The following is a 116,939-nucleotide window of genomic DNA, read 5'->3' on the forward strand; positions in this document are numbered from 1 at the left end:
ATAGAGTCAACAACATCTTCAGATTTGCTTTGTTATAAAGATGGGTAATAGCTGAATGCCAGAGAGTATCTAAAGATAGCCTAGATTCAAAGATGACTATTAAAAGTAGAAGTAAATGTAAAAAAAAAGATATATTGCTGTATCTTGAAGTATATTAGTAACCACAGAATAGTTAAGCAAATTTTATCAGTTAAATTAGTAGGATTTATTATTTTAAAAAATAATCTAAAAATTAATTTTCAGAAAGACAGATAGGTTTGTAAGCACATAATATTCAAAATTATTAATGTTTATCTTTTCTTACTTTATCAGAAACAGGCCTCCAGCCATTGTTCTCTGTACGATGATACCAGCCACTATAATCCTCTTCCTGAAGATTATCACTTTTAATATGAGATGTATGTTTTGCTGGAAGTTTTGTGTAATCTCTAGGACTATTAGCACACAGATCTTCAATATGTCTGTGAGTGAAAATTTTATAGTATATTTCAGGTGGAAATTTAACCTATAGTTGGAAAAGTTCAAAGGACCATTTCAATTTAATTAGAAAAATGGTTTATGTTTTTTAAAATTACATCTTTTAAATTTCATGTAAATGTGCTTTAAAAGTACTAAATAAGAATTTATCCATACTTACACCACCTAATCTGAATCGTACATTAATGCCAGCAGCAGCATCTAGAAGTTCTGCCTATAAAAAAAAATTAGTCTTCAACATTCTGTATGTATCAGTTCACAACTTCTTACTCTATTATGTTAAACAGTTGTTTAATATTAATTATTTATGAAATAGATGAAGTGAATAAACCTCAAATAGCTAATTTTAAATCAGAAAGTATCTTAGGATTTATTTTCTTATAGACACTCAATAAGTAAAACAGCTTACATTATAACTGGGAAAATGATACCAAACTACGTTTCCTTTCTATGTAATGTAAAAGTGTAAAAGTCAGGTGATTTGTTAGTCATAAAACAGAAGTTTTTAAAAAATTCCTCAAATATATGGTTTTCATATTAAATATCTTCCAGGTAAATTCAGAGAAAAAAATGTGACTGGTGAATCTGAGTTAAACAACAGATGACCTTTCCTAGCTAGCTTTTATTAAATCAAAAATCCATGTTTAAATTTTGTAAGAATTGTATATAATTGGTCTTCTAAATTTTAGTACCCCACACCAAATGAAAAGTAGAGAAAAAAATTATTGGTCCCCAACCTGTCTCCTGATTATACTAAGTTAGATGAGAAAACAGATGTTACCCTAAATTGTTCAGCCTGAAAGACAACATTAGTTTTGCATAATTTTCTCCTGGCTAAAAATTACACACACACACACACACACACGCACACACACACACACACACACACACGGTTCCTGACTTATGATGGTTTGACTTACAATTTTTCATCTTTATGATGGTGCAAAAGTGGTACACATTCAGTAGAAACCATACTACTAATTTTGAATTTTGATCTTTCCCCAGGCTAGTGATACACTGTATGATATTCACTCTGTCCTGTGATGCTGGGCAGCAGCAATGAGAGAGATAGAGAACACAAAATACTAATATCAGAAATGAAAGACGGGTCATCACTACTGATTCCGTGGACACTAAAATGATAATGAACAAATATTATGAATAACGCTATGCTCACAAATATGATAACCTAAACAAAATGGATTGATTCCTTGAAAGACACAACCTACCAAACCTCACATAAGGAGAAATAGACAATATGAATAGATCGATAGCTATTAAAGAAATTTAATGAATAATTCACCTTTCAAAGTAGAAAACACCAGGCCCAGATTGGTTCACTGGTTAATTCTACCAAACGTTTAAGGAAGACAGCATAGTGGAAATCACCCAAGCTGAATAGAGAAAAGAAAAAAGAATTTTAAAAATGAGGATAGCTTAGGAGACTTCTAGGACAACATGAAGCATACTAACATTTGCATTATAGGGGGTCTCAGAGGAGAAAAAAGAGAGAAACCAGCAAAGAATTTATTTAAGGAAGTAATATTTGAAAATTTCCCTAACCTGGGGGAGGAAACAGTCATCCAGGTCCAGGAAGCATAGAGAGTCCAAAACAAGATAAACCCCAAGAGGTCCACAACAAGACACATTATAACTAAAATAGAAAAAATTAAGGATAAAAGAGAATCTTAAAAACAGCAAGGGAAAAACCACTAGTTACATGCAAGGGAACTCCCATAAGACTATCAGCTGACTTTTCAGCAGAAACTTTGCAGGCCAGAAGGGTGTGGCAGAATATATTCAAAGTAATAAATGGAAAAAAACCTACAACCAAAATTACTCCACCTGGCAAGGCTATCATTCAGATTTGAAGTAGGTATAGAGGTTTACAGACAAGCAAAGGTAAAAGAGCTCAGCACCACTAAACCAACTTTACAAGAAATGTTAGAGGGACTTCTCTAAGTGGAAAAGAAAAGACCACAACCAGAAATATAAAAATTATGAAAGGAAAAGTCCAAACACACAGTAAAGCTAGTAGATCAACCATGTATATAAGACAAAAGTAGTAAAATATCTAAATTCACAATAAGGAGTTAAGGGATTCAAAAAGCAAACAGATGTAAAATATATCAAAACCATTAAACATGAAAGGGTGGCAGAAGTACAAATGCAGGTTTGTTAGAATGCTTTCAAACTTAAGAGATATTCAAATTAAAAAAATATATATGTAGAGACACACAACTCATGGTAATCACAAACCAAAAACCTATAATAGATACACACACAAAAAAGGAGAAAGAAACCAAAAAAAACATAAAGATAACCATCAAATCACAAAGGAGGAGGGCAAAAGAAGAAAGGAAAAAAAAAGAACTTCAAAAACTACCAGAAAACAGTGAACAAATGGTAATAAATACATATTTATCAATAATTACTTTAGGGACTTCCCTGGTGGTCCAGTGGTAAACAATCTGCCTTACAATGCAGGGGACTCGGGTTTGATCCCTGGTCAGGGAACTAAGATCCCACATGCCATGGGGCAACTGAGCATGCATGCCAAAACTACTGAGCTCATGCACCTCAACTAGAGAGCCTGTGTGCCACAAACTACAGAGCCCATGTACTCTGGAGCCCATGCATCACAGCTAGATAAGAGAAAACTCTCACGCCACAACTAGAGAGAAGCCCACATGCCTCAATGAAGATCCCACATGCTGCAACTAAGACGTGACTCAGCCAAAAAATAAAATTTTTAAAAATTTAAAAAATAATTACTTTAAATGTAAATGGGCTAAATGTAAATGGAATATTTCTCATCCATAAAAAGAATGAAATTGGGTCATTTGTAGAGATGTGGTTGGGCCTAGAGTCTGTCATACAGAGTGAAGTAAGTCAGAAAGAGAAAAACAAATGTTGTATATTAACACATATATGTGGAATCTAAAAAAATGGTACAGATGAACCTATTTGTAGGGCAGCAATAGAGATGCAGACGTAGAGAATGGGCAGGTGGACATGGTGGGGAAGGGAAGGGTGGAATGAATTGGGAGATTAGGATTGACGTATATACACTACTATGTGTAAAATAGCTAGCTAGTGGGAACCTGCTATCTTTACCTGTTATAGCATGAGGAGGTCAGCTTGGTGCTCTGTGATGACCTAGATGGGTTGGATGGGGGATGGGTGGGAAGGAGGTCCAAGAGGGAGGGCTATACATATAGCTGATTCACCTCGGTGTACAGCAGAAAATAACGCAACATTGTAAAGCAATTATACTTCAATTAAAAAAAATCTGTATATGAAAGGAGATTTCCACCTCAAAGGTGGTGTAGTCCACAAACATAGGAAGATGCACAGAAGTTGGTCAGCAAAAAGTGGGAAAATAAAATGCCCACTGTGAGAAAAAAAAAAAATATGGACACAGATATACACAACTCATGGTAATCACAAACCAAAAATAATATATACACACACAAAAAAAGGAGAAAGGAACCCAAAATAACATAAAGATAGCCATCAAGTCACAAGGGAAGAGAGCAAAAGAAGAAAGGAGCGAAAAAGAACTACAAAAGCAACCAGAAAACAATGAACAAATGGTAATAAATACATATTTATTAATAATTACTTTAAATGTAAATAGACTAAATGCTCCAATTGAAAGATATATGGTGGCTGAATGGATACAAAAACAAGACTCTACAAGAGACCCACTTCAGATCTAGGGACACATACAGACTGAAAGTGAGGAGATGGAAAAGGTATTCCATTCAAATGGAAATCAAAAGAAAGCCAGGTAGCAATACTTAGACTAAATAGACTTTAAAACAAGGACTGTAACAAGAGACAAGGAAGGACAGTGCATAATGATCCATCCAAAAGAAGATCCATCCAAAAAGAAGATAAAACAATTGTAAGAACACTTAAATATATAAAGCAAATAATAACAGACATAAAGGGAGAAATTGACAGTAACACAATAACAGTAGAGGACTTTAACACCCCATTTACATCAAAGACAGATCATCCAGACAGAAGATCAATACGAAAACACTGACCTTAAATGACACATTAAACCAGATGGAGTTAATAGATACACAGAGTACATTTCATCCCAAAGTAGCTGAATACACATTCTTTTCAAGTGCATGTGGAACATTCTCCAGGATAGATCACATGCTAGGCCACAAAACAATAAATTTAATAAGATTGAAATCATATCAAACATCTTTCCAATCACAACATTATGAGAAAAAACTGCAAAAAACACAAACATGGGAAGGCTAAAGAATATGCTATTAAACAACTAATGGATCACTGAAGAAATCAAAGAGGAAATCAAAAAAATACCTAGAGACAAATGAGAATGAAAACACAATGACCCAAAACCTATGGGACACAGCAAAAGCAGCTCTAAGAGGGAAATTTATGGAGGTACAATCCTTCCCTAGAACATGAGAAAAATCTCAAACAATCTAACCTTACATCTAAAAGAACTAGAAAAAGAAGAACAAAACCCCAAGTTAATAGAAGGAAAAAAATCATAAATATCAGAGAAGAAATTAATGAAATAAAGACCAAAAAATAAAAACATGAAAGATTAATGAAACTAAGAGGTGGTTCTTTGAAAAGATAAACAAAATTGATAAAACTTTATCCAGATTCATCAAGAAAAAAAGAGAGAGGGCTCAAATATATAAAATCAGAAATGAAAGAAAAGAAGTTACAACTGACACCACTGAAACACAATGGCTTATAAGAGATTACTACAAACAACTATGCACCAATAATATGGACAACTTAGAAGAAATAAATTCCCAGAAACATACAGTATCCCAAGAATGAATCATGAAGAAATAGAAAATATGTACAGACCAATTACCAGTGATGGAATTGAATCAGTAATTTAAAAACCCCCAACAAACAAAAGTTCAGGGCCAGACAGCTTCACAGGTGAATTCTGCCAAACAGTTAGAGAAAGGTTATCTTTGATCATTCTCAAACTGCTCCAAAAAAAAAAAAAAAAAGAAGAGGACAGAATGCTTCCAAACTCATTCTATGAAGCCAATATCATTCTGATACTTAAACCAAACAAAGACACCACATAAAAAGAAAATTACAGGCCAATATCACTGATGAATACAGATGCAAAAATCCTCAACAAAATATTAGCAAACTGAATTCAACAATACATTAAAAGTATCATATATAATAGCTGTGTGACTTTGGGAAAATCATATAAGCTCTTTATGTCTCAGTTTTATCAGCTGGAAAATAGTAATATCTAGCCCATAGATATTGCTTGGTGATAAATAAATGAGATAATGTCTGTGTGAAGCAATGGCACATAGTAGATACTCAGTAAAAAAAACAAAATAGTATCATATACATTGATCAAGTGGGATTTATCCCAGGGATTCAAGAATAATTCAATACCTATAAATCAATCAATGTGGTACACCACATTGATATATTGGAGAATAAAATTCACATGATTATCTCAATAGATGCAGAAAAAACTTTTGAAAAATTCAAATCAATTTATGATAGAAAAAATCTCAACAGAGTGGGTATAGAGGGAACATACCTCTACATAATAAAGGCCATATATGAAAAACTTACAGCCAATATCATACTCAACGGTGAAAAGCTGAAAGCATTTCCTCTAAGATCAGGAACAGGATAAGTATGTCCACTCTAACCACTTTCATTCAACATAGTATTGGAAGTCCTAGACACAGCAATCAGATGAGAAAAAGAAATAAAAGGAATCCAAATTGGAGAGGAAGAAGTAAAACTTTCACTGTTTGTGGATTACATGATACTATACATAAAAAATCCTAAAGACACCACCAAAAAACTATGAAAGCTAATTAAGGAATTAAGTAAATTTTCAGGATATAAAAATAATGTACAGAAATCTGTTGGGTTTCTATACACTAACAATGAATTATCAGAAAGAAAAATTAAGGAAACAATCCTACTTACAATTACACCAAAAAGCATAAAATATGTAGGATAAAATCTAACCAAGGAAGTAAAAGACCTGTACTTGGAAAACAATAAGACACTGATTTAAGAAACTGAATATGACACACATAAAAAATAGAAAGATATATTCTGCTCATGGAATTAATATTTCTAAAATGGTTGGGGAATTCCCTGGTGGTCCAGTAGTTAGGACTCAGTGCTTTCACTGCCAAGGGCACAGGTTCAATCCCTGGTAATGGAACAAAGATCCCACAAGCCATGCTCCGCCCCCCCCCAAAATGGCCATATTACCCAAAGCAATCTACAGATTCAGTGCAATCCCTATCAAAATACCAATGGCATTTTTCACAGAACAAGCACAAATAATTTAAAAATGTGTATGGAAACACAAATGACCTTGAACAGTCAAAGCAATCTTGAGAAAAAAGAACAAAGCTGGGGGAATCACCCTCCCTGACTTCAGACTATACTACAAAGCTACAGTAATCAAAATAGTATGGTAGAGGCACAAAAACAGAGACATGGATCAATGGAACAGAATAGAGATCCCAGAAATAAATCCATGCACCTTTGGCCAATTACTGTATGACAAAGGAGGCAAGAACAAACAATGGAGAAAAGACAGTCTCTTCAATAAGTGGTGCTGGGAAAACTGGACAGCCACATGTAAAATAATGAAATAAGAACATTCTCTAACACCATATATAAAAATAAAATGGATTAAAGACCTAAATGTAAGACCAAATACTATAAAACACCTAGAGGAAAACATAGGCAGAACACTCTTTGACATAAATTGTAGCAGTATTTTTTTTTGATCTGTCTCCTACAGCAAAGGAAACAAAAGCAAAAATAAATGGGACCTAATTAAACTTAAAAGCTTTTGCACAGCAAAAGAAACCATCAACAAAACAAAAAGACAATCTATGGAATAAAATATTTGCAAATGATATGACTGAAAAAGGATAATATCCAAAATATACAGAGCTCATAAAACTCAAACAAACAACCTAATTAAAAATTGGGTATTTTTCCCACTTTTGGAAAATGAATAGACATTTTTCCAAAGACATACAGGTGGCTAACAGGCACATGAAAAGATGCTCAACATTGCTAGTCATTAGAGAAATGCAAATCAAATCCACAGTGAGATATCATCTCACACCTTCAGAATGGTTATCATCAAAAAGAACACAAATAACAAATGCTGGCAAGGCTGTGGAGAGAAGCAAACCCTTGTTCACTGTTGGTGGAATGTAAATTGGTACAGCTAATGTGGAAAACAAGATGGAAGTTTCTCAAAAAATTAAAAATAGAACTGCCATATGACCCAGCAATTCCACTCCTGAGTACATATCCAAAAAAACTAAAAACACTAGATTGAAAATATACATGCACCCCAATGTTCACAGCAGGATTATTTACAATAGCCAAGATATGGAAGCAACATGTATCCATCAACAGATGAATGGACAAAGAATATGTTTATATGTATATATACACAATAGAATCCTCTGCAGCCATTAAAAAATGCAATTTTGCCATTTGTAAAAACATGAATGGACCTAGAGAGTATTATGTTAAGTGAAATAAGTCAGACATAGAAAGACAAATACTCTATATTATCACTTATATGTGGAATCTAAACAATAAAACAAATAAATGTATATAATAAAACAGAAACAAGTCCACAGATATAGGGAACAATCTAGTGATTACCAGTGAGGAGAGGTAAGGGGGAGGGGCAATATAGAGTAGGGGACTAAGTGGTACAAACTATTAGGTATGAAATAAGTTTCAAAGATATATAGTACAACACAAGGAATATAGCCAATATTTAATAATATCTATAAAAGGAGTATAACCTTTAAAAATTGTGAATCATTCTGTTGTACACCTGTAACTTGTATAATATTGTACATCACCTATACTTCAATTAAGAGAAAAAAAAGAAAAAACCCATAATGTACCACCTCATACCTGTCAAAATGGTTTTTATCAAAAAGACAACAAATAACAAGTGTTGGAGAGAATGTGGAGAAAAAGGGAACCCTTATGCACTATTGTTGGGAATGTAAATTGGTGCAGCCACTGTAGAAAACAGAATGGAGATTTCAAAAAATTAAAAATGGAATTAACATACGATCCAGTAATTCCACTACTGGGTATTAATCTGAAAAAATTAAAATACTAATTAGAAAAGATACATGCACCCCTATGTTCATTACAGCATTATTTATAATAGCCAAGGTATGGAAGAAACCTAAGTGCCCATGATTAGGTGAATGGATAAAGAAGATGTGGTACATATATACAATGGAATATTACTCAGCCATAAAAAAGAAGGAAATCTTGCAATTTGCAACAACATGGATGAATGTAGAGGATATTATGCTAAGTTAAACAAGTCAGACAGAGAAAGACAAATACTGTATCATTTCATTTATATGTGGAATCAAAAAAAAAAAACAAATGAACAAATAGAACAGAACAGAAAGAGAGTTGCAGATACAGAGAAAAAATGAGTTGCTGCCAGAAGGGAGGGAGGTGGGAGAAGAGAGAATAGGTGAGGGAGATAAAGAGGTACAAAAGTCCAGCTGCAAAATAAGTGAGTCACACGTGTGAAATGTACAGTGTGGGCAAAATAATCAATAATTATGTAATATCTTTGTATAGTGATATCAAATCTACACTTAGGCTTCCCTGGTAGCACAGTGGTTAAGAATCCGCCTGCCAATACAGGGGACATGGGTTTGAGCCCTGGTCCAGGAAGACCCCACATGCCCTGGAGCAACTAAGCCCGTGTGCCACAACTACTGAGCCTGCACTCTAGAGCCCGCAAGCCACAACTACTGAAGCCCACACACCTAGAGCCCATGCTCCGTAACAAGAGAAACCACCGCAGTGAGAAGCCCGCACAATGCAACCAAGACCCAACACAGCCATAAATAAATAAATATATCTGCACTTATAGTGGTGATCATTTTGAAATGTGTAGACATATTGAATCACTGTATTGTGTAACAGGAACTAACACAGTGTTGTAGGTCAATTATCATAAAATACAAACTCACAGAAAAAGAGATCAGATTTGTGGTAACCAGAGGCTGGGGGGAGGGGGAGGGGAGCTGGATGAAGGCAGAGAAAAGGTACAAACTTCCAGTTATAAGGTAAATAAATACTAGGGATGTAATGTAAAACATGATAAATATAATTAACACTGCTGTATATTATATATGATAGTTAAGAGAGCAAATCCTAAGAGTTCTTATTACAAGGAAAAAATACTTTTTTTCTATTTCTTTAGCTTTCTATCTGTATGAAAGGATGGATGTTCTTTAAACATATTGTGGTAATCATTTCATCGTGTATGTAAGGCAAAATCATTACACTGTACACATCATACAGTGCTGTATGAGAATTATATCTCAGTAAAATTAGAAGAAAAAAAAGAACTACCATAAAATTCAGCAATACCCAAAGAAAATAAAAACACTAATTCAAAAAGATATTTGCCAACCCTATGTTCATTGCAGAATTATTTACAATAGCCAGGATATGGAAACAACCTAAGTGTCCATGCATAGATGAATGGATAAAGAAGATGTGGTAATGGAATACTAGCCATAAAAAGAATGAATTCTTGCCATTTTTAACAATATGGGTGGGTCTAGAGGGTATTATGCTAAGTTAAATAAGACAGAGAAAGACAAATAATGTATAATTTTACTTACATCTGGAATCTGAAAAACAAAACAAACGAACAAACCTAACAAAATAGAAACAGACTCATAGATACAGAGAACAAACTGATGGTTGCCAGAGGGGATGAGGGGGTGGAGGGATGAGCAAAATAGGTGAGGGAAATTAAGAAGTACAAACTTCCAGTTATTTATTTATTTATTTATTTATTTATTTATTTATTTATTTGTGTGTGTGTGTGTGTGGTATGCGGGCCTCTCACTGTTGTGGCCTCTCCCGTTGCGGAGCACAGGCTCTGGACGTGCAGGCTCAGCGGCCATGGCTCATGGGCCCAGCAGCTCCGTGGCATGTGGGATCTTCCCGGACGGGGGCACGAACCGGTGTCCCCTGCATCGGCAGGTGGACTCTCAACCACTGCGCCACCAGGCAAGCCCCCAGTTATTAAATAAATAAGTCAGGGGATATAATGTACAACATAGGGAATATAGTCAATAATATTTTAATAATTTTGTATGGTGACAAATGGTAACTAGACTTATCATGGTGATCATTTTGTAGTGTATAAAATATGGAATCCCTGTGTTGCACTATGTTGCACACCCAAAACTAATAAACTAATATAAGTCAATTATGCTTCAATTTAAAAAACTGATGAGGAATAACTCCAAGTTAAGGCAAGTAGAGAAGGAACAGAAGGAGGGGACTTCATGGTGTTTCTTCTGTTTCTGTACAATTTTATTTTTAAAAAGAAGTCCCCAAGAAAAACCTTCAGCAAACTAGAATAGACAGGAACTTCCTTAACTTGATAAAGAACATCTACAAGAAACTTACAGATAACATCATACTTAATGGTGAGAAACTAGTCCCCTGACTATTCCTACTCAGCATCATACTGGAATCCTAGATAATTCAGTAAGATAAGAAAAGAAATGTGCAAAAATTGAGAACAGAAAAAAGAAACTATCTTTGTTCACAGATAACATGAGTGTCTATATAAAATATCTCAGTGAACCAACAAAGAAACTCCTGGAACTGATAAGCAATTACAATAATGTTGGAGGATATGATGTTAACATAACAAAAGTCAACTGTGTACACCGGCAATGGACAATTGGAATTTGAAATTAAAAGCACAATGCTATTTACATTAGTGCCACAAAAGTAAAATACTTAGGTATAGATCTAAGAAAATATGTAAAAGTCTATATGAGGAAAACTACAACACTGTGATGAAAGAGATAAAAGAAGATCTAAATGAAAGAAGAGTTAGCCCATATACCTGGATAGGAAGACTCAATATTGTCAAGATGTCCATTCTTCCCCACTTGATTTACAGATTCAATGAAATCCCAATCAAATTTCCAGAAAGTTATTTTGTAAGAATGGACAAACCAATTTTAAATTTTACATGTAAAGGTGAAAGACCTAAAATAGTCAACAAAATATTGAAGGAGAAGAACAAAGTTGGTGTTGTGACACTACCAAACTCAAGACTTTTTATTAAGCTGTAATAATCAAGACAGTGTAGGGACTTCCCTGGTGGTGCACTGGTTAAGAATCCACCTGCCAATGCAGGGGACATGGGTTCGAGCCCTGGTCCAGGAAGATCCCACATGCCGCAGAGCAACTAAGCCTGGGAGCCACAACTACTGAGCCCGTGTGACACAACTACGGAAGCCCAAGTGCCTAAAGCCCATGCTCTGCAACAAGATAAGCCACCATGAGGAGAAGCCTGTGCACCACACGAAGAGTAGCCCCACTCACTGCAATTACAGAAAGCCCATGTGCAGCAATGAAGATCCAACACAGCCAAACATAAATAAATAGATAAATAAAAATTAATTAATTAAAAAGACAGTGTGGTATGGGTGAAAGAATAAATAAAAAGGCCATTGTAACAGAAGAAAGAGCCAGGAAATAGACTCCCACGTAAATATAGTTAACATATCATTGACAAAAGAGCAAAGGCAATTCAATGGAGAAAGGATGGTCTTTAACAAATGGTGATGGAACAACTGAACATTTAAAAAAATGAATCTAGACACAAATTTTACACTTTCACAAAAATAAACTGAAAATGGTTCATAGATCTAAATGTAAAATTCAAAAATACAGACCTCCTGGAAGATAACATAGGAGTAAATCTAGGTGACCTTGGGTTTGTTGATGATTTTTAGATACAAAATCAAAAGCATAACTCATGAAATAAAAAAAAATAGAAAGGATGGACTTCATTAAAATTAATGTTCTGTGATGAACACTGTTAAGAGAATGAAAAGAGAAATCTCAGAAGGAAAAAAATCTTTGCTGAATACACATCTGATAAAAGACTGCTATCCAGAATATAGAAAGAACACTTAAAACTAAACAATAAGAAGATGGACAGCTTAATTTAAAACATGGGCAAAGATATGAAAAGCTACCTCACCAAAGAAGATAGATAGCCAATTAGCAAATGAAAATATGTTCAACATATATGTCAAAAGGAAGTTGTAGATTAAAACATGAGATACCTCTAAATAATATGAGAATGGCTAACATCTAAACACTGACAACATCAAATGCTAGTTAGAATATGGAGCAATAGGAACCCTCATTCATTGCTGGTTGGAATGCAAAATGGTATAATTACTTTGGAAGATAGCTTGGCAGTTTCTTACAAAACTAAACATAGTCTTACCATATAATCCAGCAAAAGAGAATTTAAAAGTACAACAGCAAGAATATATGTCAGAAGGGGTAAAGGGATATAAGTACATTGTCTGGGAAGAGATAAAAATGCCAACCTTTATATGATTTTCATAATTCAAATATGCATGTTGCAATATCTTGTATAAGCATAAAAGAATGATAATAGAGAGGGGAAGTTTTAAGAATAAAAATAATAAGCCCAAAACAAGGCAGAGTATATATAAGTCCCAAAATATCAGTAAGTACATTAAATGTGAATACATTAAGTGCTCCAACAAAAGACACAGAGCATCATACTGGATAAAACTATTAACTAACAATATACTGCCTAAGAAAGACACAGATAAAATATGGAGATTCACAATGTTGAAAGTAAAATAATGGGAAAGATACAACATACAAACAATAATGAAAAATAGTGGTGTGGCTACATTAGTATCAGAGATTTTGGACCATAAGGCAAAGAGTATTACTAGAGATAAAGTGAGACACTTCAAAGTAATATAACGTTCAATTGACAAGAAAGATATAATGATCCTAAATTGGTTTTCAGTTAACACACAGCCTCAAATTATACAAACTACCAGAAAAATACACAAATCTTTGAGGATAGAGGGGGATTTTATTTTATATGAATTGGAGTATGGTTGATTTACAATGTTGTGTTAGTTTAAGGTGTACAGTAAAGTGAATCAGTTATCATATACATATATACACTATTTTTATATTCTTTTCCCATATAGGTCATTAGAATACTGAGTAGAATTCCCTATGCTATACCATATGTCCTTATTAGTTATCTATTTTATATATAGTAGTGTGTATTTGTCAATCCCAATTTCCCAGTTTATCTGTCCCCCTGCCCCTTTCCTCCCTCCTAACCATAAGTTTGTTTTCTGCATATGTGATTCTATTTCTGTTTTAGAAATGAGTTCTTTTGTGCCATACTTTTTAGATTCCACATATAAATGATAACATATGATATTTGTCTTTGTCTAACTTACTACACTTAGAATGACAATCTCTAGGTCCATCCATGTTGCTGCAAATGGCATTATTTCATTTTTTTATGGCTGAGTAATATTCCATTATATATATGTACTACATCTTCTTTATCCACCCCTCTGTCAATGGACATTTAGGTTGCTTCCATGTCTTGGCCATTGTAAATAGTGCTGCAATGAAAACTGGGGTGCATGTATCTTTTAAAATTATGTTTTTCTCCAGATATATGTCTAGGAGTCCAATTGCTGGATCATTTTACCATAGTTCTATATTTAGTTTTTTAAGGAACCTCCATACTGTTCTCCACAATGGTTGTACCACTTTACATTCCACCAACAGTGTAGGATTGTTCCCTTCTCTCCACACCCTCTTCAGCATTTATTCTTTATAGATTTTTTGATGATGGCCATTCTGACTGGTGTGTGGGGTGATACCTCATTGTAGTATTGATTTGCATTTCTCTAATATTTGGTGATGCTGAGCATTTTTCATGTGGTTTTTGGCCATCTGTATGTCTTCTTTGGAGAAATGTCTGTTTTGATTTTCTGCCCATTTTTCAGTTGGGTTGTTGTTTTTTTTTGACATAGAGCTACATGAGCTGTATGTATACTTTGGAGATTAACCCCATGTCAGTCACATCATCTGCAAATATTTTCTCCCATTCTCTGTGTTGTCTTTGTTTTGTTTATGGTTTCCTTTGTTGTGCAAAAGCATTTAAGTTTAATTAGGTCCCATTTGTTTATTTTTGTTTTTATTTTTCTTACTCAAGGTGGTGGATTAAAAAAGATATTGCTACAATTTATCTCAGAGAGTGTTCTGCCTGTGTGTTACTCTAGGAGTTTTGTAGTGTCTAGCCTTACATTTAGGTCTTTGATCCATTTTGAGTTTATTTTATTGTATGGTGTTAGAAAGTGTTCTAATTTCATTCTTTTACATGTAGCTGTCCAGTTTTCCCAGCACCACTTGTTGAAGAGACTGTCTTTTCTCTATTGTATACTCTTGCCTCCTTTATCATGGATTAATTGACCATAGGTGCATGGGTTTATCTCTGGACTTTCTCTATCCTGTTCCATTGATCTACATTTCTGTTTTTGTGCCAGTACCATACTGTTTTGATTACTGTAGCTTTGTAGGATAGTATGAAGTCAGGGAGCCTGATTCTTCCAGCTCTGTTTTTCTTTCTCAAGATTGCTTTGGCTATTCGGGGTATTTTGTGTTTCCATACAAATTGTAAAATTTTTTTTCCTAACTCTGAAAATTTCCATCAGTAATTTGATAGGGATTGTATTGAATCTGTAGATTGCTTTGGGTAGTATAGTCGCTTGCACAATACTGATTCTTCCAATCCAAAAACATGATATATCTCTGCATCTGTTTGTGTCATCTTTGATTTCTTTCATCAGCACCTTATAGTTTTTGAGTACAGATCTTTTGCCTCCTTGGGTAGGTTTATTCCATAGGTATTTCATTCTTTTTGATGTGATGGTAAGTGGGACTGTTTCCTTAATTTCTCTTTCTGATCTTTTGTTGTTAGTGTATAGGAATGCAAGTATTCTGTGTATTAATTTTGTACCCTGAAACTTTACCAAATTCATTGATGAGCTCTAGTAGTTTTCTGGTAGCATCTCTAGGATTTTCTATGTATAGTATGTCATCTGCAAACAGTGATAGTTTTACTTCTTCTTTTCCAATTTGGATTCCTTTTATTTCTTTTACTTTTCTGATTGCCATGGCTAGACCTTCCAAAACTATGTTGAATAAAAGTGGCAACAGTGGACATCCTTGTCTTGTTCCTGATCTTAAAGGAAATGCTTTCCATTTTACACAATTGAGAATGATGTTTGCTGTGGGTTTGTCATATATGGCCTTTATTATGCCCACTTTCTGGAGAGTTTTTACCATAAATGGGTGTTGAATTTTGTCAAAAGCTTTTTCTGCATCTATTGAGATGATCATATGGTTTTTATTCTTTAGTTTGTTGTTGTGGTGTATCACACTGTTTGATTTGTGGATATTGAAAAATCCTTGCATCCATGGGATAAATCTCACTTGATCATGGTGTATGATTCTTTTACTGTATTGTTGGATTTGGTGTGCTACTATTTTGTTGAGGATTTTTACATCTATGTTCATCAGTGACGGTGGCCTGTAATTTTCTTTTTTGTGTTGTACCTTTGTCTGGTTTTGTTATCAGGGTGATGGTGGCCTCATAGAATGAGCTTGGGAGTGTTCCTGCTTCAGCAATTTCCTGGAAGAGTTTCAGAAGGATAGGCATTAACTCTTCTCTAAATGTTTGATAGAATTTGCCTGTGAATCCATCTGGCCCTGGACTTTTGCTTGTTGGAAGTTTTAAAATCACAGTTTTGATATCAGTACTTGTGATTGGCCTGTTCATATTTCCTGGATCAGTCTTGGAAGGTTGAGACTTCTGGCCTGGCCCAACCACCATGTGTAGGTGGCCACAAAGTCCACAGCAGCTAAAGCTAGACCTGCCTTGGCTGCAGGAGCACTCATTGTCTGTTCAGATGTTGTGGAGATGCTGAGTTTACAAAGCCAGTCATGGGGGTGTAAATCCATGGTTGGCACAGCCGTGAGGAGAGATTTCAGCACTTTTTCCTTAGTTGCATGGCCCCTGGCACTCAGCTGTGATTTCAGCCCCACCACTGCATGTGAGCCACCTACAGGCATCTGCTTCCACAGCTTCCCTGGAGCACAGGAGCCCCCCAACCCCCAATGGGGAGGAGGTACAGAGGATGAGGTAGACAGGGGGCATGAGAGCCCACTCTGGTGGACACAGGATGGGAGCATTTCCTAGTGCCCCGGGAGGCAGGAGCTGGTGCATGGGGAGATAGGCTGTAATTACTGTCCCACACTTTGTGCATCACTCAAAAATGGAGCTTCTCTTCTATGGTGGCCAGGTTTATAATGGGAGATTTTAATGCACTTCTCTCAGTAACTGATAGTACAAGTAAGCAAAAGTAATCAGTAAGCATATAAAAGGTCTGATCAACATAATTCACAAATTTGGCCTAATTGAAATCTATGAACTGTGTTCAACAACTGCAGAACACATCTACCTTTCAAATACAGATACAATATTGCAAAAATAGATTACTAACAGAGGATTGAAAATCACAATGTGATTAAGATAAAGACTGATTTCACGAAAGATAACAATTTCCAGATGTTTACAACTTTAAAAATGCAATTCTAAATTACCAGAAGAAATCAAAATAGAAATTAAAAAATATTTTGTATTGAATTTGATGATGAAAATATGATATATCAAAATGTATATGCTAAAAACAGACTGAAAATCAATAAATTTGGCCTTCCCCTCAAAAAGTTGGAAAATAACAGCAAATACAATTCAAAGAAAATAAAAAGAAGGAAATAATTAACAGCAGAAAATGGTGAAGAAGGAACTTCAATGAACAATAGAATGGAATGACAAAGCTCAAAGTTGGTTTCTTGGAAAGACTAATAAAAGTGGGAAACCCTGGGCTTCCCTGGTGGCGCAGTGGTTGAGAGTCCGCCTGCCGATGCAGGGGACGCAGGTTCGTGCCCTGGTCCGGGAAGATCCCACATGCCGCGAAGTGGTTGATCCTGTGAGCCATGGCCGCTGAGCCTGCGCGTCCGGAGCCTGTGCTCCGCAACAGGAGAGGCCACAACAGTGAGAGGCCCACGTACCACACACACACAAAAAAAAGTGGGAAACCCTAGTAAGACTGGTCAAGAAAGGGAATATACAAATAATCAATATCAGGAATTAAATAGAAACTACTATTGATTCTAAGATCATAAGATTAGAAAGATCATAAGAGAATATTAAGAACAACTTAATGCAAATACATTTGAAAGTTTAGATGAAATGGAATGTTTCCTAGAAAAATGCAACTTATCAAAACTACCACAACAATAAATACAAAATATGAGTAGACCTATAACTATAAACTGAATTTGTAATTTAAGATTTTCTCACAAAGAAAAATTCTGGCACAGATGGTTTGACTGGTAAATCCTTCCCAACATTTAAGGAAGAAATAACACTTAGTGTTAAAAAAAAAAAAAAAAGAAACCATTTCCTCCAAGATGAGGAACAAGACAAGGTTGCCCAATCTCACAACTATTATTCAGCATAGTTTTGGAAGTTTTAGCCACAGCATTCAGAGAAGAAAAAGAAATAAAAGGAATCCAAATCAGAAAAGAAGAAGTAAATCTGCCACTGTTCGCAGATGACATGATACTATACATAGAGAATCCTAAAGATGTTAACAGAAAACTACTAGAGCTAATCAATGAATCTGGTAAAGTAGCAGGATACAAAATTAATGCACAGAAAGCTCCTGCATGCCTATACATCAGAGATGAAAAATCTAAAAGAGAAATTAAAGAAACACCCCCATTTACCACTGCAACAAAAAGAATAAAATACCTAGCAATAAACCTACCTAAGGAAACAAAAGACCTGTATGCAGAAAACTATAAATCACTGATGAAAGAAATTAAAGATGATACAAGCAGATGGAAAGATATACCATGTTCTTGGATTGGAAGAATCAACATTGTGAAAATGACTATATGACCCAAAGCAATCTACAGATTCAATGCAATGCCTATCAAACTACCAACGGCATTTTTCACAGAACTAGAGCAAAAAATTTCACATTTTGTATGGAAACACAAAAGACCCTGAACAGCCAAAGCAATCTTGAGAAAGAAAAACACAGCAGGAAGAATTAGGCTCCTAGACTTCAGACTATACTACAAACCTAGAGTAATCAAGACAGCATGGTACTAGCACAAAAACAGAAATATAGATCAGTGGAACAGGATAGAAAGCCCAGAGATAAACCCACGCACATATGGTCACCTTATCTTTGATAAAGGAGGCAAGAATATACAATGGAGAAAAGACAGCCTCTTCAATAACTGGTGCTGGGAAAACTAGACAGCTACATGTAAAAGGATGAAATTACAACACTCCCTAACACCATACACAAAAATAAACTCAAAATGGATTAGACACCTAAATGTAAGACCGGACACTATAAAACTCTTAGAGTAAAACATAGGAAAAGCGCTCTTTGGCATAAATCACAGCAAGATCCTTTTTGACCCACCTTCTAGAGAGATGGAAATAAAACCAAAAATAAACAAATGGGACCTAATGAAACTTAAAAGCTTTTGCACAGCAAAGGAAAACATAAACAAGATGAAAAAACTCTCAGAATGGGAGAAAATATTTGGAAATGAAGCAACTGACAAAGGATTAATCTCCAAAATTTACAAGCAGCTCATGAAGCACAATAGCAAAAAACAAACAACCCAATCCAAAAATGGGCAGAAGATATAAATAGACATTTCTCCAAAGAAGATATACAGATTGCCAACAAACACATGAAAGGATGCTCAACATCACTAATCATTAGAGAAATGCAAATCAAAATTACAATGAGGTATCACCTCACACCAGTCAGAATGGCCATCATCAAAAAATCTACAAACAATAAATGCTGGAGAGGGTGTGGAGAAAACGGAACCCTCTTGCACTGTTGGTGGGAATGTAAATTGATACAGCCACTATGGAGAACCGTATGGATGCTCCTTAAAAAACTAAAAATAGAACTATCATATGACCCAGCAATCCCACTACTGGGCATATACCCTGAGAAAACCATAATTCAAAAAGAGTCATGTACCACAATGTTTATTGCAGCTCTATTACAATAGCCAGGACATGGAAGCTACCTAAGTGTCCATTGACAGATGAATGGATAAAGAAGATGTGGCACATATATACAATGGAATATTACTCAGCCATAAAAAGAAATGAAATTGTATTATTTGTAGTGAGGTGGATGGACCTAGAATCTGTCATACAGAGTGAAGTAAGACAGAAAGAGAAAAACAAATACCATATGCTAACACACATATATGTAATCTAAAAAAAAAAAAAGGTTCTGAAGAACCTAGGGGCAGGATAGGAATAAAGACACAGATGTAGAGAATGGACTTGAGGATACGGGGAGGGAGAACAATAAGATGGGATGAAGTGAGAGAGTGGCATGGACATATATACACTACCAAATGTAAAATAGATAGCTAGTGCAAAGCAGCCACATAACACAGCGAGATCAGCTCGGTGCTTTGTGACAACCTAGAGGGGTGGGATAGGAAGGGTTGGAGGGAGGTGCAAGAGGGAGGAGGTATGGAGTTATATGTGTATGCATAGCTGATTCACTTTGTTATGAAGCAGAAAATAACGCACCATTGTAAAGCAATTATACTCCAATAAAGGTGTTTTTAAAAAAAGAAAGAAAAGTAATGAAGAAGTAACATTTCCCCACTTTTGCAGGATTCCAACCAAATTTGATACCAAAATCTCACAGAGAAAATACAAGAATGTAAATCACATGGTCTGCATGAATATAGGTGCAAAAATTTAAGCAAAATAAAAGCAAAGTAAATTCAGTGATATTTACAAAGGACTTATCCTCTTGTTCTCAATATTATGATCAAAATGTGTGTATTTAGGAATGCTAAGTGGGTTTAACACTCAAATAAAAGAAAAATGATATCTCAGTTAAAGCAGAAAAATGTCTCAAAATTTAACATCCATTCTTGGAATGAAAGAAAAAGAAACAAAACTCTTTTAGTCCAATAAGAATAAAAGGAAACTTTCTTAATCGTATAAAAGCTCTTTTTAAAATAAAAAGCCTATAGCATGTGTTATATTTAATGATGAAATATTAAGCCCTTTCCCTTTGAAGTCAGGAATGAGACAGTGGTTGCCATTTCTACTCACCAATTAACTCAAGGTGCTATTAGTGCAGAAGGGCAAGAAAATGAAATAAAGTTTATAACTTTTGGAAAAGAAAAAATAAAACTAATTATATGAGGATAATATGCTCGTTTATGGAGAAAATCCAAAAGAATATGTGTACAAATTATTAGAATTAATAAATAAGCATAACAATGTGTTTGGGAAGAAAGCCAATAAACAAAATTGATCATCTTCCTATATACCAGCAGCACAAATTGGAAAATAAATGTCTTCAAACTACCATTTATAGGAGCATGAAAAAGCAAGATATAAATCAAACAAAAGATGTACAAGTCCTCTGTGCAGAAATTACAGAAGAGCTAACTAATGTTGCAGGTTGGGTTTTCTGAAAGGAGATGCTGTTATGAAGATTGGGCACTATGTGTTTATTAGGGATCACCACCTATGAAAGGAAGGGGAAGGAAGAACTTGAACTGCAATATAGGCCCCACAAAGCCTTGGCCAATCTTGCAGGGAACTCTAGAGTGAATATTGTCCAATCTCAGTCTGGTTTTATATCCACTTCCCCACCCCCACTCCCACACATTACTCACTCACTAGGTACAGACTGCCCTGGAAGCAGCTGACTTAGGGTGATGCAGTTCTCTGCAGGAGACACTGGAAGTTGTCTGCTGATCACACTCCCTCCAACTGTGTAATAAGTCTTCTTATGAAGAGGAATCTGGGTGGCACATCTCCATATTTCCATTGTATTGGAGTCTCAATATTGTTAAGATGTCAGTTTTCCTAAAATTGTTCTAAATATTCAATGCAATCCCAATAAAAATTCCAATAGATTATTAAACATTTTTTAAAAATTGTGGTGAAACACACACAACTTAATTGTATCATTAGTGACATTTAGTACATTCACAATATTGTACCGACACTATTTCTAGAACATTTTCATCACTCCAAAAGGAAAACCTATACCAATTAAGCAGTCATTCCCCATTCCATCTCCCCACTAGCCCTTGGCAATCACTAATCTGCTTTTTATCTTTTTTAAACAATATATATTTTCTATTTGTTTAGACATCCCCATGTATCTTCCTCCTCAGCCTCATCTTTTCGAGGATATGACTTTAAAGGCTGGAAGCTGGCCCAGCCCTGGGACTGCATGGAAGCAGATGAAACAAAGGCAAGCCTCTGCACAGGTTCCTCAAGGAACTGGCAGACAGGTCAAAATACACAACAACTATTTTTGAGAAAAATGTCTGTATTTCACACCATGGCCCCAGCAAGCCACACCAGGAATGTGAACCTTTGTGGAATATTACTCAGCCATAAAAAATGAAATAATGCCATTTACAGCAACATGGATGCACCTAGAGATTATCATATAAGTGTAGTCAGTCAGATAGAGCCAAATATCATATGATATCACTTATTTGTGGAATCTAATAAAAAATCATACAAATGAACTTAGTTACAAAAAAGAAACATATTCACAGATTTCAAAATCAAACTTATGCATACCAAATGGGAAACATGCAGGGAAGTGATAAATTGGGAGATTGATATTAACATATACACACTACTGTATATGAGGTATCTAATAAGGACCTACTGTATAGCACAGGGAGCTCTACTCAATATTCTGTGGTGACCTACTTGGGAAAAGAATCCAAAAAAAATAGGTATGTATGTATATGTATATATATATATATATATTTATATATTTATATATTTATATATATATATTTATATATATATATGTGTGTGTGTGTATACATATATATATACACACACATATATATGTAACTGAATTACTATGCTATACACCTGAAAGTAACATAACACTGTAAATCAACTATACTTCAATAAAAATTAAAAAAAAAATACAAAGGTAGAAATTAGACCAAAGGAACAGAAACAGACAGATTCAGAAACAGACCCACATGTAAATTGTTATTTCATTTATGATAAAATGGCACTGCAGAATGGTGTATAATGAAGTGGATGTCTATATCGAAGATATGAAAGTTGACTTCTCCCTCACACCATACACAAAAGTTAATCCCAGTTGGATTGTAGATCTAAGTATGAAAGGCAAGTCAGTAAAGTTTATATAATATAAGAATATTTTCATGACCTCGGGGTTGAGGTAGTTTATAAAAAAGCACCAATAATACAGAAAAAGATTGATAAATTGGACTACATTAAAATTAAGAACTTTGTTCATCAAACAATAGTCATGTTTCAAAATATTAACCTAGGAGCTGGGGAAAGTAGATAAAGTTGTAGATGAAAAAAAATTGGCCATGAAATGCTAATTCTTGAAGCTGGGTGTGGAGTGTATGGTGGCTTGTTACTTTATTCTTTCCAGTTTTGTATATGTTTAAATTTTTAAATTAAAAAAATAATTGGAGGGACTTCCCTGGTGGTCCAGCGGCTAAGACTCTGCGCTCCCAGTGCAGGAGGACTGGGTTAAATCCCTGGTCAGGGAACTAGATCCCATATGCATGCCACAACTAAGAGTTCACATGCTGCAAGTAAAGATCCTGCATGCTGCAACTAAATAGCCCGCATGCTGCAACTAAAGAGCCTGCATGCAGCAATGAAGATCCTGCACACGACAACTAAGACCCAATGCAGCCTAAATAAATATTTTTAAAAATCGTTGGAAAGACTTTATTAAGATAGTACAAGTCAAATCATTGAGTGAAAAATATGCGTAACACAGATAACTGAAAAAGGGCTTGAATAAAGAGTATATAAAGAACAGGTAAAAACCAGTAAGAATAAGAGAGACAATACAGGTATAAAGGGCATGAAAAAAAAAAGAAGCTGTCAGAAGCTCAGCTGATTTGGTAGAGGGAGAGCTGAGCTGTTCAGTGTGGTAGTAGCTATTTAAAGCAACAAGCAGAAAAGGAAAGAATGCCTTGACTTTGAAGGTAACAAACAGGAGTCTAAAGAGCCTAAAACCAGAGGAAGCAAAAACTCCCCTTACAGGAGGATGTTGTCTCACTGTTGAGGGAATCCTTTACAAAGGATCTGGCAGTTTTATGTGTATGTATGTGTTTGTGGGGGTGGCGGTGGGGGGCAGAAATTGAGAGGCGAGAGTCAGAGTAAGCTGACTCAGACTAAGGAAAGTGTCTTCAAGGTTTCCTGCATAAGGAGGTCTCATCAGAGATGCTTGAAGACTTCTGGCCATGGCCACAGATAAAGAGACCTTGGAGGGGGACCTTCAAGATGGTGGAGGAGTAAGACGTGGAGATCACCTTCCTCCCCACAAATACATCAAAGACACATCTACATGTGCAACAGCTCTTACAGAACACCTACTGAACGCTGGCAGAAGACCTCAGACTTCCCAAAAGGCAAGAAACTCCCCACGTACCTGGGTAGGGCAAAAGAAAAAAGAAAAAACAGAGACAAAACAATAGGGATGGGACCTGCACTTCTGGGAGGGAGCTGTGAAGGAGGAAAGGTTTCCACACACTAGGAAGCCCCTTCACTGGCAGAGACGGGGGTGGGGTGTGGGGGAAGCTTCAGAGCCATGGAGGAGAGTGCAGCAACAGGGGTGCAGAGGGAAGAGCAGAGAGATTCGCACAGAGGATTGGTGCCGACCAGCACTCACCAGCCTGAGAGGCTTGTCTGCTCACCCGCCGGGGCAGGCAGGGGCTGGGAGCTAAGGCTTGGGCTTCGGAGGTCAGATTCCAGGGAGAGGACTGGGGTTGGCTGCGGGAACACAGCCTGAAGGGGACTCGTGCACCACAGCTAGCTGGGAGAGAGTCTGGGAAAAAGTCTGGACCTGCCGAAGAGGCAAGAGACCATGGTTTTGGGGTGCGCGAGGAGAGAGGATTCAGAGCACTACCTAAATGAGCTTCAGAGACAGGCGCGAGTGCAGCTATCAGTGTGGACACCAGAGACGGGCATGAAATGCTAAGGCTGCTGCTGTAGCCGCAAAGAAGCCTGTGTGCAAGCACAGGTCACTATCCACATCTTCCCCTCCTGGGAGCCTGTGCGGCCTGCCACTGCCAGGGTCCTGTGATCCAGGGACAACTTCCCCAGAAGAACACAGAGCGTACTTCATGCTGTTGCAAAGTCATGCCAGCCTTTGCCACCACAGGCTTGTCCTGCATTCCATACCCCTCCCTCCCCCCATCCTGAGTGAGCCAGGGCCCCCTAATCAGACCCTCCTTTAACCCCATCCTGTCTGGGTGGGAAACAGACACCCTCAGGTGACCTACATGCAGACGCAGGACCAAATCCAAAGCTGAACCCAGGATCTGTGTGAACAAAGAAGAGAAATGGAAATTTCTCACAGCAGCCTCAGGACCTGCAGATTAAATCTCCACAATCAGCTTGATGTACCCTGCATCTGTGGAATACCTGAATAGACAACGAATCATCCCAAAATTGAGGCGGTGGACTCTGGGAGCAACTGTATACTTAGGATTTACTTTCTGCACCTAATTTGTTTCTGGTTTTACGTTTATCTTAGTTTAGTATTTAGAGCTTATTATTATTGGTAGATTTGTTTATTGATTTGGTTGCTCTCTTCTTTATATATATATATATTTTTTCCTTTTCTCTTTTTTGTGAGTGTGTATGTGTGTGCTTCTTTTTGATTGTGTCTGTATAGCTTTGCTTTTACCATTTGCCCTAGGGTTCTGTCAGGTTTTTTGTTTTTGTAGTTTTAGCACTTGTTATCATTGGTGGATTTCTTTTTTGGTTTGGTTGCTCTCTTCTTTCTTTCTTTCCTTCTTTTATTTTTATTACTTATTTTTTATTTTTAATAATTTTTTATTTTATAAAAATAAAATTAATAAAAATAAATTTATTTTTATTCATTTCCTTCTTTCTTTCTTTCTTTCTTTCTTTCTTTCTTTCTTTCTTTCTTTCCTTCTTTCTTTCTTCCTTTCTTGTTTGCTTGCTTGCTTGCTTGTTTGCTTTCTTGCTTTTTCCTCCCTTTACTTCTGAGCTATGTGGCTGACAGGGTCTTCGTGCTCCATCCAGGTGTCAGGCATGAACCTCTGAGGTGGGAGAGCCGAGTTCAGAACATTGGTCCACTGGAGACCTCCCAGCCCCACGTAATATCAAACGGCCAACCCCCCCACCCCCCGCCGAGATCTCCATCCCAACGCTAAGACCTAGATCCACTCAATGACCAGCAGAGTGCTGGACGATGTATGCCAAAAACCTAGCAAGACAGGAACACAACCCCACCCATTAGCAGAGAGGCTGCCTAAAATCATAAGTTTATAGACACTCCAAAACACACCACCATATGTGGTCCTGCCCACCAAAAAGACAAGATACAGCCTCATCCACCAGAACACAGCCACTACTCCCCTCCACCAGGAAGCCTACACAACCCACTGAAACAAACTTAGCCACTGGGGGCAGACACCAAAAACAACAGGGACTATGAACATGCAGCCTGCAAAAAGGAGACCTCAAACACAGTAAGATAAGCAAAATAAGAAGACATAGAAAAACACAGCAGATGAAGGAACAAAATAAAAACCCACCAGACCAAACAAATGAAGAGGAAATAGGCAGTCTACCTGAAAAATAATTCAGAGTAACGATAGTAAAGATGATCCAAAATCTTGCAAATATAATGGAGAAAATAAAAGAAACGTTTAACAAGGACCTAGAAGAACTAAAGGGCAAACAAACAATGATGAACGACACAATAAATGAAATTAAAAATTCTCGAGAAGGAATAAATAGCAGAATAACAGAGGCAGAAGAACGGATAAGTGACGTGGAAGAAAAAAGAGTGGAAATAACTACCACAGAGCAGAATAAAGAAAAAAGAATGAAAATAACTGAGGACAGTCTCAGAGACCTCTCAGACATTAAATGCACCAACATTCAAATTATAGGGGTCCCAGAAGAAGAGAAAAAGAAAGGGCCTGAGAAAATATTTGAAGAGATTATAGTTGAAAACTTCCCTAATATGGGAAAGGAAACAGTTAATCAAGTCCAGGAAGCACAGAGCGTCTTATACAGGATAAATCCAAGGAGAAACATGACAAGACACATATTAATCAAACTATCAAGAATTAAATGAAAAGAAAAATTATTAACAGCAACAAGGGAAAAGCAACAAATATCATACAAGGGAATCCTCATAAGGTTAACAGCTGATCTTTCAGCAGAAACTCTGCTGAAATCCAGAAGGGAAAGGCAGGACATATTTAAAGTGATGAAAGGGGAAGACCTACAACCAAGATTACTCTGCCCAGCAGGGACCTCATTCAGATTCGAAGGGGAAAATAAAACCTTTACAGACAAGCAAAAGCTAAGAGAATTCAGCACCACCAAACCAGCTTTAGAACAAATGCTAAAGGAAATTCTCTCGGCAGGAAACACAAGAGAAGGAAAAGACCTACAATAACAAACCCAAAACAATTACGAAAATGGTAATAGGAACATACATATCAATAATTACCTTAAATGTAAATGGATTAACTGCTCCAACCAAAAGACATAGACTAGCTGAATGGATACAAAAACAAGACCCATATATATGCTGTCTAGAAGAGACCCACTTCAGACCTAGAGACACATACAGAATGAAAGTGAGGGGATGGAAAAAGATTTCCATGCAAATGGAAATCAGAAGAAAGATGGAGTAGCAATTTTCATATCAGACAAAATCGACTTTAAAATAAAGACTATTACAAGAGACAAAGAAGGACACTACATAATGATTAAGGGATCAATCCAAGAAGATATAACAATTGTAAATATTTATGCACCCATCATAGGAGCACTTCAATACATAAGGCAAATGCTAACAGCCATAAAAGGGGAAATCGACAGTAATACAATCATAGTAGGGGACTTTAACACTCCACTTTCACCAATGGACAGATCATCTAAAATGAAAATAAATAGGAAACACAAGCTTTAAATGATACTTTAAAAACAATGGACTTAATTAAAATTTATAAGACATTCCATCTAAAAACACCAGAATACACTTTCTTCTCAATTGCTCATGGAACATTCTCCAGGATAGATCATATCTTGGGTCACAGATCAAGCCTTGGTAAATTTAATAAAATTGAAATCGTATCTTTCCGGATCACAATACTGTAAGACTGGATATCAATTACAGGAAAAAATCTGTTAAAAAATACAAACACATGGAGGCTAAACAATACACTACTAAACAGCCAGAAGATCATTGAAGAAATCAAAGAGGAAATCAAAAAATACCTAGAAACAAATGACAATGAAAACACGATGACCCAAAACCTACGGGATGCAGCAAAAGCAGTTTTAAGAGGGAAGTTTATAGCAATACAATCCTACATCAAGAAATAAGAAACACCTCAAATAAACAACCTAACCTTACTAAAACCTAACTCAAAGCAGTTAGAGAAAGAAGAACAAAAAACCCCCAAAGTTAGCAGAAGGAAAGAAATCATAAAGGTCAGATCAGTAATAAATGAAAAAGAAATGAAGGAAACAATAGCAAAGATCAATAAAACTAAAAGCTGGTTCTTTGAGAAGATCAACAAAATTGATAAACAATTAGCCAGACTTATCAAGAAAAAAAGGAAGAAGACTCAAATCAATAGAATTAGAAATGAAAAAGGAGAAGTAACAACTGACACTGCAGAAATGCAAAGGGTCATGAGAGATTACTACAAGCAACTGTATGCCAATAAATTGGACAACCTGGAAGAAATGGACAAATTCTTAGAAAAGCACAACCTTCCGAGACTGAAGCAGGAAGAAATAGAAAATATAAACAGACCAATCACAAGCACTGAAATTGAGACTGTGATTAAAAATCTTCCAACAAACAAAAGCCCAGGACCAGATGGCTTCACAGGGGAATTCTATCAAACATTTAGAGAACAGCTAACACCTTTTCTTCTGAAATTCTTCCAAAATATACCAAAGAGAGGAACACTCCCAAACTCATTCTATGAGGCCACCATCACCCTGATACCAAAACCATACAAAGATGTTATAAAAAAAAGAAAACTACAGGCCAATATCACTGGTGAACCAGATGCAAATGTCCTCAACAAAATACTAGCAAACAGAATCCAACAGCACATTAAAAGGATCATACACCATGATCAAGTGGGGTTTATCCCAGGAGTGCAAGGATTCTTCAATATACGCAAATCAATCAGTGTGATATACCATAATAACAAATTGAAGGATAAAAACCATATGATCATCTCAGCAGATGCAGAAAAAGCTTTTGAGAAAATTCAACACCTATTTATGATAAAAACCCTCCAGAAAGTAGGCATAGAGGGAACTTACCTCAACATAATAAAGGCCGTATATGACAAACCCACAGCCAACATCATCCTCAATGGTGAAAAACTGAAAGCATTCCCACTAAGATCAGGAACAAGACAAGGTTGCCCACTCTCACCACTCTTATTCAACATAGTTTTGGAGTTTTTAGCCTCAGCAATCAGAGAAGAAAAAGAAATAAAAGGAAACCAAATCGGAAAAGAAGAAGTAAAGCTGTCACTGTTTGCATATGACATGATACTATACATAGAGAATCCTAAAAATGCTCCCAGAAAACTACTAGAGCTAATCAATGAATTTGGAAAAGTAGCAGGATACAAAATTAATGCTCAGAAATCTCTTGCATTGCTAAACACTAATGATGAAAAATCTGAAAGAGAAATTAAGGAAACACTCACATTTACCATTGCAACAAAAAGAATAAAATACCTAGCAGTAAACCTACCTAAGGAGACAAAAGAGCTGTATGAGGAAAAATATAAGACACTGATGAGGAAATTAAAGATGATACAAACAGATGGAGAGATATACCATGTTCTTTGATTGGAAGAATCAACACTGTGAGAATGACTCTACGACCCAAAGCAATCTACAGATTCAGTACAATCCCTATGAAACTACCAATGGCACATTTTACAGAACTAGAACAAAAATTTCACAATTTGTATGGAAACACAAAAGACCCTGAACAGCCAAAGCTTTCTTGAGAAAGAAAAATGGAGCTGGAGGAATCAGTCTCCTGGACTTCAGACTATACTTCAAAGCTACAGTCATGAAGAAAATATGGTACTGGCACAAAAACAGGAATATAAATCAATGGAACAGGATAGAAAGCCCAAGGGTAAACCCACACACATATGGTCACCTTATTTTTGATAAAGGAGGCAAGAATATACAATGGAGAAAAGACAGCCTCTTCAATAAGTGGTGCTGGGAAAACTGGACAGCTACATGTAAAAGAATGAAATTAGAACACTCCCTAACACCATACACAAAAATAAACTCAAAATGGATTAAAGACCTAAATGTAAGGCCAGACACTATAAAACTCTTAGAGGAAAACATAGGCAGAACACTCTATGACATAAATCACTGCAAGATCGTTTTGACCCACCTCCTAGAGAAATGGAAATAAAACCAAAAATAAACAAATGGGACCTAATGAAACTTAAAAGCTTTTGCACAACAAAGGAAACCATAAACAAGATGAAAAGACAACCCTCAGAATGGGAGAAAATATCTGCAAATGAAGCAATTGACAAAAGATTAATCTCCAAAATTTAGAAGCAGCTCATGCAGCTCAATATCAAAAAAACAATCAACCGAATCCAAAAATGGGCAGAAGACGTAAACAGACATTTCTCCAAAGAAGATACAGATTGCCAACAAACACATGAAAGGATGCTCAGCATCACTAATCATTAGAGAAATGCAAATCAAAACTACAATGAGGTATCACCTCACAACAGTCAGAATGGCCATCATCAAAATATCTACAAACAATAAATGCTGGAGAGTGTGTGGAGAAAAGGGAACCCTCTTGCACTGTTTGTGGGAATGTAAACTGATACAGCCACTATGGAAAACAGTATGGAGGTTCCTTATAAAACTAAAAATAGAACTACCATATGGCCCAGCAATCCCAGTACTGGGCATATTCCCTGAGAAAACCATAATTCAAAGAGTCATGTACCACAATGTTCATTGCAGGTCTATTTACAGTAGCCAGGACATGGAAGCAACCTAAGTGTCCATTGACAGATGAATGGTTAAAGAGGATGTGACACTTATATACAATGGAATATTACTCAGCTATAAAAAGAAATGAAATTGCGTTATTTGTTGTGAGGTGGATGGACCTAGAGAATGTGATACAGAGTGAAGTAAGTCAGAAAGAGAAAAACAAATACCGTATGCTAACACATATATATGGAATATAAAAAAAAGGTTCTGAAGAACTAGGGGCAGGACAGGAATAAAGACGCAGATGTAGAGAATAGACTTGAGGACATGGGGAGAGGTAAGTGTATGTTGGGACAAAGTGAGAGAGCGGCATGGTCATATATACACTATCTAATGTAAAATAGATAGCTAGTGGGAAGAAGCCGCATAGCACAGGGAGATCAGTTTGGTGCTTTGTGTCCACCTAGAGGGGTGGCATAGGGAGGGTGGGAGGGAGACGCAAGAGGGAGGAGGTATGGGAATATATTTATATCTATAGCTGATTCACTGTTATACAGCAGAAACTAACACACCATTGTAAAGCAATTATACTCCAATAAAAATACTTAAAATATAAAAAGAGACCTAAGAGTGAAGGCTTTTGGGGCTAGGAAAATATGCCTAAATTCGTGGACAGAGAGGGTCCTGAGGCCTTGTCTGCAACTCCCTTCAGTGACTGTAATGCACTGACTCTGCACCAAGTCTAGTGTGAGGTGAGGATAGCTTTCCCTTGTGAGTCCTGTCAGGTAAAGGCTTTGTAATTGCCTGTGGTCAGGCCTGAAAAAATCACATATAGAATTTGAATCAGAAGCACAACTCCTCAAAAAGATGCTCAACTTCATTAGTAATCAGAGAAATGCAAATTAAAAACTGACAATATTAAGTGTTGCTGAGGATGTAGAGCATGAAGAATTCCCACAGGTTGCTGACAGTGAACATAAATTAATACAATAACTTTGGAAAATAGTTTGGCATATCCTTCTATCCAGCAATTCTGTTTCTAGGTTGAATAGAAACCAAAAGAAATTTGTGGACCTGTTAGCCAGGAGGCATGAGTAAGAATAGTTCCAAAAGCAGCCTTTATAATAGCCACAAACTAGAAAAAGTCCAAATGTCAATCTATTGTAGAATGAATAAATAGCAGTATATTCATAAAATGGAATACTACCAACATTTTTATGAAATGAATGTTCACAAACAATGTTGAATGAACAAAGCTAGATACAGAAGTGTACTATAGGATTCTATTTATATGTAGCTTTAAAACAGAGAAAACTAAAGTATAGTGGTAGGATTCAAAATAGTGTTTACCTTTTGGAAGAAGACAGCCGTCAGTGATTTGCAGGGCACCCAAAGGTAGTGGTTTGAAGTATGAAAACATTGATCTGGGTGAATGTTACACAGGGGTTTGCTTGTGATGATTCAGTTGTTATAAATTTATGTTTTATGAACTTTCTATATGTGTGTAATATTTTAATTTAAAAAGTTAAAAAAAAGAAATACAAGCACACTGAATTTATAAAGTAGCCACACATTTTTAAGGGGAGAAATATATTGTATCAATAAATAATGTCCTTACCTCTTTAGGATTAATGTATTTCAGTATCTGACGTGGCTCCCCTTGTCTTCTTATATTAATCAGACTTTTAAAGTGTTGGAATACAGCGACATTCTAAAGGTTCAAACACATAAGATTTTATGGCCAAAACTGGGTTTTCTACCTCTAATTAGCTTTTTGCCTAATTAGGGCAAAATGAGTAAAAATCATAAAATAGATTTTACATATGTAAACTAGATTTTAGAAATATTATCCAATCAAGGTTTGCTTTGACAAGTCAGGCAATACTGGTATTATTCTCACAGAGTTTTACCCTTAAATTTGTAATGGTATCACTAGCAACTATAAATAAAATATCCAAAACTTTGGTTGGGTCACTTTCGTATACTCCAGTGTAATCTAGGAGAAAGACAAAATACAGCCTAGTGGTTAAGAACACTGAGTATGACATAATATTGTCTGGGCTCAAGTGTTAGTAATTACTAGCTGTGTGATCCTGAACAAGTTGCTTAACCTCTATGATCAGTTTCTTATCTAAAATATGGGAATGACAGTACTATTTCATACAGCTACGGTTAGGAATAAATGAGCTAAAATTTGTAAGGCACTTAGAACAACTTCTGGCATAATAAAGCACTCAATAAGTATTATATATTATTGTCATTACAGAATCCTCCTCATTCCTGTGGTAATTCCACTGATTTACAAACCCTATCTACTTTTATTGTTAGTGCAAATTTAGTCAAACAACTGCAAGCAATTCTTCTATCTTGGAAAGCTATCTTTGGTAACCCTCTCCTATCTTATCCCTCCCAAAAACCTTAATAACTCTTGGTAAACATTCCCTGACCTCTCAGTTTGCTTTTATTAAATCAAATCAAATAAATACAAGTTGAAGTAATCCATAATACTAATATAACAATTTGAAGTCCCATTGCAATTGCCTGTGGAAGATGGTGCAGCTCACCTCAACACAAATAATATTCTTTCTGAAAGGAAGATGTAATTTCTTAAGTAAAACCCCAAATTGAGTATCAAGAAAAATTTATGATGGTTTAAAATCTGAATAGTATCTTCTAAATTTGTAGATTATTGTATCAAACCACCCTCAAATTTAGTGACTTAAAGCAACAACTGCTTTCTGTGGGTTGACGGGGAACTTCTATTCTTGCTTGGACTCATGTGTTTGGCTGTAGTCAGTTGCCAGATCAGCTGGAGATGGGTGATTTAATATGGTCTCACACACATATACTGGGTCTTCAGCTTGGATTGTTGGAACCTCTGTGATGGCTGGGCTTCTCTCTCCATATAGACTTTCAGTTTAGAGTTTCTTCACAGCACGTACATTTCAAAGTACGAGAGAGAGAGAGAGAGAGAGATGGAGAGAGGGAGAGAGAATGAGACAGAGAGAGACAGAGTAGAAATTGCAAGACTTCTCAAGGCCTTGTCTTGGAAGTCACACAGCATCACTTAGTTTGAATTCTACTGGTCAAACTCAGGACCTAGCAGGCCTCAGGAGGTCAAGTGCAAAGTGTGACCCATAGGAAGTTCCGTATATAATATACAGCCTCACTCAGGGGTAGCTCTGAAGAGAAATACTTACAGGGGACAGAGCTTCAAGCAGCATACCTGTTGTATATTATGCCTGGAAGAAAAGATGGCCAGAGGTACAGATCTACAGATGGGCAATAACTGATGGCTTTGCTGGATGGTCAGGGATTTGGAAAGAACATGGTTAGAAAGCTGTTGCGGAAGAGGTCAGACCCCTCCAAATGGGCACCAAGTGTGAAGACATTTGTGTCCCATGTCAATTCTCATCAAAGAGCAATCTCAGCAGAGAAGAATATTAATAATCAAGTAGGCAAGATGACCCATTCTTTGGAGTCAGTCAGTCTATTTCCTTAGCCACTGCTCTCCTTGCCCAATGGGCTCATGAACAAAGTGGCCATGGCAACAGGAATGGAGGAGTGGAGGTTATTCGGGCTCAGCAACATGGATTTTTATGCACTATATCTGGCTACAACTACTGCTGAGTGCCCACTGTGCCAAAGCAGAGACCAACACTGAGCCCCTGATATGGCATCATTCCCTGAGGGAATTAGCCAGCTTCTTGTGGCACATTGATTAGTTGGAACACTTCCATTATGGAAGGGGTAACACTTGATTCTCATTGGAATTGATAATTTACATTCCTGGGTACACAATACTTCTACAAAAACCACTATCTGTGTACCTTCAAAATGTTTTATTCACTTGTCATTATATTCTGCATAGCATTGCTTCTGATCAGGGAACTTGCTTCAGAGCAAATGCAGCACATCAATGGGCCTATGCTCATGAAATTCACTGACATTACCTTGTTCCCCATCACCCTAAAGCACTTGGCCTGGTGGAATGGCATTTTGGAGACTCAGTTACAGTTAGAGTTCCACTGACAACACTTTTCAGGCTACAGTGATGTCCTTCATGTTATAGAATATGATCTGAATCTATGCCAGCCAGCATTTATGAGTTTGAAAATTAAAGGGTGGAAATGAAAGTGGCTCCCTCTCAATATTATCTCTAATAATCCACTAGTGAAAATTTTGCTTCCTTTCCTTGTACCTTTGGGTTCTGTGGATATAAAGGCCTTAGAACCCACAGAAGGAAGGCTTCCACCAAGGTACACATCAACAGTTCCATTAAAATGGAAGCTGATACTGTCACCTGGCCATTTTGAGTTCCTCATGCCAGTGAACCACCACACCAAAAAAAATGAGAGGACCTTATAATTTGGAAATAAAAGAGTCCATATAAGTCAAAGAGGGGACAGAAGAGTCAGCACCAGAGTGATGTGATGTGAGACATACTTGGTAGGTCATTGTTGGCTTTGAAAATGGAAGGAGACCATGAGCCAAGGAATGTGGGCAGCCACTAAAGGCTGGAAAAAGCATGAAAACAAATTCTTCCCTAGAGCCTCCAGAAAGAATGCAGCATTGCTGACATCTTAATTTTAGCCCAGTGAGATCCATTTCAGATTTTGGCCTCCAGAATTGTATGATAATAATTTTTTGTTGTTTAAAGCTACTAAGGTTTTGGCAGTTGTTATAGCAGCAGTAGGAAATAAATATAAGTGCTTAACCTTGTATCTAGTATTTATATGACAAGATATCATAGGTGGAGTATGGCTCAGCAGGGAGAGAAATAAAAATGATTGAAAGATAAATAAAATTACTTTGGGGAAGAGGGTTAGTTTGTTTTAATCTATATGAGGGATAGTTGTATCATGTTAGGTGGAAGCATAATTTTAATATTGACATTATTTGGAAGTTAAATATGGTTAGAAGAAGTAAGTATGCTAGGGTAACAAGGCGTGGACTCTGCTGGATTATTCTATTGTCAACTTATTCAAGCAGGACAAAAAATGAAAATGACACATAGGCACATCGAATTTAAACTGCTAAAAACAAAACATAGAGGCAATTTAAAAGCATCCAGACAATAAAAGACACATTATTTTCAGGGTTGAAAGAGTAAAATTGGTCCTTGACTTATTTTTTAACAGAAACCATGGAATCCAGAATAGAATGGAATGTCATATTTAAGGTGCTAAGGGGGGAAAAAAACCCAGAACGTGACAACTTAGATTTCTATCATGTTGATAATATTCTTCAAAAACAAAAGTGAAATAAAGATGTTTTCAGACAAACAAAAGCTGAAAGAATTTTTCACAGGAGATCTGCCCTACAACAACTACTGTAGGGAATTCCTTATGTTGCAGGAAAGTAATACCATAGGGAAACACAGAACTGTAGTGAGGAATGAAGGTCCCTGGAAGGTGTAAATATCTGGAGAAATAAAAACGAATACTGAGGGCTTCCCTGGTGGCGCAGTGCTTGAGAGTCCGCCTGCCGATGCAGGAGACGCGGGTTCGTGCCCCGTTTCGGGAGGATCCCGCGTGCCGCGGAGCGGCTGGGCCCGTGAGCCATGGCCGCTGAGCCTGCGCGTCCGGAGCCTGTGCTCCGCAAATGGGAGAGGCCACGACAGTGAGAGGCCCGCATAACGCAAGAAAAAAAAAAAAAAAATGAATACTGAACGTATGGACACCGAGGGGGGAAAGAGGGGGGTGAGGTGGGATGAATTGGGAGATTGGGACTGACATATATACACTAATATGTATAAAACAGATAACTAATAAGAAACTGCTATATAGCACAGGGAACTCTACTTCATTTCACTGTACGGTGGAAACTAATACAACATTGTAAAACAACTATACCTCAATAAAAATAAATAAATAAATAAAAAATGAATACTGAAATTAAAGGAGACATAAATAAATGGAAAGACATACTGTGTTCATGGGTTGGAAGACTTAATATTGGTAAGATGAAAATATTACCCAAAGTAATCTACAGATTCAATGCAATCCCTATCAAAATTCCAATGTCACTTTTAAAAGACATATAAAAGTACATTCTAAAATTCATGTGGAATCTCAAGGGCCCCCAAATAGCCAGACACATCCTGATATCAATACTTGCTACAAAACAGTTTGGCACTGGCATTAGGACAGACATAAGACCAATGGAATGAATAGAGAGACCAAAAATATACTCCTACATATATAATTGACTTTGACAAGGGTGCCAAGATTATTAATGGGAAAAGGACAGTCTTCAACAAATGATGCTGGGAAAACTGGATACCCACATACAAAATAATGAAATTGGACATTAATGCAAAGTGGATCAAAGACCTAAAAATGAGAGCTGCAACCTAAAACTCTTAGAAGAAAATATAAGAGAAAAGCTTCATGACATTGAATTTGGCAATGATTTATTGGACATTACCCTGCAAGCACAGCAACCAAAGAAAAACAAGGATAGAGTGGACTATATCAAAATTTAAAACTTTTACATGGCAGAGGACACAGTCAAGAGGCTGAAAGGGCAATCCACAGCATAGAAGGAAATATTTGCAAAGCAGATATCTGATAAGGGGTTAATATCCAAAATATGTAAAGAACTCCCACATCACAACAACAAAAACAACAAATAACCCAATTCAAAAAATGGGCAAAAGTCTCAAATACTCATTTCTCCAGAGAAATTTATGAATGGTCAATAAATACATAAAAAAATGCTCAACATCAATAGTCATTAAGGAAATAAAATCACAATGAGATACAACTTCACATCCATTAGGATGGCTATCATAAAAAAAATAGAAAATAAGTTTTGGCAAGAGTGTAGAGAAATTGGAAACTGTGTGCATTGCTAGTGAAAATGTAAAATGGTGCTGCCACAATGGAAAACATTTTGATCATTCCTCAAAAATTTAAACATAGAATTGCAATATTATCCAGTACTTCCACTTCTAGGTATGAACCAAAAAGAATTGAAAGAGGTACTCAAACAGATACTTATACAACAATTTTCATAGCAGCTTTATTCACAATAGCCAAAACGTGTAAACAACCCAAGATCTGTTAAAAGGGAGTGGATAAAAAAAACATAGTATATAAATGCAATGGAATATTATTCAGCCTTTAAAAGGAATGAAATTCTGATGCATGCTGTAAATTAGATGAAACTTGAAAACATTATACTAAATGAAATAGCAGAGACAAAAGGACAAATGTACATATACAAACTACCTAGAATAGACAAATTCATGGATACAGAAAGTAAAATAGAGGTTACCATGGCCTAGGGGGCAGTGGAGGATGGAGAGTTATTGTTTAGTGGATACAGGAGGTTCTGTTTGAGATTATGAAAAAGTTCTAGAAGTGGATAGTGGAAATGGCTACACAACGTTGTAAATGTAATTAATGTCACTAAACTGTACACCTAAAAGTGGTTATTATGGTAAATTTTATGTTATGTATATTTACCACAATAAAAAGTAAATACTAATTGTTTAAGGCAATAAAAATAATGTCCTCTTATATTTAAAACAAAAATGTAAGTGAAAACTATCTGACAACAAATAGCACAAAAGGGAAAGATGATAAAGGGAGTTAACCCGTTTTAAGATTCTTGCATTGTTCTGGAAAGGGTAAAAGTACTAACTTAATGTAGGCATTAATTAGTCAAGGATGCATATTGTAAACTCTAAGTTATCCCATTGAGATAATATGTAACTGTTATGGTAATCTACTGCTGTGTAGCAAACTACCCCCAAAACTTAGTGATATAAAACAACCACCATTTTATTATGCTCACAATTATGGGTTGCAAATTACGGTAGGGCAGAGTAGGGATGTCTGGCCTCACTTCCACAGCAATTAAGGCTTCATCTGAGATGGATTACAAAGCTGGGAATGGCTGGGATGACTCAAGTGGGGCCATATGTCAGGGGCCTCAATTCTAGCTTCTGTCTTGTTTCTTTTTACGTTTTATCTGTTGTGGAAGGAATATTGAAAATGGCTTTTTCAATTATGTATCTTGTAAGTGGGATGGAATAGCTGATAAATCTGGGGATGGCCAATCACCAATCTCTGTAGACAGCCTTTCCATTAGGCTAGCTTGGCATGGCAGTTTCAGGGTTGTTGTACCTTGTGGCTGGCTTCATCCAGAAGGAGCATTCCATGACACAGACATGGACACTGCAATGCTTCTTTTTTATGGCCACACCACACGGCTTGCAGGATCTTAGTTCCCTGACCAGGGATTGAACCTGGGCCACCTGCAATGCTTTTTTTTTTTTTTCCTTTTTAAGCTGGGCACTGTCTTTATTATTTTAACATCTTTACTGGGGTATAATTGCTTTACAATGGTGTGTTAGTTTCTGCTTTATAACAAAGTGAATTAGCTATACATACACATATATCCCCATATCTTCTCCCTCTTTCATCTCCCTCCCACCTTCCCTATCCCACCCCCAAGTTGTCACAAAGCACTGAGCTGACCTCTCTGTGCTATGTGGCTGCTTCTCACTAGCTATCTATTTTACATTTGGTAGTACATATAAGTCCATGACAATCTCTCACTTCATCCCAGCTTATCCTTCTCCCTCCCCATGTCCTCAAGTCCATTCTCTACATCTGCATCTTTACTCCTGTCCTGCCCCTAGTTTCTTCAGAACCATATATATATATATATTTATATATATATGTATATATATACATATATATGCATATATATATATACATAGTATATATATTTTTAGATTCCATATATATGTGTAAGCATATGGTATTTGTTTTCTGCTTTCTGACTTAGTTCACTCTGTATGACAGACTCTAGGTCCATCCACATCACTACAAATAACTCAATTTTGTTTCTTTTTATGGCTGAGTAATATTCCATTGTATATATGTGCCACATTTTCTTTATCCATTCATCTGTTGATGGACACTTAGGTTGCTTCCATGTCCTGGCTATTGTAAATAGAGCTGCAGAGAACATTGTGGTACATGGCTCTTTTTGAATTATGGTTTTCTCAGGGTATATGCCCAGTAGTGGGATTGCTGGGTTGTATGGTAGTTCTATTTTTAGTTTTTTAAGGAACCTCCATACTGTTCTCCATATTTATTACCTAAGCTTAGAGGTCCCAGTATGTTATGTTCTATTTTATTGGTTTTAGTGGTAAAGCAAGCCTAAAATAGCCTAAATAAAAGGAAGAAGATTGCCCCTAACCTCTCAACAGAAAGAGTAGCAAATAATTTATGAACATCTTAAATCAATCAAAATAACCAAAAAGTTAAGACAGAAGAAAATAATGATATATTAAAATCACTTAAATAATACAAAGAAATGGGAAACAGGAAAAATATATGAAGAACAGGTGATAAGTAGAAAAGCAACAGCAATATGGTAGCTTAAACTAAACAAATACCATAACTATAATAAATATAAATGATCTAACCATGCTAATTAAAAGACAATGATTATTTAAGACTAACCAAAATTAGATCCAGCTCTGTATTATTTACAAAGGATGCAAAAAGTTAGAAAGTAACAGAATAAGAAAATATACCATGCAAACACTAACCAAAATTAAACTAGGGTAACTCTATCAATACAAAATAAAATAGAATTTAAGGCAAAAATTTTGGAAAATATAAGAAACAATATTTCATATTGATTAGGTTTGACTCCACAATAAGATGTAACCATCTTGAGCTGATATGTACCTAACAACATTACTTCAAAATATATAAAGCTAACATTAACACAATTACCAGGAATATAAATGAATCCCCAATCATAATGGAAAACTTTAACATACTTCTCTCAAGCACTGATAGAACAAATAGGCAAAAAATTAGTAAGTCTCCTGCTATAGACTAAATGTTTCTGTCTCTCCAAAATTCATATTGAAATTCTAACCCCCAAGGTAATTGTAGGAGGAGGCTGGACCTTTGGGAGATGATTAGGTCATAAGGGTAAAGCCCTCATGAATGGGATTAGTGCCCTTATAAAAAAGGGCTCAGTCAGACGAATGGATAAAGAAGATGTGGTAAATATATACAATGGAATATTAGTCATAAAAAGGAATGAAACTGGGTCATTTGTAGAGATGTGGATGGACCTAGAGACTGTCATATAGAGTGAAGTAAGTCAGAAAGAGAAAAACAAATATCGTATATTAATGCATATATGTGGAATCTAGAAAAAATGGTACAGATGAACTGGTTTGCAAGCCAGAAATAGAGAGACAGATGCAGAGAACAAATGTATGGACACAAAGCAGGGACAGCAGGTGGGGTGGTGGTGGTGATGGGATAAATTGGGAGATTGGGATTGACATATACACACTAATTTGTATAAAGTAGGTAACTAATAAAACTAATTTAAAAGAAAAAAAAAAAGGGCTCAGAGAGATCACTCATCCCTTCCAACATGTGAGGACATAACAAGAACCTGGAAGCAGGTTCTCAACAGGTACCAAGTTTGCTAGTGCCTTGATTTTGGACTTTCTAGCCTCCAGACCTATAATAAATAAATTTCTGTTGTTTATAATCCACCCAGCCTATAATAGTTTGTTATGGCAGCCCGAATAGACTAAGACAGCTACGAAATATTTGAACAACATAATTAACTAACTTGACCTAACTGATGGAAGAATACATTTTTTTCTCAAGACCACATGGAACATTTATCAAAATAGAATTTTTCTGTACCAAGCAAGTTTTGAGTTATTAAAACCATTTAAAGTATGTTGTCTGGCTGCAGTGGAATTAAACCAGAAATCAATAATAAAAAGATAACTAGAAAATTCCTAAATATTTGGTCATTAATCAATGTGGCTCTAAATAACCCATGAGTCAAAAAATTACATTGGGGCTTCCCTGGTGGCACAGTGGTTGAGAGTCCTCCTGCTGATGCAGGGGACACAGGTTTGTGCCCCAGTCCAGGAAGATCCCACATGCCGCGGAGCAGCTAGGCCCGTGAGCCATGGCAGCTGAGCCTGCGTGTCCGGAGCCTGTGCTCCGCAATGGGAGAGGCCACAACAGTGAGAGGCCCACATACCACACACACACACACACACACACACACACACACACACACAAAATTACATTGAAAATTATGAAATATTCCAAGCTGAGGTAATAATTATATGACATATCAAAACCTGTGTGGATAAATCTAAAGAAATGCTGAAGGGAGAATTTTAATAGCTCAAAATACATATACTATAAAAAGAATAAAGGTTGAAAATCTAAGATCTAATTTTCCATCCCAAGAACTTTGAAAAAGAACAGCAAATCAAAGCTCCCAAATGAAAGAAAAAACAATAAAGATAAGATTGGAAATCAATGAAATAGAAAATAGAGTTAAAATAGAGAAAACTAACAAAGCCAAAGATCAGTTTTTTTAAAAAGATTAATAAAATTGATAAACTCCTAGAAATACAGATGTAGAGAAATGAAGAGAAAACACTTATTAACAATACCACTACAAATCTTATAGACATTAAAAGGATAATGAAACGAGATTGTAAACAAATTTTGGCCAAAATAGATTTGACAATTTAAACAAAATGGACAAATTCCTTAATTTAAATCAAAACCACAACAAGATGTCGCTTCAAGCCTGTTAGAATGGTTATTATCAAAAAAACAAGAAATAACAAGTGCTGGCAAAGATGTGGAGAAAAGGGAACACTTCTGCATTGTTTGTATGAATGGAAATTGGTTCAGCTAGTATGAAAAATGGTATGGAGATTCCTCAAAAAATAAAAAGTAGAACTACCATGTGATCTAGCAATTCCATTTCTGGGTATTTATCCGAAGAAAACAAAAACACTAATTCAAAAAGATATATGCACCCCCATGTTCATTGCAGCATTATTTTCAATAGTCAAGCATGGAAACAACCTAAGTGCTCATTGATGGATAAATGGATAAAGAAGATGTGGCATATATATATATATATATATATATATATGTATATACACATATATATGTATATACATATATATATATATATATATATAACAGAATACTATTCAGCCATAAAAAATAACAAAATCTTTCCATTTGCAACTACATGGATAGAATTTGAGAACATTATGCTGAGTGAAATAAGTCAGAGAAAGACAAACACCATATGATCTTACTTATACATGGAATTTAAACAACAACAACAATAAGCTAATAGATAAAAAGAACAACATGATTATTACCAGAGGTGGGGGGTGGGGGGTAGGAGAAATGGGTGAAGGGGGTCAAAAGGTACAAACTTCCAGTTATAGCATAATTAAGTCATGGGGTGTAATGTAAAGCATGGTGAATTATAGTTAATGGTACTGTATTGAATATTTGAGAGTTGCTAAGAGAGTAAATCTTAAAAGTCTTCATCACAAGAAAAAAATTTTTTGTAACTATGTATGGTGACAGATGTTACCTAGACTTATTGTGGTGATTATTTCACAATATATACAAATTTTGAATGATTATGTTGCCCACTTGCAATTAATATAATGTTATATGTCAATTATACCTAAATAAAAACAAACAAACAAAATGGACAAATTCCTTGAAAAACTAATTTATCAAAATGGGTACAAGAAGAAGCACATATCTGAATAGTCCTGTATTATTAGAGAAATGGAACTCATAATTAAAAACCTTTCTATATGGAAAACTCCTAGCACACATTGCTTTGCTAATGTGTTATTCCAAACATTTATAGAAAAAATAATACCAATCACACAAACTCTTAGAGATAATGAAAAAGAAGAAATACTTCCCAATTCCTTTTAGGAGACCAGCATAATACTGATACAAAACCTGGCAAGGATATTACAACAAGGAAAAATTGAATTTAAAAATAAATATGCAGAAAATCCTAAGCCAATGCTTAGCAAATCAAATCCAGGATATACCAAAAGGGTAACAATCAGGTTGAAGTGGAGTTTATTCCAGGAATACAAGGTTGGTTTGACATTTGAATATCAATGAATGTAATTTACCACGTAAAGAGAATGAAGGAGACCGTATGACCATTTAGGAGCAGCAAAAACATTTGATCAAATTCAATACCCAGAGTTTTCATAAAAACAAGAATAAAAATCTTAGCAAATGAGGAATTAAGTTAACTTCCTTAAACAGATAATGAGTTTCTACAAAAAAATACAGATAACAGCTTACAGTGGAATATTATATGCCTTCTCTCTGTGTTCAGGAAAAAGGCAAGAATGCCCATAATTCTTTTGAGTATTGTGCTGGAGGGTCTAGTCAGTGCAAAAAATCAAGAACAAGAAATAACAGGTATAAGGTTTGCAAAGGAAAAATGAAAGTCATCATGCAAAAATGACATGATTAAGTGGAAAATCTGAAATATACTCAGCTATCAAAAACAATGAATTCATGCCATTTGCAGCAACATGGATGGATCTAGAGATTATCAAACTAAGCAAAATAAGTCAGAAAGAGAAAGACCAATACCATATGATATCACTTATATGTGGAATCTAAAATTCAGTATAAATCAACATATCTACAAAACAGAAACAGACTCACCTATATAGAGTACAGACTTGTGGTTGCCAAGGGGGAGGTGGGGTAGGGGAGGAAAGGAATGGGAATTTGGGATTAGCAGAGACAAACTATGATATATAGGACGGATAAACAACAAGGTGCCACTGTATAGCACAGGGAACTATATTCAACATCCTGCAACAAACCATAATGGAAAAGAATATGAAAAATAATATATATATGTATAACTGAGTCATTTTGCTGTATAGCAGAAATTAACACAACACTGTAAATCAATTATACTTCAATAAAATCTAAAAAAATCTGAAAGGACATATTAAAAAGCAATTAGAAATAATAAATGTATATTTAGTCAGTATATAAAAATAAATATTTATATAAACTAGAAATGAACAGTTAGAAAATAAAATTTAATAAATAACACCACTTATTTTAGCATAAAAAGCCAAATAACCTAGAACTCAAATGAAAGATGTATAGGACTTCTGCACTATAAACTACAAAACATTATGGAGAGGAATTAAAAGAAGATATAAATAAATGAAGAGATACGCCATGTTAAAAAAACCCGTCAGCATAGTAAGATATTAGTTCTCCCCAAAGTGATCAATTGATTTAATGCAATCCCAATTATAATGCCAACAAAATATTTTTAGAAATTAAAATAAGTCGATTCCAATGTTTATACGGAAATGCAAAAGTCCTAAAATAGGTAAAATAATCTTGAAGAACAAAGTTAGAGGACTCTATTACCATATATCCACTCTTATTATAAAGCTACAGATTAAGATAATGTGGTGTTAACCCAAATATAGACAAATAGTCCAATGCAACAGAGTAGAAACTATAGAAACAGTTCACATATATGATTTCATGACTTTACAAAGGCACCACTGCAATTTATTGTGGAAAGATGGTATTTTTCAATAAAAGGTACCTGGTCATTTGATTATCCATAAGGAAAAAATGACCTTTGTCCCTGTTATCATACACAAACATTAGTTGGAGATGGATACCAGATCTCAATGTGAAACTAAACAACAAAGCCTCTAGAAGAAACATAAGGAAAATATCTTCTGACTTTGGGTTAAACAAATATTTCTAACTCCCCCGCATCTTTATTGAGACATAACTGACATATAACATTGTGTAAATTTAAGGTATACAACATGATGATTTGATCTACATATATAGAGAAATGATTACCACAAAAATTTAGTTAACACATCCTTCACCTCACATAATTACCATTTACTGTGTGAGTGGTAAGAAATTTTAACATCTACTCTCTTAGCAACTTTCAATTATTCAACACAATACTGTTAACTAGAGTCACCATGCTGTACATTACATTCCTAGAACATATTAATCTTATAACTGGAAGTTTGTACCCTTTGATGATCTCCACTCATCCCTCTCTTACACCCCCACCGCCCCTTCCAGCAAAAATGTACCCCCTATATCTAAGAGTCCAGGGATTTTTTGGTTCCACATATAAATGAGAGCATACATTATACAGAATTCATCTTTCTTTGCCTGACTTATTTCACTTAGCATAGTGCCCTCCAGATCCATTCATGTTGTTACAAATGGCAGGATTTCCTTCCTTCTCATGGTTGAATACTATTCCATTATAAATAATATTAATATGCTATACTAATATTAAATGTTTATATATAACATCTTCACATAATATAATATATAATATATAAAACATTATCACATTTTCTTTATCCATTCATCTGTCAACAGATACTTAGGTTGTTTCTATGTCTTGGCTAGTATAGATATGCTGCAATGAACATGGGGGTGCAGCTGTCTCTTTGAGGTAGTGATTTCATTTCCTTCAGAAAAATATCCACAAGTGAAATTGCTGGATCATATGGTAGTTCTATTTTTTATTTTATTTTTTGAGTAATGTCCATGTTGCTTTCCATAGTGGTGGTACCAGTTTACATTCCCAACAAGAGTGTACAAGATTCCCTTTTTTTCCACATCCTCGCCAGCACTTATCTCTTGTCTTTTTGATCGAGTCTGCTCTTGGAATTCTTTAGCTCAGTTTTTTTATTATTCAGATCTAGGATGTCGTTTTGGCTTTTTGGAGGATAGCTTTTATTTCTTTGTTGAACTTCTCACTTTGTTCATGTACTGTTTTCCCAATTTCATGTAGTTGTCTGTCTACATGTTCTTGTAGTTCCATGAACTTCCTCAAGAGGATTATTCTGAATTCTTTGTTAGACAGTTCACAGACCCATATTTTGAGTAAATTATTGGAGCTTTATTAGTTTCTTTTGGCGGTGTCATGTTTACTTTGGTATCTGTGCATCTGAGGAAGTGGTCTTTTCTTCCAGACTCTAGAGGTTCCCTTCAGCAGAGAAAGACCTTCATCAGTTAGCTCAGCTTGGGGTAATGGATGGGTCATCTGGTAGCATCTATGGGCAGGTGGAGGCTTGCTATTGGGGTATCTATTTGGGTGAGGTCACTGCCCATGTTCTGAGGTGGGCATGATGGCTTACTTTCTTTCAGGCAGGGCTACTAGCTGGGCTCTGCAATCACCTCTGGTTAGGCGAAGTCATAGGCTGTGTTCCCTGGCAGGAAGGTGCCACTGGCTGGACTCTGCAACTAAGCAGGGCTGCAGGCTGGGCTCTGCAATCACTCCTGGTTGGGTGAGGCCTCAGGATGTGCTCCCTTACCAGATGGTGCTGCTGGCCAGACTTCATGTTCGGGCAAAGCTACAGGCAAGGCTTTGTGGTTGGATGCAGCCACAGGCTGTGTTCTGTGATCAGGTAGGGCCATAGGCTTTGTCTCAAAGTTGGGCAAGGCTGTAGGCTGGGCTTTGTGACAGGGTAAGCTGCTGGGTGTGCTCCTCTGTTGGAGGTGGTCACTGGCCAGGCTCTCTAGTTGGGCAGGGCCTCCAGCTATATCATGCAGTTGTGGGGGGTCTAGAGCCTGTGCTCCTTGGTTGGATGGGGTCACTGTCCAGGGTCCCTAGCTGGGTGGGGCCATAGGCTATGCTCTGCAATTGGGTGGAGTCACTGGCTAGGCTCCCTTTAGCTACAGTTTTTTAAAAGGTATTTTTAAAAATAAATTTATTTATTTATTTTTGGCTGCGTTGGGTCTTCGTTGCTGCGTGCGGGCTTTCCCTAGTTGCGGTGAGCAGGGGCTGCTCTTCCTTGCGGTCCGTGGGCTTCTCCTTGCAGAGGCTTCTCTTGTTGTGGAGCACCGGCTCTAGGCGTGCAGTCTCGGTAGTTGTGGCATTCAGGCTCAGTAGTTGTGGCTCACGGGCTCTAGAGCACAGGCTAGTAGTTGTGGCACACGGGCTTAGTTGCTCCACGGCATGTGGGGTCTTCCAGGACCAGGGCTCAAACCTGTGTCCCCTGCATTGGCAGGTGGATTCTTAACCACTGCACCACCAGGGAAGTCCCTGGCTACAGTTTGTACTCAGTAATTAGGCAGGGCCATAGGCTTGGATCTGTTTCTGGGCCCCATGACTGGCTAGGCTTCCTGGTTGGGCAGGACTGAAGACTATGCTCATAAATTGGGTGGGGCTGCGAATTTGCTTCCTTGCCTAAGTGGGGCCATAAAACAGTTTCCATAGTCAGTAAAACCTGTTGGTTTGAGACCCATACCAGGTAGAATTGCCAACTGAACTCCCTGGCCAGATGGGGCCACTGGCTCAGCTCTGCAGATGGGCAGAGCCTGGCTGAGGTCTCTGCTCAGGTATTGCTGTAAGCGGTAATGCAAACTGCCAAGATCTGAGCACAGGTTGCTGTCAGCCCTGCCCCTCTTTTCTCTGTCTCTATCAAATCCCCAGTGGTCGAGCCCTGCAGATTCCCCCAGTGATCCCCATGAGGCAAGACCTGAGTGCACCTCCCAGGAAATGTCCTGGAACACTGGGGGACCTGGACTTTTGACACCATCTTGATGACAGTACCTTCTACATAAACACTTCTTAAATGGACACAGCACTAACCGTAAAGAACAAGTGATAAACTGGATCTTATTAAAATTAAAGACTTATCAAAAACACATTTAAGAGGGAAGTGAGGTACCCTGGAAGATGATATTTTATATAGTAATAAAGGATTTGTATTCAGGATATTTGAAAAACTCCTCCAAGTGAATATTGACAAGGGAGAGGTGATGGAACTTGGGGATTTGAATACTGGAAGATATGTGAAGAAAAGGATAGGGATATTTATATCCTCATCATATATAATGAGGAGTCAAGTGATCCTTTATTAGCATGATGGAACAAGAAACAAAGGTCTTTAACGCAGCAAGGTAAGAAACAGAAGAATTAAAACAATGACATGATACTGAGGGGGGAGATAAGCAGGGTTTTGGAGGATAAGTAAGGTAAATTCTTAATCATCTTTGCAGAAAGTCAACAGATCACTTCTAAAGTTGATAAGTAAAATATAATAAGCGTATTATTTAGAAGCATGGAACTAGTGACTAGAAGATCTAAAACAAAAAGTTAGATAAAAGTGGTTGCTTTTAGAGTATGAAGGTGGAAGGTAGTGAGATGGGGTAAAGACTTGCTTTTTAGTGTAAGTTCTTTTACATTATTTTAAAGAAGTACACAAAGTACTTTGATAAAAATATTTTAAATTACAGAAAAAACTGCATTCACATTACTACAACTACGCAAATTATTCAATTACAGGGCCACATAATATGCTAAAACTATGCATCTTTATTTAGAAGTCACCCTCTGGGCCACTTGAAGTAGAATATATCTAGAATCAAGATCAAATGTACCGAGTGAAGTAAGTCAGAAAGAGAAAAACAAATACCGTATGCTGACATATATATATGGAATCTAAAAAAAAAAAGGTTCAGATGAACCTAGGGGCAGGAAAGGAATAAAGATGCAGACTTAGAGAATGGACTTGAGGACATGGGGAGGGGGAAGGGTAAGCTGGGACGAAGTGAGAGAGTGGCATTGACATATATATACTACCAAATGTAAAATAGATAGTGGGAAGTAGCCACATAGCACAGGGAGATCAGCTCCGTGCTTTGTGACCACCTAGAGGGGTGGGATGGGGGGGTGGGATAGGGAGGGTGGGAGGGATATGCAAGAGGGAGGGGATATGGGGATATATGTATACGTATAGCTGAATCACTTTGCTATACAGCAGAAACTAACAACATTGTAAAGCAATTATACTCCAATAAAGATGTTAAAAAAAATCAAATGTATTCTTTTTACATAGAGGTTAGAAATATATTAATTTGCCTTATATTTGAACCATGACTTTCATGGTTAGTTGTTTTTCAGAGTTTCTAAACTCTTTTTATTTTATCTATTAATTTTTTTGTGGAATCTAAAAAAAAAAGATACAAATGAATGTAGTTATCAAACAAAAACAGACTCAAAGACATAGAAAACAAACTTATGATTACCAAAGGGGAAGTGGGGGGAGGGATAAATTAAGAGTTTGGGATTAACTGATACACACACTACTCTAGATAAAATAGATAACCAACAAGGACCTACTGTATAGCATAGGGAACTATACTAAATATCTTGTAATAAACTATAATGGAAAAGGATATGTTTATATAACTGAAAAACTTTGCTATACACCCAAAACCAAAACAACATCGTAAATCAACCACACTTCAACAAAAATTTTCAAAAAACATCTACCACTTCTCTGCAAAGTTTGAGGGTCCTTACAGTTTGGTGTGCTGCCTGACAATTTACAAGGGTCTTGAAAATCTGCTAGTTTTTTTTTTTTTTTGAGGAACGCAGGCCTCTCACTGTTGTGGCCTTTCCCGTTGCAGAGCACAGGCTCCGGACATGCAGGCTCAGCGGCCATGGCTCATGGGCCCAGCCGCTCCACGGTATGTGGGATCTTCCCGGACTGGGGCGCGAACCCGTGTCCCCTGCATCGGCAGGTGGACTCAACCACTGTGCCACCAGGGAAGCCCTCTAACGTCTTTTTAAATCCAACTTCTCAGTCATATCTTCTATTGCATGGAGTACTATTTAGTCTCCAGATACAACCTTCCTAGAGCCATTCAACATACTGATCTAAGCTAAATTGATTCCTTCAGATTCTGTTATTTCTTTTTCTTTTCTTTCTGTTTCTACGTCATTGGTTTTCCTTAAATGTCAGGTGATTGTCCATTAGTAGTGACAAATGAAGGTCTGTGTCAGTTTTTCTAGGGAGCTAGTGTAAGTATCCTGTGCTTTTCTGTAAGTCTCTGGTTTTCCACTGTTCACACTCATGAATGGGAAGATTGCCTTGGAGCTTTGTGAAGTGGGTGGAATAAGTTAGTGAACAGACTTTCTTAGAGGAAGTATGGTCAGGTAGCCAGCAATTAAGTAAGCCATCTCTCAAATACTAAAATTAAGAGGGTTTTACTGTGGAGTACCAAATCCATGCTAGAACTAGCTTTCCCAGATGGTTCATGTAAATTTTTTAAAGAGATAATCCTTCAGGGTTTGTTTCTTTTCTTTTTTGGGGGTGGGGGTGGGGTGGGGTGGGGGATGCTGTGCTACTGCACAGCATATGAGATCTTAGTTCTCTGACCAGGGATTGAACCTGCACCCCCTGCATTGGAAGGGCAGAGTCTTAACCACTGGGCTGCCAGGGAAGTTCCTTGTTTTGTTTTTTTAATTTTTATTTATGTTGTGTTATAGTTGATTTACAATGTTGTGTTAGTTTCAGGTGTACAGCAAAGTGGATCAGTTATACATATACATATATCCATTCTTTTTCAGCTTCTGATTTGGGTTTTAAAAAGAGGACTGATCATCAGGGAAACCAGAAAATTCCATCTTGAAGCCCAGCAGAAATAAATGGTGGGCATTTCCCTGAGTCATAAATGGCACAGGGGCTCAGCAATCTACCACCATGTTCTTAACAGGAAACACTCCATTTGGCTAGGGAAAGGGTCCATCTGTCGAATAGATCCAAGAGTAGGTTAAAATTCTGAGCTAGAGAAAAGAACTAAGCCAATTGCAGGCAAGAATAAAGAAGTTACCAGATACACCTAGAGACAGCCACATCTGAGAGCTTGCCAAGCTGTCACTGAAGTTAGAACATGGACTGACAGCAGAGAGCATTGTTTTTGTGTGCTTCTTTCCAATTGTATTTCAAGTTCTTTCCAAAACAAGGCCCTGAGCTTGGTTCACTGCTGTCTTGTATTCATGCTTGGGTATTCATTCACCAACATTAAACCCCAGGATAGAAGATGTGATAAAACAGGACTCCTTTATCCATGGAGTGAATCTTTGCAGGTTTCAGTGGTGGATAGTGGTCATCACAGAAAACATACAGGAAATTTTCCTTGGAACTGAGGTGGGATGAAAAGTGCCTGCTGTGAACATCATCATCTTTTTCCTGACCTTTTACTTCCAGTTTCTGAAGATAAAGCAGAAAATAATCTTCCTTGAAGATAATGGGTAACAATTCCATAAAACAAAAACACATGTTTCCAATGCACTGTGCTTTCAGATATTCTGGGTTTAATTCAGCTGCCAGATGAGTTGATTGATGCATTCACCTTGATAGCCAGGTGAGCCCACTTCCTTGAGGAAGCCCCCTCTATTCTTGGTAGCACAATAGGCTACTGAGAGTTGCAAAGGGCACAAGAACCCTGAGATCACCTGAAAATCCTTCCCTGGGAAGGCAACTCCATGAATGAGGTCTTCCAAGCAAATGACACCAAATTTCCCCAGGTGCTCCTCAATCACTGTGTTGTCTGTCAGTGTGACGATTTTATTCTTGACCTTGGCTTGTCCACATTTAAAGATGAGCTCCTGAACAAACTTCAGATTTGCAAATCCCCAGGTCACATAAGGTTCCACTATATGAAGTGTTTTAATGGTTTAAGGGGTTACTTTCATAAAGACACCACTGAAAATCTTATTCAGGCCAAGTCTTGCAGTGGTCCTCTGCACCAGTAAACTCACCCCATTAATCATTTGGATGTGTACAACAAAGGCCAAGGAGTGTTTATCTGGCACTTCCAAGCCACGAGGTTTCACTTCTCATTGTCTGAGTCACACCCTGTCACGTAGTTGCCGCCAGGACTCATGTAGGAACCATTCTAGTTGCTTAAACTTGAGTTTTTCTCCTTTCCTCTGCTCCTTCCTTTGCAAAAGTGCCTGCTTTGCCTGGGTGGCTTTGAGGACCTGATAAGCCTTCTTCTTTTTCAGGAGATTTTCTGGAACCAAAGGGATCTTTTTTCTTGGCTCTACCTCTGCCATCTTTCCAAAGCTGTGGGCTACTCTGGGTTTGTTTCTCTTATGCACAATGGTAAGTATCCATCTACCAGTAGATTTTTGACTAATGATAAATATCCACCTGCCTATAGCTTTGGGTCTTGAAGTGACAGTGGAGACAACTGGCACAGCTGTTCCATGTACAGACCTTCAATTAACCCTATTGTCTATAGTCATTCTCCTTTTAGCCTTTTTAAACTGCTAAATCCTAATTGACATCCTTTCTAGGGTTCCAATGACAAATGAGCTATCTCACTAGTGCCCCTTTAAGGTATGTATAGGCAAGTCTTCTACACAGATATGTCCAACAGGATACTATCATTTATTTTTGGTATGAGATAAAATTTCCTATTTGCTCATGAACTCCCTTCTCTCTGTTATGGGTTAACTTTCTATACATCATCACTTCAGTTGGGTTCTAGAGGGATAGAAAGTGAAAATGTGTGCTCAGTCTACCATCTTGTTAAAATACACACACACACGTTTGTTTATGTACATGGCTTCTCTACTGAAGCTCCTTAAACACAAGGATGTATTGTAAAATGCCTAGCACAGTGTCAGGAACATAACAGGTGTTCAAAGGCTGATTGGATTTGAATGTGGGGGAGAAGAATTAAAAATGACAGAAAAGCTTAAGCCTAGATGACAAGTATGCTATTAGAAACAAAAAAAGGGGCTTCCCTGGTGGCGCAGTGGTTGAGAGTCCACCTGCCGATGCAGGGGACGCGGGTTCGTGCCCCAGTCTGGGAGGATCCCACATGCCGCGGAGCGGCTGGGCCCGTGAGCCATGGCCGCTGAGCCTGTGCATCCGGAGCCTGTGCTCCGCAACGGGAGAGGCCACAACAGTGAGAGGCCCGCGTACCACAAAAAAAAAAAAAAAAAGAAACAAAAAAAGGAGTAGTAGATTTTAAAGGAAATTCTCTTTTTTTAGTGTTGGAAATCAATAGTTGTGCCCCAGCATAGGTAAATAATGGAAATTATTTTTCAAGACATCATTAACTGATATAAAGGTATTTTTGTGTGATAGAAAGAGAGCCATACCACTTCACACACAGAGTGTTGATGCTATCCTAGAGAAAAGAGAGAAGTCATTTCACCTCTTGGCTCTCACCTAACCCAGTAAATCAAATTGGAATATTCCTTATTGGATAAGGAGACTAATTCTACCCAGATCAGAGCATGGTGAGAAACTACTACATTAATCCAGACATACCTTACGTCCTCAAGAGTAGGTACTGAATAAATATTAAATGAGTGAATGTATCCCTAACACTTGCTCACAAACCCGATTCCAGAGTCAAGATATAAAATTTTTAGAGGTGAAAGCCAAATAAGCCAATTAGTGATACTTTTGCTCATAGTAGCCATTATCAAAGTGCCTGGCCCAGATCAGAAACTCAATAAATATTAGTGAGGTTAATAAGATAATTAATTAAAGTTAACTTTTTGAAACTTAAAATATGTCTACTTATAAAGAAAAGAGTGGTATACAACCCTTTAATGTACTAAAAGCTATTGAATTGTATACTTTATTATTTGTTAAAGTCTTTATTGAATTTGTTACAGTATTGCTTCTGTTCCATGTTTTGGTTTTTTGGCCACAAGGCATGTGGGATCTTAGTTCCCCAGCCAGGGATCAAACCCGCACCCCCTGCATTGCAAGGTGAAGTCTTAACCACTGGACCACCAAGGAAGTCCCTGAATTGTATACTTTAAACAGGTGAACTATATGATGTATCAATTACATCTCAATAAAGCTGCAAAAAACTGAAATAAACTCACAAGGAAACTTTTCCAGGCCTTCTGAATGACTCTGGCAGCTCTATCTCTCTTTGTAAATTCTGATTCCTGTTTCCAAGCCATGCAAAAGTCCTAAAAGAGAATAAGCAAAGGAGTATATTTTAAATTACTTTATATACTCCATTATGAAATTGTCACTAGAACTCAATGAAAATCAAATAGAAAGTATAAAGGAAATAATGAAAATGATATTTGATATCAAAATAACTATAATAAAAATTAAAATTGACACCTATATTGATAGCCTAATGTTCCAATTTGTTTCTTTTTTATTGAAGTATAGTTGATTTACAATATTATGTAATTTTCATTATTTTTAAAGATTATACTCCATTTGATGTTATTACAAAACAATGACTATATTTCCCTGTGCTGTACAATATCCTTGTTGCTTATCTATTTTATTCATAGTAGTTTGTATCTCTTAATCCCTTATTCCTATCTTGTCCCTCTCCTTTTCCCACTCTCCACTGGTAACCACTAGCTTGTTCTCTATATCTGTAGGACTGTTTCTGTTTTATTATATACATTCATTTGTTTTAGCTTTTAGATACTCTATGATAACATAGAGTATTTGTCTTTGTCTGACTTTTTCACTAAGCATAATACTCTCTAGGTCCATTCACATTGTTGCAAATGGCAGAATTTCATTCTTTTTTACAGCTGAGTAATATTCCATTGTATATATACATACCACATCTTCTTTATCCATTCATCTGTTGATGGATACTTAGATTGCTTCAGTATCTTGGCAACTGTAAATAATGCTACTATAAACATTGGGGTTAATATATCTTTCTGATTTGTGTTTTCATTTTCTTTGGATATATACCCAGCAGTGGAATTGCTGGATCATATAATAGTTCTATTTTTAGTTTTTTGAGGAAGCTCCATACTGTTTTCCACATTTGCTGCACCAATTTACACTCCCACCAACAGTGTATGAGGGTTCCCTTTTCTCCATATCCTTGTCGATGTTTGTTACTTGTAGACTTTTTGATGATAGTTATTCTGACAGATGTGAGGTAATATCTCATAGTTTTGATTTGTATTTCTCTAATGACTAGCAATGCTGAACATCTTTTCATGTGCTAGTTAGCCACCTGTATGTCTTCTTTGGAAAAATGTCTATTCAGGTCTTCTGCCCATTTTTAAATTGGATTTTTTTTTTTGATATTGAGCTGTATGTGCTGATTACATATTATGATTATTACCCCTATTCTTCATACCATTTGCAAATATTTTCTCCCATTCTGTAGGTTGCCTTTCTGTTTTGTTGATGGTTTCTTTTGTTGTGTGAAAGCTTTTAAGTTTAAGTAGGTCCCAGTTGGGGTGTTTTTTGCTTTTATTTCTTTTGCCTTAGGAGAATGATCCAAGAAAATATTGCTATGATTTTATCTAAGTGTGTTCTGCAAATCTTCTCTTCTAGGAGTTTTATGGTTTCTGGTTTTACAGTTAGGTCTTTAAACCATTTTGAGTTTTTGTATATGGTGTGAAGGAATGTTCTAATGTCATTGTTTTATATGTGGCTGTCCATTTTTCCCAAAACCACCTGCTGAAGAGACTATCTTTTCTTCATGTATATTCTTGCCTCCTTTGTTGTAAATTAATTGACTGTAGGTGTGTGGGTTTATTTCTGGACTCTCTATTCTGTTCCATTTGTCCATATGTCTGTTTTTGTGCCAATACCATGCTGTTTTGATTACTATATAGTATTATCTGAAGTCTGGAAGTGTTATGCCTCCAGCTTTCTTCTTTTTTCTCAGGATTGCTTTGGGAATTCAGGGAGTTTTGTGGTTCCATATAAATTTTATTTTAACTTTTTATTTTATATTGGAGTATAGTTTATTAACAATGTTGTGTTAGTTCCAGGTGTACAGCAAAGTGATTCAGTTATACGTATACATGTATCTATTCTTTCTCAAATTCTTCTCCCATTTAGGTAGTTACATAATATTGAGCAGAGTTCCCTGTGCTGTACAGTAGGTCCCAGTTGGTTATCCATTTATTTTTTTAAAATTTATTTGGCTGAGTTGGGTCTTTGTTACTGTGCACAGGCTTTCTCTAGTTGTGGCAAGTGGGGGCTACTCTTCATTGCGGTGCACGGGCTTCATGTTGCAGTGGCTTCTCTTGTTGCGGAGCATGGGCTCTAGGCGTGAGGGCTTCAGTAGTTGTGGCTTGCGGGCTCTAGAGCATAGGCTCAGTAGTTGTGGTGCATGGACTTAGTTGCTCTGCGGCATGTGGGATCTTCCTGGACCAGGGCTCAAACCCATGTCCCCAATCCACATTGGCAGGCAGATTCTTAACTACTGCACCACCAGGGAAGCCCGGTTATCCATTTTAACAATCAATCAATCCCAAACTCCCTAACTATCCCTCCCACCACCCCCCTCTGGTAACCAAAAGTTCCTTCTCTAACTCTGAGAGTCTGTTTCTGTTTTGTAAATAAGTTCATTTGTATCATTTTTTTTTAGATTCCACATATAAGCGATATCATATGATATTTGTCTTTGTCTGCTCTACTTCATTCATTATGACAATCTCTAGGTTCATCCATGTTGCTGCAAATGGCATTATTTCATTCTTTTTAATGGCTGAGTAATATTCCATTGTATACATGTGTCACATCTTCTTTATCCATTCATCTGTTGATGGACATTTAGGTTGCTTCCATGTCTTGGCTATTATAAACAGTGCTGCAATGAACACTGGGGTGCATGTATCCTTTTGGACCATGTTTTTCTCCAGATATATGCCCAGGAGATGGATTGCAGGATCATATGACAACTCCATTTTTAGTTTTTTATGGAACCTCCATACTGTTCTCCACAGTGGCTATACCAATTTACATTCCCACCAGCAGGGCTCCCTCTCTCCAGCGCTCTTCAGCATTTATTGTTTCTGGGTTTTTTGATGCTAGCAATTCTGACTGGTGTGGGGTGATTTCTCATTGCAGTTTTGATTTGCATTTGTTTAAATGATCAATGCTGAATGTCTTTTCATGTGCCTCCTGGCCATCTGTATGTCTTCTTTGGAGAAATGTCTATTTAGGTCTTCTGCTCATTTTTTGATTGGGTTGTTTGTTTTTATATTAAGCTGCATGAGCTGTTTGTAAATTTTGGAGACTAACCTGTTGTAGGTCACGTTGTTTGCAAATATTTTCTCCCATTCTGCAGGTTGTCTTTTCGTCTTGTTTATGGTTTCCTTCGCTGTGAAAAAGCTTTTGAGTTTAATTAGGTCCCATTTGTTTATTATTGTTTTTATTTCCATTACTCTGGAAGATGGATGGAAAAAGATATTGCTGCAATTTATTCAGAGAGTGTTCTGCCTATGTTTTCCTCTAAGAGTTTTATATTGTCCTGTCTTACACTTAGGTCTTTAATTCATTTGGAGTTTATTTTTGTGTATGGTGTTAGAGAGTGTTCTAATTTCATTTTTTTACTTGTTGCTGTCCAGTTTTGCCAGCACCATTTACTGAGACTGTCTTTCCTCCATTGTTTCATCTTACCTCCTTTGTTGTAGATTAATTGACCATAGGTGTGCGGGTTTCTTTCTGGGCTTTCTATCCTGTTCCATTGATCTACATTTCTGTTTTTGTGCCAGTACCATACTGTTTTGATGACTATAGCTTTGTAGTATGGTCTGAAGTCAGGGAGCCTGATTCCTCCACCTCCGTTTTTCTTTCTCAAGATTGCTTTGGTTATTCAGGGTCTTTTGTGTCTCCATACAAATTTTAAGTTTTTTGCTCTAGTTCTGTGAAAAATGCCATTGGTAATTTGATAGGGATTTCATTGAATCTGTAAATTGCATTGGGTAGTACAGTTATTTTGACAATATTGATTCTTCCAATCCAAGAACATGATATATCTTTCCATCTGCTTGTGTAGTCTTCGTTTTCTTTCATCAGCATCTTATAGTTTTCAGAGTACAGGGTTTTGTCTCCTTAGAGACATCTAGAGACTGTCATACAGAGTGAAGTAAGTCAGAAAGAGAAAAACATATATCATATATTAATGCATATATGTAGAACCTAGAAAATGGTACAGATGAACTGGTTTGCAGAGCAGAAATTGAGACACAGAAGTAGAGAACAAACGTATGGACACCAAGGGGGGAAGCGGTGGGAGGTGGGGGTTGTGGTGTGATGAATTGGGAGATTGGGATTGACATGTATACACTGATGTGTATAAAATGGTTGACTAATAAGAAAATAAATAAATAAATAAACATTTTAAAAAATAAAATAAATAAAAAAATAAAAGCTCCTGTTGACAGTCCAAAAAAAAAAAATCACAGTTTCAATTTCAGTACTTGTGATTGGTCTGTTCATATTTTCTGTTTCTTCTTGGTTCAGTCTTGGGAGTTTGTACCTTTATAAGAATTTGCCCATTTCTTTCAGGCTGTCCATTTTATTGAAATATAGTTCCTTCAAGTAGTTTCTTATAATCCCTTGTATTTCTGTGGTGTCAGTTGTAACTTCTCCTTTTTCATTTCTAACTTATTGATTTAAGTCCTCTCCCTTTTTTTCTTGATGAATTTGGCTTAAGGTTTATCAATTTAGTCTATCTTTTCAAAGAACCAGCTTTTAATTTCACTGATCTCTGCTATCTTTTCTTCATCTCTATTTCATTTATTTCTTCTCTGATCTTCATGATTTCTTTCCTTCTACTGACTTTAGATTTTGTTTGTTCTTCTTTCTCTAGTTGCTTTAGGTGTAAGGTTAGGTTGTTTACTTGAGATTTTTATTGTTTCCTGAGGTAAGATTGTATTGTTATAAACCTGCCTCTTAGAACTGCTTTTGCTGCATCCCATAGGTTTTTGCTCACTGTGCTTTTGTTTTCATTTGTCTCTAGGTATTTTTTGATTTCCTCTTTGATTTCCTCAGTGATCCATTGGTTGTTTAGTAGCATATTGTTTAGTCTCCATGTGTTTGTGTTTTTTACTTGTAGTTGATTTCTAATGTCATAGTGTTGTGGTCAGAAATGATGCTTGATATGATTTCAATTTTCTTAAATTTACCAAGCCTCACTTTGTGGCCCAGCATGTAGTCAATCCTGGAGAATGTTCCATGTGCACATGAGAAGAATGTGTATTCTGCTACTTTTGATGGAATGTTCTATAAATATCAATTAAATCCATCATGTCTAATGTGTCATTTAAGGCCTGTGTTTCCTTATTGATTTTCTATCTGGAAGATCTGTCCACTGATGAAAGAGGGGTGTTAAAGTCACCATTATTGTGTTACTGTCTACTTCTCCCTTTATGGCCATTAGTATTTGCCCTGTATATTGAGGTCCTCCTATGTTGGTTGCATATATATTCACAATTGTTATATCTTCTTCTTGGATTGATCCCTTGATCATTATGTGTGTCCTTCTTTGTCTCATTTATTACAGTCTTTATTTCAAAGTCTATTTTGTCTGATATGAATATTGATACTTCAGGTTTCTATTGATTTCCATTTACATGGAATACCTTTTTCCATCCCCTCACTTTTAGTCTGTATGTGTCCCTAGGTCTGAAGTGGGTCTCTTTAGACAGCATATATACACATCTTATTTTTGTAACCATTCAGCCAGTCTATGTCTTTTGGTTGGAGCATTTAATCCATTTACATTTAAGGTAATTATTGATATGTATGTTCCTATTGTCATTTTCTTAATTGTTTTGGGTTTGTTTTTGTAGGTCTTTTTCTTCCCCTCCTCTTTTGTTCTCTTCTCTTGTGGTTTGATGACCAGCTTTAGTGCTGTGGTTTGGGTTGCTTTTTCTTTTTTTGTGTGTCTATCTATTGTAGTCTTTTGTTTTGCAGTTCCCATTAGGTTTTGATGTAGCAGTGTATATATATACAAGGTTGTTTTAAGTTGCTGGTCTCTTTCATCTAGAGAAGTTCCTTTAACATTTGTTGCAAAGCTGGTCTAGTGGTGCTGAACTCTCTTAGCTTTTGTTTGTCTGTGAAGCTTTTGATTTCTCCATCACATCTGAATGAGAACTTTGCTGGGTAGAGTATTCTTTGTTGTGGGTTCTATCCTTTCATCACTTTAAATATATCATGCCACTCCCTTCTGGCCTGGAGAGGTTTTGCTGAGTAATCAGCTGATAACCTTACCAGTGTTCCTCTGTATGTTATTTTTTGTTTTTCCCTTGTTGCTTTTAATATTTTTTCTTTGTCTTTAATTTTTGTCAGTTTGATTACTATGTGTCTCAGTGTGTTCCTCCTTGAGTTTATCCTGTCTGGGACTCTCTTCACTTCCTGGACTAGGGTGACTGTTTCCTTTCCCATATTAGAGTAGTTTTCAGCTATTATCTCTACAAATATTTTTTCAGGTTCTTTCTCTCTCGCTTCTCCTTTTGGGACCCCTATAATATGAATGTTAATGCATTTAATATTGTCCCAGAGGTCTCTTATACTGTCTTCATTTTTTCAGTCTTTTTTCTTTATTCTGATCTGTGGCAGTGATTTCCACCATTCAATCTTCCAGGTCACTTATCTATTCTTCTGCCTCATGTATTCTGCTATTGATTCCTTCTAGTGTATTCATTTCAGTTATTGTATTGTTCATCTCTGTCTGTTTGTTCTTTAGTTCTTCTAGGTCTTTGTTAAACATTCCTTGCATTTCCTGATCCTTGCCTCCATTCTTTTTCTGAGATCTTGGATCATCTTAACTATTATTATTCTGAATTCTTTTTCTGGTAGATTGGTTATCTCGACTTCACCTAGTTGTTTTCTGGGGTTTCATCTTGTTCCTTCATCTGGGACAAATTCCTCTGCCATCTCATTTTTTAAAAAATTATTTATTTAATTTATTTATTTTTGGCTGTGTTGGGTCTTTGTTGCTGTGCGTGGGCTTTCTCTAGTTGTGGCAAGTGGGGGTTACTCTTTGTTGTAGTGCGCAGGCTTCTCATTGTGGTGGCTTCTCTTGTTGTGGAGCACAGGCTCTAGGCACACAGGCTTCAGTAGTTGCAGCATGTGGGCTCAGTAGTTGTGGTTCACAGGCTCTAGAGTGCATCTCAGTAGTTGTGGTGTATGGGCTTAGTTGCTTTGCAGCATGTGGGATCTTCCCAGACCAGGGATTGAACCCGTGTCCCCTGCATTGGCAGGTGGATTCTTAACCACTGTGCCACCAGGGAAGTCCCTGCCATCTCATTTTGACTAACTTTCTGTGATTGCATTTTCTGTTCCACAGGTTGCAGGATTGTAGTTATTTTTTCTGCTCTCTGCCCTCTGGTAGATAAGGCTGTCTAAGAGGATTGTGCAGGTTTCCTGATGGGAGGGGCTGGTTCCTGGTCAGTGGTGGGTGGATCTGGGTCTTGTCCCTCTGATGGGCAGGGCCATGCTCAGGGAGAGTTTAAGCCATTTGTCTGCTGATGGGTGGGGTTGTGTTCCTGTCCTATTTGTTGTTTGGCCTTAGGTGACCCAGTACTGAAAACTACAGGCTGTTTGGTGGGGCTAATGGTGGCCTCCAGGAGGGTTCATGCCAGTGGGAACTTCCCAGAACTGCTGCTGCCAGTGTTCTTTTTCCCTGAAATGAGCCCCAGCTGCCCCCCACCTCTGCAGGAGGCCCTCCAATACTTGCAGGTATGTTTGGCCCAGTCTCTTATGGGTTCACTGCTTTTGTTCCCTGGATCCTGGTACACACAAGACTTTGTGTGCATCCTCCACGAATGGAGATTCTTTTCCCCCCAGTCTGTGGAAGTCCTGCAATCAAACCCCGCTGGGTTTCAAAGCCAGATTCTCTGGGGATTCCTCCTCCTGTTGCCTGACCCCCAGGCTGGGAAGCCTGACGTGGGGCTAAAAACTTTCACTCCTGTGGGATAACTTCTGTGGTATAATTGTTTTCCAGTTTCTGGGTCACTCACTAGTGGGTATGGGATATGATTTTATCACAATTGTGCCCATCCTACCATCTCACTGTGGCTTCTTTTTTGTCTTTTGATGTAGGGTATCTTTTTTGGTGTGTTCCATCATTTTTTGGTGATGGTTGTTCAGCAGTTAGTTGTGATTTTGGTGTTTTCATAAGAAGGGGGTGAGCTCACATCCTTCTACTCCACCATCTTGAGCTCTCAACATCTCCATATAAATTTTAGGATTATCCTAGTTCTATGAAAAATGTCATGGGTATTTTGACAGGAATTGCATTAAATCTGTATATTGCCTTGGGTAGTATGGCCATTTTAACAATATTAATTCCTCTAATCCAAATCCATGGTATACGTTTCCATTTCTTTGACTAATCTTCAGTTTCCTTCATCAGTGTTTTATAGTTTTTGGAGTATAGGTTTTTCACCTCCTTGGTTTATGTTTATTCTTAAGTTTTTTTTTTTGATGCAATTTTATTTTTTTATTTTTGGCAGCATTGGGTCTTTGGTGCTGTGCTTGGGCTTTCTCTGGTTGCTTCGAGCAGGGGCTACTTTTCATTGCAGTACATGGGCTTCTCATTGTGGTGGCTTCTCTTGTTGAGGAGCATTCTCTAGGCTTCCAGGCTTCAGCAGTTGTGGCACGTGGGCTCAGTAGTTGTGGCTCGTGGGCTCTAGAGTGCAGGCTCTGTAGTTGTGGTACACAGGCTTAGTTGCTCCGTGACATGTGGGAACTTCCTGGACCAGGGATCCCCTGCATTGGCAGGAAGATTCTTAACCACTGTGCCACCAGGGAAGTCCCTGGATGCGTTTTAAATGGATTTTTTTCCTTTTTCTTTCTGATATTTCATTACTAGTATATAGAAACACAACAGATTTCTGTATGCTAATCTTGTATTCTGCAACCTTGCTGAATTCATTTATTATTCTAGTATTTTTTGCATGGAGATTTTAGGGTTCTCTATATCATCGGCAAACAGTGACAATTTTGGGGAGACCTTCAAGATGGCAGAAGAGTAAGACGTGGAGATCACCTTCCTCCCCACAAATAAATCAGATATACATCGACACGTGGAACAACTCCTACAAAACACCTACTGAACGCTGGCAGAAGACCTCAGACTTCCCAAAAGGCAAGAAACTCCCCACGTACATGGGTAGGACAAAAGAAAAAAGGAAAAACTGAGACCAAAGAATAGGGACGGTATCTGCACCACCGGGAGGGAGCTGTGAAGGCGGAAAAGTTTCCATACACTAGGAAGCCCCTTCACTGGCAGAGACGGGGCGTGGCGGGGGGGAAGCTTCAGAGCCACAGAGGAGAGCCAGTACCAGGCGTGCAGAGGGCAAAGTGGAGAGATTCCCACACAGAGGATTGGCGCCAACCAGCACTCAACAGCCTGAGGGGCTTGTCTGCTTACCTGCCGGGCAGGAAGGTTGGGGGCTGGGAGCTGAGGCTTGGGTTTCGGAGGTGAGACCCCAGGGAAGGGACTGGGGTTGTCAGCGTGAACACAGCCTGAAGGGGGCTCGTGCGCCACAGCTAGCTGGGAGTGAATCTGGGAAAAAGTCTGGACCTGCCTAAGAGGCAAGAGACCATTGTTTCAGGGTGCGCGAGGAGAGGGGATTCAGAGCACCGCCTAAACGAGCTTCAGAGACCGGCATGAGCCGCGGCTATCAGCGCGGACACCAGAGATGGGCATGACATGCTAAGACTGCTGCTGCAGCCACCAAAAAGCCTATGTGCAAGCACAGGTAACTATCCACACCACCCCTCCCGGGAGCCTGTGCAGCCTGCCACTACCAGGGTCCCATGAACCAGGGACAAATTTCCCGGGAGAACACAGGGCATGCCTCAGGCTGTTGCAATATAATGCTGGCCTCTGCCACAGCAGGCTTGCCCTGCCTTCCATACCCCTCCCTCTCCCCGGCCTGAGTGAGCCAGAGCCCCTTAATCAGCTGCACTTTAACCCGGTCCTGTCTGAGTGAGGAACAGATGACCTCAGGCGACCTACATGCAGTGGCAGGTCCACATCCAAAGCTGAACCCCAGGAGATGTGTGAACAAGAAGAGAAAGGGAAATCTCTCCCAGCAGCCTCAGGAGCTGCAGATTAAATCTCCACAATCAACTTGTACCCTGCATCTGTGAAATACCTGAATAGAAAATGAATCATCCCAAAATTGAGGCGGTGGACTTTGGGAGCAACGTTATATATATTTTTTCCTTTTTCTCTTTTTGTGAGTATGTATGTATGTGCTTCTTTGTGTGATTTTGTCTGCATAGCTTTGCTTTTATCATTTGTCCTAGGGTTCTGTCTGCTTTTTTTTTTTTCTTTAAATATACTTTTTGGTGCTTGTTATCATTGCTGGATTTGTTTTTTGGTTTGGTTGCTGTCTTCTTTCTGTTTTTGGCTACTTTTTAATATGTTTTATTTTTAATAATGATGTTTTATTTTAATAACTTTATTTTCTTTCTTTCTTTCTTTCTTTCTTTCTTTCTTTCTTTCTTTCTTTCTTCCTTTCTTTCTCTCTCTCTCTTTCTTTCTTTCTCTTCTTTCTTTCTTCCTTTCTTTCTTCTCTTTCTTTCTTTCTTTCTTTCTTTCTTTCTTTTTTTCTTTCTCCCTTTTCATCTGAGGCATGTGGCTCTGACAGGGTCTTGGTGCTACTTCCAGGTGTCAGGCCTCTGCCTCTGAGGTGGGAGAGCTGAGTTCAGGACATTAGTCCACCAGAGACTTCACAGATACACATAATATCAAACAGCAAAAGCTCTCCCAGAGATCTCCATCTCAATGCTAAGACCCAGCTCTACTCAATGACCAGGAAGCTACAGTGCTGCACACCCTATGCCAAACAACAAGCAAGACAGGAACACAACATCACCCATTAGCAGAGAGGCTGCCTAAAATCATAATTTTACAGACAACCCAAAGCACACCACTGATGCTGTCCTGCCCACAAGAAAGACAAGATCCAGCCTCATCCACCAGAACACAGCCACTACTCCCCTCCACCAGGAAGCCTACACAACACACTGAACCAAACTTAGCCACTGGGGGCAGACACCAAAAACAATGGGAACTACGAACCAGCAGCCTGCAAAAAGGAGACCCCAAACACAGTAAGATAAGCAAAATGAGAAGACAGAGAAAAACACAGCAGATGAAGGAACAAAGTAAAAACCCACCAGACCAAACAAATGAAGAGGAAATAGGCAGTCTACCTGAAAAACAATTCAGAGTAATGATAGTAAAGATGATCCAAAATCTTGCAAATAGAATGGAGAAAATAAAAGAAAGGTTTAACAAGGAATTAGAAGAACTAAAGAGCAAACAGACAATGATGAACAACACAATAAATGAAATTAAAAATTCTCGAGAAGGAATCAATAGCAGAATAAATGAGGCAGAAGAACGGATAAGTGACGTGGAAGAAGAAAGAGTGGAAATAACTACCACAGAGCAGAATAAAGTAAAAAGAATGAAAATAACTGAGGACAGTCTCAGAGACCTCTGGGACAATATTAAATGCACCAACATTCGAATTATAGGGGTCCCAGAGAAGAAGAGAAAAAGAAAGGGACTGAGAAAATATTTGAAGAGATTATAGTTGAAAACATCCCGAATATGGGAAAGGAAATAGTTAATCAAGTCCAGGAAGCACAGAGAGTCTTACACAGGATAAATCCAAGGAGAAACATGACAAGACACATATTAATCAAACTATCAAGAATTAAATGAAAAGAAAAATTATGAACAGCAGCAAGGGAAAAGCAACAAATATCATAAAAGGGAATCCCCATAAGGTTAACAGCTGATCTTTCAGCAGAAACTCTGCAGTCCAGAAGGGAATGGCAGGACATATTTAACGTGATGAAAGGGAAAAACCTACAACCAACATTACTCTGCCCAGCAAGGATCTCATTCAGATTTGATGGAGAAATTAAAACCTTTACAGACAAGCAAAAGCTGAGAGAGTTCAGAACCACCAAACCAGCTTTAGAACAAATGCTAAAGGAACTTCTCTCAGCAGGAAACACAAGAGAAGGAAAAGACCTACAATAACAAGCCCAAAACAATTAAGAAAATGGTAATAGGAACATACATATCAATAATTACCTTAAATGTAAATGGATTAACTGCTCCAACCAAAAGATATAGACTAGCTGAATGGATACTAAAACAGGACCCATATATATGCTGTCTAGAAGAGACCCACTTCAGACCTAGGGACACATACAGAATGAAAGTGAGGGGATGGAAAAAGATTTCCATGCAAATGGAAAACAGAAGAAAGATGGAGTAGCAATTTTCATATCAGACAAAATCGACTTTAAAATAAAGACTATTAGAAGAGATAAAGAAGGAAACTACATAATGGTCAAGGAATCAATCCAAGAAGATATAACAATTGAAAATATTTAGGCACCCAACATAGGAGCACCTCAATACATAAGGCAAATGTTAACAGCCATAAAAGGGGAAATTGACATAACACAATCATAGTAGGGGACTTTAACAGGCCACTTTCACCAATGGACAGATCATCTAAAATGAAAATAAATAAGGAAACACAAGCTTTAAATGATACATTAAACAAGGACTTAATTAAAATTTGTAGGACATTCCATCCAAACACAACAGAATACACTTTCTTCTCAAGTGCTTATGGAATGTTCTCCAGGATTGATCATACCTTGGGTCACAAATCAAGCCTTGGTAAATTTAATAAAATTGAAATCATATCAAGTATCTTTTCTGATCAAAAGGCTATAAGACTAGATATCAATTACAGGAAAATATCTGTAAAAAATACAAACACATGGAGGCTAAACAATACACTACTAAATAGCCAGAAGATCACTGAAGAAATCAAAGAGGAAATCAAAAAATACCTAGAAACAAATGACAATGAAAACACGATGACCCAAAACCTATGGGATGCAGCAAAAACAGTTTTAAGAGGGAAGTTTATAGCAATACAATCCTACATCAAGAAATAAGAAACACCTCAAATAAATAACCTAACCTTACTAAAACCTAAGTCAAAGCAGTTAGAGAAAGAAGAACAAAAAACCCCCAAAGTTAGCAGAAGGAAAGAAATCATAAAGGTCAGATCAGTAATAAATGAAAAAGAAATGAAGGAAACAATAGCAAAGATCAATAAAACTAAAAGCTGGTTCTTTGAGAAGATCAACAAAATTGATAAATGATTAGCCAGACTTATCAAGAAAAAAAGGGAGAAGACTCAAATCAATAGAATTAGAAATGAAAAAGGAGAAGTAACAACTGACACTGAAGAAATACGAAGGATCATGAGAGATTACTACAAGCAACTATATGCCAATAAATTGGACAACCAGGAAGAAATGGACAAATTCTTAGAAAAGCACAACCTTCCTAGACTGAACCAGGAAGAAATAGAAAATACAAACAGACCAATCACAAGCACTGAAATTGAGACTGTGATTAAAAATCTTCCAACACACAAAAGCCCAGGACCAGATGGCTTCACAGAGGAATTCTATCAAACATTTAGAGAACAGCTAACACTTTTTCTTCTGAAACTCTTCCAAAATATAGCAGAGGGAGGAACACTTCCAAACTCATTCTACAAGGCCACCATCACCCTGATACCAAAACCATACAAAGATGTCACAAAGAAAAACTACAGGCCCATATCACTGATGAACATAGATTCAAAAATCCTCAACAAAATACTAGCAAACAGAATCCAACAGCACATTAAAAGGATCATACACCATGATCAAGTGGGGTTTTTCCCAGGAATGCAAGGATTCTTCAATATTCGCAAATAAATCAAAGTGATACACCATATTAACAAATTGAAGGAGAAAAACCATATGATCATCTCAATAGATGCAGAGAAAGCTTTCAACAAAATTCAACACCCATTTATGATTTAAAAAAAACCCTCCAGAAAGTAGGCATGAAGGGAACTTACCTCAACATAATAAAGGCCATATATGACAGACCCACAGCCAACATTGTTCTCAATGGTGAAAAACTGAAACCATTTCCACTAAGATCAGGAACAAGACAAGGTTGCCCCTCTCACCATTATTATTTAACAAGTTTTGGAAGTCCTAGCCATGGCAATCAGAGAAGAAAAAGAAATAAAAGGAATCCAAATTGGAAAAGAAGAAGTAAAGCTGTCACTGTTTGCAGATGACATGATACTACACAAAGAGAATCCTAAAGATGATAGCAGAAAACTACTAGCTAATCAATGAATTTGGTAAAGTTGCAGGATACTAAATTAATGCACAGAAATTTCTTGCATTTCTATACACTAATGATGAAAAATCTGAAAGAGAAATTAAGGAAACACTCCAATTTACCATTGCAACAAAAAGAATAAAATACCTAGCAATAAACCTACCTAAGGAGACAAAAGACGTGTATTCAGAAAAGTAGAAGACACTGATGAAAGAAAATAAAGGTGATACAAACAGATTTAGAGATATACCATGTTCTTGGATTGGAAGAATCAATATTGTGAAAATGACTATACTACCCAAAGCAATCTACAGATTCACTGCAATCCCTATCAAACTACCAATGACATTTTTTGCAGAAGTAGGACAAAACGTTTCACAATTTGTATGGAAACACAAAGACCCCGGATAGCCAAAGAAATATTGAGAAAGAAAAATGGAGCTGGAGGAATCAGGCTCTTGGACTTCAGAGTATACTACAATGCTACAGTAATCACAACAGTATGGTACTGGCACAAAAACAGAAATACAGATCAATGGAACAGGATAGAAAGCCCAGAGATAAACCCACGCACATATGGTCACCTTATTTTTGATAAAGGAAGCAAGAATATTCAATAGAGAAAAGACAGCCTCTTCAATAAGTGGTGATGGGAAAACTAGACAGCTACCTGTAAAAGAATGAATTTAGAACACTCCCTAACACCATACACAAAAATAAACTCAAAATGGATTAAAGACCTAAATGTAAGGCCAGACACTATAAAACTCTTAGAGGAAAACATAGGCAGAATCTTCTATGACATAAATCACAGCAAGATCATGTTTGACCCACCTCCTGTAGAAATGGAAATAAAAACAAAAATAAAAAGATGGGACCTAATGAAACTTAAAAGCTTTCACACAGCAAAGGAATCCATAATCAAGACAAAAAAACAACCCTCAGTACGGAGAAAATATGTGCAAATGAAGTTACTGACAAAGGATTAATCTCCAAAATTTACAAGCAGCTCATGCAGCTCAATATGAAAAAACAAACTACCCAATCCAAAAATGGGCAGAAGACTTAAATAGACATTTCTCTAAAGAAGATATACAGATTGCCAACAAACATATGAAAGAATGCTTAACATCACTAATCATTAGAGAAATGCAAATGAAAACTACAATGAGGTATCACCTCCCAACAGTCAGAATGGCCATCATCAAAAAATCTCCAAACAATAAATACTAGAGAGGGTGTGGAGAAAACAGGACCCTCTTGCACTGTTGGTGGCAATGTTAACTGATACTGCTACTACAAAGAACAGTATGGAGGTTTCTTATAAAACTAAAAATAGAACCACGATATGACCCAGCAATCCCAGTACTGGGCATATACCCTGAGAAAACCATAATTCAAAAAGAGTCATGTACCACAGTGTTCACTGCATCTCTATTTACAATAGCCAGAACATGGAAGCAACCTAAGTGTCCATTGACAGGTGAATGGATAAAGAAGATGTGGCACATATATACAATGGAATATTACTCAGCCATAAAAAGAAACGAAATTGAGGTATTTGTAGTGAGGTGGATGGACCAAGAGTCTGTCATACAGAGCGAAGTAAGTCAGAAAGAGAAAAACAAATATCGTATGCTAACACATATACATGGAATCTAAAAAAAAAAAAAAAAAGAAATAGGTTCTGAAGAACATAGGGGCAGGAGAGGAATAAAGACAGAGATGTAGAGAATGGACTTGAGGACATGGGGAAGGGGAAGGGGAAGCTGGGACGAAGTGAGAGAGTGGCATGGACTTATATATACTACCAAATGTAAAATAGATAGCTAGTGGGAAGCAGCTGCATAGCACAGGGAGACCAACTCGGTGCTTTGTGACCACTTATAGGGGTGGGATAGCGAGGCTGGGAGGGTGACACAAGAGGGAGGAGATATGGGGATATATGTATATGTATAGCTGATTCACTTTGTTATAAAGCAGAAACTAACACATCATTGTAAGGCAATTATACTCCAATAAAGATGTTTAGAAAAAAAAGAAACAGTGACAGTTTTACCTCTTCCCTACATTTAATTTCTTTTCCTTGTCTGATTGTTGTGGCTAGGACTTCAGTACTATGTTAGATAGTAGTGGTAAGAGTGCACACCCTTGTCTGATTCTTGAATTTAGTGGGAAGGCTTTCGGCTTTTCACCATTGAGTATGGTGCCTGCTGTGGGTTTGATGCAACTGACATTTATTATGTTGATATATCTTCCCTCTATACCCACTTTGATGAGAGTTTTTATCATGAATGGATGTTGAATTTTGTCAAATGCTTTTTTTGCATCTAGTAAATAGACTGAATCAGTAATAAAAAATCTCCTGACAAATAAAAGTTTGTCACCTGATGGCTTCACTAGTGAATTTTAGCAAACTTTGAAAGAAGAAGAAATGCAAATCCTTCTCAAGCTTTTCCAAAAAATTGAAGAGGAGGGTACACTTCCTAACTCATTCTATGAGGTCAGCTTTATCCTGATACCAAAGCCAGACAAAGACACTTCAGGAAGAGAAAACTACAGACCAATATCCCTATGAACATTGATGCAAAAATCCTCAACAAAATACTAGCAAACAGAATACAGCAGCATATTAAAATTATTATCACATTGAACAAGCTGGATCTATTCTTGGAATGCAAGGATGGTTCAAGATACAAAAATCAATCAATGCTCTCAACAAATCCAGTATAGAGGGTAACATATCTCAACATTATAAAGGTCATCCAAGCCCACAGCTAACATTACACTCAATAGTTAAATGCTGATAGCATTTCATTAAAGATCAGGAACAAAACAAGCATGCCCACAGTCACCAGTTTTATTCAACATAGTATTGAAAGTCCTAGCCAGAGCATTTAAGCAAGAAAAAGAAATGAAAGGTATCCAATTGGAGAGGAAGAAGTAACACTGTCCCTTCACATAGATGACATGAAATTATATAGAGAGAACCCTAAAGACTCCACCAAAAAACTGTTAGAACTAATAAACGAATTCAGTAAAGCTGTAGGATGCAAAGCAAACATACAAAATCTGTTGCATTTCTATACACTAATAATGAACTATCAGATAGAGAAATTAAGAAAACAATTCCATTTACAATTACGTCAAAAAGAATAAAATATCTAAGAATAAATTTAACCAACGTGGAGACTTCCCTGGTGGTCCATGGGCTAAGACACTGCATTTCCAATGTAGGGGGTCCAGGTTCAATCCCTGGTCAGGGAGCTAGATCCCATATACCTCAACTAAGAGTTCACATGCCACAGCTAAAGATGCCACATGCCGCAACTAAGACCTGGTGCAGCCAAATGAATAAATAAATATTTTAAAAGTTTAACCAAGGATGTGAATGACCTGTGTATTGAAAATTACAAGACATTAATGAAAGACATTAAAGACAGAAATAAATGGAAAACCATTCCATGCTCATGTATTAAAAGAATTAATATTATTAAAATGTCAATACTTCCTAAAGCCATCTACTGATTCAATGTAATCCCTATCAAAATTCCAATGGCATTTTTCACAGAAATAGAACAAACAATCCTAAAATTTGTATGGAAGCATGAAAGACTCCTATTAGCCAAAGCAATCTTGAGAAAGAAGAACAAAGCTGGAGGCAGCATGTTCCCTGATTTCGAATTATATTTAAAAGCTATAATAATTAAAACAGCATGGTACTGGCATAAGAAAACAGAAACACAGATCAATGGAATAGAATAGACAGTACAGAAACAAACCCACACATATATAATCAATTAATTTATGACAAAGGAGACAAGAATATACAATGGGGGAAGAAGAGTCTTTTCAATAAGTGGTGCAGGGAAAATTGGACAGCAACATGCAAAAGAATGAAACTGGACCACTATGTTACAACATACAGAAAAATTAACTCAAAATGGATTAAAAATTTGAACATAGGACCTGAACCATAAAACTCCTGGAAGAAAACAAAGGTGATAAGCTCCTTGTCATAGGTTTTGGCAATGACTTTTGAATATGACACCAAAAGCAAAAGCAACAAATGCAAAAATAAACAAGTGGGACTATATTAAACTAAAATCTTCTGCACAGCAAAGGAAACCATCAACAAAATGAAAAGGCAAACTACTGAATGGGAGAAAATATTTGCAAATCATATATCCAATAAGGGGCTAAAATCCAAAATATGTTAAAAAACTCAAACAATGCAATAGAAAACAAATAATCCAATTTAAAAATGGGCAGAAGATCTGAATAGACATTCTCCCAAAGAAGACATACAGATGGCCAACAAGTACATGAAAATATATTCTACATCCTTAATCATCAGGGAAATGTAAATCAAAACCACAATGAGATATCACCTTACACCTGTTAGAATGGCTATTATAAAAAAGACTAGAAATAACAAGTGTTGGTGAGGATGTGGAGAAAAGGGAACCCTTATGCACTGCTGGTAGGGATGTAAATTTGTGCAGCCACTATGGAAAACAGTGTGAAGTTTCCTGAAAAAATTAAAAATATAACTACCATATGATCGAGCAATGTTACCTCTAGATATTTACCTGAAGAAAATGAAAACACTAACTCAAAAAGATATGTACACCCCATGTTCATTGCAGCATTATTTACAATAGCCAAACAGTTCAGTGGTATATGGAAACAACCTGAGTGTCCCATAGATTGATGAATGGATAAAGATGTGGAATATATACACAATGGAATATAACTCAGCCATAAAGTAATAAGAAAATTTTGCTATTTGTGACAACATGTACAGACCTCAGGGCATTATGCTAAGTGAAATAAGTCAGACAGAGAAGGATAAATACCTTATGATCTCTCTTATATATGAAATATATATTAAAAAAAGAAAAACAGAAAAATAAGTAAATAGAAAACCAAGCTTATAGATACAGCAAACAGACTGGTAACCTCCAGAGGTGGAGAGACAGTGGAGGGTGGGTGAAATAGGTTAATCATTTTTGGGTTTTTATTTTTTTTAGCTTAGATAAATTGAATTTTTAAAAAAAAAAAATGTATGAATTTTCACTTAGAGCTTTGGATTATCCCATCTGATAGTTGTCATATGACAAGATGTAATCTCTGAGCCTTCAATTAGTAGAAAAATATACAAATCAGAAAGTAATGTAATGGAAGTCTTAAGATGAAGTCCTATAATGTCTGCCTCAAGCAGGATCTGAATTAACATGTGATGTAGGGACTGTGTCTACTACTAGGCATACTCTTAGGATCTCAACTAGTATTGACCTGACCATACCTCAGATATTAAGTATTGTATTTCCTGTAAGCTACTGAAGCTTTATTAATTTCATTTATTTATCTATTTTTCCTATTATATTGTGTTAAAAAATCAATCAATATAATATAAAACATTAACAGAAGTAAGGAAAAAACCTACATGATTATCTCAATTGATGCAGGAAATGCATTTGATAAAATTCAGCACTCTTTCATAATAACACTCAATAAACTTGGAATAGAAGGAAACTAGCTCAACATAAAAGTCATAAATGAAAATTCCACAGTGTACATTATACTCAATGGTGAAGGACTGAAAGCTTTTACTCTGAAATCAGGAATAAGGCAAGGATATCCACTTTTGCCACTTCTATTCAACATAATACTCAAAATTCTAGTCAGAGTAATTTGTCAAGAGAGAAATACAAGGCACCAAACTGGAAAGGAAGAAGTAAAATTATCTCTGTTCACAGATAACGTCATCTTATATGTACAAAACCTTAACAATTCCACCATAAAAACCCCAAAACCCAAAAAGCAAAAAGCCCTTTTAGAACTAGTAAATGAATTCAGCAAAGTAGCAGGATACAAAGTCAGCACATAAAAATCAGTTGCATTTCTATACACTAACAATGAACAATCTAGAAAGGAAATTACAATAGCAGTTCTATTTACAATAGCATCAAATAGAATAAAATACTTAGGAATTAACTTTACCAAGGAAGTGAAAGATCTGTCCATTGAAAACTACAAAACATTGCTGAATGAAATTAAAGAAGACAAATAAATGGAAATACATCCCATGTTCATGGATTGGAAAACTTAACTTTGTTAAGATGTCAAAACTACCCAAAACAATCTACAGATTCAGTGCAACCTCTATCAAAATCCTAATGACATTTTTTTGCAGAAATGGAAAAACCCATCCTAAAATTTATATGGAATCTCAAGCGACCAAGAATAGTCAAAACAATCTGGAAAAAGAAAAAGCTAGAGAACTCACACTTTCTGATTTCAAAACTTACAGCAAAGCTACAGTATTCAAAAACAATGTGGCACTGGCATAAGGACAAACATTAGATGAATGGAATAGGATAGAGAGCCCAAAAATATACTCTCCTATATATGGTGAAATGATTTTTATCAAGGATGCCAAGATAATTCAATGGAGAAAAAGACAGTCTTTTCAATAAATGGTGCTGAGAAAACTGAATATTTACATGCAAAAGAATGAAATTTGACCCTTGTCAATCATCATACACAAAATTTAACTCAAAACGGATCAAAAACGAATGTAAGACCTAAAACCATAAACCTCTTCAAAGAAAACATAGGGCAAAATCTTCACGACTTTGCATTTGGCAATGCACCAAAGGCACAAGACAACGGATGAAAACAAACAAAGTGAACTTCATGAAAGTTAAGCATTCTGTGCATCAAAAGACACCATTAACAGAGTAAAAAAGCAAATCAGAGAATGGGAGAAAATATTTTCAAATCATATATCTGACAAAGGATTAATATCCATAATACTTGGAGAACGCCTAAACTCAACAACAGCCACAACAAAAACAAAAAACAATCAATCTGATTTTAAAATGTGAAAGGACTTGAATAGACATTGCTCCAAAGAAGATATACAAATGGCCAATAATCATATGAAAGGATGCTCAACATCATTAATCATTAGGGAAATGCAAATCAAAGCCGCAGTGAGATAACATCTCATGCCCATTATGATGATTGCTATAAAAAAGTGTTGGTAAGGATGTGGAGAACCTGGAACCCTTGTGCACTGCTAGCGGCAATAAAAAATGGTACAACCACTATGGAAAAAAATATGGTGATTCCTCAAAAAACTAAAAACAGAATTACCATATGATCTAGTAATTCACATCTGGGTATTTCCCTGGAAGAATTGAAAGTAGGGTCTCTAAGAGAGATCTCTGTACACCCATGTTCATAGTAGCATTTTTAACAATAGCTAAATGTGGGAAACCATGTATCCATTAACAATGAATGGATAACCAAAATGTAATATATACGTACAATGGAATATTATTCTTCCATTAAAAGGAGGGAAATCGGACATATGATATAACATAGATGAATCTTGAGGGCAGTATGCTAATTGAAAGAAAAACAGTTGCAAAAAAAAAAAACCCAGATAGTGTATGATTCCCTTTATATGAAGTACTTACAGTAGTCAAAATCATAGAGACAGAAAGAATGGTGGTGCCGGGAGTTTGGAGGGGGTATGGAGGGTTATTGTTTAATGGGTATAGAATTTCAAGATGAAAAGAGTTCTGGAGATGGATGGTGGCAATAGTTGCACAACATTATGAATGTATTTAATACCACTGAACTGTACACTTAATAATGGTAAGATGATAAATTTCATCTTACGTGTATTTTACTACACAAATAAACTGGAGTAAACTAAATTCTTATTTATGCTGCTTAAACATTTATTATCCTAAAAAGGATCTCATCCAAAATTGAATGATTGAGTAGGTCAAATAATTAAACTTTTCCAATATTGTCCTAGTTCTATCAGAAAAGTGTGATGCAAGAATTTTGTTTATTTAGGTTATATAAATTAATACAGGAATTATATTCATTTTCCAGTATACATAATGAGAGGAAATATAAGGTATACATAAGATTTGCAAGTAATCTGTTGTTTTGGTAGTTTTCTTACACATAATCAGGGAAGGAAGACTACTGAACTGAAAGACTGAAGATGTATTTTAGTTTTAGTTCACAGCGCTACTTAACATAACCACGGACAAATAGCTTAACATCTTTTGGCTTCCATTTCATTGCTTGTAAAATAAAAGCACTGTAATAAATTAACTCCAAAGAGACTTTCAATTTCACAAGTCTCTGAGTTTACCTTATAAAGGACACAAGGCTCCACTGGTCAAAAAAAAAGAAAAGGGGAAAAAAGGCCCTATACTGAACACAGAGAGAAACATGGATTTTACTTAATCTCAGAGTTATTAATACTTCATTGTATAAATTTCACTCATTACATTTGCAGTAGCAACATGGTTCTGAGATGCTTTATCATAGTCCAAACTAAGTGAATATAGTTTTACTTAAAATTAAACAATTCTGAACCGTTACTTGTAAAATGCTAAATTTAAAAGGATTTACAAATCCCAAAGTCCTGAAGTATTTAGGACTGTATATATAACACATATCTACTAATATGTGCATTATATTTAGAGAGACAGAGACCAAACAGAAAAACTGTCTAAAAGATATGTCATTTATAAGGAAAAATGAAAGAAAAACCTATTTACATATTTTATTTAAATTGTTTTTCTCTTTTGATGTTTAAACTTACATGGAGGCTTAAAACTAAAGAAGTTTTCTTCCTAACTGTGTATATTGCTGAGTTTTAAAAATTGAAACTTTTAAGAGTAAGGAGAAAATGCTCTATGAAAAAAATGCTCTGTGACTTTTTTATTTCTCTTGAAATAGGTTTAATAATATAGGAGGCATGCGGATATAGGTTAAATCTTTGGGTCTGAAGTAAGACAGACCAGTGTTTAAATCATATTCTACCTCATACTTAATTGTGTGATCTTATAAAAGTTATTTAACTTATTCCAACTTCAGTTTCCTCATCTGTAAAATATGGGGAGGCATAGTACCCACTTCATAGAATTGTGAGGATTAAATCAGAAGATACAGGTAAAGCATTTAGTACAGTTTCTGGTCCATCATAACCATTCAATATATTGTATCTATTATTATAATATAAACTATTTTCAAATATAAGAATTATGCACATGCATTATTCTGGATAAAAAAACATAACTGAACATTATAAGCATTCTCATAACTTATAAATAACTATTAGCATAAATAATAGTAGGAATGATATTTGGTACTTAAAAGATTTGTTAATTTCTTTGTAAATAGTGTGATAATCAGTTTTAATAATTTTTAAGGACACTGTCACTACTTTTTCATTAAAAGGGATAAACACAGAAGAAAACCTTGCTATCTGAGATTTTTCATAAATAAAAACCGTATCAAAATTTTAATTTTCAAATGTGAGGAAAAAATAGGAAAATAATTATACTGAATTTTGAAACATGGTGGTCACTTCAATTCATTACTTTTTCTGTAATTCATGTTCTTTTGCATTGTTCAACATACAGAACACTGTTACCTGGTTATTCACAAATAACCATAGAAACAGGGCAATATTTAAACAGCATTAGAAAAATAGATAAATATCATTCCCTATTTAACATTTCATTTCTGCTTAAAATCCAAAATTATTCATAGCATTGCCTAGATTTATCTACTCTAAAAGTTATTATGTAAATAATACACATATACATTCTTGTAGTAAAAATTTCAAACAATATAGTACTATAGAGTAAAAAGCGAAAATCCCCCATTCCCCATTTCTTCTAGTCCAGTCCTCTGTTCAAAGGTTATCTTTATCTCTATTAATAGGTGTGTGATTCTTCCAGCTCTTTTCTTATATATTTAAATTTGGACTATATATATGTATATATACATATACACACACATACCATAGAGGATTATTTATTTGCATTATTATCACATTTATTTGCATTAATGTGATGAAACGATACATATTTTCTGCTTTCTTTACTTAACAATATATGTTGGAGATTTTCCATGTTAATACATATAGATCTTCCTCATTCTTTTTATAGTTGCACAGTATTTCTAGATATGTCATAATTTATTTACTCTTTATTATTGGACATTCAAATTGTTTCTATTTATTTTTGCTATTACAATTACAAAATGAATATCCTTATACATATATTTTTGTATATGTGCAATTATTTCTGTCGGATGGACTTTTATAAGTGGAAATGTTATGAGAAAAGGTATGCTTATATATATTTGCATTGACTCTCTCTGAAAGGGGATATAAGAAAACTGCTGATTGTCTCTGGGGAGGGACCGGGGGACTAAGGGACTGGATTTAGGAATGAAAAGGAGATTTTATTTTGTTATATTCTTTTATACTGTGTGATTTTGTTTCTATGATGTGTATGTGGCTCAGATATACATAACTTCACAAAAAAAGAGTGAGCTGTGACAAAGTGAGAGAGAGGCATGGACATATATATATACTACCAAACGTAAGGTAGATAGCTAGCGGGAAGCAGCCGCATAGCACAGGGAGATCAGCTCTGTGCTTTGTGACCACCTGGAGGAGTGGGATAGGGAGGGTGGGAGGGAGGGAGATGCAAGAGGGAAGAGATATGGGAACATATGTATATGTATAACTGATTCACTTTGTCATAAAGCAGAAACTAACACACCATTGTAAAGCAATTATACCCCAATAAAGATGTTAAAAAAAAAAAGAGTATGCACACTAAAATTTTGACACAGCCAATTGTCCTCAAAAATGTTAATCAGTTTACACCTATAAGCATTCTATGAGTGCATAACTTCTAGATTTTACAAAAGTGAGAAACTAAACATAAATGGGACATTTTTGTCCCATTGGGACAAAATGGGACATATTTATTGTGTGTCTTTAATATGCTTTCTAATAATCAACTTTATGTGAGTTTTACCCCTGTTATCAATGCTTAGTGATTGAAGGTATAAAGCAACGTATGTGAGTGTGTGTGTGTGTGTGTGTGTGTGTGTGTGTATGATAGCACAAGATACCATTAGTGTTGATTCATGCAAATTATGTAATTTTCCCCAAAACATTCTCAATTGTAGGCCAAGAGTAGGTGATCAATAAATAATATTTGCTGCTGACTGAATAGAAAATTGGTTAAATAAATTATGATGCTTTCATAAAATAGAATCCTGTGAGACTATTAAAAGTGATGCTGTAAATGTACACATTGACATGGAAAATGTTTCATATTACGATGTTCAATTTTCAAAGAGCAGTTTATTAAACAGTTATCTGTAATAAGCTATTTGTCTTAGCTTCTCCCTCCCCTATTCAAATAGATAAGTCTTGTATATATATACATAACTATGTACATACAAATATGAATGTTAACCATGCTGATAGAATTAAGGAGGAATTTAAAATGTTTTTTTCGCTTATGTCTATAATGAACATGTACTACCTTAATAATAATAACAGTTTTAAAAAATTAGTTTGTTACCAGCGGGAGAACAATTCACTGCAGGCTTAACTTGAAAAGTTAGCAGAAATAGGGTGTGGGAGGGATAGGGCATAAGGGGCGTGCTCCAGCACATCTCCTGTAGGTGGATCTCTAAAAGCTATACTACCTTGAGTGTGGTCCACAGACCTATGCCAGTCTCTGAACTACATGTTACCAGAAGAGATAAGTAAAGAAATTGAGAGTAGTTTGAAGCTTTTATAGCAATTTTATATTGTTGTGGTGCACACACACACACACACACACACACACACACACACACGATCAGTGGTTTGTAGATCTGTTATTTTTTTCTTTCTCTAGTAATTCATTTTTGTTTTACAAAAGCAATGGTCTGTAACACATTGGAAATAACATTTTAAAAAGTTTCTTCACCACTGAAGATTGATCTAAAGTTTAGTCTTGGAATCAGGGCCAGGAGTTACATTTAGTTACATACATTTCATGTAGGGTCAATAGCATTTGCTTAACATTCTAGAAAATGGAATCTACCAATACCTGATGCCTCTGTACATATATCAGACACCACTCATAAGGATCTTAATCTTGGTTAATGATCTTGTTATTCGCATTGCTTTAGTCCTCTTGTTTAGACTGAGTTTAGTATGATGAATGTTGGGGATTAGAGGCAGATTTTAACCTTTCATTAATATAATGCACCAATTAAAAGAGTTTTAAATAAATATTTATTGGAGGGAATAATACAATAAGTGACAAAGGAAGCTAAAAATTCTACATATTATATTAATTCTTTGTTGTTTAAGCAGAAACTTGAATGAAGTGGAATGAGCCATTTACATACACAAAGAGCTTTTTAGGCAGCCAGAACAGCAAGTGTGAAGGCAATGAAATAGGAAACTGGAACAGGAAGAAGGCCAGTGTGACTGTAGCCAACTATAGAGAAAAAGAGTGATAGGAGATGAAAGCAGAGAGGTAATGGGATCACGGATTACATAGTGCTTTCCATGGTAAAAAGTTAGAATTTTATTGTAACTGTGATGGGAAGCTGCTGGAGGGTTATACCAGAGGAGTAACATAATCTGACTTGTGTATTTTAAGTGTCACCCTGAAAGGGGGCCAAAAAAAAAGAAAAAAAAACCCAAAACTAAGCTATTGCTATGGCTCAGTATGAATAAGTATACAACCATAACTATGTTAATATTAATATTAATCCTCCCAAAATGTATGATACAACAACAGTAATACCCCATAATTATATACCCTATGATAATGCCACCCCCAATAATATGAATTTGGATACAACATGATTGGTGACTGGTTCTTGACTCCAAAGCAGGCTTACCCTGGATATTTAATTAGAGTTGACCCTTGAACATGGGTTTGTACTGCATGGGTACATTTACATGCAAATTTTTCAATAAATATATTGGAGAAAATTTTGGGAGATTTGTAACAGTTTGAAAAAACTTATAGGTGAACTGCATAGCCAAGGAATATCAAAAATAAAGAGGTATGTCATGGCAGCATAAAATATATGTAGATACTAGTCTATTTTATCATTTGCTAGTATAAAATATACACGGATCTATTATAAAAAGTTAAAATTTATCAAAACTTAATGCACACACAGACTGAACATGGTGCCATTTGCAGTTGAGAGAATAGTAAACAAATGTAAAGATGCAGTATTAAACATACCTGCATAAAATTAATTGTAGAACATACCGTACCAGTGTAGTAATTTCATAGCCACCTCTTGTTGCTATTGCAGTGAGCTCAAGTGTTGAGTCTGCTTAAAATGCTGTGTGACACTAATCATCTCCATGTGAGCAGTTCACCTCTCCAGTGAATTGCATATCACAGTGAAAAGTGATCTCTCACAGTTCTCACCTATTTTTCATCATGTTTAACGTAAACCCTGAATAACACCATGGGACCCATACAAAGAGCTGCTAGTGATGCTGGAAGTGTTCCAAGAAACAGAGTTCATGACATTAGAAGAAAAAGTTGAATTGCTTAATACGTACTGTAGACTGAGGTCTGCAGCTGCAGTTGCCTGCCATTTTAAGATAAATGAATCCAGTGTAAGGACCACTGTAAAAAAAAAAAGGAAATTCATGAAGCTGTCACTGCAGCTATGCCATCAGATGTGAAAACCTTGCACTTTTTGCCAAAATACCTTTTTGTCTTATATTGAAAATGTAGCTTTTATGTGGGTGCAGGATTGCTATAAGAAAGCCATACCTACAGACTCTAATATGATTCAAGAAAAAGTGAAGTCATTATATGACAACTTAAAGCAAAAGGAAGGTGAAGGATCTAAAGCTGAAGAATTTAATGCCAGCAAAGGGTGGTTTGATAATTTTAGAAAACGGTTTGGCTTTTAAAAATGTAAAGATAATAGGAGGAGCAGCTTCTGCCAACTAAGAGGCAGCAGACGAGTTCAGATGCCCACTGAAGAGAAAGGAAAGGCTATCTCCCTGAACAGGTTCTAAATGCATATGAAAGTGACCTATTCTGGAAAAAGAAAAGTGCCACAAAGGACATTTATTAGTAAGGAAGAGAAGTGAGTACCGGGATTCAAGGCAAGAGGGATAGGCTAACTCTACTGTTTTGTACAAATGCAGTTGGGTTTATGATCAGAACTGCCCTTATTTATAAACTTGCTAACCCTTAATAATTGAAGGGAAAAGATAAATGCCAGCTGCCAGTCTTTTGGCTGTACAAGAAGACCCAGACAACCAGCACACTTTTACTGAATTGATTCCATCAATGCTTTGTCTCTGAAGTCAGGAAGTACCTTGCCAATAAGGGACTGCCTTTTAAAGTTCTTTTGATATTGGACAATGCCCCTGGTCACTCAGAACTCCATGAGTTCATCACTGAATGCATCGAAGTGGTCTACTTGACCTGAAAACACAATGTCTCTAATTCAGCCTCCACACCAGGGTGTCAATAAGGACATTGAAGGCTCATTACACATGGTACTCTATGGAAAGGATTGTCAACCTTTATCAGAGAACCTCAATAGAGAGACCATCGTGGAAGTCTAGAAGAATTACACCATAAAAGAGACCATCGTTGTTATACAAAAAGCAACGAAAGCCATCAAGCCTGAAACAATAAATTCCTGCTGGAGAAAACTGTGTCCAGATGTTGTACATGACCTCACAGGATTTATTACAGAGCCAGTCAAGAAAATCATGAAAGGGATTGTGGATATAGCAAAAAAGGTAGGGGGTAAAGGGTTGCACGATATGGATCTTGGCGACATTCAAGGGCTAATAGATACCACATCAGAGGAATTAGAAGGCGACTTGATGGAGATGAGTGCTTCTGAACCAGTTCCAGGTGATAAGGAAGAAAATGTAAAAGAAGCAGTGCCAGAAAACAAATTGCCATTTAGACAATCTGGCAGAAGAGTTCTTATTATTCAAGACTGCTTTTGACTTCTTTTACAACATGGACTCTTCTATGCTATGGGCACTGAAACTAAAGTAAACAGTGGAAGAAGGATTAGAACCATGTAGAAACATTTTTAGAGAAATGAAAAAGCAAAAAGTCAGACAGAAATTATGACCTATTTCTGTAAAGTTACACTGAGTATGCTGGCCTCTCCTACCTCCCTTTTCACCTCCTATATTTCTTCTGCTTCTGTCACCCTGGGACAGCAAAGACCAATCCCTCCTCTTACTCAGCCTACTCAACTTGAAGATGATGAGGATGAAGCTCTTTATGATGATACCTTTCCACTTAATAAATAGTAAATAATAATCATGCTGTATAGTTAATAAACTTATCTGTTATGTATGTGTGTGTCTTCACGCGAAAATCTAGTAACCATTATAGTGTGCCTCATTCTCCCTGTAATTGGAGAAACTGAATATGTCTATCATCACAGGTAAGTGGTTTAAAAATGTTAACAATGTTTCCAGTGCTGTACTATGAATATGACTAGCACTGTACAACATAAAAATTTTATAATTCATTCATTAGTATATAGGCCAGGCTACTGTGAAGCAATCGTATTAACTGCACTAGGCTACCATAAAGCAATCATATTTCTGCCCCTTCATTATCAATGCATGAATCATTATACCTGTAGATTAATATGATTTTTTTCACATTATCTTCATTTTCGATGTCTAGTGTTAGTAATACATAAAATATCTTTGGGGCTTTGTACCATATAAGACAATAATGTTGAAGGTATGACAGAAGGACAATTCATCATGTAAACAGATGATGTAAACTCATGGCACCAACAAATAAAGTACAGTACTGTAAATGTATTTTCTCTTCCTTATGATTTTCTTAATAACATTCTTTTCTCTAGCTTACTTTATTATAAGAATACAGTATATAATACATATAACATACAAAATATGTGTTAATCATCTGTTTATGTTATCAGTAAGGCTACTGCAGTTAAGTTTTGGGAGAGTTAAAAGTTGTATTCGAATTTTCAACTGCAGGGGGTGGTCAGCAACCCTAATCCCACGTTGTTCAGGGTCAACTGTGCTTTGTAATAACTCATCCTTATATTGAATGCAATTAAATTTTTGGAACCTACTTAGCGTTATGACATGATTTTTTTTTTTAATTAGGAAGATGAGGGTAGAGGATCAGTGTGTATATGTACATATGGTTGGTGTAAGAGAGCTAAATTCTCATTTTATATTTTAAGAGGCTACCAGAAAACAGCCAAATCTAAAAGAAATCAAGACACACTACTATATATAAAATAGATAACTAGAAAGAACCTATTGTATAGCACAGGGAACTCTACTCAGTAGAGTATTTATATTATAGAAATTGACAAACATTACAAATCAGGGCTTGATTTATTGTTTTGCTGGTTGTCGAGATTTAAGATAGTAGCATTTGAAAATGTTAACGCAGACTAATTCCACATGTCACCATTACACTATGAATAGCACAAAATAGTGATGAAATATTTTTCAATATTCAAAATTATTACCTGACTCAGAAATGAGTCACATTACTGAGGAATGATAAAGTTCCACACATTTCAAGAAAGAGAAGTGCTCAATTGTGGAGAGTCAAGTAAAATGGAGGATAAAGAATTAGATTTGGCCAACTAAAGTTGCTTATTGGAGCAGCAAGAAAGAAAGCCTGTGTTGAGGAAGTGGGAACGCTGAGACAGTGAATATGTAAACGGTTCTTTGGAGTGCTGTCAGGGAGCAGAGATAAGGGGTATTTGCTGGAAGGTGGGAATGGATTCAAGAAATTTTTTAAAATATGGGAGACATTAAGGCACATTAAGATGTTGTTAGCTATGAAGGGTAAAGTCTTTCGAGTAGTTTAAAAGGACAAGGTCCAGAGAAGAAAAGGGGGTAAGGACAGTTGCTGGCCTTAAATAAAAAACAATACTGATGTCATATGGTTATTATGAGGCTCCAAATAAATTAATGTGAAAACACTTCAGAAACCCTAAGATACTAAAAAGTACTATCAAGCCACTGTTCAGGTCATGAGGATTTTACATCCGGGTTCCACTTGCAGATTCAGAGCTAAGATTTTTATCTATCCCAATTCAAAAACTTGTATTATAATAGATCATGGCTCCGCTGATCTATTCAGGCTTCATGAGAAAAAGATTACAAGGTAAGTCTTTGAAATCTAAGTTCCATTTACTTCTTTAAAAGTCTGAAAATAGAATTAAAATTAATTTGCTGGGATTAGAACCTATGCTTCCCATTTTGTTTCCCCTACTGTTTTATTGAATAAACAAATGTTTCACGATCTTTATCAATTTTGTAATTTCGCTTCTCCTTTTCTTTCTCCTTTATACCAAGAGCGGAAGAGAAAAAAAACTGCTTAGCCTCCTCCTTAAAAACGATTTTGCCCTTTCCATCTCTAAATAATAAAATGAAAAGACGGAAAACCATTTCATGAATCGAACAGAAAAAGAGTCCAGAAAAACACGTGAGGTAGGTTAAGTATTTCCCGCTCGGCCTGAAGGTGGACTAGACAGTATCTGCGCGGTGAGTGGGGCACTGAGAGCGCGAAGGATGGGCCGGGAGCTCTTTTCAACCAGAGGAACGCGAGTTCATCGAGGGCAAGGAGAGGAAACACGGGGGAAGGGGTTAATCCTGGCCAAGATTTTAAACGAGAGTCTAGGTGCCAAATGGGGGCTTCAGAGAAACGAAACTTAATTAAGAGGGCTGGATAGGGCGGGGACCTCAAGGACCTGGGGCCGTCAATGCACTGAACCAGAGGAGGCTCAGATCCAGCGGCCTCAGAGGTAAGCCGAGTGGGAGCAGTACCGGCTGAGTCGGAGGGGACACCATTCCCTTCACCTGCCAATCGCCGCCGGCCTGAACTCCACTTGTGCCCCAGGTAACGCCGCAGACAGAAATGACGTAAATCTAGTTCCGCTTTGTTGGGCGGGGCTTGGCCCCGTTCGTCCCGCCTCCTGGCCCCGCCCCTCGGCTCCGAGCATTGGTGCGTCCCCGACCTTTCCGAGTCGCGGAGATCCAAAATCGGGGAATGTGAACGTGCTTGGACCTCTTAGAAGCTCTCACAGCGGCTGTCAGTGGCTTTGAGGCAAAGGGTTTGGGACGGGAGGGAAACCGAAGGGACTTTCTGCGAAGCTGGGCTCAATATTTTATAACGCCCGGTTGCTTCAACCAAGGACTTTAAAGATGTTGAAGTGTGGTGAAATCCTTTCTACTGAATTAATTTATTCTTTTGTAAATAAAAGAACTGACCCTTCTAGCTTTTTGAGACATCCTGCGTAGGACCAAAGAATAAGTGACACGTGACTGCAGTCCAGTGCTTTTTCTAAATTTAAGCTCTTTAGCAGGTAAAGCCTAAACCAATTTTTAAGTGAAAACAGATGACCTCTTAAATGAATTCCTAGATAACATTAAATTATACAAATATGCAGATCTAAAGCAAGTTGGATTTGCTTGAATTCCAGATGTCTCACACTTGTCCCTGTTTTAGTTTGTCACTTATTGCAATGTCAAATAATCTTGCTCAGAAACTGCCCGGTTCTGCTATTTTCCTCCTATGCTCATGCAAGTAATACAATTAGTTTGTAAGGAAGATTAACGTCTAGGGGAAAAAAAACAGCTGAAGAAAATGTTCCCTACATAATACAGAATTGTACAGAAGAAATTCCCTATAGCCTAATTCATTGACTCACTGAATTTCCAGAGTTCTTTAAAATTATTATCACAAATCAGAATAAGCAGATGTGAGCTTTAGTTCCCTTTCATGTAGTTACTTGATGCATTAATACACAGTAGCTATGAATAATAAACTGTAAATATATAGTCATGGAAACATTATGTATATTTGTACTTTTTGTTTATATATTACTTTAAAAATAAGCCCTACATATTTTTAATGGAGTGCCAGTCTGAATTACTTAAAAAAAGAAAAAAAAGATTATGATGGTTACTATTTGAGCATGTATTAATATTATTTTACCTTTAACCTGATCCAGAAGAATTCAGTAATTCCTTAATAATAGGCTCAGACCTTTTTCTGTTGCTCTAATACATGTAAAAATATTTCAATTTTTTAAAGGAAAAAGTATGTTGAAAGTAGTCACAAAGGATCATTAAGACTTAAAACCATCAGTTTTTCTATTTATTTATTTATATGCACCTGCTTCAATCTAGGACAATTTACTAGGAAACAGAACTCAGAGGAACTTCTGGGTGGTTTTATAAAAATCTTTCTTTCTTTCCTTCCCTCTATTTGCCATATCCTTCCTTATTCTCCTCATCTTTTTTTTTTTCTCTCTCCTTTTTCTTATTATTATACAGTATGTACTATTATATTAACGAAATTAATATTCTTGCTTTCCAGTTAGAAGGCAAAGATTTATAAGTGATGTAAAGACAAGAGATAAGGAAAAAAATTGAATTAGTATAAGAGAAGGGGATATATTTTTTTTTATTAGTCATCCATTTTATGCACATCAGTGTATACATGTCAATCCCAATCTCCCAATTCATCACACCACCACCACCACCCCCCTGCCGCTTTCCTCCTTGGTGTCCATACGTTTCTTCTCTACATCTGTGTCTCACTTTCTGCCCTGCAAACCAGTTCATCTGTACCATTTTTTCTACGTTCCACATATATGCGTTAGTATACGATATTTGTTTTGCTCTTTCTGACTTACTTCACTCTGTATGACAGTCTCTAGATCCATCCACGTCTCTACAAATGACCCAATTTAATTCCTTTTTATGGCTAAGTAATATTCCATTGTATGTATGTACCACATCTTCTTACCCATTCATCTGTTGATGGGCATTTAGGTTGCTTCCATGACCTGGCTATTGTATATAGTGCTGCAATGAACATTGGGGTGCATGTGTCTTTTTGAGTTATGGTTTTCTCTGGGTATATGCCCAGTAGTGGGATTGCTGGGTCATATAGTAATTCTATTTTTAGTTTTTTAAGGAACCTCCATACTGCTCTCCATAGTGGCTGTTTCAATTTACATTCCCACCAACAGTGCAAGAGGGTCCCCATTTCTCCTCACCCTCTCCAGCATTTGTTGTTTGTAGATTTTCTGATGATGCCCATTCTAACTGGTGTGAGGTGATACCTCATTGTGGTTTTGATTTGCATTTCTCTAATAATTAGTGATGTTGAGCAGCTTTTCATGTGTTTCTTGGCCATCTGTATGTCTTCTTTGGAGAAATGTCTATTTAGGTCTTCTGCCCATTTTTGGATTGGGTTGGTTTTTTTTTTAATATTGCGCTGCATGAGCTGTTTATATATTTTGGAGATTAATCCTTTGTCCATTGGTCTTTTGCAAATCTTTTCTTCCATTCTGAGGGTTGTCTTTTCATCTTGTTTATGGTTTCCTTTGCTGTGCAAAAGCTTTGAAGTTTCATTAGGTCCCATTTGTTTATTTTTGTTTTTATTTCCATTACTCTAGGAGGTGGATCAAAAAATATCTTGCTGTGATTTATGTAAAAGAGTGTCCTTCCTATGTTTTCCTCTAAGAGTTTCATAGTGTCCAGTCTTACATTTAGGTCTCTAATCCATTTTCAGTTTATTTTTGTGTATGGTGTTAGAGAGTGTTCTAATTTCTTTCTTTTACATGTAGCTGTCCAGTTTTCCCAGTACCACTTATTGAAGAGACTGTCATTTCTCCATTGTATATCCTTGCCTCCTTTGTCATAGATTAGTTGACCATAGGTGCATGGGTTTATTTCTGGGCTTTCTATGTTGTTCCATTGATCTATATTTCTGTTTTTGTGCCAGTACCATATTGTCTTGATGACTGTAGCTTTGTAGTATAGTCTGAAGTCAGGGAGTCTGATTCCTCCAGCTCTGCTGTTTTCCCTCAAGAGTGCTTTGGCTATTCAGGGCCTTTCCATACAAATTTTAACGTTATTTGTTCTAGTTCTGTTAAAAAATGCCACTGGTAATTTGATAGGGATTGCATTGAATCTGTAGATTGCTTTGGGTAGTATAGTAATTTTCAAAATATTGATTCTTCCAATCAAGGAACATGGTATATCTCTCCATCTGTTGGTATCATCTTTAATTTCTTTCATCAGTGTCTTATAGTTTTCTGCATACAGGTCATTTTTCTCGTTAGGTAGGTTTATTCCTAGGTATTTTATTCTTTTTGTTGCAGTGGTAAATGGGAGTGTTTCCTTAATTTCTCTTTCAGATTTTTCATCATTACTATATAGGAATGCAAGAGATTTCTATGCATTAATTTTGTATCCTGCAACTTTTCCAAATTCATTGATTAGCTCTAGTAGTTTTCTGGTACCATCTTTAGGATTCTCTTTGTATAGTATCATGTCATCTGCAAACAGTGACAGTTTTACTTTTTCTTTTCCAGTTTGTATTCCTTTTATTCATTTTTCTTCTCTGATTGCCATGGCTAGGACTTCCAAAACTATGTTGAATGATAGTGGTGAGAGTTGACATCCTTGTCTTGTTCCTGATCTTAGAGGAAATGCTTTCAGTTTTTCACCATTGAGAATGATGCTTGCTGTGGGTTTGTCATATATGGCCTTTATTATATTGAGGTAGGTTCCCTCTATGCCCACTTTCTGGAGAGTTTTTAATCATAAATGGGTGTTGAATTTTGTCAAAAGATTTTTCTGCATCTATTGAGATGATCATTTGGTTTTCCTTCTTCAATTTGTTAATATGGTGTATCACATTGATTGAATTGCGTATATTGAAGAATCCTTGAATCCTTGGGATAAATCCCAGTTGATCATGGTGTATGACCCTCTTAATGTGTTGTTGGATTCTGTTTGCTAGTATTTTGTTCAGAATTTTTGCATCTGTATTCATCAGTGATATTGGTCTGTAATATTCTTTTTTTGTAGTATCTTTGTCTGGTTTTGGTATCAGGGTGATGGTGGCCTCGTAGAATGAGTTTGGGAGTGTTCCTTTCTCTGCAGTTTTTTAGAAGAGTTTGAGAAGGATGGGTGTTAGCTCTTCTTTAAATGTTTGATAGAATTCACCTGTGAAGCCACCTTGTCCTGGACTTTTGTTTGTTTGAAGATTTTTAATCACAATTTCAATTTCATTACTTGTGATTGGTCTGTTCATATTTTCTATTTCTTCCTGGTTCAGTCTTGGAAGGTTATACCTTTCTAAGAATTTGTCCATTTCCTCCAGGTTGTCCATTTTATTGGCAAAGAGTTGCTTGTAGTGGTCTTTTAGGATGCTTTGTATTTCTGCGGTGTCTGTTGTAACTTCTCCTCTTTTGTTTCTACTTTTATTGAGTTGAGTCCTCTCCCTCTTTTTCTTGAGTCTGGCTAATGGTTTATCAATTTTGTTTATCTTCTGAAATAACCAGCTTTTAGTTTTATTGATCTTTGCTATTCTTCTCTTTGTTTCTATTTTTTAAATTTCTGCTCTGATCTTTATGATTTCTTTCCTTCTGTTAACTTTCGGTTTTGTTTGTTCTTCTTTCTCTAGTTCCTTTAGGTGTAAGGTTAGATTGTTTATTTGAGATATTTCTTGTTTCTTGAGGTAGGCTTGTATAATTATAAACTTCCCTCTTCAACTGCTTTTGCTGCATCCCATAGGTTTTGGATCGTCGTGTTTTCATTGTCATTTGTCTCTAGGTATTTTTTGATTTCCTCTTTGATTTCTTCAGTGATCTCTTGGTTATTAAGTAGTGTATTGTTTAGCCTCCATGTGTTTGTGTTTTTTACGTTTTTTTCCCTGTAATTTTTTTTTTTAATTTTATTTATTTATTTATTTATTTATGGCTGTGTTGGCTCTTCATTTCTGTGTGAGGGCTTTCTCTAGTTGCGGCAAGCGGGGGGCCATTCTTCATCGTGGTGTGCCGACCTCTCACTATCGCGGCCTCTCGTTGCAGAGCACAGGCTCTTAGACGCGCAGGCTCAGTAATTGTGGCTCACGGGGCCAGTTGCTCCGCAGCATGTGGGATCCTCCCAGACCAGGGCTCGAACCCGTGTCCCCTGCACTGGCAGGCAGACTCTCAGCCACTGCGCCACCAGGGAAGCCCTCCCTGTAATTTATTTCTAATCTCATAGTGTTGTGGTCAGAAAATATGCTTGATATGATTTCAATTTTCTTAAATTTACTGAGGCTTGATTTGTGACCCAAGATGTGGTCTATCCTGGAGAATGTTCTGTGTGCACTTGAGAGGAAAGTGTAATCTGCTGTTTTTGGATGGAATGTCCTATAAATATCAATTAAATCTATGCGGTCTATTGTGTCATTTAAAGCTTGTGTTTCCTTACTAATTTTCTGTTTGGATGATCTGTCCATTGGTGTGAGGTGTTAAAGTCCCCCACTATTATTGTGTAACTGTCGATTTCCTCTTTTATAGATGTTAGCAGTTGCCTTATGTATTGAGGTGCTCCTATGTTGGGCGCATATATATTTATAACTGTTATATCTTCTCCTTGGATTGATCCCTTGATCATTATGTAGTGTCCATCCTTGTGTCTTGTAACATTCTTTATTTTAAAGTCTATTTTATCTGATATGAGTATTACTACTCCAGCTTTCTTTTGATTTCATTTGCATGGAATATCTTTTTCCATCCCCTCACTTTCAGTCTGTATGTGTCCCTAGGTCTGAAGTGGGTCTCTTGTAGATAGCATATATATGGGTCTTGTTTTTGTATCCATTCAGCAAGCCTGTTTCTGTTGGTTGGAGCATTTAATACATTCACATTTAAGGTAATTATCGATATGTATGTTCCTGTTACCATTTTCTTAATTGTTTTGGGTTTGTTTTTGTAGGTCCTTTTCTTCTTTTGTGTTTCCCACTTAGAGAAGTTCTTGTAGCATTTGTTGTAGAGTTGGTTTGGTGGTGCTGAATTCTCTTAGCCTTTGCTTGTCTGTAAAGCTTTTGATTTCCCATCGAATCTGAATGAGATCCTTGTCGGGTAGAGTAATCTTGGTTTTAGGTTTTTCCCTTTCATCACTTTAAGTATATCCTGCCACTCCCTTCTGGCTTGTAGAGTTTCTGCTGAGAAATCAGCTGTTAACCTTATGGGAGTTCCCTTGTATGTTATTTGTCTTTTTTCCTTTGCTGCTTTCAATAATTTTTCTTTGTCTTTAATTTTTGCCAATTTGATTACTATGTGTCTCCATGTGTTTCTCCTTGGGTTTATCCTGTATGGGACTCTGTGCACTTCCCGGACTTGCGTGGCTATTTCCTTTCCTATGTTAGGGAAATTTTCGACTATAATCTCGTCAAATATTTTCTCAGGTCCTTTCTCTCTCTCTTCTGGGACCCCTATAATGCAAATGTTGTTGCCTTTTAATGTTGTCCCAGAGGTCTCTTAGGCTGTCTTAATTTCTTTTCATTCTTTTTTCTTTATTCTGTTCTACAGCAGTGAATTCCACCATTCTGTTGTCCAGGTCACTTATCCGTTCTTCTGCCTCAGTTATTCTGCTATTGATTTCTTATAGTGTTTTTTTCATTTCAGTTATTGTATTGTTTATCTCTGTTTGTTTGTTCTTTAATTCTTCTATGTCTTTGTTAAACGTTTCTTGCATCTTCTCAATTTTTGCCTCCATTCTTTTTCCAAGGTCCTGGATCATCACTATCATTATTCTGAATTCTCTGTCTGGAAGGTTGCCTGTCTCTACTTCATTTAGTTGTTTTTCTGGGGTTTTATCTTGTTCTTTCATCTGGTACATAGCCCTCTGCCTTTTCATCTTGTCTATCCTTCCGTGAATGTGGTTTTTGTCCCACAGGCTGCGGGATTGTAGTTCTTCTTGCTTCTGCTGTCTGCTCTCTGGTGGATGAGCCTATCTAAGAGGCTTGTGCAAGTTTCCTGATGGGAGGGACTGGTGGTGGGTAGAGGTGGGTGTTGCTCTGGTGGGCAGAGCTCAGTAAAACTTTAATATGCTTGTCTGCTGATGGGTGGGGCTGGGTTCCCTCCCTGTTGGTTGTGTGTCCTGAGGCAACCCAACACTGGAGCCTACCTGGGCTCTTTGGTGGGGCTAATGGCAGACTCTGGGAGGGCTCATGCCAAGGAGTACTTCCTAGAACTTCCACTGCCAGTGTCCCTGTCCTCACGGTGAGACACAGCCACCCCCCGCCTCTGCAGGAGACCCTCCAACACCAGCAGGTAGGTCTGGTTCAGTCTCCTATAGGGTCACTGCTCCTTCCCCTGGGTCCCGATGCACACACTACTTTGTGTGTGCCCTCCAAGAGTAGAGTCTCTGTTTTCCCCCAGTTCTGTCGAAGTCCTGCAATCAAATCCTGCTAGCCTTCAAAGTCTGATTCTTTAGGAATTCTTCCATGGGCAGAAGACAAGTCATTTTTCTTGGAGGACTTATTCAGCCCATGTAGGTGACAAGTGCTTGTTCCATAGCTGCAGTGCTAGTGATACCAGTGGCATAGGTGGTGGCAGAAGGTTCTTGCTACTCTTTGGTAAGGAGAAAGAATGGGGGTGGGATGGGGTATGAAGGGGAAACAGCTCTTATATTTCTTTAGCTACTTCACTGTCATCTGAAGCATGTTACTTCTTGCTGTCCACTAGCTCACTTTAAAGATGTAGATAAAAACTCTTAGAAATCAGAGAGAGATTACACTGTGCCTGTTTAAAATATCCCCTTGTCATATACTATGAACTAAATTATATGGGATTTGGTTAACACATACTGTAATACTCAGGTATTTGTCCCAAACCTTCTGGAGTGAGATTGATCTTGCTACTTCATTCCCTCGAATCAAGTCTGGTGACTTAGGTAGTCCTCAGTTCCAAGGCTCTCAGAGGTGTGATATTATAAAAAATATACCTGATCTTTGTCTCTGGTTCCTGGTAGAGAGTTTTGAAAACCTTAGAATTTCCTGAGTGATAGAAAGAAGTCTCTAATGAGGTATTAATGGTGGGACTCCTAGGTAGCTTCGGAATGGGACTGGTCACCAAAAAGACCAAGCACATGATTAGAGGATTGGGACTTTAGCTGTCCAAACTCCTGGGAGGGGAAGGAGGCTGGATATTGAGTTCAATCACATGGTCAGTGGTTTAGTCCACTGACCATGTCTACATGAGACTGCCCCCAAAACTCTGGACACCAAAGCTCAGTGTAGCTTCCTGATTAGTAGCACAATGATGAGGGTGACATGCCCTGGCCTCCCAGAGAGAGGGCATGAAAGCTTTGTGCTCCTTTCTAGACCGTGCCCTATGGGTATCCTTTAAAATGAAACTGTAGTAGTTAGGTATAGCATTTTCCTGGGTTCTCTGAATTGTTTTAGAGAATTATTGAACCTGAGAGGGGTCATGGGAACCCCTGAATTTGCAGCCAGTTGGTCAGAAGTGTGGGTAGCCTGGGGACCTCACTTTTGCCTGGTGTCTGTAAAGGCAGTCTTGTGTAACAGTGAGCCCTACACCTGTGGGATCTGATGCTGAATCTGGGTGGTTAGCATCAAATTGTATTGAAGTACACCTAGTTGGGGGTGAAACAAAACAGGTAGCTCATGAAAATATTTCTTTTCTAACTTTCTTTCTTCACTTCTGGCTGTATATAATTCCCTCTACATAAGCCACCCCCTACCCTCCCCGTGCACACTTCCAGGATTTGCTATTTCTTCTCATAGAATAAACAAACTCCAGTCTTCTTTTCTTGTGTCTAAGAAATGTTGCAGTGTTGGTTATCACAGTAAAGTTTAGTGTGGCTTCTTCCACACAGCTCTACAGAGAGAACTTGGCTTAAAAGAGACAACTTTGATCTCAGCAAGTGGAATGGCTCCACAAGAGGCTGGTGTGGGGTAGGCACAGCAGTGGTTGGGATAGGGTAAACTGTGGTTCTATGCATAAAAGAGGGATTTTTACAGTCTGGTTAATTTTGTCCTCAACTATTTGAAGTCAAACATGCCTTACCACCACAAGGATGATTTCTTATCCCTCCAAATAAGAAATTTATATTTCTTCTAACCTTGGCCTTATTATGTCAGGGGAGAATTTTTCCTCTCCCTGCCTGCTATGGACTGAAAGTTTGTCCCCACCTGCTCCCCCAAATCATTATGTTGAAACCCTCATCCCTAATGTGATGGTATTTGGAGATGGAGCCTTTGAGAGCTAATTAGGTCATAAGGGTGGAGTCCTCATGATGGGATTAGTGCCCTTATAAGAAGACAGAGGAGATAGCTTGCTTCCTCTCTCTTTGCTTTCTGCCATGTGAGGATACAATGAGAACGCATCAGTCCACAAACCAGAAAGTGGGCTCTCATCAGACATCAGATCTGCTGGCACTTTAATCTTGGACTTCCAGCCTCCAGAACTGTGAGAAATAAATATTTGCTGTCAAAGCCACCCAGTCTATGGTATATTTGTTATAATGGTCGCGTGAACTGACAAAGACACTGCACTTAACAGTATTTGCACCTGAAATAACAGAAAATAACGGTGTCAAGCCCAAATATCTTTTCCTTTAATATTAATGTCTACTCACTAGGGATTTAGTGTTTGTGGTAGAAGTTTTGATCCATTTATTCATGAAGACATAATAGAATTAAAATTAGACCAACCCACTTACAGAAATACCAAAGCTATAGGTGATTCAATCCTCTTTCTTAAAAAACAAGTTTATCTGTTTCAAAATTTTATTTAGAAAATTTACTTTATTTAAAATGTGTAAATAATATGTCACATGATATAAAATTCTAGACATAGTAGATTTAAAAATAGCATAATGGAAAATATAAATATCCATTTTATTTTCCTATGTATATCTTTTATGCATTTATTTTCTTTTCCTAGGTTTGTATTTTTCTTTATTGTCCAATCTGATTCATACTTACAGTAAAAACATTTTAAATATCATAGACAGGTATAAGGCAAAAAGTAAAAATTCCCTTCTCTCCATTTTCCTCAGATATTGGTGAATATCCTTCTAAACTTTCAATCACATGGATATATTTTTTTACATAAATGTTTTCACATTATATGTGTTGTTCTGTAACTTGCTTTTTACACTGAACACTGTCATGGAAATCTTTCATGATAGTGCATTTAGAGCTAGTTCATTCTTTTTAATGGTTGTACTGTATTCCTTGATGTATAGCTATATATTTAGCTAGCTCCCTCATGATGGCTATTTAAGGTGTTTCCAACATTTTATTAATAAAAACAAAATGTTGATAGCTTATTTTGACAAATGTAGTTATTATATTAACTTACATATCCTCACACCCCTCTTCTCCTTAGGATCTGGTCACTGTACAGCTTGCCCTTTATTTTATACTTGTGCACTTGTGCTTTTGAACAACTGCTGGGTATTAGTGTTTTCCATGGATACTTGGCTTTGATTACACTGTTACTAAATGTGCTTTTGCTTTTGTCTAGTTAAAAAAATTCTGTGTCCCTAATGATGTTCAGTAAAGAACAGATATGACTATTTTAAAGTGGTTACGTTGTTTTCCAGGTTAAGTAAATATTTCAACTAGGAGAGTAAATATTTTTAAATTGGAGTGTGGATATTTCTTTTTTTTGGGAGTGTGTTCTTAATGAATTGAATCTCATATTGGTGGTATTACAAGGAGTGTGTAATGAATTTCTGGGTCTTAAGACTTCACCCTGTCCTAAAAGGCAAAGGAAATTTCCAAAGTTTTTATCTTAGCAATACAGCATAGTGAAATAGAGGAGGGGTGCAGTGAAGAATGGATGCTTGCTTTTGTCATTAGCTTATTAGTGAATCCCAAGATACCAGGCTTCCTGCAGCTTGTTTCAGAGGTTTTTCAAGTATCCCTTTTAAAGATTAAAAAGAATTAAAGATCCCTATCTGACTACAGTTATCATTTATCTATTCAATATATAGATAATGAAGATACCGATAGGATGCTGTCATCTACTTTAATAACTGTGTTGTCCTTGATGGGTGTCCAACTCAGATAGACTGGGAATTAACTAGCTTAAGGCACTACCTCTCCTTAATTTTGTCTTAGGGCTTGGTAAAACTTAGTTAAAAAGATATGAATGAGCTTTAAAATAATTTCCAAGCTACCTTTAATAACAGAGTCATTCTCATCTTCCTTCATTATTCATCTCAGACCTTCCAAGAGGAAACTTGCTATTACTGAATGCCAAAAGCAGCTTGTAGGAGGAGAAGTTATGCAGTAAGGGGGTAAAAAAAGCCCTGCAAAAATATTTTTTCTTCATCATTGGAAAGGGAAGAGGGAAAGTGAACAAGGGATAGAAACAAACCAATAAATACAATGTAAATAGTTTCATAGAGAGTTATTTATATTTTGGCAAGCCTCTCTATCTACTATGATCCCCAAGTTTTCTTTTCAGAGAAACTATGATGCTGATAATAGCAGTGTTTACTCAAAAGATATAAATATCCTAAGATATTTGGTAATACTTGCTCTAATATTGCTCTATCCATCCACATTATATGAAGCCACCAAGAGAAGCAGTCCCCTGCAAATAGTCTTCCAGGCTGTCTTCACAGTCTTCACAGCTTAGATTCCATCTGAATGCTGCCATGAAAGATGTTGCCGGCATATCCAGGAGTGTGACTATGGGCTGACTTAAAGCTCTTCTCTTAAAGGCCTTTTCCGGTGGCACTGGCAGATAGATGCACTGTCATCTGGCTGAGGAACAAGTTCCATTCCATCACGTATTTCGGGTTTGCTGGTCTGGCGCTCAGCGTATTTCTGGAATGTGTTTGAAGGCAATGGAAAGATTAGTCCAAACTTCATTCCACTGAATCCTCCCCGCTCCCTTCATGCTATTGTTTCTAGTGGCTATGTATCTTCAGACTAAAACTAAAGGTCTGGTTTATCTCAGTCCTAAAGTTACCTTTTAACTTTAGTTATTATAGGCACTAGTATGATATTTCATAATCTAGCAAGGAGCCCCATCCACTATTTTATGTATAGGAAAGAAGCCTCTTGTAACGGGATGTCCCTACTTGAACAACAGCACCTCTCGAATTCATCCTCCATGTGTTAATGAATAATTAACTTTGCTGAATATTCAAATCAGTGAACAAAGATGATAAGCATCTCACAATAAAGTTGGTAGTTTCACACATCCTTCCCTTTAGGCCTGTAGTCACACACACTTTGTAAATGGCGACAGGCCTGTGAAATGTCTCTCCTTTTTGGCCACTGACTGAAATATTCCTATACATTGGATTTTTCAGTTCAGTGGTTCCATGTACCAGGAAGCTGTACATTCCTGGTCCTGGGTCAAATCCAACAAAATAGTGACATGTGTACATGAACCTAATTAATATTTCAGAGGGAGACACTCCTATCATTAAAATTACAGCCAGACTAGCAGAGGGAAAAGAACTCATTTAAGGAAAAGGCTGCTTCTAATAAATGGTGTAATTAATCATTTTAATTTTTCTGTGAGAGGGTAGTAGCCTCAGGCATCTGAGGAAATTTATTTTTTTCCTGCCTCACAGAAAAATAAGTTTAGGTTAACAACAAAAACATAATTTCTTATTTTTCTCTTCTGGCTAAATTTTACTGAGTAAAACACAAGTTAATTATACAAAGAACCAATCCTTGAATTCTTGGAAGTACAGTAAATATCTGTACTTCAGAATTCAGCCCTAAGGTTTTAGATTATAAATAAAGCTGACCCTTAAACAATGTAGGGGTTAGGAGTACTGACCCTCGGCACAGCTGAAAATCTGTGTATAACTTATAGCTGGCCCTCCATATATGTGATTCCTCAGTATGCATGGTTCCATGTCCGTGGGTTCAACCAACCTTGGATTGTGTAGTACTGTAGTATTTACTACTAAAAAAAATCCACATGTAAGTGGACCTGCACAGTTCAAACCCATGTTGTTCAAGGGTCAACTGTATTTTTCATTTGTTTGTTTTATACAACAAATTAAATATTTGTTTTCCATCCTGTACTGATAGCAAAAGCGTGGCTCTTACGCAGTAAGGAGAACAAAGAGGTAGATATTTTGAACAGAAAGAGATGTTAATGATCTCTAGTCCAACCCTCCTATTTTCCATATGAGGAAAGATGTTCTCTGAGGTTCCGAGATTTTAATCTATATTTGTAATGGCGCTAAGCATTGTTTTTCATAATACTGAATGGAGATAAAAATATGGAGGCCACAAAGGGACTTAGCACTATCTTTCTATAGGCTGGTGCCTCAGCATAGCCAGAGTTCCACAGGCTGACTGACTCTTGAACCCCTCCAGGAAGCAAGCATTCAGGCCATGCATTTGGTCTGAGGACACTCAACCAAGCAGATGGATCCTCTGAACTGACCTGTAGTACTCTGTAATAGTAGCAGTAAAGCCTGTGGGGCTGTAGCAGATTCCTAGCAGTCAACTGCCCTTCTTTTGCAATCTTCTTGGCTTCTTCATCATTTTCCTGAAAAGTTTAAAAAGAAACAATGAATGAAGATTACTCCTGTGACTCACAAAGAAAGCTAATTGTGAATGTGAGGTAGGGCAGATGTAGGGTTGAATGTGAACAGCATGGGAGAGATGAAACATAAAAATATAACTTAAGGGCTTCCCTGGTGGTGCAGTGGTTGAGAGTCCACCTACCGATGCAGGGGACACGGGTTTGTGCCCCGGTCCGGGAAGATCCCACATGCCGCGGAGCGGCTGGGCCCGTGAGCCATGGCCGCTGAGCCTGTGCGTTCGCAGCCTGTGCTCCGCAATGGGAGAGGCCACAACAGTGAGAGGCCCGTGTACCGCAAAAAAAAAAAAAAAAAAAGAAAAAAAATATATAACTTAAGAATGAGGTTATGGAAATAGACAAAGTACTTTCCTAGAAATCTCTGCTATAAAGAAATAATCATATAATCATACCTGTCTGGATCCCCCCTGTCCCAGTGCAACAACCCACATACAGCCCCTATCGTGACTATCTTGGTACTTTCCTAGCTACCCAGGAAGTTAGGGCTCATCATCTGTTCCCCTAATCTAACCCTCTCTGCCTGATATTAAAATACAACTAAAATAGAATGAATTAGTTTTTATAACATCTCTTAAAAGCTCCATTTAAATATGTAGTCTGAGCCAAAAAGTTGTTGTAAAATGGTACCTATGAAAGACTATATTATTGTTGTAATAAAAAATTCAGTTATTAGTACCCATAGGTTGTTCCTTCAGTACCAGGAATAGTCAGCATTCCTAATTATACTTTTAGAAAATAGCTAATATTCTATCATGCTGCCCACAGGAAAAGCCACTTGCAAGCAATTCTGACTCTTTATAAAGGGTCACAAAAATATTCTGCCTCAGGGGCACCCAGTTATTTCCATAGCCACATTGCTTCTCAGAAACAAAATAAAGTCTTACAATGGAAGGGTAAATTTTATAATTTCACAATAAAACACAAGAGCTTTTTAATACTTTTCCTTTTTTAAAAAAAGAGTTCTTATTTTATGGGAAACTTGTGATTCATTAAGAACTTGTTATCCAGAGAAAACCATAATTCGAAAAGATACATTCACCACAGTGTTCATTGCAGCACTATTTACAATAGCCAGGACATGGAAGCAACCTAAATGTCCATTGAGAGAGGAATGGATAAAGATGTGGTACATATATGCAATGGAATATCACTCAGCCATAAAAAAGAACAAAATAATACCATTAGCAGTGACATGGATGGACTTAGAGATTGTCATACTGAGTGAAGTAAGTCAGAGAAAGACAAATATATGATATCACTTATATGTGGAATCTAAAAAAAATGGTACAAATGAACCTATTTACCAAACAGAAATAGAGTCACAGATATAGAAAACAAACTTATAGTTACCAAGGGGGAAAGCTCATAGTTACCAATGGGGAAAGAGTCAGGGGAGGGATAAATTGGGAGATTGGAATTGACATAAAATAGATAACTAATAAGAACGTACTGTATAGCATAGGGAACTCTACTCAATACTGTGTAATGACATATATGGGAATAGAATCTAAAAAAGAGTGGATATATGTATATATATAACTGATTTACTTTGCTGTACAGCAGAAAGTAACATAACATTTGTAAATCAACTATACTCCAATAAAAATTAATTTAACAAAGAACTTGTGCCTTTTTTTCTAACTGGGGAAAACAAAAGGGTACCATAATTGCTTTAAATGTTTTCTTGTGCATAAAGCACTTTAACCCTGGTCTTTTTAATCTGTAATTTGCATTTGGTGTGTGTAATTTGCATTTGGTATGTGTGCATGAATAAGGATACTTTAGAAAAATCTATATTCTATATAACACTGGACTTCAAGTCTTCTAAAAATCCTCAAACATATTGATAGAGGGTATTCAAAATTGTTCTGATATTGATTCTTCAGATATTTCAAGGGAACAAAAATTTCACAAAATAACGTTTCTTTTGACTAAATTATGTCAAATTAAATTATGTTATGATGGAACTCGTGTAACTAATACTGGTGAATTTGTGATTGCCTAAAGAAACTAAAATGGCAGAAAGCATACCTTGGCCCATTCAACTTTCTCTAGTAGATCACTAAGATTTCTTTTAATTGGAACATAATGTTTCCAAGGCTTTAGGGCCATATAGAAATGTTCATAATATGGTGAGTCCTGCTTCAGAACCAAACTGTCACCAAGCATGAGGTATGGATATCTATAAGCAGCCACAGTCCCATCCACATTCACTTGATACTTGTACTAAAAGATTAAAACAAACATAAACAAAAATTTTAACAGTCATTTGTTTCACTTCTGCTTCTTGTCAACACTGTAACATTAAATATAAAGAAGTTATTTCCCAACTTTAGTATTTACAAGTTTTATATTTTATTTTGTAACACACATCTTCTCTTTGTATTAAAATCATAAGTATCATTTAACAGGTCAATTTTAAGAAATACAACACATTTAAAGATAATAAATAATTTTAGAAAATAGGAATACCTATTTCAACTATGTCTATGTAATGGGAAATTCAGATTTCTGTAACCAGGTAAGAAAACTATTTCCAAAGCTCTATATTTAGTAAAGCTTAATATTGATAACAATTTACACTTTCATTTATTTCATTTTTTCCTTATACCCATGTTAGTATAAAAAAGGAAGGCATTATTATCTCAAAGTTCAGTTTTAGAGTTGAGGAGACAGAAGCCTGGAGAAGACTAAGGACTAGTGTGATGCTGCTGACACAGTATGGACATATTTGTTGGATTAATAAACTTTGATTTACATTTAAAGTCACTTTTCATTCAATTATAATAATGTGAAGCAGATGTTATCATCTCCCTCTCTTTTTTTTTTTATTAATGATAAAATTTGTTTCAGAGATATTTATAAACCTCTATTCTATGAGCCCAAATCCCATGCTCTCTTCATTATATCACACTGAGAGGAACAGGATATACTAACAGATTTGGTAATTACTTTTTTCTTAAATAATTGGTACCAAGGACTTTACCAGCCAGTCAGATTTTGTCACACTGTCACACCTCTATCTCCTTTGAGCCTTATACGGTGCTCTGAAGGAGCTAGGCAGGCTCACACATGTTAGTGGCGAGAAGTGCTAAGAGATGAAAGCCCCACAGTTAGTGGCAGAGGCAGGACTGAAGGCAGGACTTGAACCCCATTTTACTAGCATAGAATTCATACTCTTTTTATTTACAAGATCGTTTTATGTAAAAGACATTTATATTCCCAGTTTATTAAAAAAAATACAAAAAAGAGAAAAACAGGGAAATATACCAAAACTCTAGGTTAATCCTTGTACTGTATTTTGAGTATTAAATACAGTTCTGAGCTATTTGTTAGACAAAGTTAACAACAACAACAAACAAAAAAGAAACTGCATGAGTTTCATAATTCCCTATGCCTGATAAGAAAGTGTGTGTTGGGTCACAAGATGGGAGAAATGTGCCCAACCCCGGCTATTTGGTTGACCTTTAATACAAGTTTATCACTTCATATCTATCCAGGAAGACTTAATTGCATACCTTAAAGAAGTCAAAGAAACCTATCAATTTAGCTTTTCCAAGCTCCTTTTCTTTTTCTTGGAAGAAGAAATATCCTGTAATTCCTGCATCTAGTAGCTGTGGATTATCTTTGGACAGCTGCACCAACTGGAGCCTCTCCTCTCGGCTATCTCTACCTCTAAAGAAAGCTTTCTCTGTTTTATTGATCCAGGAAGGTCCTAGAGGTTTGAGACCATAAAAAAATACAATTATGATTTTGACATTTTTATATGATGGTAAGTATAATCACCTTTAATCTACCTTTGTCATTTAAGATGCTAAAGCTCTTTTATCATCAACACATCTAAAGTAAATGTTACTTTCGAAAAATATGCTCTAATTTTATCCTTTAGTGTACTAGTGAGAGGTCACTCAAAAAGTGGAGTTTCTATTGCATGACATAAGGAATTATCCAAAATAATGCTGGATCAAGTTCAAAGCAAAAAGAGATTCCATGACTTGGCTCACTCATCAAGGCATTAGTTTCTTCCAACTTTTGTGCTTCACAAAAAAAAAGAGCTAGGCTTTTGTTCTTAGAGTGACTAAAACAAAGTAGAGAATTAAGTAACATCCACACATCTTTAATTCTTAGGTTGCTCAGAATTTTGAGCATATCACTTTTGAATACAGTGAAGAATTTTTCTAATATGTTGTTAAATGCAAATAAGTTTTGTATAACTTAACTATGTATATATATTTATATCCTCTCTTTCCTGGGAGGGAAATAATCTGGAAGAATTAATTTAGCTCTCTTTCTATTATTCTAAAAAGAAGTCATTAGTTAACACCTGTCAGTGTTCTAAGGGATAAATCATAAAACATAGAAACTGTTTTCTATGTTTCAGTAAACAGTAAACAGGAATTTACTGTTATCAAATAAAAAGTAGGTCAGTTTCCATTTCCCATTACCTTTAGAGAGTTTACAAGGAGTCTCTAGACTTGTCTACTAAATAAGTCCACTAAACTGCTCTAAACAGAAATAGAGACTTATTAAGACAAGGCAGGGTTTTTTTCTACTCAGGGAGTTCGGTTTAATGAAAAGGTGTGTAGTACCATAAACCTAAGGCCATCAAATAGGAGGAAAGGAATTCAGATTGTAAAGGATCAAGAGAGGTAGAAAGAGGGAAGAGAAGAATTTCTTATGGTGCTGGAGGTTGTAATATCCAAATTATACTGTTATCACAATTCTCTTACATATGAATATAATTTTATGTTTTTCAGAACTCTCTCTCATTTCATCCAGCAATATAAAGGCACTGGAGTCAGAATTAAGTTAAGTGATAGTTTTACCAAATATGTATTTTCAAATGGTATTTACAAGTGACCAACTCAAAGGAGACTCAGTTACAGTAGGTTCTAGACATTATTAGCCTAATCCACATATCTTTAATTTCTGGATTAGAAGAATCCTAAACAAAAACCACTTTAGAGTTTAGAGTGCTGTTTTTCTTTTTTCCTGGCTAGAAAATAAGAACAATGGTTATTTAAATATATTCACATACCCTCTCTGATTGAACATTCCTTTCACCTTTCTTACTTCTAAGCTTTTTCTTAGAGAATGACTTTTACCTGTATTTCCTTGAATAGAGAGAAGATCATTTGTAACACCCCTCATAGCTTCAAGTGTGGAGTGGGTGATGTCATATGTTGGAAGGATAACATCTCGTGAATCCAGAGAGCCACACCATGAAATGATAGGTAAAGGGCCAGGGGTTTCATTGACTTTTCGATGCTCCAAAGGCCAATCTCCAAGATTAACATAAAATTCTAAATCTGGGAGAAGGACCTAAATAAACAAAAGAATGCTTATCAGTGCTGGGAAGACCTCAGTCTTTGGTAGTAAATGCTTCAGTTCTTTGGCTTTTAAAATATTTCTGATAAAACTGAAATTTGAAAATAGTAGAAGAGAGAAGGATGCCTCTCAGTCATCAGTAGTATCAGAAAATCAAGGGTGAGGATTGTACATGACAATTCACTTGAGCAGGAGTTAGCTACCTCTGTTCAGAGGTGACATTTAAAACTGTTGTGTATTATAGATATGGAAACTGTGTAGAAAGGTGTGAATGAGTGGCTTCAAGCACCTTTTCTGCCAGCTGCTTAAGTGAGAATCTACAAAGTTAGACCCAAGCCCTTGTTTTCCTTCACTACCAAGCGTTTTTATAACATCTATGTTTGTTTCTGGAATCTGCTATCCATTTCTATCTCCATGGTCAATGCCTCAGCTTAGGCCTTTATCATCTCTTACCGAGATTGTTGCAATAGTTGTCCCTTACTAGATGTTCTGATTCTAGCCTCTCCCCACTCTAATCTGCTCTCCACATTACTGTCCAAATTTCTAAAACCCAAATTAATGTTACTATTAAGCTTAACAGAAATTTAAGCCTATAGGACAAGGTCTAAACTCTCTGGCTGGAATTCAGGCCCCATTCTCTTACTCCAGCTTAGCTCTGAATCCATCTTCCATCTGCCCGTGTACCAGAAAACTTTAGTTACTCTCTGAAAATGCCACCCACTTTAATACGTAATTCTCTTCACCTAGAATGCCCTTCTCCTACTTATTCACTTGGCAGTCTCCTTTCTCATCCTTCACACTCAGAGCTAATGTGACCTCCTCTATGACTCGCCTTCCTCAGACATTTTAACCCTGGGTACCTACTTTTCTTATGGGCCTATCGTGTTGTGGTACAATTACTTGTTTGTATTTACATCCCATCCTCACTTCTGAATAACAAAAACAAGTTCCACTAGAGTGAGCTGTTCAAAGACCAGAGGTGAATCTCACTTATGGTAGGTCTCCTTTCAGTCACTGGGCAAAGAATCTGGAACAAAAGGGAAGGGCAAAGGGATATGACTATTCACCTTAGTGCTTCCCTGTTATCATTTAGTAGCTCATTAGTAAGCTCCACATCAGAAGTTCTCACTGTAGAGCAGGATTTCTCAATCTTGGCACTATTGATATTTTGGTGTGGATAATTCTTTCCTGTGGGTGCTGTCCTGTGCATTGTAGAATGATTAGCAGAATCCCTGGCCTCTACCCACCAGATGCTAGTAGCAACTCCCCAGTTGCGATAACCAAAAATGTCCCTAGGCATTGCCAAATTCCTCTAAGGGGAAAAATCATTCCTAGTTAAAAACCACATGAGTACAAGATACAGAAATACAGGGCAGAGTGGACTGATGGTAGCCCAGGAAGAAAGAACCGCCTTTAGGATCAGATGCCCATAATATGCTCATATGCTCATACGGTGGGCTGATGGGGAGATAGGAGGCAACTGTTACTTAAAATAAGAATTGATTGCAGCCCTACATTCCATGTGCTTGGGAAATTGTATAACTTACATCAGGAAAGCTGGCTTTTGATTTAGAAAACTACCTTGATGGTCTTTCTGGGTGAAAAAGGTAAAAAATGCCCATCCTCATCCTTTACTCTGCATAATCAGGAACAAGAAAGAACAAAAGGCAGTTTGAATTGCTCTGCTTAAGAGGAATTTATAGGAATTTGGCAAATGTGGAAAGAGGGGCTGAATAGAGGGATTGGGGGAGGAGTTGCTGGGGATGTGGAGAAGTCTTTTGAAAGACAGAAGCCCCAGTCATATTTAGTAAGAAGCCAAGACTTGAAAATCAAGGACAGCCAGTGAGAAATTCCCAGAGGCAAGGATGACTGAGAGTCTGATTAACACAGGGATGTCTATTTTTAAATGTTAGGATTTTTGTTTTGTTTTGTTTACTCTGCATTGGCACAAAATAACCTCTCTCAGTTACCCCAACATTCAATAAAGTGTGCAATGCACTTAGGATAAAACAAGGAAAATGTATGCACTTAGGATAAAACAAGGAAAATGTGTCCTCAGTTCAACTTATTCTGAGGTGACAAGAAGAAAATTGCTGTAGAAAGTGAAATCTGAATGGAAGGAGTATTCAGCTCCTTGGGAGAGCACTATATGGCCTACTTACCTGGGATGGGGGCTCAAGCCATTTAACTTAAACATTAAAGGAAAGAGATATCCATAAAGGTGAAGAACTTATGAGCACTCAGGTGGCAGACAGATGCACATTTTCAAGCCTGGAATCCATTTCCATTCTTTACCATTATTATTCTAAGAATTAAATGTTACAAATAAATAATTAAACTATTTTTAGAATCAGTGAATTCATTCTCATACCTTTCTTGCCAGTGACAGCAAAATCTCATCTGAGAACATTTTGAAGTCTGTGTATTTCCCTAAAGATCTCCGGTAGATTAGGTTACTGAGAATCGTGTAATGAACAATAGCACCCCTCTCATCCCCAAACCTTTTTGGAACTTCGTTTAGCATCTGCTGGAGATTGATGCTGGGAAAAGAAGCAAAATCTTTTGCAATCTGTGGCTCCTTGGCTGGACAAGACAGAGTTTTCTGCCAGGCCTGAGGATCCTCTTCTGGACACTCACAGTACTCATGGTACACTGGTCCTAAGGAAAGCAAAACACATACAATGCCAAGTTCCATTAACATGCACTGCAACACAGGAAGTTGTTTCTGCCCCTGCTGTGAGCATGGGATGACTTCTTGGTAAATTCTAAGATTATCCAGACAGGGAAAATCTGCCCTAAACAAATCAGTGGTAAAAGTAGTAATGTCAGAGTCTTGTGCTCCCACCTTCTATCCCCCTTTCATGCCACCCTAGATAACCTAGTATAGCATATGCTCTCTCCCAATATAAGCTACTCTCAGTCAATTGACTGAAAAATTTATTTCTAATGAGTTATAAATGGCTGATGAGCATAAAACAACTTACCTTTTAACAAGGAAAAAGAGAATGTATTACTTTTTAGGCATGATTATGTAGTAGGGGTGGTGATTTTTTAAGACAAGATGAGTTCTCTTCCTCTGAGTCCCTAAAACTACCTCCATCATCACATCTCAAAGAGGAAATATGAAACCTAAGGGCATCTTGCAGTGTAATTTTAAAGTGGCCAGACATAAGTATAAAACTATTCTTAAGACTCATTTAAAAAAGAATTTATGCAGAATTTATATATTATTTCAAAATATATCCATATTTATTTTAATATAAAAATAATTTTTTAAAGTTATTCAATTTTCTTGAGCATTTCTACTTCAGACAAGTAATAGGGACCAATTCACCCTCCTACCTGAAACTACCAAAAAACAGATAAAATATATGAAATAACATTGTTTTTAAGACATTAGACATCAGGCAATGGACAATGAGTTTGAGAGATGAGAAACAAATGAGGTAAACCCTACAGCTCCTAAAGCTTACTGCCTAAGGGAGTTTCTAGGCTGTGGAACATGGAGGAGGAATCCAGGTAGACCCCAGCAGTCTCACTGAGTTGAGGAGACAAGAGCTGAAAGTCCAGTGAGATCAAGGCAGCTAAAAGTTGTAGGACATACTCACGGCACAGAGAGGACTCCAGAGATCTGTACAGGTTCCCTTCAAATATTTAAGGCATACTGACAAATATATATGTTTGAGGAAACTATCCAAGGCAGAGAAAGGACCATCCATAAGGATTAGAGGCAACACTACCCATTGTTCATACAGGGCTGGGAATAGTGCCTATTCATACAAGCCAGACTGGAAAGCATTCTAATTCACAGAGGTTGGATAGAGTATGCAGAGATGTATTGCCTGAGTAGTAAGGAATAATTAGCCCTAGACTAAACATGGCTCTGGGCCTGCCTAATAAATTGTAAGAGAAAATTTGAAGGATCAAACTAATTCCAAATAACTTAACTGCATCCTAGAGAAAAGCTCAAGAAGATGAGAAAGCATCAAGCAATGAAGAATACACTGGATGGAATTAAATGACAAATTGGGCATTATAGAAGAAAAGATTAGTGAACTTAAAGATATAGCAATAGAAACTATACAAAACGAAATGGAGAAAAAACATATTTTTAAATGAAAAGAGCATAATTGAGTCGTGGGATAATTTCAAGTTTAATGTATGGGTAATTAGAATTCTTGGAGGAGAGCTGGGGTAGAACAGAAAAAATATTTGAAGAAATAATGGCCAATTTTTTTCTGGATTTAATGAAAGCTATAAACCCAAAGATCCACAAGCCCTAAGCACAAGAAACATGAAGAAACCTACACCAAAGCACATAATAATCAAATTGCTCAAAAAAAAAAAACTGATAAAGAGAAAACCTTTAGCAGAGGATCAAAGATATAGATGATGGAAGATTTATCATGGGAAATAATGCAAGTGAGAAGACAGTGGAACAGTATATTTCAAGTATTAAAAGAAAAAAACCTGTCAACCTATAATTTTTGAAAGACATCTGTCTTTCAAAAATAAAGGCAAAATAAAGACTTTTTCAGATATCCAAAAGCTGGAAGAACTAATCATCAGTGTTCTCACATTAAAAGAAAAGCTAATGGGAATCCTTCAGGTAGAAGGCAAATGGTACTAGATGAAAATATGTATGTATGCAAAAGAATAAAGAGTACTAAAAATGGTAACTACTCCAGTAAACACACAAGATTTTTTTGCTTGTCATTTAAATCGCTTTAAATTACTTAGTTTTTCTCTCCCTTAAAATATCAAGTTAAATTGAGCTCCAGAAGATACATATATAACATTTACCCTGTTGCACATGACTTTAAGGTCATCATAACGCATTCTGAAAGCCATGGAGTCTACTCATAAGGCTGGCTCTAGTTTATGTAATAATTACTTACCTTTCAAAATATAGGGAGACTGAGCGACATGTTCATCACCATAAAGGACCTCTATCTTCAGCCCTTCACTGACAGTTTCATACATCCTATATCGCATCAAAAATGTCCCATCATTCCTGTCCAAAGGTTTAGGGATGTGAATCCGAACTAACTCTTTAGGTGAGAGAGATTTGATTACTACTTTGAATAGTGTTTGGCCTGAAAGAAAAAAAAATTATAAGTAATTCTACTATTTCATGGTTATTTTGTTTTACTAAGTATTGGGTAAGTGTCTTTATGCAGAAGTTATATTTTCAGTACTATCAATGGTAAACAAAATTATTTTAGTTTGGAAGATCCTTGAGGCCAGGAACTACGTTTGATTTATGTCTCAAAACGAAGGATCTGATTCAACATTTGATTCCTTAGTCATTCAATAAGATTTATTGAGTGAATAAAATTACTGAATAAAATAATTCTTAAAAAAACAAGGAAGAGATTAATTTTTTGCCTATTTGATCTTTTCTCCTTTGGGTAGGTTTAAAAGCCCAGGTAGTTAAAAATCCATAAACTTTTAGGATGACATAGCTCTAAGGCAATCTAACTTACTCCTTATAAAGTATGCACAAGCTTTCTTTGTAAATCATTTTAATACCTAATAAACCTCAATTCTGAAGAAATTTCCCTTTTATTAACCCAAATTTCAAGCTATACTTCCAAGCCCATTTCCTTAAGTAGAGAGAGATTATAGCTAGTTACTAGACTCTGCACAAATGCAACACACTCATACGTACACACAAACTCACATACCTTTGTAAATGCTAGAGTTTACTTCTCTAAATTTGTTTCCTCAAGTTGAAGTGAAACAGTTATACTAGGACGATCTACTAGGATGATCTAACAACCTTTTCAAATCCAGAATTCTGTGGGTTTTCTTTTCCAGAATAGACAATACCTATTTAGCAAACTTTCCCTTCTCTTTTTGCAGTATATTAGCTGACTTTTCAGGCTTTGAAACATACTGTTGCAGGAATAAATGTTGGGACTTCTTTCTTCAGAGAGTACAGTGGACATACCTGCACTCAGTACAGATCTGATCCTCAGGAGCTTTAAGAATAATGATCAGTTAATGTCTTAACCACAGTTAATCACCTATCAAAGGAATTGTTAAAAAAAAAGTGGTGAATCCTCTGAAATACACAGTCCTAGTAAACAATAATTTGTGATCAAATAGTCTTTCATCTCACACTATCATATTTCATAATATTCAAATATTAAGCATATTTTTGTTTTTTTAAATTAATTTTTATCGGAGTATAGTTGCTTTATTTTTTGATTTTATTGTATTAAGCATATTTAACATATATTTTTGAAATTACTGAAGAAAAAAGTTTGTTCCTCCTATTCTTAGTTTCTAAATCTAGTGAGTGATGTTTCTACTTTTTTTGATCTTCAAGGGTTTCATTTTTTCTTGTGGGTCAGAAAAAAATGTTTCTCAGTCTCTTCAATTTAGTAATAGTAATGTAGTATCTGACATATTGCTACTACATAATTAAGTACCAAACACATGCATTTTAGGATTCTTGAAAGAAGTGTGATAAAATTATGAAAGACATCTGCTAAAAAAATGAACTATAACAGATAAATGTAAGGGATTTATAAAAAAAAAGAGTAATAACTTAATGTGAAATTATTATAAATGTTGGCCAATTACCTGAAATGCTTAATGAAATACGTAAGTTATTGCTTTACGTTATTTCCCGCTTAAGTTTCAGAAAGGCAATGTGGTATGGTAGACTGAAAATCAGGAAGTCAGAGCCTCGAGACTAAAAAGCCATTTCCACCATTCTCTCCCCAGACTGGAAACAGGACAGAAAAGTCTTCTTATCTCCTATCAAACAGTGCTATTCTCCGTAAGTTTATGATTTTTAAATAAACAAAACAGATATAAGACAAGCATATTAATGACTATGTGATATTTTGGAAGGAGCTGGATTTACAAAAGAAAACTATCTCCAAAACACTTATTTTTAAATTGATCACACTAAAATAGAAATAAGCAATTCCAACATCATAAAAGAGAAAATGAGAAGAATGTCATTTCAAATTGCTTCAGATAGAAGGAATGTGAATTCTCATTTGCCCTGGGGGCTAGTATAATGGAACAGAATCAAGCTCAGCTTGAGCTTTTCTATTCCACAAATCCACACTTGTTTAGGAAAGATAGCTAACTGAATGAGAATGCAGTGACTAAAGGTGACAAAAGGAGGTTGGCAGTATCAAAGCCTTACATCATTAGAATCAGAAATTTTGCAGACTTTTGATATAGAAAGAACACATTTTTTAAAAATTTACTTACTTAGCCAGGGGGACTGTGCCAGTCCTTGAGCTTGAGATTTTCACATGCATTTTCTCTTATTTATTTCCTCCAAGAACTTGTGAGGAAGGTATTTGTCACCCCATTTTACAGATCAGGAAGCCAAGGCTCCCTTGAAGAATTGAAGTATATACCTTGCCCAAGGTCTCATACCTATGAGTAGCAGAGCCAAAATTTGCACACAGCTTGAATCTTTCTTCTTTCAAAGCCCATTCTGAATCCAACTTGTCACATTGTGTAATGTTAACATATAGGTTCCCAAAATTCATAGTTGGAGAAATAACCTCTGACATTCCTGGTACAATGGAGTCAGCACCTCCCTTGTTGTTTAGGAATTTTATTAAGGCTCTCTACAGCTGCAACAAAAGTGCTGACTCCATCTGGCCAAGGGAACAGAGTCCCTGAAGGCCAACTTGTTACACCTTGAGGCTAAATGGAAATCCTCCCAAATGTCTGGCTGCCTGCTTACCATGGATACTCTATAGGATCTTAGTGAAAACTGGTTCACAGTGATCATATTACCAGTGATTTGATAAAAGGGAAAGACCATTGAACTAGATATTGAAAGGGTTGGGTATCTGGTTTTGACTCTGATCCTTATCCACTGTAGGGCCACAGGAAAGACATTTATTTTCACTAACCTGGTTTCTTATAGGAAAAGTGAAGAGAATAGTATCTACCCTTCCTACCTCACAGGATGCTTAAGGAGAGCAAATTAAACACGGCACACTTCAAAACACTGAAGTGCTACACAACTAGGAGGTAAGATAAGTTTATGAAGATATCATTACTGATGAAGGTAGAGGATGACTGAGGAGAAAATGAGTACTTGTATCCTGCCATCCTGACATACTCCAACCACCCTCTCTCCACCCCTTCTTTCTTTTCTTCTACAATATTTACTGAGCAACTCTGCCAGGTATTATGTTAGATGCTGGGAATATAACAGTGTCAACAGGTTCTGCCCACATTCATAATAGAAGGAAATAATCTAAGTCAGACGTTAGTGAAAATAAAGAAATAAATCAGTTTTTTTCCACATTCAATGTCACAAGGGATTGAGTAGGATAGTCAAACTCAAGGGATTGAGTAGGATAGTCAAATAACTTAGAAACCCCATTAGGGAATTGTAGATAGAGAGGGAAATTTAGGGGGCTTTGGGAGACCACAGTAAGATTAATGATCACTCAAGAAAGTAATGGGAAAATCCTGAAACAATGTGGGCTTGCTTGACTCATAAAGCAGAACAAGTTGCTTAGCATCAAAGCCAGATTGGCTTGCTTAACAACAAAATCAAGCTAACTTGATTAGCAACAAAATCATGCAACAGAAGCAGGAGACATGCCCCAAAACAATAAAACAATAGTAGCATGAGACCTACATCCTGCCCAGGGAGCTCAGTAAGTTAATGACCCCCAAAACATGCTTTTTGCCTGATGCCCTAAAAACAATAAAACAATAGTGGAGAATAAGGCCTACAACCTGCCTAGTGGTGTCATCAAGTTAATGACCCCCGGCACATGCTCTGTGCACACACAAAAAAACAATCATTTATGGAAATGTGACATCTACCCAAGAGAGACAAAGAAGGTCTTCTCCCCATCCCCTGTCTTCCTTTGATTATAAAACTGTAACCCACTAAGCACTCAGGGGAGAGCAACTTGCCTGCCCACTTGTAAGCTTCACAAGTGTTCTATTCTAATTAATCACTTCTTTATCTATCACTTTGCCTTTTGCTGAATTCTTTCTGTGTTGAGACATAAAGGACCAGGCTCCTTGGAGCCCCCTGAAACGACACCTATCAGTTTCAAAAGGGCATGGACATTTTTCATAAATATTTTTTAAAAATTACATTTTCTAACTGTTGAAACTCATTTTTGCACATTAGATTTGTAAATGTTTAAGACTCTTCATATGTTGGGAAAATTACTTTCCAGAAACATTTGACCAATTGTGCTCCCACCAGCAGAGGATGAAGGTCATTAGACGTCTGAGAGTATCTCATTAGCAGCTTTGAGTATTACCACTTAAAATTTTTTTGCCATTATTTTTAGATTAAAAAATGGAATTTTATTTGAATGTATAGTTATTTCATTAAAAGTAAGATTAACAGTATTTCCTTTTGGATCATGTAACTTTCCTTTTTCATGTATAAATTAATTTTTTCCTTAGTTTTACATCTTCTTTTCTTTCTAAAGTCCTCCCCCATTTATAACATTATAAAATTAATTTTAGAAAACAAAGAAAACTATAAAGAAGAAAATACACCCCATGGTGAAAGACTGAATCTGGGTTTAAGAAACTTTTTTTCTGATCCTTAGGGCCATGGAGAGTCTTCCTAAAACTGAAAAAAAAAAAGTACTCAGTTTTCCACAGGCAGCGGAAGGGGCACTGGGTATTCTGATTGTCTCTGTTGATAAAACAGGGTGCCAGTTAGCAAGACATAATTTAGACATAAATTATCAAATCCTGACTGGCAACAACTTGAAACTAGCGGGACAAGTTGTAAGACGTTGCAAAGGTAAGATATTAAAGAGAACGTGGGAGGATGGGCAGAAGGGATTCAGGACGATATCCACCCTCGGTAGAGGTAAAACCTAATGCGTTCTGAGTTTCGCTAATTCTTGCAATCTGCTTTCAAGGACTCAAAACTCTAAGAAAATAACCTAATCTGCAAAACTGCCTCCTTTCTGCCTACTGCTCTGATATTTCCTTTGTGTAGGTGGGAGCTGTTTCAAACCCATTAGGCCTAAGCAATGTAAACCGATCCGATTCTTGGGCTTCACTCAACACGTGAAGGCACTCCCTCCAAGCTGTAACAGATCAGACAACTAGTCAGGGGTGGAAAGACCATCTCCAACTTGAAACTCACACTGCATTCACTAACACCCTGGGCGCCATCCATTCGGAATGTCAGTCCTTGCACGTTAACTAAGGAAGGGCCCTCGGAGTTCATTTATTCATTCAGCAGACTCTTGTTGCAACTGCCTCCCGCCTTCGGGTCCGGGGACGGGTAGAGAAGAGGAAATGACCGGACTCGGGGGAAGGACGCCACGCCGGTGGCGGGCGGATTCCCGAGAGGCGCAGTCGCGGCGGGGACGCGCGGCGGGGACGGAGGGGAGCGGGCAGCGGAGCGAGGGAGGCCCGCGGCCGAACGCTACCTGGGGGCGAGCGAGTGAGGTTTTGGCCCTCCGAGTTGACGGCCTGCAGGTAGAAATAGCGGACGGGCAAAACGACGCCCGCCCGCAGCCCGGGCCCCCACACCAGGCTCTGCGGAGCGCTGACCGGAGCCTCGGGGGCCCCCGCGGCCACGAGCAGGGCGAGCTGCAGCGGTAGCAGCGGAACCAGCGGGAGGCGGCGCATGGTCTCCGGGCCGCTGCGGTCCAGCTCGGCTGCGGCGGGGAGGGTATGGGAGCGCGGCGGGCTGGAGCTGGGCCCACCCTGGGGCGGGCTGTGCGCCGCCGCCCGCCGTCCCGTCTCCGGCCCCCTTCCGGCCGGAACGCGAGGGCGCGCCACAGGCGACTGCGTCGGACGCTGCGGAGGGTCCGCGAGGGACTCGTCACTTCCCCCACCCTCCCACCCCCAGCCGCGCAGACACTGAGACCAGGGTGCTTGAGGCTGCACCCGGCCCCCACCTCTGGTTGCTGTAGTTTGGCACCTGTTTAGTGGAAACTGTCTTTTGAAGGCCGCAAACACAGTAGTGATTGCTAGGGGACCAGAGAAAAGGCCCAGCGGCGAACAGCTTTGAAGAGTTTAGGGAAATGCCTTCAAACAAGGAATTTCACTGGGTTTACAAGACGCTGAGCAAATATCACTCCCCTGATCCCCTACAAGGCCAAATCTCCCAGCCCTTTTGTTCACATCAGCACCAAATTTTATTACCTATCTCTTGTTTGTTTTCTGCTCAGCAGTCTCCCTCACTGGACTGTGACTCTCATTCTCCCTAATCCCCTAACCCTAAATTCCCTTCTTTCAACAAGTGTTTGCTGAGCATCCACTGAGCTTGGGCCAAGCCTCAAGTGAGGAGCCAGGAGCTGGGCACTGGAGTAGCAGAAGTCACGGTTGAGGCTGGTGGGTGAGCGTCACCTCAAAGTCAGAAGCTGCTGTCCCCTGTAATTGATGAGGAATGATTGGTCTTGATTACTCCTCAGATGCTGAAAGTTGGATCTGGGAAGAGACTGGCAAGGGCCCAATTAGCGGGAAGCCACTGTCTGCCTCTCTTTTCAGACCATTTCTATATTAGTTAATTATTTTTCCTTCTTTTACCTGTTCATGGTTTTAATCTATTGAAAGGAAATAAAAGTTCTTGGCAGGCTGGGTGAGCCAGGGAAAATTCACGTACCAGTATGGACACAGGATTTCTTTCTTTTTTTAAAATTTATTTATTTATTTATGGCTGCGTTGGGTCTTCATTGCTGCACGCAGTCTTTCTCTAGTTTTGGCGAGCGGGGGCTACTCTTCGTTGCAGTGCACGGGCTTCTCATTGTAGTGACTTCTCTTGTTGTGGAGCATGGGCTCTAGGCACGCAGGCTTCAGTAGTTGCAGCATGCAGGCTCAGTAGTTGTTGCTGCTGGGCTCTAGAGCCAAGGCTCAGTAGTTGTGGCACACAGGCTTAGCCGCTCCATGGCATGTGGGATCTTCCCAGACCAGGGATCAAACCCCTGTCTCCTACTTTGGCAGTGGATTCTTAACCACTGCGCCACCAGGGAAGTCCCTGGAACTGAGACTGCATCCTCCTGATAGTTTCTTAATCCAGAGTCACCAAAATCAGGCCCTTGGGCTGCTCAGCATTCCTG

At 37.0% G+C, this 116,939-nt stretch overlaps 2 protein-coding genes and 1 pseudogene across 2 annotated transcripts; all 3 read right to left on the minus strand.

Moving 5' to 3' along the window:
• Positions 1-304: 304 nt before the first annotated feature.
• On the minus strand, positions 305-86,070 carry CUNH11orf65 (chromosome unknown C11orf65 homolog; the record flags this gene model as incomplete). The annotated part of the gene is made up of 5 exons (XM_007452472.1): positions 86,016-86,070; positions 54,176-54,265; positions 32,238-32,330; positions 638-691; positions 305-505 (listed from the first exon to the last, which is right to left on the minus strand). Coding segments are annotated over exons 2-5 (429 nt in total), but the record flags the coding sequence as incomplete, so codon positions are not given.
• LOC103073490 (60S ribosomal protein L7-like 1 pseudogene) lies at positions 51,635-52,378 on the minus strand (annotated as a pseudogene).
• Positions 86,071-97,688: 11,618 nt separating the features above from the next.
• POGLUT3 (protein O-glucosyltransferase 3) lies at positions 97,689-115,506 on the minus strand. Its single transcript, XM_007452469.1, has 8 exons — positions 115,305-115,506; positions 109,788-109,985; positions 107,261-107,547; positions 104,667-104,883; positions 103,080-103,276; positions 101,593-101,787; positions 99,403-99,507; positions 97,689-97,814 (listed from the first exon to the last, which is right to left on the minus strand). Exons 1-8 carry the CDS (start codon positions 115,504-115,506, stop codon positions 97,689-97,691), a joined length of 1,527 nt encoding a protein of 508 aa, XP_007452531.1.
• Between the last annotated feature and the right edge of the window lie 1,433 nt (positions 115,507-116,939).

The sequence above is a fragment of the Lipotes vexillifer genome, unplaced genomic scaffold (genome assembly GCF_000442215.2).
Source record: "Lipotes vexillifer unplaced genomic scaffold, Lipotes_vexillifer_v1.1 scaffold162, whole genome shotgun sequence".
In the NCBI taxonomy this organism is placed as follows: Eukaryota; Metazoa; Chordata; class Mammalia; order Artiodactyla; family Lipotidae; genus Lipotes; species Lipotes vexillifer.

Excerpts from the sequence above, each read along its gene's own strand:
- POGLUT3 (XM_007452469.1), bottom strand. The coding sequence starts at position 115,506 with ATGCGCCGCCTCCCGCTGGTTCCGCTGCTACCGCTGCAGCTCGCCCTG. Across the intron at positions 101,788-103,079 it reads GTTTCTTTGACTTCTTTAAG|TACAAGTATCAAGTGAATGT; the intron begins GTATGCAATTAA and ends TTAATCTTTTAG. Across the intron at positions 99,508-101,592 it reads AGAAAGTTGAATGGGCCAAG|GAAAATGATGAAGAAGCCAA; the intron begins GTATGCTTTCTG and ends TAAACTTTTCAG.